A 144179-nucleotide genomic window follows, 5' to 3' on the forward strand; every position below is an offset into this window, starting at 1 on the left:
TGTACCAATATTTTATTAGTTATAAAGTTCAACACAGCTCTGCAAAACTTGTTGGGTATGAAGTTTATTAACCCCTTACAGGCAGTGTCACAATCTTAAGTTACACCTCAAAGGCATTAAGCCTAATATTTGGCAAAGTTTAAGAATATTAGATATTTTCTTTTCAAGTTTCATATTTTTATTCATTAAATATTTTTTAAGCAAATTATTGAGTCAAATAGCGACACAAAAGTATTCCTTACGATATCAATGATGAGAAATCGCTATAAGGTTTAGATTATTGTGTCGTATGAATAGGAAAATTATAACTACCTGCCTTGTATGACCATCCACCTGAGGTCATGGAGTAGAAATATGTCAAAAAGATGAAACGGTAGCGATCAGAAATGATCGGTCGTAATTATAGATATAACTGATTTTGTAATGTCGGAGATAAATGTTTTTGATGTTTTACACCAAATTCTGGAAATAAAACTTTTGTAAGAGTCTTATGTGGTATTCAGTATAGGAAAAATAAATCATATTGAAGATCTGAATTAACAATGAAAATAAAAGTGATTTTCAGATCAAGTTTGTTATTATATACCTTAAAATTTTTCTTGATTTGGATGTGTTTTATTGAGTGAATGGACTTTCTGTTCCACTTTGTTTCTGACCGTGACTTTGAATTATAAAGGCATTAGATTGTAAAGACACATGATATCAGATTACAATTAGTCATGGTGAAAACTGGATTTTAAAAAATATTATTTATAATTATAATGACAGAATAATAGTGGATTTCAGAAAAATTATAATGTGGGATTTAGGTGCAAATAATGAGACCAGTGAAATCAGTCTACTGGAAGATATTAACAAAGTTCTCAAACTTTGGGAGGGTAAGACTTGTTAAGTATTAGTTATTACTGAAAACTGAAAAATCCTTATGATAGTCAATACTAGATTCGTTTGTAACTTCTCTTTTTTCATCTTTTAATTTACACTGAAAATGCATGATGAATCTTTTGATCATTTAGCGCCTATAGTATTCAGGTTATTTTACATCTTCAGTTGTCAAGTACATGGTTCAGAGACTTCATTACATGATGTTGTATGGATGTCCCAGTTTAGGGAATCAGGTTGGGTGCTTGCAAAAATGTCAAACATTGCCACATTCTTTATGTGGGCCTATCTCAAGTCCAAGTGCCTTTTTTTCAGTGGTTGTCGTTTGTTGCTGTTCTTTCCTTGTTTTCTTTAATCTGTCCATTGTTTTTCTCATTTGAATTGTTGTACATTTTGTTTGGTCCTTTATGGTTTCCTATACAGCATGGTTTTAGGCTAATTGTTTAAGGATGTACACTAACCTCTAGTTACTAAACATCTATATTCTTAGTCTATGGTGGGTAGTTGTCATGTTGGAAACCATACCACATCTTCTGTTTTATGTTATGGAAAAAAAACATTCTGAACAAAAAAAGTAATTTTTGGCAATTTAAAACTGAAACTTGAAATCGGTTACTAGTATTTATATCCCTTCTGTAGTGACATTGTAAGCATTTCATTTCTATTTGGTCTTTACAAATATCTATATAAAAGTACTTCAGCTTAAGTCCATTTTGATTTTTTGTTATTAATCTCTGAAGATTCCTAAATTTCAATTTGGATGATTTCTGGATTGTCTTTTCCATATTAATTCCCTTCAATAGGAACGTCTAGTTTACTCCTCATACGTTAAGTAACCACAATGGTAGTCACGTGTTAGTGTGCTGTTCTCCAGTGCAGGAGATCCTGTATTCCATCTCAGGACCCAGTCATTCAAAGACAGGAAATAACAATCTGTGCTGAACTGTTTTAGAGTTACTGTTTGGCCTTCAACAATGAGCATAACCCATACAATATAGTCAGCTGTCAAGGGTTCAGGCATGATAAAGTATGATTTTAACAAGAACAGGGATTTTATGAGGCAAAATTGATTTCAAAAAGACCATGTATTAATGTTATATGCTTGTATTTATGGCAAAATGAAAATGTAGGTCACAATAATCAAATGACAATAAAACAAAATTATGGTCATCTTTTCTTCTCAGACTTATAGAGAACATATCGGAGGAGAATTCAAATATGATGTCTCTCACTTTGATAACTGAAGAAAAGTAGCAACCAGGTTTAAATATCAGTTTCTGAACCTTAATAATGTACTGAGGCTATGTTAAGAACTGGTCAAGGTTATTATAAATAAATAACACTAAACATCACATTTCTTAGTAATTAGTCTTTCCTTTAATGACCCGATTGGTCTGAATAATTAGATATTGACCAGCAATATAAATCATATTTTATTAACCTGTAATCAACATATATTTTGTCTGTTTAAATCAATACACACCATCTGGTTTAGTGTATTGGTGATAACTTGAGTCATGTCACTGAATATGTACTGTGTATATATTAGGAAACTTATCTTGTAATGAGGGGGGAGATTTAATTCACTTAAAGTAAGTTTATCTATATTGGATAGTTTGTTGTAATTACTTTTTTTGAAGAGATCATTTATACGTAAGTTAATCACTCTTTATTTTCTTCCAAAATAAAGAGTTATGTCCCTTAATGCTTATATCAAGGTTGTCAGCAAAAATGGGAAAAAAACATTGGGAAAGCCTTTTGCAGATGGGTGGAAGTTTATTGTAGCTGATCCCATAGCTCTTAAAAATTTTCAGTATTTTTTTATTGATTCTTTATTCTTTGCATTTGAAAAGATGAAATGTTGTAAAATGATGAAATTTTGTTTGTATCAAAGTTTTTATTGTGCATACTTTTGAAATTGCTGCATAATATTGAGGTTGGCATCTTTATATGGATATATAAAAAAGAAGATGTGGTATGATTGCCAATGAGACAACTATCCACAAAAGACCAAAATGACACAGACATTAACAACTATAGGTCACCATACGGCCTTCAACAATGAGCAAAGCCCATACCGCATAGTCAGCTATAAAAGGCCCTGATAAGACAATGTAAAACAATTCAAACGAGAAAACTAACGGCATAGTACTTTTCTTCTTTGAATGTTTTCCGATCACAAAAAGATGGTCTTACTATAAAGAAGGGTGTATATGCTATGTATAGATGTATATTTACATTTACATCATGAACTGTGAATTGAGTTTGTTGCAAAATTTTCTATTGAAACTGTGGATAGTAAGAATATTTCAGATTTTTTACATTATTTTCCCTTCTTTAGTCCCTGCTTTGGGCAAATTATTAGAATTCATGTTGTCAGAAATAATTAGGTATTACAGGTTAATCCAGATCTAAAGGATCAAATAGCATTTGTTATATTTCACCTTTATATCTCGTTAATTTCAGGTAAACTTTTTATTCATTACCTGTCAATATTTGTAATACTGTTCAATGAAGTGTAAAAAGTATGATTCGATCATGTATAAATTTATAGGACAACCCCCTCAAGGTGTCAAAGGTCTGAAATATTATGATAAAAAAAAAGAGGAAGTCGGTGTCGACAATGTTTTAAGTTTGAAATCTGTTTGTGAATAATTCTGAAGAATAGTAGAGAATTGGGATTTCAATAGCTGTTTATCTGAAACAAACACAGCGATGATGTTGATTTTAGTATAATGAACAGAAGTCTTTGTTAACCTGATTGTGTTAGATTCATACCTGAGTTTTGTCAAATTCAACAGATTTTCCATTTATCGATTTCTTTTCTTCAAACATTTGATTTGTTATTATATTTTATGTGTGATGTTCAACAGATGATGGTTCTATATATGTAACTCATCAGTCAAAACTCAATTTAATATAGTGAAATTTACATGAAAAAAATTATTCGAAGGAATTGGAAATTACAACAGAAAGTGATGTTTCTCTTTTTGGATTAAGAGTGATAATACTGTGAAAAGAAATCCATTTTGGTAAATTTATAGATATATATTCAGTTGGAAGTTTTATGTAATTTTTTACGGAATTTTAACAAATGTGTCAGCGTGTCAGTGGGTCTTTAGTTATACTTCATCATAAAGCTTTTGATTTGGACAACATAAAGAAATTTACATTTAAATTGCATTAATTTAAGTGACATGTAACATTTTATGGAATATCGGAAGAAATTGCGTAAAAATGATAAGTTTTGTTGATGTCAGCCGCTGGTTAAATAACCACAAAAAAGGTAAGGAAACATTAGAGTAAAATATTTATTAGTGGTAGGGAGACAGTATCCAACTTATTTATTATTTGTTCCGTCCTATGACAGACTAACTTGATGTACATTAGTTTGATGTGTTTGAGCTTTTGATTTCGCCATTTGATTAGGGACTTTCCGTTTTGAATTTTCCTCAGAGTTCAGTATTTTTGTGATTTTACTTTTTTCAATTTACATCATTGTATTTTTGGCATAACCATTTCTATATTAATATGTATTTGTCAAGCTGTGAAAAATAGACCTCTTATTTCATATTTTGAATTTACAACTCTAGGGTTTACTGGGATGGAGTGGAGTGCTATTTGATAGATTTAAATAATACAAATTAAACAATTTACTGCCTATTCACTATTATTTCTGGGATACAAATATTGTTGATTTTGTAGGTATTCGTGAACCACAAATTAAATGTTCATAAAGTACAAATTTTCCATAAGCTTGTATCTAGGTGTTGTCCAAACCACAGAATCAAATAGGCTCAAAAATAAATAAATTCATAGTAAAATACTTTTATCATATTGTAAGAGAGAGGATTCAAAATATACAGAAAGCTAACTTCTAAAATAAGCAAATTGGAAAAAGAAATTAAAAGGTATGACAAAGATTTTTGACTTGACAAATGTGAGTTCCTAGTTTTTCTGAAAGTTTAAAAATTTGGTTTATTTTTTGATTTTGCTACTGCATCTCAATTTGACATTTTTATTTTAAACATTTCAATTTTGAGCCCAGTCATGGGGGAGGAGATTTGGGGTAAAAAGCCTAGCCAAACGTTAATCAAATTCCAAAAACAGCTTGCATACAAAGTAATTATCAAAATGTTAAAAGAGTCAAGTTTCAAGGTCTTCATCCAAAGTAACTACCAAAAGGTTAAAAGAGTCAAGTTTCAAGGTCTTCATCAAAAGTAACTACCAAAAAGTTAAAAGAGTCAAGGTTCAAGATCTTCATCCAAAGTAACTGCCAAAAGGTTAAAAGAGTCAAGGTTCAAGGTCTCTATACAAAGTAACTACTCAAAGGTTAAATAGTCAAGGTTCAAGGTCTTCATACAAAGTAACTATCAAAATGTTAAAAGAGTCCAGGTTCAAGGTCTTCATCCCAAGTAACTACCAAAAGGTTAAAAGAGTCAAGGTTCAAGGTCTTTATACAAAGTAACTTCCAAAAGGTTAAAAGAGTCAAGGTTCAAGGTCTTCATCCAAAGTAACTGCCAAAAGGTTAAAAGAGTCAAGGTTCAAGGTCTCTATACAAAGTAACTACTCAAAGGTTAAATAGTCAAGGTTCAAGGTCTTCATACAAAGTAACTATCAAAATGTTAAAAGAGTCCAGGTTCAAGGTCTTCATCCCAAGTAACTACCAAAAGGTTAAAAGAGTCAAGGTTCAAGGTCTTCATCCAAAGTAACTACACAAAGGTTAAATAGTCAAGGTTCAAGGTCTTTATACAAAATAACTTCCAAAAGGTTAAAAGAGTCAAGGTTCAAGGTCTTCATCCAAAGTAACTACCAACAGGTTAAATAGTCAAGGTTCAAGGTCTTCATCCAAAGTAACTACCAAAAGATTAAAAGTGTCAAGGTTCAAGGTCTTTATACAAAGTAACTACTCAAAGGTTAAATAGTCAAGGTTCAATGTCTTCATACAAAGTAACTACTCAAAGGTTAAAAGAGTCAAGGTTCAAGGTCTTCATACAAAATTGCTATACAAATGTCAAGAGTCAAGGTTCAAGGTCTTCATATAAAATAACTACCAAAAGATTAAAGAGTAAAGGTTCAAGGTCTTCTCACAAAGTAACTACCAAAAGGTTAAAGAGTCAAGGTTCAAGGTCTTCATACAAAGTAACTACTCAAAGGTTAAAAGAGTCAAGGTTCAAGGTCTTCATACAAAATTGCTATACAAATGTTAAGAGTCAAGGTTCAAGGTCTTCATATAAAATAACTACCAAAAGATTAAAGAGTCAAGGTTCAAGGTCTTCATACAAAGTAACTACTCAAAGGTTAAATAGTCAAGGTTCAAGGTCTTCTGCCAAAGTAACTACTTAAAGGTTAAATAGTCAAGGTTCAAGGTCGTCATATATACAAAGTAACTACTAAAGGTTTAAGGTTCAAGGTCTCAAGGTTTGTTATCCACATTATATTTGTGAATGGTAGATTGGTAGACATGAGTTGCTGTCTCATTGAAGACATTTCCTTTTATTGATGGTCATTGTGGACATCTTTTTCTCCAAAACTTCCATTTGCATAGCATTACAGTTCAATTCATGATCATTAAATCAGTAATGAAATATATATATATTACCTTGCTCAGCCTCTCTATCAGATAAAGAAGAGAATTGAATTCTTATTTAAATAGACTTGACCCAGATACTTTCTCACTTTTGACGAATACCTTAATTTATAACGAAGAGCATTACTTTTATATCTAAATTGCCAAGTTTGGTATTAAGATTTTTGCAGTAGAATATCTCCTGATAAACCTTCTTATTTGGTATACATTTGCTTATTGTTGGAATTTTTATGGTATGTATTATTATGAAGCCCCAGTCTTGCTCTAATTTCTTTGCAATCCATACTTACAAATAATAAGATTGTTTATAAGATATGCTGAAAGCTAACTAGCTAGAAGAACTTATGATGAATCATTCTTATATACATGTGGAGCAGGATCTGCTTACCATTCTTATTTTGCCCTTAAAATCTTGAATACTGTTAAATAATCTCAATGGTCAATGGCCATTTTTACCCATATTTTGAATTTTTTGCTTTCTTTTATCTTGAGAACTATGCAATATATATAAAGACACTGTGAACAGTGTCAATGAAGAGCAATATGAGTTTTTCAAAAGGTGAACATAACTGAGGAATCTAGATTAAACTTGGACGGTGACCTATAGTTGTGAATGTCTGTGTCATTTTGGTCTTTTGTGGATAGTTGTCTCATTGGCAATCATACCACATCTTCTTTTTTATATTGGAGATATTAATGTGTGTGGAAGATAATTTTGGACACTATTTGTAATAATTTTAATGTTGCTTTCATTTACAAGATGTGAGATTCAGACTCTTAGAAGCCTCAATCTCTTCACCCTTTGTTTCTGAACTTTTTATTTTAAAAGTTTACTTTCCATTTCAATAATTGTACATGCATGTTCTTACTGTACTTGTTTGATTGTAGATAGGTTGGAATATTTATTTCAGTACAAAGGATTTAAGAACTTTATTCGCTGACGGGGTTTCATAACATTCATCTTGAACAATAATTACTTGAGAAAGTGTGATATAGTAAGTGTTGATGGCTTTATAATGGACTCAATTCACTTTTTATTGAGAAATTTAAAATAAATTTACTATTGTTAAAAATAAATTTTCCTTTTCATGGCTGTTTTTAAAGTGAGTAATGAGTTTGTTGTAATATAATGAGTGTTCAGAAGTGGTATGATATAAATTGTGCCAAATAAAGTCATTGAAATAAGATTATAGAAAATATTTACACTACAATGTTGTATTTAATAATAAATTGTAAAAGTTAAACATGTATTATATAATAGATATTTATCCGAGAAACTGAAGAATTCAGATATTTATTTAGTGGGAATAAATGGACAATTGATGATTTAAAAAAAAATTAAAAAAAATTTAAAGTTGCTTTATTTGATACTGAATGAACTTTCATCTTTTATGAGACTATCAAATATTTTGATATCCCACCTTTGATAGAAAACATAAAGGAAGTATGTCTCTCTGTATCTCTTTATTTGTCTTGTTTCAAATTTTCTGTCTTTATCTTTTTCAGTTTGTTTGTGTTTGTTAATTGGTCTGTTTTACCACCAAGCTTTTGATGTATTAAACATTAATTCAGTTGTTTTGAAAATTTTACACTATTGTAAAGACAGCTAAATCGGGATTAAATTTGGAATTGAAGGTTTTTATTTTGTTATAATTGGAGTGTGCTTTCAAAAAAGTAAAACGTGTCATAAAGTTTGTATTCCAAGGAATAAATTTTGAGAAAGCTACTTGAAATGCAAAAAAAAAATGATTCAATTTTAGAAGGAATAATATCATAATATGGAAGAGGGATGTAAGTAGTTAAGACTAATAAAACTGGACTTGCATTTATAGCAACTTCTGTTCATCTGCTTTACATGGCATTAATTTAAAACACAGCCAGTCTGAGGTTAGATGGAAGGTTGGCACCTGTTAAAATGTTTAAACCTGCTGCATTTTTGTGCACCTGTCCTAAGTTGGGTTCCTGTTGTTCAGAGGTTGTCATTTGTTTGTGTGGTTCATAAGTCAGTGTTTCTTGTTTTTACATAGATTAGACTTGTTTTTTCTGTTTGATTTTGTTTAAACTGTCATTGGTGTTCATACCACATCTTCTTTTTTTGCCTGAAATCTTATTTATTTATGCACAAGCAATATCATGTTTGATTGACAAAGTTCTATTTTTAAAGACTAATATGTAATATAAACAGTATATAATAAAAACAAGTATATATATTGATGACATGTATGATTTAAAGCAGTAAAAAACTTTATTAAACAATCATTTATATTAAACACCCAAATAGATTATAAATTGAACATTTCCACCCATCATTAAAATGACATTTAAATATTTTTCTCTGGACTGATTTAGTCATGCTAATAAATGGCAGCAAAAAATACCTAACTGTTATAAAGTTCTTAAAGTGGACAGAAATCTTATGTGGGAAAATAGTTTTTACAATGTGTTTAATGTTCCATAAACTTAATACTTAGAATTAATGTCATAATGTACTAAAGTCAGTATATATTCATTATATATTTTTGCTGATACAAGGCTTTCAAGTGATTCATGTTGGAATCAAATAGTATTATTGTTCTACCTTATCAAAGTATAAATAAATCCCAAAATGAGAAAAATGAGTCTTTGTTCAAAAATTCAAGTAAACTTCTGTACTCCTTAACTTGAGCCAATGTCAGACCTTGTTTTGAAAGTGATGTGGCAAATTTGTTTACTCTTTTTTTATCAATCTGGACTATAGTGTCAAATAAATCTATTTTTGTACTTGTGCTTAAACATTCTTAACATATCACATTTGAATATTGTGTACTTCTAACCCCTATAAACCAAGTTTAGGAAATAGATTGGGAAATGCCCGTCTTATGTTTGGTTGTCTAAGTTATCCAATTTATGTGTCCTCTATCCAGCTTCTTTTGAGCTTTTACAATTTCCTTAGTGGTCATGTGGTCAGTAGGCCTTGAGTGTTGTTAAATTGTAGGCTTAACTGGGTACATTTTTAACTGGTATTTGCTCTGTTTTAATGGCATTTAGTAGTAAGATAAAAATCTGCTACAGAATCTGTCTTGTGTACATATACTAAGTCAACATAAATCCTTTTTTTCAGTGCACTAACTTTTTGACAATGTTTGTATTTACCTAGTCCTGAAATATAGGTTTGAGATGACCCCTTAAGGAAAGCATTACATCATATTTAACTATGTAATGAAGTAATTTATAATAAAAACATGTAATACATATCTACAGGTCGCTCAACCAGATGTTAAAAAAACTTAACAGCCCAAGGGCAACAACTCTTGTGTTAATGATAGATAATTTCAAGCCAGAGTGATTTTGTATTATTTGATAACTACCTGTTATGCTGGCTATCTGTTAAAGTATTGTTTCAAATTTCAATCTTACAATTAAAGGGAGGAGAGCTTAAGAATTGATGATTTTATCAAAATAAAGGGGCACCTGTTTTGAACAAGTTATGGAATATTTTGTCTAATCTATTGCAAAGTTCAAACTGCAGTATTATTTTGAGTGAGTGAAGCATCACCTTTGAATTCTGGATAAGTGTGGACAAAGGGAGATCACTGATTTTTTTTATTTCATTTCATATTATTTGTAGAAGCTAGCAATTTTATGAAAATGGTATGGTCTATTATGAAAGACATTCAAACAGTTTAAGAAGTCTTTAAAAAGAAGTGATGTCTAATGTATGGCCCCTTGCAGACTATCAGAGAATTGTAATTCTAATGCAATTATTTTGTAACAATTGTTCTGATTGGATGACAGCACGCGTAAAATTCTCTATCTCCTTGTCTGTAACTAAGGAAGCCGACATTTTGAATTTCGGAATGTATTGACATGTTTTTTCTACAATAATAAACAAAAAACTCACTTGTTGCGCCTAAAAATCTTCTTTTTATCAAATTTTATTACATTCTGAAGCGGCACAGAAGCCAGAAAACGCCCGGTGTTTACTGTTTGACGCCGGAAGCATACATATGACGTCACGTAGTGTAGGGACAAAAGAAGATAAAATCTTTTCGCGGAATTTTCTTTAATGAAGATTTTACACTGAAAGTATGATTGAAATTTAATTATGAACTTGTTTTGCATTAGAATAGAGATAACTGTATTGTATTTGAAGCTTTTCGGACGTCCATCGGTAGTTTTACTGTCGCAAATACCCGTTTACCTGTCTCCGCTCCGTGTCGCCAGGTAAACTAAATTTGCGACAGTAAAACTACCGATGGATGTCCTTAAAGCTTCAAATACAATACAGTTATCTCTTAATTGATCCTTTCTGTTCCTGTAAGGAATAAATGAAAGTCTACTTTTATTTTACACTGGTGCATCACATTATTTTATTATTTACATATGTTTTGCAGGTGGGCAGTCTGATGACGAAAAGACAGGAGGCATGGCTGTGTGTCAAAATCGAGATTGCAAAGACAGGAAGTTAGGAATAAGGGTAGGTAACTCTACAGGGTTACAATATCCCTGGGGTCTACAATAAATAACATTTCACTTTGAAAAAATGTAGAAGAAGAGACCTTCCTAGTCAGCTATATTCCCTTTTATTTCTATTTTTACATACATAGTTATTGTATATATTAAGGAAAACTGCTATTAGACCACCTAGGTGATTTTTTTCAATACTGTAAATTAAACTGCCATTTGACACTTTGAATCTTGTAGGACTGTTTGGAACATTAACTCTCAAAAGCAGTTTTCTATTGTGACTTGCAATTGATATATCTATATCAAGATGTAGTGATAATCTACAGGCGGCATTGAAAAATGTGTCTCATCTTTTGCAAAAAACTCTACACTCAAATTTATAACAGAAATGGAACCTCTTAAGGGTCAACTAAAAGAGAATTGATATGTATACAAAACTTTTACAACAAGCATACTTTAATATTTATTTCACTGAAGATATTAGGATAATTAGAGGTACCAAAGTAACATACTGTTGCACATCCATGTCTTGTTATAAAACCTATGTCATTGGCTAACTGTGCTTTGGACAATAATTTAAAATGCTAGGTATTATAATTACTAGCCACCACTAGGAGATTGTATCCAATAAAGTTTGCATGATCAGGGTCAAAATGGAAATGTTAAGGATATTTCTAGACAGTAGCAAGATCTGATATTCAATCTGCAAGGTCAAAGTCACTGTAATTGTTCATTCTTATATTTTATATGTAAAGGTGCATCTTTCTTCTTCTATTTGCATTTTATTAAGGATATCAATGATACTTGGTTTGGTTGTAGCCCTCACAAAAGTCTGTGTTATAAAGATGGTTATGATATCCTTTTGCAAGGTCAAGGTTGCAGATAACCATAATAAGTTTCATCAATAGATTTGTAGATGTCTGAGATAACAGGAATAAGATTAATACTAATTTAGTGTTATAGTCTATTTTTATGCCCCACCTACGATAGTAGAGGGGCATTATGTTTTCTGGTCTGTGCGTCCGTTCGTCCGTCCGTCTGTTCGTCCGTCCGTTCGTTCGTTCGTTCGTCCGTCTGTCCCGCTTCAGGTTAAAGTTTTTGGTCAAGGTAGTTTTTGATGAAGTTGAAGTCCAATCGACTTCAAACTTAGTATACATGTTCCCTATGATATGATCTTTCTAATTTTAATGCCAAATTAGAGGGTTTACCCCAATTTCACAGTCCACTGAACATAGAAAATGATAGTGCGAGTGGGGCATTCGTGTACTGGGGACACATTTTTGTTATTTCATGTCTTTTCAAAAACTGTTTTATAAATTTTATCTTGTATGCATCCTGTTATAAATTTTCACCTTGAATATTAATTACATTTTAATCCCGTCATCCTTTTCAATAGATTTATGTCGAGGTTATAAATCTTAACATTTTAAGATTATGTTTAAAATTTTGACAGTAACTGATTTTTTATATTTTTATTATACATTAACATTATGTAACATATTCAGAATTTTGTAAAATTTTAATAAAATTAATGAAGACTTGACACAGCTACTAAACAACAGTGGTTCTCCAATGATATATGAGGGGGGGGGGGGGGGGGTAGGACCTTTATCGGGACTCCGGGATCGGGTGTTTTAAAACTCAGGATTTCGGGATTGATCCTTTCGAGATCCGGGAATTCTTTTTTTCCAATTTCGGGACCTCAGGATTTCATGTTTTTAAGCCCGGGATTTCGTGTTTTTAAGCCCGGGATTTCGGGATCAGGACCCCTCCTATCCCCCCTCATATATAGATCCAGTTGATCGAACACCTAAACTGTGATCTTAATTTGGTAAAATCTTTATCTGTGAATGAATTAAAGAATAATGCAGATGTTCTTTTAATGATACATTTTATACTTACTATATAAAAATATTGTAGTTGGAAGTGCGGTTACCCTAATTGAAAAATACTAATAATGCATTTCTCACTGTGTCCTTGATTTACTAATGTAGGTCTGCTTTGGACTTACTAAATGTCCTTGTCTTCCAAAACTATATGAATGTGACATTTTGCACACACCTTGTATTTTGCAAAACTATGTTGTTTATTATTACATTTGAAAAAGAATCCAGCATCCAACAAGAATTCATGTCATGGAAATCTCAGACTTCTTATGGAGAGATTTTATCTAGAACTCTCAACTTTGATAAACCTTGTTGGAGAATCAAAATCTTACCCCCAGGGGATTGACATTTCCTGAAGACAGGCCTCTTAGAAATATCCCACTTAGATACTATACATTTCCTTAGAACAAGCCTCATCAGAGATTAGTAAATATACCCTCAAGCACTTGATATTTCCTTAGGACAAGTTTCATCAGAGACTAGAAAATAAAACCTCTGACACCTGACCTTTTCTTGAAAGTCTCATCAGAGACTAGAAAATAAAACCTCTGACACCTGACCTTTTCTTGAAAGTCTCATCAGGGATTTGAAATCATACCCTACTGTACCTAACATTTCCTTGAGGACAAGCCTCATCAGAGACTAGAAAATATAACCTCTGATACCTGACCTTCTCTTGAAAGTGTCATCAGAGATTTGAAATCATACCTGACGGTACCTAACATTTCCTTGAGGACAAGCCTCATCAGAGACTAGAAAATATAACCTCTGACACCTGACCTTCTCTTGAAAGTGTCATCAGAGATTTGAAATCATACCCTACTGTACCTAACATTTCCTTGAGGACAAGCCTCATCAGAGACTAGAAAATATAACCTCTGATACCTGACCTTCTCTTGAAAGTGTCATCAGAGATTTGAAATCATACCCTACGGTACCTAACATTTCCTTGAGGACAAGCCTCATCAGAGACTAGAAAATATAACCTCTGATACCTGACCTTCTCTTGAAAGTGTCATCAGAGATTTGAAATCATACCCTACTGTACCTAACATTTCCTTGAGGACAAGCCTCATCAGAGACTAGAAAATATAACCTCTGATACCTGACCTTCTCTTGAAAGTGTCATCAGAGATTTGAAATCATACCTGACGGTACCTGACATTTCCTTGAGGACAAGCCTCGACAGAGATTTGTAAATATACCCTTGGGCACCAAACATTTCTTGAAGACAAGCCTCAACAGAGATTTGAAATCTGGCCTTGGGGTTCTGGACATTTCCTGGTCTGCACTTGTGCCTGTATTATAACCTTTATTTTATTTTAGAGACTAAAATTCATTGACAAATGATTTACAGATTATCTTGTCAGAAGATCATCAAAAATAATTACGAACACTTTAACTCACGTTTTGTTATGATTGAAATCAGAGAGGGAGATTGATATGGTCGGGGGATCAAACATTGTAAAGATGAAGATTTATTTACCGTGTCAAAAGATTTAGTCCAAAAATTGAAATTAGATGTGTTTTTTCTCCCATTTGAATATATTAAAATAAAATTTAAAGTATTTTAAACTCAGTCTTAATATATATCTTGTTCTTACAAATATGATTTATAAAGACGTTTGAAAGAAAAACCTTTTGCACCCTTCTAATGAAGTACAAAATTTGCATCTCAACATTTAGATCTTTTGATAAAATCTACATTTATTACAAAATCTGTGAGTTGAATAATGTTGACATGGACTAACAGACTGCTGGTGCCAGAATGTTAGGGAAATACTATGTGTAGTTAAACATCAAAAGATTTAACGTTTTTCTGTATATTTGCAATAGTGTTTAAATTTTTTCACAACTTGTTGTTGAATCAATCATAATAAAGTTTTTAAACTTTAAAAAGAATTAGTTATATAAAATTTACGGTATTTTGATCTATGTCCTAATAGGTTAATATAACAAAACCTGCTATGTTATATATTTTTACCAGTAAAATGTTTTCTTTTCTTTTGTCAATTTGACTTACTTGAGTTATCTCCCATGACTACAGATGTCTTTTCTGCTCATTGCATCAAGGCATGAAAATGTAAAACTCAAACATGAAGAACAGTAGTGTATATTAGTGCTATTTACTTGATAATAGCTGCAGGTTTTAGATAAGATATAAAATAAACTTTTGATAGATGGAACAGGAATGTACTATAAATGCACTTATAACTCTGCTGTCTTTTGCCATGATGTATCTGATTCTTTTTGACTTTCAAGTTTTGAAAGACCTCTTGGATTCTTTGGCTTCTCTGATCAATACACTTTTGTATATTTTTTATCATAGAAGTAAATAAGAAGGATCGTTCATACATATGCATTGATCAATTCTACAGTAAAATGACCACGGCTTCTATGTATTGTTTACATAGACATGAGGATGACATCATAGTCACAAACAGTTTTAATTATCTAATACGGACAATTCTTTGTTTGACAAACTTTACTTTGGATTACTATTAAGTAATTGCCATTGAAAGTTTCACCTTTTTGTGTAAACAAGACGATTTAGAAATTTGAATAGATTTTGTTTTCATCTTCATTTTAAGTCTTATTTAACCACACTACCGTTTAATAACAGAGGGCTCCTATTTCTAAACAAGCAGATTTACACATTGACAAATAATCACATCAGAAGGTGAGTAATTCTACACTACTATCCAGCCTATTTTCTGGTCAGCTGGTCAATCACAGTGGACAATAGACCCCTACAGATTAAATGTCCAATTAAAATACCCATCCTGTGGGACAAATCTGTTTGGAGTGACCTTGATAGGTAGTGCTAAGATGTAGATGAATAATTTAATGTTCATAAAATTAAAAAAAAGAGACGAAAATATGATTTTACTTGACAATACTATATATTTACATTAGCAATCTGCAAATCTCACTTCTAGAACTAAGAATTAAGATTTTTAAAAACTTTTCACAATACTAAAAGTAGATACATGCTGTGCTTTAACACTAAAGCTAGATACTGGTTGTGTACAAACAACAGCTATATGCATGATGTTTCAAATTCAGCTAGAAAACACTACAGCTACAACCATGTTGTGTCAAAGCACTGTAGCTAGGATCATACTATCAAAATATTGTAACTTAAATCAAACACTACAGTGACAAACATGATGCATCAAAACACTAGCTACAGCAATGCTAAGTCAAAACACTATATTGACATACATGAAATGTCTAAACACCACAGTGAAAAACTTCTGTCAAACAATAGCCTCAACTATGTTGTTCAAAAACAATAGTTTAAACTATGTTGTGTCAAAACAATAGATACAACCATGTGTCAAAGTAATGTACCGGTAGTTAGAACCATGCATTGTCACAGTGGCAAACATGTGTCAAAGCACATCAGTGGCATACATGATGTGCCAAAATGCAGCAGCAACATACATGATATGTCATAACACTAGCTACAATGATGTGTCAATAAACCTAATTGGACATACATGGCGGGTCAAATAATTTAGCTATAGCCATGATTTATCAAAACAACATTAACATACTTGATTTTTCAAAACCCTTCGTCTGCAACCATGTTCTATGAAAACACCACAGTGACATATATCGTGTGTCTCAGGTACAAGCTACATACTGTTGGTTTCAAAACACCAAAGCTACAATATTAATGTGTCAAAATACTACAGACTGAATACATGTATGACTAAACAACTTGCCCATCTTCTTGCTTTTTGTAATCACTAGTTGGAAAAAACAATAAGCAGTCAGTACATTCATTTATATACGGAATCACCAACTAGATTTATTCATTTTTGTTGACTGTACCAAATTTCTTTTATTGAAAACAAAATGTATTTTCATGTATACTGACATGGCATATTGATTTATAAAAAAACATCTGTCTGTGACATGGCCCAAAACATTTTTATTTACAGAGTTTAAAAAATTATCATTTTAGAGGAAATTAGAAAATTTGAGCTGTTTGAAACATGGACATTTAAATTTTTTATTTATGAAAAAAATGAAATTTAATATGCATGGCTATCAAAAAGAGTTGTATGAATGGTGTTTGAAAGAATATTTATTAAAGTTTAAATTTATGCTAATTCGATTGAAGTTTATGAAGGAACAAATTAAGGGGTGTGTAAGGTGCTTTTGATGGATATATTTTATGGTCTGTATGTTATCTTGTATTTTGAAGTTTCCATATTTATGTAGTTGTTGTAATGTTTACATGTGAGCTTTGATGTTCGGTTAAGTGCAGTACATAAATAAAAACTCAAAAAGTTAACTGTATACATTATAAGAGTAATTGATATATGTAGAAAATGGAGAAAGTATAAGGACTTGTACAGTGAAATAAAACTTTTTTTTTGTTATCTTGAACATTTTTTGTTCATGATTTACATGTGAAATAATTGGTTTAAAAGAAGTTTATAAACATGCCTACATGTATCTAATTTATCTGATACATGTTATATACATATAAATTGACAAATAAGTGATAGAGAAATTCTTCAAATTTTTTAAGAAGATGAAGGCATTTGTTACCTATTACAATTTTAAACAATGTATGTTGGTAAAAAAAATCAAAGGTTAATCCATCTTTTAACAGATGGTATGTAATATATTCATGGCAGCTAACACTGTAGGACTTCTGTTTTAGTAAGATTAAGTAGAAAAGCTTGAATTGATACCCCCTTTTTAGGCTAAAGAAATATATTAGCAAAATTACCAGTTAAGGTTTCGTTATGAAATCTATTGAGAAACAGACAAGATGACATGTATCCAATGTTTGGAATGATTGAAGGGTCTATAAGGATACTTCATTAATAGATATTTTCCTACTTCAAGTTAGTTGTTTATATTTTAAACATGATTATTCTTAGGTCTTGCTAGGTCAACAAGAAATTTGTAGACTTTGTTAGGTCAATGGATTACCATTATTACTCAAGTTTTCTCCTCCAACTCAGACTGTCACTGACACAAATGTAGGTAAAATTGGTTTTATGCAAACAAACAGACAAACAACAAACAGTTGTTACTTCAATGTTTTTATATCCCTATCAAATGATTCATAATGAATAAAATATCATAACGTCTCGCCCTGCAAAATTAAATTAGAATCTAAATATAAAAATTATTATGGCAGGGTGTTGCTTCCTAAGTAGGTTTTTATAGCCTTTTTTCAATAGGTCATTTACGGGACAAATATTTTACTATAAAATTTATCATAAATTTAAACATAACATTAGCAAATTTCCGTCCATTGTTCGTCATAGTTTTGATTGTAAATATTTATCTTATATCAACAACGTAAACAAATGTTTTGTTGTTAAATTAACACTTGAGAAAAAACTCAGTTCATCGGCCACCTCATTAGTTCGTAGGTAATAAGGATTATGATCAGCACGGACAATAGAAGATAGATGGAGGATTATAAATAACAATAAAGTATTTCTTCTTTCGTTATTAGGGGAAAAACAGGTTTGATTAGCCGGTTGAATCATTGAAAAGCAGCATGAAACGGAAGGATTTTCATGCTTTGTTGTACTTTCAATGGCTCTTTTGAGCAGCTATTACTCATGTGGAACCTCTCTTGATTTATCCTATTCAATGCTTTATAAAATGTAATTGTACATTTGGATACGATTAGTGATAGGTTTATTAAAGTACAGGTGCATCATTTTTCATCAAGTTTTCGTTAGAGATGTTACCTTTTCGTTAATTTATTACCATTTAGGATTAATTGACATCGAAACAATTTGAACTGCTATTTTCGTCTAAGATGAAAATTTCAACAGTAATTTTTTTCGTGGATCTTGAAATGATTTGAATGGTTTATGGATCTATTTCATTATTTATCAATGGATTTATGGAAAATAACACGAAAGATATGACATCTGTGAACGGTTTAATTATATTTTTATCAAATAGTTACGCTTTGTAACACGGAGTTGTACAGTTTATTGGATTTCAAGAATTTGTTTAAAAATGGATTACCGATTTATTTGCTTGACAAGTATGTTTGTCCAGATTTGACAGATGCGATGCATTCAATGACATTTTTTTGTGAATTTAATGTTTCAAACAAAACAACAGAGACTAATTTAAACATAATGTATCTTGTTAACAATTAATACTTCCTTTTTTTATATCCTGGTAAACATAGTGTTATATAGATTTTGTCATTCAGATGTGCATTAATCTTCAAGTGACATAGTTGAAACTCTTCTTAAATTCTTCAACTCGGATATAGATCTTTACTTCCATATATAAAGCTGCTGCATAGAATTAATAGAAGTTGTAAATAATTTCGTGGAGGACACAAAAAATGCACAGCAATTTGCATTGCTGAAAAAATTGACATACTTCAAGGGACTTACATATAGTGAACCTATAAAAACTTATGTTTTAATACATAGATCCATAGATTAGTAAAAGGATAAAATGTACAATTGTTTCAAATTCATGGACAAAAAATAACCACAGACTGATATAAAAGGTTGGAGACTCAAACAAACAAACAAACAATTGTAGCAGGTAGCGTTGAGAGGTTTGGATACACATAGACACTGTCAACAAATGTTTGCATTGAAAAAAAGCATTCAATTGATCAGGATCAAACGGTGGAGAGATCTGTAGCTTTTTTGTTACTTGGAAATACAGGTGTTTTATCTCGTTAAGTGTCCAACTTAAACCCTATCATTCGATTGTTTTACAATGCTAGAAACATTTGATCGGTATTGATAAAGGGTGGTGTCAGATTCCACATGAAGACTTAGACATTCCGTAACATATCATCGTCTAAATTAAGAAAATTAAACGGTTCAATTATGTATATTTCAATCAATTTCTAAAGGAGAAACCATGATAGATAATTGATTTACTTAAAGAAGGGTTCAGTTGGTTTAATTGATCTGCAAAATTCAGGTAGCGAAAGTTATGCAAACAATTTATTTTTTGGATACAAAATATCTTAAAAGTATTGACGAAATATTGATTACTTAATATTCTGAGGTTTTCCCAGACATCTAATAGACAGTGCGTAGTGTAACGCCTTTGCTGGAATTTAAAAAGACAGTGCACTATTATTGGAGTGGTTTTGACTTTTACTTAAAATTGATTCATGAATTTGAGTTTAAACAAACTTTTAAGACATTCCTGTCACAAGTAATTATATATCATAATAAAACGGGACTTCATTGGATAAGGATCAATTCAAACCATATTGCACTTTAAGGAATTCTTTTGATGAACATTATGAATACATTTATGGAAACCGTATTCTTATTTGTGTGATTAATTTTAAATGTTTGACAAATAAAGTTTTGCAAACATATGTAGAAAACCTGTTTGAGATCTGAATTAAGCTGAGCTTAAAGAAAGTGGCAGTCGGTTGATAATTAGTAGATTGTCACCAATCATCAACAAAGATATGAAATCGCAGTAAATTATATGTGAAGAGGTCTTTTGTTCGGGAGTTTGTGGACATTTTTACAAGCTTGACCTGTGAAGATTTAAATCTTTTGTAAATGACCACCCAATAATTAGGATTTGTAAGCCAACTCTTGCTTATTAAAATTTGACTTAGTTGTGAAACGATTTAGCATGATATGTTTCGATTATAAGGATATGAACTAAATCATTTTGACAGCTGGGGATTAATGAGAAAAATATTTCATAACTTTTTAATCTTTTTTGTGATTTGTTCACTCAAGGATTAAAAAAAAATCAGGACACTTAAATCTTAAAAAGTGATTGTAAGTTGTAAATATTTTGACTGTGGGTATAAAAGATACTTAAATATTTACTGTCATTATGCCTCGGAAAAAAAAACAAAAAGCAAAAAACATAAACAGACAAATTTCAGCTCCAGAGATTAAGAATGAGAAGTCTGGGAAAAAGAAGAAACTGCATACTGTCCACTCTGCAGGGGATGTTTACAAGTACGATTATGATGCAGATTACGAATCTCCAAAGAATTCAAATAGCAGACCAACTTCACCTGTACCATTCTTCATGCCCATTCTTGCTGACTATGGATTTTCTTGGCCTAGACGTAAAAGTCCATTTAAGTCTACAAGTAGCGAGAAAATTGTTGTCAGTCCAGTTTCATCACCCGATAGTGGATTTCCTACCTCTCCTTGTCAGGTCGTTCCCATAGAGGAAATAAATAATGGGAACAATACTGACTCTTCCAATGGGATTTTGTCGTCTGATGCATGTGACAGTGACCGTGAGAAGGAAAGTGATAAGGAAAACTTGGAAGTTGATCATGTGATAGCATCGTTGGATGACATCATTGAAAATGAAGAATCTGATGAAGATATTAATGGCAACTCTGTTTCCAATGGCAATGTTACCAATGGCGACATAAATGAGGAGATTAAATCAATCATTTTCTCTGATGAAGACGAGTCTGAGACTTTTTCTGTTAGAAAATTCAAAGTCAAAGAAATGATATTAGGTTTCGAGAAAAAGAAAAGTACCGATCAGGCAATTTCTAACAATAATTGTGATAAACAATGTATACATTTAAGCACAGAAGAAATTGATGTTCTAGACAATTTTTCAAAGTTAGAAAACTTACAAGAAAATTTCAAAAGTTACAGTACAACTTCGTTATTCGATGATACAAACAAAAACAGTTTAGAAGTTTCAACGAAAAGTAACAGTATTAATTCACTGAGTCCTATTATCAAAGATGGTAAAGGTTCAAACTCTGGGAAAAAGGTTAGATTCATGATTGATTCAGTACCAATCAGAAAGTCTATAAGTTGTGATGTTTTAGAGACTCCAGGAAAAGAAGAGGTTTGCGAATGGGAGGTAACTGTAAAAGAGATTGATATTCCTGTGCATAATGGTCAAGAGAAGATAGAATGTCCTGTTAGAAATAGCTATCAAATCATGGTAAGAATGTGATGCCTGTCCAGGGGGAAATAGTTCTGAATGATAATTACTTCTATCTATCTTCCTCCATGAAGGTGCATTTTACTTTAATTGACTTGGATTTCAAATTTATCTGCTGAAGTCTATGATTCTCTTTTATTGTTGGCTGGCTTCCTCCAGCAGTAAACACTGGTGACAATGAATGGCCAAAGAAAATTGAAAATGTTGCTCAACATCAACAATCAATCAAATTTCTGAATTAACCTTGGGATTGACACTGATATGATCGGTCTGTTCACTCTTTAAATTGAAATAAATGATTCCTTGATGAAAAAGTGCAAATAATATTTGGACTGTATCTGTATTGATGTCTTTATTTGTAACAGAAACTTCATAGGAATTCCCTACTCTTCAATAATTTGTTGACTGATGTTCGTCTTTTTATTCTTTTACAGTTGCTGGTCTTCTTTTCTTTAAAATTGCCCTGTGAATTTAATTTGGGTTCCTTTCTATGGGTCTTTGCTTACACATTTTATTCCAAGGTGGCAAAATTATCCAATAGCAGTTAATATGGCTAACCTCTAAAATGTTAGCCCAAAAAATTTGTTGAAGGACTAATTAGTTATCAAAAAAAGGTACCAGGATTATAATTTAGTACATCTAAGTAAGACTCATCAGTGAAGCTCAGATCAAAATAGTTATAAAGCCAAACAAGTACAAAGTACTAAAAGATACATTCTCCCTGCTGATCTTTAAAAGTATAAGACTTTTATAAATAGTTAACTCCTGACCAGCTTCGAGTGGATTTAGTATCAATTTATAACTAAAGAGGAAATAATTAGATTTGTAATACAAATAAACTTTGAATCCTGAAAGTTTATTTCACTAGGAAATAAACTTTAAATAAATTTAACCTTTTTTTTTTTATAAAATCCTAATAGTATTGTATACCTTCTAAGGATTAGACAAGGAATATTGAGCTCTAAGGATAAACTTTAGTGTTTTTTTTTCAGTTAAACAATGATCCGAGCACACCTTAATCAGGTATAAATATATTTTTAAATGCTTGAATGTAAACACAATATAATTCATAGATCTAAAATATATTTTTAGTATTTTTTTCCCTATCTTTTGAATTAAAACTAAATATGGGATTTTTTAGATCCTCTGGAACAAGGAGCTGAATTTTGTTTAGTGTTCCTAAAAAAATAACAAAAATATCTGTTTTCTGTGTTGTTTAATTTTAATCTCTTTTTAATCCAAATCCTTAACTTTAATGGATATTTTACACATTTTCTTAATTAAAGCAAAAAGATCATTTTATAATGTAACAAACTCGAGTAGTGAAGAACAGGGAGTGAAGACTTTTAGGCTCTGACAAAATGTTATTTTAAACCAGGAAGGTGGTCTTATCCATTAATATTTCAAAGAAAAATTATCAAAATTTATAAATTTATATGAATAAAGGTAGTAAAACGCCCAAAGTGAATAGCTTGGTTTTATATTAAGTTTTTATAAAGGACAATTTTTCAGTAAATTGAAAAATGGTAATATTCTCTGTTTGAACTTTAAGTTTATATTATGGTCTCTGATATTTGAAGCCATAAATATATTTGATCATTATATTTTATGTACCTTGAAGCCTTGAGTATTGTATCATGTTGTATGGTTATGGAGATTTCGATAGAAATTTCATCATTGTTAAATAAATGAAGTAAATTGATTGTACTGTAATGTGATATACAATTATTAGACTGTTACCCGAGAACATATGTTCATGTAGATGCAGCTTCTAAACAATAATCTATAGACAAAAGTTTATTTAAATCTGTATGACAATAATTTCATTGCAATATTTAATATAGAGAATTCTTATTATTGGAGATCAAGTTGGAATCAATAGATTTCAGAAAAATAGTTTCAGATGATGTTGATATATAATATTGTCATCAATACAAAGTACAGCCTTTTATCTACCAAAGAATTAGGCTCAGGCATAATGATGAGTATCCTTGAACTTGCTCTCAGGTAATAGATTATGCTCAGTTGTGCATCACACTAGAAGATGCCTGCGAAATGGCAGTACAATTGGGCAAGTGTTAAATTTCATATGTATGTAAGACAGGGGTCTTTGAATTTTCTCAAAACTTGACGTTTTCTGTAGAAAAAAAGATTGTTTCAAAGACAAATTAAGGAAATACAAAACACTACATTTATACGTCATGTCACAAATATATCCCACTTGTATGGTTTCAGATGAGTTACATTGCAATGAAATCGGTCTCTTCCTTTTGTAGAATAGATTTTTGTTTTATAAATGTAATAATCGTATATTGAATGCTATTTTCTGTTATTTTTAGGTGTGTCATCACCCTGATTGTACAGAGTCTAACGGTAACGCCCCCTTACTGTTATGTGGGGACTGTGATAAATCTATACATTCTCGATCAGAACTTGGTAACAGCAGCCATCTTGTTTTAGATGCACCAAAACGCAAAAATAATACAGGTTTGTTTTTATTAATTAGATTATTTTCTAATTTGTACTTATCATGAGCAACATGACAGGTGACTCTAGGGGATCAGGATGACATGTTATTAAAATGAGATGTGGTATGATTTTTAATGAGACAATTATCTACCAAAGACCAAATCGTGACTGGTATATGTTAGTAAATATACTGCCTAGGTCACTGTACAGCCTTCAACATTGAGCAATACCCATACTGTGTATCAAGCTATTAAAGGCCAATGACCTGATTTATAAACGAAACAACAAACAAAAAAACAAATATGATATATAGCAGCATACTACAACCACTGAATAACAGGCTCCTGACTTTGGACAAGCACATACAAAATGTGAGGTTAAACATGTTTGCAGGTGTTTGCTAAGTCTTAGCTTAAGGAAAAGTGGTTTTATTGCAAATTTTTGAGAAAAAAAACAAAAGACAAGGATGTGCATGGCTCACTTGTAAAGTGAACTCAATAATGAATATAACTCTGAAAGTGTAAAAAGCTATGAACAGTCCGAAGATAACAAAATGTGAAACAATTCAAAATGTGAAACAATTCAAAATGTGAAACAATTCAAAAAGAATTGTCTCTTATGAAATTTTAGCAAAACATTTAAAATAAATGTGTCTAAATGTTATTAAGAGCAAAAAAAATTATATAATAAAATAGATTTTTTTCACATGTACAAATTCATTTATATAAATGTAAAATTTATTTTAGCATTAGCAAATGGAGCATTGCCTCGAGGAAAATCTACGCCAAATTTAAATACTGAAAACAGTGACAATGAGAACAGAGAAACAGACTCTGGTAACCAAGGTGATCAGACAGATGGCATGTATAACAAAAGAGCAGAAGCTTATAAGTAAGAAATATAGAATTTAACAGTTCTGTCCAAGTAGCCAGGAAAAAACATCTACATTTTTGTGATGCTCTCACTCAGCAAAAATGTTCACATTGTGGTTTGAAACTGATATTTTATGATAAAATAAAGAATGGAAATAAGGAATGTGTCAAAGAGACAACAACTCGACCAAACTGTAAAAAACCAGTCGAAGGCTATTAATGTGTCTTCCACACAGCAAGAAAATCCTGCACCCAGAGGTTCAGCTGGCCCCAAAACAAAATGTGCACTAGTTCAGTGAAACACCAAACTCAAATACATATAAATAAACTAAAATAAATAACCATACAAGACTAACAAAGGCCAGAGGGTCCTGACTTAAGACAAGTGCAAATATGGGCCTTGGGTTAAAGATTTTAAGTGAGATCTCAACCCTCCCCATCACCACTAACCAATGTAGATTATAAACAAAACACACGGCAATCGGCACAGTAAAACTCATTATTAAAGAAGTATGTGTCTGATGTCAAAATAGGTAACAAAATTAACTATGCTATCAGTCACTAAAAATGTTCGTATTGTGGCTTGAAACTTGATATTTTATGATACTTTTACTTAAGCTTCAATGCTATGCTTTCTTAAACAAAGTCAAATCGTTAAATTTTACAAAGTATAAAAAATGTCTTACTAATTACAAGTTTTAACTTCTGTATCATTTTATTGCAGATTTCAAACTCCTGCACCTACGTCAAGTTTAGAGGCTAAATTGAAACGCAAGAAAGTTCTCAAGAATAAAAGACGTCATACAGACGTAAGTTTTATTATATACATGTTACAGGGAACCAGGTGATACCAGTAGAATACCTATCAATCATTAATAGTTGTAATCCCTCTCCATTATGACATTGTAACGGTCCTATTTATTGGTGGTATTTTAGTGGTCCCTATTTATAGGTGGTATTTTAGTGGTCATATTTAATGGTGGCTGAATGTTCTGACAGGAAATTTAATATGCAGATATGTTGAGAAAATGATAAAGAGGGCAAAGTGGAAGTTGAGCAATCAAAATGCAACCAATCAACATTAAATCATGTTTATAAGATAAAATGCCTTATATTTCAAAATAATAATCATAAATAAAAAACACATATAATATACAGTCAAACCTGGTATAAAGGTTCATCTTTAAAACAAAAGCTTGCTTTGTCAAGTCAATGTCTAAATATGCATTTCACACCTCAATTAAAAGAACTCCTCCCTTATAATGTCACTTTTTTCTTGACCAGAATATGCATTTCACACCTCAATTAAAAGGACGCCTCTTGTATAATGCCACTTTTCTCTTGACCTGGCGGTGACCTTTATATAAAGGTTTGACTGTATATCGCAATGTTCTCTTTCTCAACAGCTTAAAAAATATAACTTTTGAACTCTACATTTACTATGCACATAAATAAACTATTTTTTAACCTATTTCAAAAAGTCATTTTGATGGCTCCTTTTAAATGCACTTCAATCTGCATGAACCACATTTTTAACCCATTTCTTTTCCATTTTACCTCTGCACATATAGGGTGAACAACCAATCATAAATGACTTTGAAGCATTTTCTGATTACTCTGACGAAAGTGATCAGAGCCTGGGTTTAGCTGACGACGTTAGCAGATATACAAAAGGAAACGTGAAGAGAGTCCTGCGACCTAAATCTGAGGATTTAGACGCCGGTTCTGTTAGTCAAAGAGCTTTACGTAGACAATCAAAGGTGCTTTGGGTGATCTGTGTTAAATAGACCATTTAGTTCACTGTAGATGTATCTATGTTGTCTGCACCCAGTTTGTACATTGAGTTATTTCCCTTGATATGAAATCTAAAAATTCTTTGTTTACATGACATTTTTTATATATTCTTTTATATTAAATAAAAACATAAATTTCAGTGAAATTGTGTGAACATTTTGTAGTAATAGAATTTCATTAGATGTTTTTAACCCTTTGAATTATTATTTTTTCAAAATTTAGTCATTTATTTGGCTATAATAGTTGATTTTAGTTATCTTAATTAGAATCATTCATAACATCACAAGTTCTTAGGTCATTCAACTCTTATTTTTCTGATTGCTTTACATCTAGATTTCACATTTTCATAAGAATAAAAGGAGATGTGATCATAAGCTTATAATAATATTTAAATAAAAAAACTAGCATGTTTATGTTACTGTTAAATTTTAAATGCAATTAAAGCAAAACTTCTAGGATTTATAGGAGATTCAACTTGAAATTTATTTTGAAGCAATAGTTTATCAAGCCAAAGAAATATGCACAAACTGGGGTTCAATTTGTAACTACGATTATATACACCATATTCAATTTATGACAGTTTATGGTATATTTTGAACCCTTCCCTCCAACACTACTTAGTACTAACATGGGATACTTTCTAACAGTAAAATAAATATGTTACATGTATTACTATCCAAACAGTATCCACAGTACATTTGTATATTTGAACTAATTACTATAATTTCAGAAATTATTGCAATTTCAAGAAAGTTTTTATATGATATATATATATATATATATCTCAATATCAGAATGCATGTCTTTTGATAGAGAAAATCACTAAGTCCCATTATTCACAGGAATAAAAGCCTTACAATAATTTCTGAATTTACTGTACATATATACATTTGATTCCTTGAAAAAGTGGTGTTAAATGTAAGTTTTCTTATTCAGTAAAATCATAATACAATAGTTTTGAACTCAAAGGTCAAAATTGAGATGAAACAGAAAGAAATGCAGTATATTTCTTTTTAATATGACCGATAAACATGATAAGACTAAAACAGTTTAAGGATAGATAACATAGAGCAGTAAACCCCAAAGAAATGTGCATCAGACTGATCAGTGTAACATTTTGCTGCACAATATAACAAGGGAAACTACTGTAAAGAAAGTTAAATGATGTAACATTTTGAAGAGTTGTATCTTGTAAGGCCTATCAAACTTTTAGAATAATACAGACTTCTTTGGAATTAAATTGTATTACTATTCTTAAAAAAACCTTGTAAATTGAATATGGTATTTAAATCAAAAGAGCGGCATGGAGCTTTGGAGTTTTGTTTTATGGTGAATACAGATTTATAATTTTTTGCATTAAAGATTTGGCTGGTGATAAGGTGTCATTGCTTCACTTGCTTTTTTCACTGCATGGATAACTTTCTATCTTTCTCTTAAACAATGATGACATGTTTTAAAACACTTCTTATTTTTAATGTATTATATGTTTTTAGATATGGAACATACAATGAAATGTATTAGCTTATCATGTATTTTCAGCATACTATAAACCAACAATTCTATCGGTGCTGTTTTTCAAGCTACACTTTCAATTATTAAATCTGCAGCAATTAATTTTCGAATTTTATTGACTTTTCTTTCACTGTATCAGATATAAGAGAATTAGATCCAAGTTTTAAAATATTTGGAAGAATTAATGTTTGCCTCACTTTCAAACTAGTTATGGTCACATCAATAAATTGCATGGCAAATTTAGTTGTTTATAGTTCACCTGCTAGCACTGAAAATGTTCATTTGAAAAAAAATGATATTTGTCTCGAAGTTTAAACTGAAATTATTTTTTAACAAATTTGTTACATGGAAAATAAAAATCTAGTACATAGCATATTATATATTTATGGTTTTAAGATTTGCTTTGTGGAGGTTAAAGGTCATTATCCTGTTTTTCAAGGTCAAAGTTAGAATAGAATACTTTTAATACTTATTTCATTTTAAATATTAATGTTTTTTGCATACATAAACAGATTTGATATTATAGTTCTCAATAAAATGGGAAAAAATCATGAAAACCTAAAATATTTACTGCGTTTAAGGATTGTACCCAGATAAATAGAGTTTATTTATTGATATCAACTCTATAATTATTTAATGTTTTGATATGTTGTAGACTGTTATAAGTGATGAATGTTTTACGCTGAGGTTTTTGGATCGTGATAATGATGTTGAAATAATGGCTGCCGTGAAAGGAATTAGTCTGAGGTTTGTGATCATTTCATTTTGGGGAAAATTTACAATTTTAGAGATTTCATATTCAAAAACAAAACAAGTATATTATAATTGATCAGTTATTAGAGCAGTAGTTCCAACACTATTTAAGGGAATAAGATGACTGCCAATGAGACAACTCTCAATCAGAAATGACATGATGTAGAAGTTATCAACAAGAACAAAGAACAAGCACAGCTCCTAACTTGGTACATACACATTCAGAATGGGACAGGGTTAAAACATAGTGGAATATGCCCAACCCTCTGTCTAACCATGGACAGTGGTATTAATGATTGATTGGTTTGACTGCCTGATTAATTTTCGTTTGACAAAATGTCACAAAATATTACACAAAGTCATTTTAATGAAAAATATACATGTATTCCAAAGTTTTCTACATTAATTTATTAGCATCTAATTCAATGACTGGACAAGTATGAATTTCTTTATAAACAACAGATCTGCCATACAGACGAGCTTAGAGAGAAGGGGTTTGAACGTAAACAACGTCAACATCTACGTGGAAGCCTCTAAAACTCCATTACCTCTAGAATGTGAATCATTTCTCCTTGGTGGAAATACACTTAATATAAAAGGTAAGTCACAGACCTTCCATTCAGTAGGAATATATATTTTATATCATATGTTCCATTAGTCACTAGGATTTGAGAGTTATTTTCTCATTGGTTGGTCTGATGATGTAACTATTGCAGTGGAGGATCAGGCCTTGCAGACATATAACTTTTGAGTAAGATATTTGAACTCCCACTTAGGAATCAGCCAATCACGACACTGGATTTGGTTTTTTTTTAGCACAAATTTTGTAATCAAGAGAATTGAGTAAATTTTTTTAACCGAGAGCCCATGGACAAAAAGGTTTTACTGTCATTCACCAGCTGATTATAGGTAACTTTGACAAGCTTTTAATATATATGTAGAATTGCAAAATGCATTTAATCTGTCTACGGTTTTATTGGTAGAAAAAATATATGTAAATCTCAGAAACGGATTCAATTTGGAACCTTATTTGGGCTTGCTTTTATATGATTGGAAAATTTCTATGACAAGTTTATAAAGATACAGGCTTGTCTTTTCCTCCACATATATACACCTGAATGTTAGTCTCATATATAGCTTTTGTTTCGTTACCACAAGCTGTCTATTACTGCATCATAATGATGATAATATAATAGAATGTCAAATTTTGTCAAAGGTCATTTGATAATTGTTTTTATTGTTGAGGCTTTTTAATCATGTTTCAAGAGACAATACCTCCAATGAGTCTGACATCCATAGCTTTTGTCTCCCTCCCGGAGTGATTATAGATTTATCTGTTTGTAAATGAGACTATAGATTTCTAGAGAACTAATTGACCTGACTGTACAATAGAATGTTTTGTAATCAGCTCTAATTAAAGTAGTTTGTCGAGTGATCAATTTGATATTGATCCAGAAGCTACTTGTAATTAGATGATGCCAGTTTGAAAGTCCACAAAATTACTATTTGTCTTTTAATTGATAGATGTCCCATTTTCAACTTGATAGCAAATGTAGGTCACTGGAACTTGTCTTTGAATTGATGGATGTCCAGTTTTCAACTCAGCAATAGCAAATGTAGGTCACGTGAAATAACTTCTCTGAGACAAAGTCCCTGAGAGATAATAATTTTTGGCCCCATTTTGCAGAAAAATATTATTGTGATTTTGTCCTGTATCAGTCCCAATAGTAAAAGTTTGCCTTTTGAGCAAGATCTTAAACAAACCTGATATAGCCATTAACCTCAGATGGGATATCTTTGCTTTAATATGATTTAATAGAAGTAATGGTATAGAAGGAATAACTATGGTTACCAATGTAAACAACCTTAATAAACCAGACTACATAGAAGGATAACTATCAACAGCCTATGGTCCTAAGCAAAAAAGTTTTGTCTCTCGAATTGTCTCAAAACTGTCAAATTGACAGGTTCTGCATTGTGGATGCAAGGATCTTATCTAACTATTTATCAATAAATACAGGTTAAGTTCATCTCTTCTTGTACTATTTTAAAAAATTTATTTTGAAATTGATAAAAAGATTACTGCATTGATCTGATGAAAATAGATATGAACTAAGTGACACTGGTTTTACTTCAGTCTCGTTATGTAATAATCAATTTCACCTTTAGGGGAATCATTCAATGTCGGAAGTTGTTCCGTAATGAAGGACAATTTTTACATAGATGGATTATCATTGTAACGAAGGATCCAATGTAATCAATACGGAATCATTGAATATACTTGTCTTAAATTTACCATTGCCTTAAACCATTTTATATCGAAGTTGAATGATTTTCTTACCTGAGTATATTACCGTAGAGCTAATGCAGTTCTTCAGCATATGTTGCTGAAATGTTCTGTTCACTGGAATCTTAATTCATGACATTTTATTTTACAATGGATAAAAAGCTTATTATTTTTCAGCTTTTATTAAAAGTTCACTAATTATTGAATATTCAAGGAAATTTTTGGAACAAATGAAACTTAACTTAAAACTGTAAAAGACACTTTATCGGTTGTGTTGCTGTGTACCCGTAATTTTAGCTCCTTCGCCAATATTTGGTAGAGCGAGATATATTTTAAAAGTTCACAAATTATTGAATATTCAAGAAATTTTTGGAACAATTGAAACTAAACAGTCAAAACTGTGAAAGAAAATTTAATTGTGTATTATCTGTTGTGTGGCTATGTACCTGTAATTTTAGCTCCATAACCAACATTAAGTAGAGAGAAATATAACTTTTATAAAAGACTAAAAATCACAAGTGACAGATTAATTTGTGATTTGTTCGTTGAATAATAAATGAGTTAGGTTGATGACTAGTTACAAAATGTTAACAAATGATTGATTCCATCTAGCATCAATTTAATCATCTTAGTTACGATGGCAAATTCATGATAGATGTAACCAGATTATTTCAATACTCCATGTACTTTTGGGAAATAGGAAGAAATTATTTTCTACTGATTGAATATTTTGCACTGTTAGTGAAAACGAAAGCTGATTGAAATTTTTGACCTAGAATAATCATTAATGGAAGCAACTTTTGAAAAACCGTATTCATAGTCGTTCCGTTCAGAAGCGGTATTTTTTTCTTAATTGGTTTTATCTAATTAAGATGGATTTAACAACATAGGGATATCAATTGTGCAGATAGCGTCAAAATTAATTTGGAATGAAAAGAAGTATGTCAAACCACCTTTGTCAGTGAAAAGGATTTTGTGACACTGTAATGTAATCATGACATTTTGAGAACTTAATGTTAATAATGTAAATGTTGTTTTTTACTTGGAATGTTTACCTGTGCAGATAAAGACGTTGCTGTTTTAAGGATTTATTTTGTGGTTTGAAAATTAAAATTGCAGGTCATTATGCAACATTTTATAAGTTTAACAAAAATCTTCATTCAACTAAGTCAAGGACTATATTATGGAATTGATATCGTTATTTTAACTGTCAAATTTTGCTGTTAGATGTTATTGAATCTTAAAAATCAAAATTCCAACTGAATTGATTGCCGATCATTGTATTTTAAATCTAAAGAAACAAATTGATTCTGAATCAGTGTATTTTAAATCTAAGAAACAAATTGATTGCCTAATAGAACCTTGTGGTTGTGGTAATGGCATTAATTATTTTTTCTTAACATTTCAATAATAAAACAAAAACAACTAACTGCAGTCAAAAATCAACAATTGGTAGTGTTTAGATTGATTTAAAGCCAGAATTACTTAAATGAGTATCAACATGTGGAATAAGGACTCCATCAGGATTTCTTATTGTGAGAATAATATTGGATAGCAATGAGTAACAAACTTAGGTAATTACAATTGTGCTTAAAACATACACATATAATGGAAAGTATCAGTGTAAATTCAGGCTTAAAAGACGTTTTTTATGGATTGATAATAATAGCAAATCTTATCCTACAAATAAAATTAAGATTCTTAAGAAAATTGGACTAAACAATTAAACCAATTAGGATATTGGTGAAACTGTATCTTCTTGTTGTAACAGACATACAATGAATTAAACAGAAAAATTGTATTCCAATCAGAAAGTTTAGTATCATACAACTATGTAAGAGGATTATGTAAAGTGTCAATAATTATGTTGGAACCTGCTATGGTGTTAATCATTAAATATGATTAATTTATTCTGAGAATGCCATTAATTTGCTTGAAAGTTACTTTTAACTAAAGAAATCCTGCATTCCTGGAGTTTTTTTAATAGGATCATTTTGTTAGGATGTTATCGGAATTTCGATGGATTACTGTAATACTGACGTAATATTTCTTGGAAAGAAAAGCACACAAAGTAAATGCATTGGTATTGACATTAAAGGTGATAATTTCTCTTATGAAAATAAGTTATCAATCTTGAATTTGGCTTATGACATAGATAGTTAGAAAGATCAGACTTTTATTGACAATGGACAAGTTTCTCTGATTCATAAGTAAACTATCTAGACAAGGATACAGTCACAAGAATTGATAATGACTGCATCACTAGATATGAACTTAGTTAGTCCAGTGTTCCAGCATTACTTACATTTTCCAGGTAAGCTATAAAAAAAAACAAGAGGTTTTATAAATAAGTTAGTCTAGTTTAGGCTAAATAGGGTCTTATCCTATAATTTTCAAGTCTACTATGTAAATATTCTTTGTGGGTTAATTGCTGCTCAGTCTCCAGCTTTATTTAGACTGTTTTACTTGCCCTTCCAGAGCACCTGAGATCACCCCAAGTTTTGGTGAAGTTCATGTTACTCAGTCTTCAGCTTTATTTAGACTGTTTTACTTTCCCTTCCAGAGCACCTGAGATGACCCCAAGGTGAAGTTCATGTTACTCATTCTTTAGTTTTCTTTGTACTATTGATTGTTTCAATAGTATATATATATATATTTCTTACAGATACATGAATATTCAATGAGTGGTAATAAAATTGTTAGTTGTAATGGTCAAAGTGGTCAATTCTAATTAGACAGGACATTGGTCACTACATCATTTAAGGACAGAATTATGGCTTATTTATTTTTATTTTATATTTATCAAGGATATTACAAATTGGGGTTCTTAAAGGCTTAAAAAGGGGGTTGATAAACTTCTTTGTTATTTTCAATTTAATTAGGAGAAAAATAGTTCCAAGAGAAGACTTTCTTTCTAAAATTGTTAGCCAATGTTTTTGCCATTATGCTTTACTTACAAAATAAAATTGAAATTTCCCCGATATGTTTTTTGAGTAGTTATAAGAAGTGCTATTAAAATATGAGTCTTTTATGAAAAAGTTTGTTTGATACAAAATTTGGATGAAAAGTAATACATTGTTCACCCTTTCCAAAATAATTGATGGTATTTTAAATGAAGTGACTGTGCCAAAAGAAAAGTACACAAGTACCCCTAATTGCAGTCATTCCCATTGGCCTCTGATATTTTATCTTCAGAAATACATGTAACTACTACTTGACCATTGTGATGTCCAAACATTTGTTGAGTCCTCTGTGACTATGTTACTTCTATTTCTTCTATTGGACTGTAGATTTTACTTTATTTTGAGACAAATAGTCTTTATAGTTATGGCTTTTCTGTTTGAGGATTTTGTGTCCGTTGTTATGAGCCAATATATTACATTACATTGAAAGTTTTATTATCATTGATCATTTATTTATACAGCACCTGTCAATGGAAGTTTAGACTCAATACAAGGGATCAGTTTACACAAAATTACTGGTTCACTGTTTGAGAGACAAATACATGAAATTGTTGCTGGAGAGGACAGTTGGGAGAATATGGACTATCTAAAAATTGGCAATCATACCAGTTATCCACTTATTTCATGTTATTGGTTAACGTGAATTTTCAAAGAAAATGTTTAAACAAAGCTGATAACATCTCAAAGTTACTTGACTTTCAATTATGTTTTCAAGTAGACCTGATATTTTTAGAATGAGTGTCGATGAAGAACAACTATCATCTGTGATGCACTTATCTTTAATGCTATATATAATTCTGAATGTTGGTAAAGATTTGTTACTTCTCTCTAGTTTGTAATGAAGGAAGGAAACACTGTTATTTGGGGAAATTATTTAATTCCTAGAATTCGACTGACAAGAGGTAAGCTTTGGTCATTTATTCGATTTAACATTTTTACATTTCAGAGAAGTTTATAAATTCAAAGTTATTTCAGAAATCATGTTAAGTCTTAAAGTCCTGTGATGGACATTTTTGGTCTAGAAGTTGTTTAATTAGTATTTGTACCCTAATGTCTAAAACAGTCTTCCAATTAACTTTTTCAGTCCACAAAGCTCAATTTTTTGAAAATTTTAGTTGGATTCTTTTGGCTTGTAGAGAAGAATTTTACAAGTCTGAAAGAAATTTTAAAAGCCAATGCCATAGGACTAGTGGTTAAGCCTGAAGACTGGTTCAAGGTATATTTTTATCTCCCTTCATCCTGGTAAACTAATTTTGCTGACCTAATGCCTATTGGATGTTTTTTTACATGAACTATTTGCCACTGGACACCATGCATTAACAACATGGTGGTATCTATTACCGATACTCTATGTATAGTAGATCTTGTAATAGTTTTATGTTAGGTAATAATGTTATTTATCCTGAAGGGGTTTATATCTGGACATAGCTATGTCCACTCAGTGACCAGACAGGGATATAATGACCGCCATAATGAAAACAAATTACTTATACTTTAGGCTATAACGTAAGTTTAACGTTCAAGGTCACATTCTTAATTGTGACCTTGGTTGTCTTTGTGCTAATGCATTGGATTGTCAGTGCCTAATTAAGATCAATAAAAATACATAAGAAAGATATGTGTTAAACTTCAAACAAATATCAACCTTGAGAATAGGTTAGGTATTGTTTAGATATAACTGATCTTCAATGAAGTTAAGGATGTCCATTTAAGTTACACCCCTATCATACATCTCAGTGTGTGTGAGCATTTCCAATTGAAGTTATATTTCAATCCTACATATCAGTGTTTGTGTCTGTATGTTTGTGCAGGTCCACTGTCATGTCTAGGGATCTGATCATTTCAGAAAGTGATTTATACTCTGCTTTAAAGTTTTATAATCTGGTGCATTTTAGAAAGAAAGACCATTTCTTACAAGATGGTATGGTCCAGTCCTAAAGAATATATTAAAGAGACTTTCGGTCTGTTATTACTGATTATAGCGATAGTTAACATCTTAATTTGAACTTTCTACATTGTTCTTGGTGTAGAAATTTATTAAGCATCAAAATCAGAAATATTAAATTGTGTACAGTTTATTTATTTGGAAAAGACTGCTTTTTTCAATGGTTTTGAAATATGATCTATTGTTGGTTTTTTTCAACACTAATACTGTTACTACTACGTGGGAGGGGTCTAATAACCTTGACTACTAATAAGGGTCTTTAATGGTCATTGCATATATTGTGGAAGGGAAATCATTTTATCACAATTACTGATGACTGTTAATTAATTCCAATATAAAGTAAAATGTATGTGTTGATTAATTCCAATATAAAGTAAAATTATGGTCTCTAAATTGGGGAGTACTATAGGTAAATCACAAACAATGATGACTGTTAATTAACTCCAATATACAGTAAAATGTTTGTGTTAATTAACTCCAATATACAGTCAAATGTTTGTGTTAATTAACTCCAATATACAGTCAAATGTTTGTGTTAATTAACTCCAATATACAGTCAAATGTTTGTGTTAATTAACTCCAATATACAGTCAAATGTTTGTGTTAATTAACTCCAATATACAGTAAAATGTTTGTGATTTGATTATTTACAGTTAGGGACATGACAAACAAATTATTTGACACATACCCTGGGCTACTAACTGTTAAGATACATGTACGTACTATCATATTACAAGTAATAAATATTCTACAAATTAACTACTCATTAATGTTACATATTTATCACTGTAACTAAATAGTTACTTTAATCTCACTGTCACGACTGATATAAACAGGTAATCTTAACGTGAGATCTGAATTTTCATGAAAAGTAAGTTAAATATCTAAATTCTTTTACATATAACTACATTGTACCATGTAATCGAACAATATTTAAAAAGGGTATAGGCCTTTCATAGCTTACTATGGGTTATGGGTGTTTTTGCTTATTGTTGAAGGCCGTATAGTGACATATAGTTGTTTACTTCTACTTATATGGTCTCTGAATGATAATCATACCACATCTTCTTATTTTGATATAAGTTGACTTTTTGGTTTTTTACCTGATTGAAAATTAACATGTATCTGTCTCGTAGGTTATAGATTTTCAATTTGACTTTATAAATATTGTTTAAGGTTTCATTTGATTAAGTTGTGGCCTTTTTTTTCCCTTTGTCGTCAGTAATTTTGCCAAGGAAGTTACAGCTGGTTAGCGCCTTTTTTTTTTTTTATCTTTTTCATTTAATAGGCCACCCTGATAGGTTCTTATCCTGTAAATTCCTTTGACACTTTTTAGCAAGGATTTGGATGTAGTATTTCTATATGATTTTAAAAAAAAAAAGTTTTGTTTTAGGGTACAATATAGACAGAAGATATTTCTACCCTTATGAAGAGGTTTTGGACTTCAAAGTTCACAAAACTCAAAATTTCAATATTTATTTTAAATCTAAGTTTCCATACAATATATTCGTTTTATATATTAAATGTTTGAAAACCTGAACAAATTGCCCTTCAGGAAATGTGATTAACACTTATACAATAATGGACGTTAAGATGGACGACCATAATAGTATACAAGATTTAATTAGAAACTTTTGATCACCAGGTGGGGAGTCATGTTAATGTTTTAACTAAGTGACCAATACGATTTAAATTGTACCGGTATTTATACCGATATAGATACATTTATACAGAACCGACTTATCTTGTGAGGGGATTATAAGCCTTTCACTTATTCAGATTGAAATTGAGTTTATTTAATTCCTTTATAGAAGTTTATTTGTTTTTTTATGTATTTTGTACAAAGTGGACTGGAGGATTCCTACATTTTAATAGTTTGTGTTGAACAACTGACTGGCAATGTCAAAAATTCTGTATATAAAAAGTGAAATTTGATTTTAAATTCAATTAATTTGTCATCTTCAGGATTTTTTTTATCGCATGGAATTTTAAGTGACCTTGAAAATACGGAATACGATAGTCCTATGTGGAATTTTGAATTGGTGACAGTAACTGTGATATTGACACTTTGAATTTTATTAAATATTGAGCACTGATTGAATTTAAGTAGTAAAAAATTACAAAATCTTATTTTGTTAAACAAAGAACATTGTTTGTTTATTTGAATGTTTTAACTCAGTGTATGTAAGAAAATCAAATAATTAAAAATTGCATACCTACAGTTACATACTAAGCCCTCAAGGGTAACTACATACAATATTACTGGTGCAATGAGAGATATTTAACGGAGATATCCAACTATTTACTGGATTTCGATCAGATAACTTGAACATAGTAATTGCTGGATTTAACCTTGGGGTGGGATTGACAGTCACAACATTTGGTGAAATTTTTGAGAAAATGTCTGGATCTTGAATTATGTTTCATAGACGTCAAATATCGTGTCCTGGTGAGTGTTTGATTTAATCTGCAGATTTAATGTGAGATCATATATACCTGAAACTTGCATTGATATATACATGATATATGCAAGTATTGATTTAGATAAGTTACACCTGCCGTTTCTACCACCCTATTGTAAGAAAACAGAATGGTACGTCAGAGATGCTATTCTGTTCCAGGTAGGTAAAGTATAGATGTTCTAAGGTGATAATTTATTAACAGGAAAATGCTGCGTCAGAGATGCTTTACAAACCCAGGTAACCATTTTTTTTAACAATTTTTCTAAGGTGTTAAAGTGATTGTTTTAAAGAAAATTTCATAATTTGAATGAAAGTTATGGCTCTAGCAAGGCTAAGGCGACGTTGCTGGTCAGAATCAGAAGCTGGTAAGAAAGATATAATTTATACTATTTGGAGAAAAAAGTGCATGGCTGACTGTGCAGGAAACAAAAATACTATAGGTTTACCTATACATGTTATGTTTTGTTGTTAATAATGTTGCATTGAATTATCATCCATTTTATTTTTGTTCATGAAATACTGAAAATTACCAATTTTTCTAAGTAGCAGTCCCTTTTCCTTTTTATGCCCCATCTACGATAGTAGGGGGTATTATGTTGTCTGGTTTGTGCCTCCGTTCGTTCGTTCGTTCGTCCGTCCGTCTTTTCGTTGTACCGTTCATCCGTCCGTTCGTCTCGCTTCAGGTTATAGTTTTTGGTGAAGGTAGTTTTTGATGAAGTTGAAGTCAAATCAACTTGAAACTTTGTACACATGTTTCCTATGATATGATCTTTCTAATTTTAATGCCAAATTAGAGTTTTTATCCCAATTTCATGGTCCAATGAACATAGAAAATGACAGTGTGAGTGGGGCATCCATGTACTTGGGACACATTCTGGGTTTTTTTTATCATCTGACATTATTGTTTGGGGCAGAGGTGTAGCAGGATCAGTGGATTGAAGGAACAATTTCAGTTGAAAGAATAATTTCAAAAATTGAAAATAATATTGACAAGATTTGCCAGGCATTTTTACTGTTAATAATTTAAAAGATTTGTATATGCATGTTTCTTTTGTTTATAATATTTATCTTTAAAACATTGTGACATTACTTTATGAATAATAGGTAATAATGTTATTAGCTTAATTTGAAAGAAAAATCTTTCTATTTAATCCTTATTTTGCAGCATCGATAATCACCAAGGGTTTTGTTATATTACATAACTATATAATGTTGAAACCATGTCAGATCTCAGGTACTATCTTTAGATCATGATTGATTATCCTTAATTAAAAATCTTTCATGTGTCTATGCTCAACAAAGCGGATTCGATCTGAAAATATAGGACATTGAAACCAAAGGGAGATAAATATAGCAAACACATTTCAATAATCACAATATTTTTAGGTTTTATTTTTTAATTCAAGAAGTAAAATGAAAGTGATTTTTAATTTGCAATATAATAGTATTTAGAATGGAAACAGGAAATTGTCAAACAGACAACAACCCGACCAAAGAGCAGAAAACAAGTAAACTTTGAATGAAGTCTTTTTTTTTTCAAATTAGAAATTTTTAAATGAGTTTAGTCCATCATAAAATACTTTGGACTTCAGATGGTAAATTCTGATCTCTGGGACCATATTAGTGGCTATCAATCTTTACTGTAGATGCAATAGATATAACAAACAAGAATTTCCCATCTGCACTATCATTTTCTATGTTGAGTGGACCGTGAAAATGGGGTAAAAACCCAATTTGGCATTAAAATTAAAAAGATCGTATCCATCATAGGGAACATGTGTACTAAGTTTCAAGTTGATTGGACTTCAACTTCATCAAAAACTACCTCAACCAAAAAGTTAACCAAAACTTTTACTTGAAGTGGGACAGACAGACAGACAGACTGTGAGTGGGGCATCAGTGTAATGTGGACACATTCTTGTTTCTGATGAGTTGAAATTTGCAGTGAAATCAAACCACAATGTCTAGACATATCAAATTGTTGCTAATTTCAAACTACAATGTCTAGACATATCAAATTGTTGCTAATATTCCAACCACTGGACACAGTGGTCAACACATGTACGTAGAGTTAGAGTCACACTTTCATTCGAACCAATTATTGTCTCAACATATCAGGTTAATTTCACACTTTTATTCCAGCCATATTAAGGTCAAGTCCAGCCATATTAAGGTCAAGAAGTTATGTTGGTGTTTTAAGAGACCTCTGTTGAATATAATGACCAGGTCTCCTCTTTATGGTGGTCAATTTTCATGGATAATAAGAACATTTATTTAAGGAATGTCCCATGTTAACCATATATGGAATTTATTATTAATTCAAATGGCCACAATAATTTTCTTGTGTATAATACTTATTTCAGACCAATTTAAATGATTTAATGAGAATCTAAGCTTCAGTCCAATCCAATAGTTGATAAGCATTTCAAGTCTGTGGTTATACAATTGTAGAGTTATATTTTGACTATTTCATTGCAACCAATGTAATAAAAAAACAATCAATATTTTCTGATATAAATGTTTACAAAATGTGTGAAAAATATCTGAAGGGCTGAAACGTATTTCAATTATCAAGACTAGTACATGAGATTACTGGTGTGAAAAATATTAGCAGACAATTCTGTACATGTGTATGAATATTTCTCTTGTTCGCTGCCAAGATATTTGAAGAATTAAACAATATTTTATCTAAAGAAACTTTAATCATGTTGTGTCATTGTAATAATCAATTTAATTTAACCTGTGAGAACCAAATATTTTTGATTTATTTTTATTATTAGAAATGTTCAATTTTCAATTTATTATCTTTTTTCCCATTTTGAAAATTCCAATAGGATCTTTTTTTTTACATTTTACTTTTTAGATAAAACAGATAATAAATACTTTTATGTTTTTCATACATCCAAGTGATTTCTCTTTGTGTGCTATTCATGTTTATAAGGTTATATGAATTAGCTGCTAAACCAAAAAGTTGTTTAAAGATATTTGATTATCTCCCTTTAGTCATTCTCTGCTAAGTTACAACAACCGTTTTTATCTCCCTTTACTCATTCTCTGCTAAGTTACAACAACCGTTTTGTAGGTTTTTATTATTAAAGTCTTGTTATGTTTTCAATTAAGACAGTAAGAAAGTGAAAAACTTTCAACAAAAGTAATGAACTGGTACTCTTTTAAGACCAGTAACCAGTATATTATTCTCACAAACCTATGTACAGTTTATTTATTATAAGTAGGATACTGTGACTCTTTGGAATGAGTCTAGACACAAGTTGCTGTAAATTTTGATAATTATGTGTACATATTGTTATTGCGATTGGAGTGTCCAATTATCAAAATAGATGCTAGATTAGTTATTGTGAATCAGGAAATACTACATATGCATGAATATTGCTATCAAAATCTGTCGTTCAGGAAATACTACATATGCATGAATATTGCTATCAAAATCTGTCGTTCAGGAAATACTACATATGCATGAATATTGCTATCAAAATCTGTCGTTCAGGAAATACTACATATGCATGAATATTGCTATCAAAATCTGTCGTTCAGGAAATACTACATATGCATGAATATTGCTATCAAAATCTGTCGTTCAGGAAATACTACATATACATCAATATTGCTATCAAAATCTGTCGTTCAGGAAATACTACATACGCATGAATATTGCTATCAAAATCTGTCACAATTTTACAGTAACATTAGCTAAAACATCTAAAGAAATGTCTTTCTATAATGTTTGGTATTTGATTGACCCTTTCTTGTCTTCTTACTTTCAATGCTGCTTTGTTGCTTTTCTCGAAAAATATTTGTTAAATGATAAAAAAGTAATTAGGTATGGTGATAAGTTTTATTCAGTCACTACAAAAATCCCTAAGATAATCTCAAGTATAGAGTTGTAATTTATAAAACTCAAAGTTTTGTTGACATAAATAATGACCTTTATATAACAGGATGCAGTGTAGAAAGATAAACACAAACTAAGGAAACTTAGATACAGGGTACATAAAACAGATAAATACTCAGACAAATATTTAGATTAATTTACCACACCACTTTTTGTTAAAGTAAATTAATGTTTTGATCATTCTCTTTACAAATAACTGGAATTTTTTTTCGTCAACAAGAATGTTTTGGCTGCAGTGGAGCTTTTTATGTCCAACAATGATGTAAAAAGGAGATGTTTGGTTTATGTCAATAACAACCCAACAAAAAAGACAAACCATTATTAAGTCAATTAATGGGAAGAGATGGAAAAATCAAACAAATTGTTTTAAGTCCTATTCCTAGCGTTTAGATTGATATGTGTTTAGTAATATAATGATATACACCAAAAAACATAACATCTACGTAAGGTAGAAATCAACCTTACATAAATGAATATCAATACATCTATTAAGCCATATCTTGTTAAAAAAATCTCTATAGAAATTCTAGCTGTTTGAAGATTGAGCTATTATAAGAACACTACAAAACAAAAATAGTCTTTTTTTCGTATTTGAAGTTCCAAAATCTGAGTGAGTTAAAGTCTTGTGTGAGTTAAAGTCTTGTACATGAGGTCAATTTCTATCTGAAGCAGCTCATTATGTCATTGAACAGTGGAACTTTGAATATTAACCTCAGTAAACTCTATTGTCCAGGAAGTTTATTTCATATAAGCTTTGATTAAACTCCTAACATCCTATGAACACATAGCCTAGCTTCTAAGATATGTGTTTGTCCTCAAATGTAAATATATATAATACATATATGATAACAGTTCAAATAAACAAATTGATATTTAGTTGGTTGTCTGGTGGACTAATAGCTTCAATTTGTTGATAAGAAAATATCTAATGTGGTTTTATAAGTCTCGGCACAGAAAATATCTGTACTTGGTTTTATTAAAGTCTCTGGAAAGAAAATATCTAATGTGATTTTATTAAAGTCTCTGGAAAGAAAATATCTACTGTGGTTTTATAAGTAGGGAATGAGTAGACCTCAAAATGTGAATTACATGCATTTATAAGTACATTGTATCTGCAATTAAGAACCCTAAAAAGGTGACTTACATGTGCTTCCGTAAAGGTTGGCTATGAGTAGGCTTCATATTAACCCACCTGTACCATATCAGGCTATCTTTGACATGTTTCTGTTGACCATATCTGTTATTATGCATTGCTGGTTGTTGATGTTGTGTTCTTGTTATCCATTTTATGTGCTTTATAAGTCTAGGCTAGGGAAGTCATTTTAAGATGAATTTCTATTAAGAAAAGAGACAGAAGATAACAAAGAAACAATCATCTTTAAATAACAAAAAAATTAGCATATTAGTTGAGACAAATTTCAAGTCATTTTAAAATTACTTATGTCTTAGAATAAGATTTAGGGTAGATGTCAGTGACAGAGAAATAGATAACTGCATTATTTTTAAATTAAGACTGATAGGTCTCTCTGGACACAACAATCATTTGTTAAACAGTTCAAGTACAATCAACAAATTACAATGTAGAACAAACCAGGTTTGCAGTTATACTGAATCGCCTACTTGTACTGAAGGTACTTTTACGATACTTTTGTCATTAACACTTAATAAGTACATTTCAATAAAATATACAGATAGTAAAACATTTATGATCAAGAATAAAGTGCCAAAATCATTCTGTACTCTCTCAAGTACCAATGTACTTGAAATTGTCAAGAATAAGTGCAATTTTCTTAACTTTATCTAGTGCAATAATTCCAGTTAAAGACAATTTGAAGATTAACTTCGCACAACGTAATTAGATTTTTAACAACAGTGATAAAGCTATAGTCTTTCTTACTCCGCATGAGGTTATTTGATTTGTTCTTTAATTTAAAAGAAAATTTCTAACTTTCTATTGCATGGTGATGACCTTCAGATGAAAACCCAATAAATATTTGTAAAGGATGTTAATTATATAAAACCGACCAATCAAATTAACTCTATAGTAAAAAGTTTATTAAATTGACTCAATTTTTCTCTGAGTAACAACCTCTCAAATGATTTCAATAGATACATGTCAAGGTCATTTGCATGTAATTGTAATAGAAAGGCGTCCTTCATAATGAACTCTACTTTCTAATCTAGGTTGAAGCAATATATTTTTAATTAGAATTCCACTTGAATTCTTATAAGCATTATATTGATGATGATGAAAAGCTCTTTCATGTGTTCAATACTTGTTAGTGGTATAACCTAGTTTCAAGTTGATTATTGTTAGATTATTGTATAGAAGGATTATTGTCCCCAAAAAAAGTCATGGGCATTGTTAAAGTTAATGGAGGGAAAACAGTTGTAAGAATGAATAATGTTTAATCAAGGTGAATAAATCAACATAAGGTAAAGAGGGTTAAGTATCTTAACTTTTTTTTTTTGTGATTTCTAGGGCCAAGCTGGTGGTTGGGGTTTGAATTTTGCTTTCAAAATGTTTTCCTTTTAAAATATTAAAATGGCAAATGAAACATGTTAATTGTGAATTTCAGTTGAAAGGACATTTAGGCTCACTTTTGGCAAAATATGGCCTTGAATGTGAACTTTATTGTAACATATCACAAAGGTCATACTTTGGTTCTTAGATGGACCCATTTCAAAAGCCTTTTAAAACTGCTGGTAAAACAAATCTCTTCATAAAACCTTTGTAGTACAATATATAGGCTCTGAGAAATCGTCAAAACAAAACACAACAATTTTGTTTTTTCACCTAAAAGCTTTAGACTGTGGCTGCAAACTAAGATTTAAAGCCATATGGTTAATATTGAATCCCTAGAAATAAAAACTTTCTGGATCAGAATAATAATTATGACTTCTTAAAATGGCTATTTACATTTTTGCTTTGACACCAGTTCCTCAGGATATCAGAACTCCTAATTATTTGGACTAGGTTGGAATCCAAAGCTTATTAATATATATAACTATGCTAAAACTATTTTAAACTAAGGAAAAATAGGACCAAAACTTGTAACAAGAATAATGCATAATCAACCACTTAATTTATAATGTGAGGTGCAAAAAAAAGTTATTTTGTATTAGTAGTTAACTTGTGTGAAATTTTCTATATTTTGTCCTGACTAAAAACAGGCCAATTTTAGTCCTTTGTGAATCTACTCTTTTAGTGACAGTTAAGTTAGCATGATTAAAATCACTTAATAATCAATATAAGACTTTTATTTATCAGTTTGACCTTTCAACCAATTAATCACAATGACAATTAAAGAGCCAAGTCAGCATATCTTAACATACTTAAGTTTATGTTATTAAAGTAAAATTAAAAACTAATTTGACAAAAAATGTCATTTAGAAAAAGCTGTTAAGGAGGAAGTTTATTAGTTTTAGAATCTTTTAATACATTTTAATGTCTATAGGACAGTTCAGTTAAATTCTTAATAGAATTTTTGAAAGGTTTAAAAGTGGTTGTAAAAGTTGTAATAATGGCTTCAACAATGCTTCACAAATGGACCATTTAAGATATAAATTTATCTGACATTCTCAAAAGTTTAAATTATACTGTACTTTAAGCACTAGGCAGAATTTCAGAAATAACGTCAGAAATTAAAAATTGGTTTTGCAAAAGTAAATGATTTGAAAAAGTTGTATGGTTAGAGGTGCTGTTATTGCATGTAAATAAAACACATCAGAGTCACATTTTTCTCTAGGGCCTTGGTTACGTTAGAGGTTTTAGAAAATCACCTTGACTGTTATCTATAAAATGAAGGTTAGAATATAAACCCATTCACACCCTCAATAAGAAATGGTCATAACATACCAATTGCCCATACCCCCCACCCCCCAATTACCCCCTTCCAAATAAGGAATGGTCATAATATACCAATTGCCACCCTCGATAAGAAATTGTCATCATACCCATTGCCCCCCTCCCCCTCCCCCTTGATAAGAAATGCTCATAACATATCAATTTCCACCCTCGATAAGAAATGGTCATATCATACCTATTGCCACCCTCTATAAGAAATGGTCATATTACACCCATTTACACTCTCAATAAGAAATTGTTATAACATTCCCATGGCCACCCTAGATAAAAAATTATTATAACATACAAATTTCCAGCCTCAATAGAAAATGGTCATAACCCACATAAAGATTGATGATTGTCTGAACACAACATTCTGTAATCATTTATAGAACAGGGGAAGTGAAAGACAGATTGATCCGGAATTATACAAAGATAAAAAATATCCAAGATAATAGGATAAATATGTAATGCACGCAAGATTTAAGGACTCACAACAGATCTGGAAAGTTATATGGTGTTTGTTGAAACTTATGCATTTCATGTTATAATCTTTAAGTTATAGATTACGATTGCATATTTTGGCGTTAATATTGATTCACTTATAGGGTCTTTGCATCGGAACTAAACACATTTATTCAAAAACCAGTTGTTGGCATGACACGGGTTATGTTCTTCTCATATATGTTATGATGGTATGATACTAAACCCCTAACGGGAAGGATTGTGCCTGATGTTCATATGATGAAATCATAATCTTTCAGTCAGTTTAATTGAAGTCTGGAGCTGGCATGTCAGTTAACTGCTAGTAGTCTGTTGTTATTTATGTATTATTATCATTTTGTTTATTTTCTTTGGTTACATCTTCTGATATCAGACTTGGACTTCTCTTGGACTGAATTTTAATGTTATGCGTTTACTTTTCTACATTGGCTAGAGGTATAGGGGGGGGGGGGGGTTGAGATCTTACAAACATGTTTAACCCCGCCGCATTTTTGCGCCTGTCCCAAGTCAGGAGCCTCTGGCCTTTGTTAGTCTTGTATTATTTTAATTTTAGTTTCTTGTGTACAATTTGGAAATTAGTATGGCGTTCATTATCACTGAACAAGTATATATTTGTTTACGGGCCAGCTGAAGGACGCCTCCGGGTGCGGGAATTTCTCGCTACATTGAAGACCTGTTGGTGACCTTCTGCTGTTGTGTTTTTTTCTATGGTCAGGTTGTTGTCTCTTTGGCACATTCCCCATTTCCATTCTCAATTTTATCAAATATTTGCCGCTGTACATTAAGCAAACAACAGTAAATTAGTGATGTATACATGATTATTTGCCATGTTTACTCGTTAATATTTACTTTTATTTATAAATTTCAATAAGCTGTCTATATTATAAGCTGTATAATGTACTGATTGTAATTTGCTGACTTAGCAAGAATTGATCTGATGCTTATGTAGTTTCTGTTTTATGTGTACATGTATTATTTAATAGACATTTGTGTTCCGTAAAGTTGATTTAAATAATCATTTACATTATTTGGATGATGAAGAAGGAAAAAAATGTATTAATTCATGAGTACATGTTTACATGAAATCAGTATACATACACACATGAAAAATAAAAAGCAAAAATAAAGGAATAGAGCATTTATTGCTATTTTTATTGAAATTAAAATTGAGAATGGAAATGGGGAATGTGCCAAAGAGACAACATTGTTTGCATTTGGAATGTCCTGTAGTGAGGTCAGAACCCAAGATTATCATGTAAATAGAATATCACTAAAATTGCTTAAAGTGTTTAACCCAGTGAGATGTGCAGTGTATGTTGAATTTTATAATCAGTATTTAATGAACAAAAACCAGCAGGAAAGAACTAGGTCTAAATAAATGGTGAAATAAAATAATACATTGACATTGTATACCTTGGCAATCAGTTCACTTTACATAACAGATGAAAATCTTTCTACTCTTAATACCAATGTGTATGGTGCATGTCCAAGAACTGTGATGTGACTAAATATGGATGCACTCTATATTTCTATAAGTATACGTAGTGCATCTTGTCTGGAAAGTTGTGACTTCTTAATGTAATTCTTCATATTGCACTTGGTAATAATTAAGAATAAGAGTAGAAACATATATGTGAAATCATTATTTTGCAATATCCAATATTATATTGGGTTTGGTTGATTGGTAGAAGGTACTTTCTTTAGATCATTCTAATACATTATATAAATATTCGTCCATTTCAGGTTATACTTATATAGTGTAGAAGTGTTTAAGTATCTGAATGGTACTACCTATAAAGTAAATAGCTGTAGAATTTGTGAAAAGTATGTTGTTTTTTGGGAGGGTTACGTTACTGATTTTGCTTATTATTCAGTGAAGATCATTTAACAAACTATAAAGAAACTGAATCTTTGAAATCTCATACACTTTCTTTTCCATAATAATAAACTCAGTCAATATCAAAAATCATAATAGAAGTTTAACTAATAAAGTTATACAGAAAATAAATGTTTAGGACTCAATATAGGTCACCATTAAAAAGGAAATAACTATAGTGCCTTTTTAAAACCGTATTATGATTAAAGCAACAACATATGTACAACTAATTGTGTGTTGTACAGTAGGTTATACAAACAGAAAATACAATAATACAAAAATGTTCAATAGTCTCTTTAATCGGTACATATAGATTTGTCTTGTAGCTATTGACCTAGTGCCAGATGTAATCTAATTTAGTCATTCCTTAAGGGACAAAATAACTTGTAAAACATTTATACCAAACATTTTATACATTTTTTATTGATAATATATAAGTTTACCTAGCATTCAAATGAACCACTTAAAAGACTTTGTCGACACCCTTTATAATCAGTAATCGTTTAATCTTACGATATCAAAAGGACGTGTATTACAGTCATCGACTTTTATATGAGATGTGAAGTTTTTTCGTAAAGCCATTTCATGGGTCAGTTAAACTCTTTGATGACTTAACGTGGGCCTATAACGGACACAAGACTCCTGTTATAACCTTTTGTAGTCCTAATATCATTATGTGACAATTAATGGTTTGAATATTTAAATAGCCGATTATTAGTTCTCTTTTAACCAGTAATTATTTTATAGTTGAGATCTTATAGATCTTTCTTTGTACAGAGTATGTTACATAACAATAGTTGAGTTCAATTGAGAGATTTAAATTGACGATATTTGGCTTAGCCATTTGTGAGAATTTTTTGTGGTATATGGATGGACCGCAGGTGTTTTTAACACTATATTGGTAGTTCAATGTTTTGTTGTAAAAGCTGATGTGGATGTCTTTAGTTATTAAGGACTAGTATTTCATAAATAGGATATTTATATTGATGCACTATTCTAAGATAGTCAATTAGTAAAGTTTTGACTATACAGACGCATGCTTTGGACAATTAAAGTATGTGCATTTAGATGGCCAATGATGTCATGTTTCATTTTGTAAATTTGATCCCAGACAGTGAGAGGGCTAGTTACGTAAAGTAATTTGCTCAGTTGTGTATGGATTTATACCATTAAAAATTGATGTAAAACCATATATCCAGCGAAATGTCTTGTATCTTTTGTCATTGATTTTTCGTCAGTACACAGAGAACGATTCCTCGTTTACTTTTATACCTGTATTACTGTATCAAGACCTTATCTGTATTGACTAAAGTTATAATCACTTTAAATTCAGTTTACAAATCAACGGACTATAAATAGGACGTGAATTTGTGAAATTCTAAAACAATGTGGATTTTAGGTTTATGGACTAAGGCTCAGGTGTGGATCAATACTTTTTGAACTGATAGAATGGATTTCTATACGGCTGGACATTCTGAATGAAAAGATTTAATTGATTTCACTATTATTTGTTTAGTGAATGTGAACTTTCATTATGTTATCTGTAATAACTTTTTAAATCTTATAATTTGATATTTGGATTAATAAGTGGTATGAAGTAGAGGATGCATTGATTCTTTATAACTACAGCTGTAACAGTTATCACATTGCTGGAAGCAAACTTTAAACCTTGACGGAAAATTTAGCCTTGACACATGTGTAAAGTTTGTTTATTGAAATTTGTCTATCAAAGGAGAGTGGGATTTTGCATATATCTGTTCTTGTAAAAGCAGATTTTCAGGTATCAACTGATCTTTAAGGAAATGATAAGAAACACAGAGAATTAAAGGGAAAAAAACGTAGTTTTCATGATGAGTAGAATTGAACGAAACAAAAAACGGAATATAATTCGCTCCAACAGGAAGTCCGAATCGGATTTATTTCGACCTGGATTTAGTTTCACTCAAGACATTTTTGGTTTCAAATCTATAGGTAACTTAACTTAGAGATGATGTTATATTTAATTTAAAGCACTTGAATTATATTATGTTTTTGTTAAAATTTGTATTAAGATACCAATAGAAATTTTGTCTTTAAGCATTTAATTTTGTGGTTAACTAATACCAATGAAATCTACCAAAAATTGGTACCTAACGAGTAATTATAACGGTTGTAATGAATTCAAAGTATGGTGATGTAAATATTCTTATTAAGGTTGTTTTTTAGGTTGTTGTCAATTTCTAAGAAAAGCAACTTTGTTTTAGGTTGAACTAGTTTTTCACCTACATGTATCAGTCAATTTTTTTCAAACTTCACAAGAAATTTAATGGTTATATATTATCATAAATCTATCATGTGATGCCTTTAAATGCTCCTTCACTGTCAAGGACACCAAGAGAATATCGCAGTCTTACATAAAATGAAATTTATTTTAATCTTGCTTGCTTTCAGATCTTTGAACACTTTCGTACCACGATAGTATTGATGTCTCCACCCTCTCTCTATCAGTCAGGGACACCTAGATCCTATTCCACGATTTTATAAAGCTAATTTAAGTTTTATGAAGTATTAAAAGATCGATGAACAAAGTTTTGTTTGTTCAGTAGGTTTAACATGACAAATTAGTACTTTGGGTCATAGATAACCTTTATTTAATACTGACTTGGCAAATCTTTCTACGACATGAAAAAGGTATTTCTAGAAATATATGCCTCACTAAATCATAGTCAGCAGTTTTGTATAGATTCGTGGGTTAGCAGTTTTGTATAGATTCGTGGGTTAGCAGTTTTGTATAGATTCGTGGGTTAACCATAATCACTACAAACAAAATAAAAATTTATGTTCAAAAGTTTTTTTTTATGAAACTGAAAATGTGTATAATAGCCAATTATTTGTTGTCAGTGAAACATGCTTTTTATGAATTACTAAATTTGCCACAATATTTAACATGTTGATTGGCAGCCATCTATGATATAACATACAGAATAGCTATTGATTATATAAACAAATGTTCTTTTCTGAAAATATTTTTGTCCATATATTATGCTTTTGAGATATTAAGGAATACAACGTAGACTTGATTGACTGAGCAATGTTCTGGTTCTAATACTTTTATCCTACTGGAAGTACTTGTCTGACAAGTCTGAGTTTACCAGTACAAATGAGAAGCAGGATTTGCTTACCCTTCCTGTGTACTTGAGATCACCATAGTAACGGTTACCTGTATTTTTGTGGTTATCTTTTTTTTTGTCAATTGTGTTCAGTTTGTCTTCGACTTTTGAGTTTGAATATCGCTTTGGTGTCATACTCCTTTTTTCTACTCTAGATTATCTTCTCCTTTGTGGAGAACCACTAATAGAGAGATGGTTCTACTCTAGATTATCTTCTCCTTTGTGGAGAACCACTAATAGAGAGATGGTTCTACTCTAGATTATCTTACTCCTTTGTGGAGAACCACTAATAGAGAGATGGTTCTACTCTAAATTATCTTCTCCTTTGTGGAGAACCATTAATAGAGAGATGGTTCTACTCTAGATTATCTTACTCCTTTGTGGAGAACCACTAATAGAGAGATGGTTCTACTCTTGATTATCTTACTCCTTTGTGGAGAACCACTAATAGGGAGATGGTTTTGGTTTGAAAAGGTTTCAGGTTTGTGGAATGTTGAATATGATTTTCCTCTAGATAATTATATCCTTCACTTCAGTTGTCACATATTTATATATGCCAAAATCTGTTACCTCATTATCCAAATAAAAATAGATTTTTTAATGTAAAATCAATTTCAGTCCTGAGCAACAAAAGAGGGCAACACAGGTGTGTATTTCATATCAATATTACAATGTAGTGTGGGATATCACAAGTGTTCTACTTTAAAACCTATTTTCTTCCATGATAAAATCATCTGAATAAAAAAGGACTATCATTTGTATCTGAAGTGCAAAAGATAGATGGTTTATAACTAATAAAATTCAGAGGCCTTTATAAATACATTTGTAGTGCCAAATATTAAAAATACAGGAATGCTTTCTACATAATGAAACCAGAGTTTGAATGTAAAAACAAAATCTCATCTTAGTCTAAGATCTGTTCTTCACAACAGTCTATTTCCTGATTCAACAATTTAGAGCTTTATAACTGGTCCTTCTCAAAACTGTTCAGTCATAGTTATCCTCAAGCTGTGAAGAGCTTATTTATATTATCAGTCGGTTGAAATGGTGTCCTATGAACATATTATACACCTCATGTTACTTGTGTGTAAGTGTAATTTCGCTGCCTACACTTTTGTGTTGTATTAAATTGTATGATGAAGGAAGTTTCACTGTGCAATACATTGTACTGTAGGTGTCAGTAACATAAAGACAGATTTGTGACATAACTTGTGGTACATGTAATGATTTTATTTTATATTTTCACCTGTTTAACACGTCTTCTCATATTACCATATATAAAGATTACTTCATAATTATTTTGCAATGAAAATGATCAATTGATAGTTGTTTCTGGATATGATGCAGAGTGGGAAATTTGCTCCAAATCTGAGTGAAAGTCAGGGCAATTTTTTAACATTGCCATATGAGTGGTAGGTTTGGCTAGCCATAAAACCAGGTTCAAACCATTTTTCTTCTTAAATTGTCCTGTATTAACTCAGGAATATGGCAGTTGTTATCAAATAGTTGTTTCTACGTATGTTGGCGTTTGTTTTGATGCACTTTAGTGTTCCTGTTGTTCCTTTGTCTAATAGTTGATGTGTTTCCCTTGGTTTTAGTTTTTAACCATGAGGATTTGTTTTCTTTCAATAAATCTATGACATTGGAAAGCGGTATCATAACTACTGTTTCTTTTATCTATGTCGCAATCACCTTGTCCATCCATTTGTCCATGCAACACCTAACTTCGTCACAATTTTCTCTGATTCGCCATGTATTACACTATGACTACATATTTGGTCAGCAGCTTGACAGTGGTAAGTTGTAAAGTGTCGGTGCTTTTTGGGTCTGTCCAACTTCCTACTTTAATAATAATTTGAACCATGTGAGGACAACACATGCATTCTTGTTTTACATATTATAAAAATTAAGGCAGACAAGACACTACAGTATTGAAACTGGTGATAAAAACATATCCAATTGTTTATTGTTGAATATGTACAAAGAAATACTATTTAGAAGAACTCAGGGTATTGAATCTCTTTGTCATATTTTTATTTAAATATTTCTTTGACCTGAGCCTTATCAAAAGAATATCTCACTGTTGCAAGTTAAAATTTATTGAAAAAGTTTAAAGTTTGAACAAGTAAAAGTTAGGTAAATAGACATAGTTGATAATTTGAAACCCTTAGACATTTATTTGACGGTTTTATTTGGGTGCGTTCTAATTCAGTTACTATCAGGGTGTATTCCATTTTATTTGGGTGCATTCTGATTTTGTTTTTTTCAGAGTGTCCTCCATAATCCATCTATATTATAAAAAGTTTTTAAGATTTTCAGTTGAAATTTTAAATTTTATTATCATTTGTTGAAAAGGTATTGATGTGTAAACATCGTAAATTTATCACGAAACTGACAAACTTTTATCTCAAGGATTAAACAAATTTAAGATAAAATATTAGCCATATCAGAGCTGTGTACCGAGCCTTAGTATGTTATACTGTATTTTGATCACACTTACCTTGAAAGGTGATTTTAAATTGTTTTATTTTTATTACTTTTATTATATCAGATCTTGAAGAGTACGGTAGCGGCAAATGTTCGTGAATGTCAAGTCTAGATCCCCTTACCAATTAGTTGACCCTTGTCTGACCATTGGTTTACCTGAGTTGGACCATTAGTTTAACCGAGTCTGACCATTTGTAAACCTGAGTCTGACCATTGGTTTACCTGAGTCTGACCATTCATTGGTTGACCTGAGTCTGACCATTGGTTGACCAGAGTCTGACCATTGGTTTGGCTGAGTCTGACCATTGGTTGAACCTAGTCTGACCATTGGTTTAGCTTGAGTCTGACCATTGGTTTACCTGAATATGACCATTGGTTTGCCTGAGTCTGACCATTGGTTTACCTGAGCCTGACCATTGGTTTACCTCAATTTGACCATTGGTCTACCTGAGTCTGACCTTTGGTTTATCAAAGTCTGATTTGCTGACCTGAGTTTATCATCCCTAATAGACCATTGGGACTGTGCCTAATTAGCATTTAAGATGCAATGGCTTATTGTCAGACAGTCTCCTTCTTCACTATTACAAAAATGTACATCTGTTCACAACCTGATCAAAATTGAAAACCATTTTTGCTGATAATTATTCAATAATTGCATAACATGTTCATATAAGTATATTTTTTTTAAATATGTCTTAAACTGTAACTTTTTGTACAATAAAGAATTATTTATCTTTACAGAAAAGGAGTCAGATGGAGTTTTTGGGAAGAGTTCCTCGTCCAAACAGTCTGGCGGGAGTAAAACTGGATCTATATCAAAGGGATCAAAATCATCGGTAAGGTTCAATCTTAAACACAATGTATAATTGCATGAGCTTTTATTGAGGGCTGAGATTTAAAAATATAAACTGCACAGTGTTGGGTGTTGGTGTAGTATAGAGGTATTTGTGTAAATCAGACCCTCATTGGACAGTTTGTTACGACTATGCAATGATTTCAGTGAAACAAATGTCTGCAGCTCATTTTCTATACAAAGTATAAAGTCTGTCATTTCATTAGTCTTATAGGTGGCACATGTGGCTGCATTGGTGGACAGGCATTCCTAAATTCATGTGAACAAAATGACATATATATATCTATAGTTATAATATTATGAAGTTCAGTTACTTAATTTATATATTTTAAATTTGTAAATTGGGCATTCTTTGGCACTATATTTAACTCAGCAGTCTTGTGTAAATTGGCTAAGTAAAGACTAGCTTTTGAATGGCAGTATATGTAATGTGACTTTGGTTGGTTGAAAATTTGAATTTTGATTTCTCTGATATTTTGTTTTAAATGGAAATGTTGGTATTTTCAGTTACTGACATTTTTAGATTTTTTTATTCTATGAGTTAACTATGTATTTAATATAATATTGCCACCTCTGGACTCTGGAGTCAAAATGTGTTGAGATATCTATGACTGGCATTGTGTTGGTCTTGGTTCTGCTGTTAAAGTTATTAACTTGTATATTTGAAGGTTTCATTCACACCGTTTCAGAGTTTGGTAATAAATTCTTCAGATTAAATATATACTAAATACTTAGTCATGTCTGTTCATATTTTACTATAAAATTTCTAGTAATTGTTTATACACACACAAAATTTAAAATTATAAGTGAAAACGAATAGAAATTTGACTGTTAGTATTAAAATTTATTTGTTGAAAAGTGTCCAAATCTTTTCTATAAGCAGATTAGTTTATGATAAAAGTCTTGTTTAGCTTGTTATTTTTACCACTTGTGAAACTTTTTAATATAAAGATTAAAGTTCAACAATACAAACTATGAAAAGCAAGTTAACCTTTCAGAATTTACAATTCAAATAGTGTTACAAATTTTTAAATATATTTTTTTTAAATTTAAAAATAGATTAATTCATAAAAGCTTCACCTTATACATAATTTAGATTTGAACCTTTATGTAAATAAAAGAGACAAGAAATATGCCACAGCGTATTTAAAATTTTTGCAATTAATTACTCATTTACCATAAAAGTGCAACATCTGTAAGAAAGGTGCGTTTGATTACACAATGTTTACAATCTCCCCTTACTTCCATATATAGATACTTTTGATATATAAATCAGACTTATATACAAAAATTATATCATTTCAACTTATAGGAGTGAGTCTTTTCTCTTTTAAAAAGTATTTTTAGAAATGTCTAAATAGAAGGTTTTTTCCCTCTATTGTTGGCGGGATGGAGTTTTAATGAAAATAAAACCTTCCAGTGGTAAAAACTTTACTTTAACACTGGATTCAATGAATATCTTTTTAAAACGTACTTAAACAAATAATAATAAGTTAAAACAACTAAATAAAACAAATAGAGAAAACTTCAGATGTAAAATCATTGATGAAAGTTTTATAAAAATATTTTTCATCAAAGTACGTTTTGTGCAGTAACCTAATAATGTAATGTCGTCAGTATATCAGGCGTTAATAAAACAGACAGTAGATTATAGGTCTTAATCACTTATTGATTTGTCATTTACACCACAAAATTTCCATCAATCTTACAAGAAAGTTAGGAATTTTCCAATTACGGAAATATATGTCCAGATGTGAAGAAATTACATAGTATCAGGTGATCGCGAGATAGAGACGTGAAATGACTTCTTTTTGTTTTCCTGTTCGTTTACTATTACCTTGGATTATAAGATCACAAATCAGTATAGCATGTTCAAAGGAGGTGCAAGAAAGGATTTTTAGAGAAAAAAATTGTCCAATAGCATCAAGTAATATATTTGTAATGTTCTGGAGATCAAATAATGAACAATCCTATAACAATGGTTAGATAAAAAAAAATGAAAAATCTAGCCAATTTTGATAGAGCCCCTGAGTCTTTCTAAATAAAACACATAGTTCAATTTTAATTAACAATACATAGTAAATTTGAGAACTTTGTATTTAGACTCTAATTGATAAGTAAAGCATGTTGTATACTGCATGTCGTAGAGCATGATCCAAACTGATATAATGATCATATATGGTATACCACATCTCCTTATTCTCCTATACCTTTACAAAGGTTTAAAACAAAGATACAAGGTCATTATATTGTAACAATGAATATAAGGTATTGTCATACTCATCCAAAACTGAAGTTGACTTTCATAATAGATATGCATTAGTATTTGGATGCATCAGGGCTTTATTATTTTAAAACCAGTATGATTTTGTGCAATATGTGCTTTAAATGTCTAAGCCATTAAACTCTGTTTTTTTAGGTACAGCGCAGGGAAATGCTTCAATTATCTCTTGTTTCTGACTAGTTGTAAATACTTTAGGGTGTTTCATTGAATTTAAAATAAATCATGATAAAACGGGTAAAGATAATTTTAGAAATCGTCTTTAAATATACATTATGTAGTTATTTAATATATTCATAATTGTGATGTTCTCTAATCAGAGAGAGAGAGACACTAACATTGTTCTGTCTTTTAACAATAGCTGTTCTTTGTTACTTGACTGTTTTCCTTGTTTTTGCCTTATTTACATAATGTGATTTTTTTGTTACCATGGTTACCAACAGATGGCCAGACGGGAGTCCTTTTTTGGACGATCTGGTAGTGGTATGCTTGAGCCTCCCGTTCCTTCGAAGCAGCGACGTAACTCTTTGTCCTTCCCCTTTTTCACTAATTCTCCTAAAGTAGCAAATGAAGATATGAAGGCACAGGATGACGGAAGCTCTGTAAGTCAGGCAAGATTTGGGCAAACATAACTTTGCCTGGCATCCTTTTTCCTCTACTTAATTTTCTTGGTTCTTAATGATGCTCGCTACCTTTGTTTTGAATCTAACCATATCTTATTCATTCATATATCACAATTGATCAAACAAAGCTTTTGAAAAAATAAATAAATAAAAAAAACATAGCTTAACATTTTACATTAGCTGAGTTATGAACTTGATAAGTTGAATTTTCAATACTGAACAAAATGCCAAAAATATCTCACAAATACTTAATTGATTGCTTCATACATTACTTTCAATTCATTATTATTTGTGGGATACAAATTTTCTTAAATTTAGTAGGTATAAACAAAACATGAATTTAAATGATCAACAAAAGTATGAATATTCTAGCGGCTTTTCTGGCAAAACAACAAACAAACTATCCTTGAAAAAAATACATGTCTTCAATCCAGGAAAATGAATAGTATTATTAGGTTTTAAATTGGTAACATGAGATATGGTTAGAATCAAAACTCTCTTGTATAGATGTATCTTATTTTCACAGCATTTTCAGCATAAACACTCACTGACAGAACGTATAGTAATTAATTAGCTTTTTAAACTGAAATATAGATTATTTTTTTAAGCTTAAGTATTTGTTATAACCTTCTAGATCCAATAAACTATCTGAATAAAATTGAGAAAGGAAATGGTGAATATGTCAAAGCGACAACCACCCGACCATAGAGCAAACAACAGCCGAAGGCAACCAATGGGTCTTCAATGTAGCGAGAATTCCCGCACCCGTAGGTGTCCTTCAGCTGGCCCCTAAAATATGCATAATAGTACAGTGATAATGGACGTCATACTAAACTCCGAATTATACACAAGAAACTAAAATTTAAAATCATACAAGACTAACAAAGGCCAGAGGCTCCTGACTTGGGACAGGCGCAAAATTGCGGCGGGGTTAAACATGTTTATGAGATCTCAACCCTCCCACTATACCTCTAGCCAATGTAGAAAAGTAAAAGAATAACAATACGCACATTAAAATTCAGTTCAAGAGCTTCATTCATTTTAACTTTGATTTACACTGATTTTCTGTGTTTGTAGATCACTACAACAATAAGGAGTGAAATAGGCACTGCTACTTTTTCTGCTTTTTAATTTAAATGTTGGTATAGACTTACAGGTTCTTATAATTATCTGTAGAAAATCTGATTGGATCATAAACTAGCCTCTTTTTGATATTGAAAATAAGTACAAGTTCCATAAAATTTGATAAAATATTATTGCATTTTTTTTTAATTAATAAATACTTAAATTCCATAACTTGTTAAAGATACCTAATTTCTTTAATTTCTTTAAAATCTTAAATAAAAGATTATCAGAAAATCAATTTCAAAAAAATTTGAGTCTAGAGTTATTTGCCATTGTTCTTGAATAAGAAGGAAAGTTGAAGTTGAAATACAAAAAAAAATTGTGAAAATGTTTTTGCTGAAATGTCACTTTGCATGATCTATTGTATGATTGGTGTTCATGCTGAAATGTCTGTTGAGAAGTATAGTCCAACTATTTAACTACTTAAAACTCTGTCTTAATCTTTATCTGATAAACCAAACATTAGCATGGCAAAGACGGTTTTTGGGTACAAGTTTAAATTGAATTTAACTCTGTTAATAAAATTTATATTCATAATTATTTCTAATTTAATCATTTAATGCTCATTCTTAACCCTAATGAAACAAAATATATTTAAAGTTGAATTGAGTGTGTAAAAAAAAGGGGATCTTGAATTTTAGGATTACAAGGGGAGATAAATAAGCAATATTATTATTATCTCCCTTAAAATGATTTTAATTTAAAATATCAAATTTCAAAATTACTGATTTATTTCTTTATGTTTTTATGAAGGGTCTAAATCTTTGGAATGGTTTTGAAGGAATTTGTAACAGTCTTCTGTAAAATGACAGAAAATTGTCTCAAATGTTCAGTAAATGTGCCTGCCTGGATATTATTCATTTACCAAAATTTACTGAACTTTATTGTGAAAGACAATTTGGCTTTGCCATGCAGTGGTGTATATAGCATTCCCATTGTAAACCTACCCTTAAGAGCAAGTCCAAGTTAAAAGTACAGCTAAATTATAGAGCTAGCTTCTGAGTTATAGTCTCAGAAATCTATCTGCTACTATTATTAAATGACAGATATTATTATACAAAATTTGATACAACAGACAGAAGACATATCTGGGTTAACAAAGCCGGCATGTATTTGATCAGCATCTTGCAGTTGACAATGAAGTGGTTTTCAATGGTTCAAATGAGACTAGAATGACTATTTTGATCTAATTATTGTCTAAATTTCCGTACTACATTGTTTCATTTCATGTCAAGATGTCTACGCTGCCATACAGAGTTCCATCACATCATTTTAGCGTTTGATATTTATGTTGAGTAAAGCATACAAAACATTACAGTCACTGTGAAACTTCTTAGAACTGTTATATTAGCAGCTAAAATCATTTAAAAAAATCCTCTCAAACCAAGGTATTATTGGTTTTGCTATTTAGAAAATTTAGATGAAATTCAGATCAAAATAGTTAATCAGCCTTAGGAACCAAGTTATTTATACATTTTATTTCCAGCTTGTATTTTTGTGACCATAGTTTGTACAGAATGTATTTTCAGATATCTTTAACTATTGTATCAGTATGCACTTGTAAAATCTATGAAGGCATGTTACATGAACATCTGTGTATATAATGTGTTTGTAATATTTTAAAACTTTTGTCTAGGTATTGTCTGTATGTTGTTAAGGCATGGTTTAATGGTTAATACATAATGTTTTTAAAATTATTAAAGAATTATTTTCTGGCCATTGCTGCACCAAATTGATTTTTAATTCTAAAATGGATTTGTTCAAATTTATTTTGGTGGATAGGTTAAAATTTAATTTGGAATGAATAAGACTTTCTGCAGAAGAAAATATCTGAATTTTTTTACACTTTACTTTACAATTAGACGAAAATTAAAGAAATGATTATCCTTTCCGATCAAAAAGTACGATTAAATATTTTGCTAAAGAATTAATCGACAACTTTGGGAGGTTTTGAGGAGCTCCTGCTCATCTCTTTGTCAACTTGGTGTAGCAATGCACAATTTATGGTGAAAATTAATATTTAAAATGAAATCAACAACAAGAAATTTAATGCATTAAGAAGAGTATGGTAAATAAACAGTAACAGAGTTGTAGTGAATTCTAGTCATATAGGAGTAGCTGATAACTTCCCTATTAGAGAGAAAAGCTTGTGCTTAGATTTTTTTGCCATATATTTGACTTTAATTTATTATCTCCCTTGGCAGTAAAGTAATTGTTAATTATATGAGTATGGGACCATGTCATAGTATTTTAGATATTTACATGAAACCCATCATAACCCATGTATATATAGAGACATTCCTAAAACACGTTATTTCTAAAGTTCGCATAGGAAATCTATAGTTGTTTTATACATTTTATTAATTTTTCTTTTGTATCCAGAATTATTTCCAGCGTTATGGATTTTGTTATTAACAAAAGTGAATAGTTTAAGGACAAACTTGATCAATAATAAACAATGTTATTTGTAAGATTTCATATAATAAAATATATTTGTTGGTCATGTGAAAAGTAAAAATAACTTTGTTGGAAATAAACATAAACAATGACCATGTATTACAACAATATCTTTTTTTTGTTCTTAGTGGAAGAACAAATATCAATATATAAATGAGAGAGAAAATATTTAAGTAATTTTCTTTTTACAACTTGTTTAATGTTAATACATTGAATTTATCTTATGCTGTCTTTATTTAATGGCAGTCTGTCAAAGAGAGATAATCCAATCTGATATATGCAACAGAAGTCGATTATTAAAAATTAGTCCATTGTGATTTCTGCAACAGAAAATAGAATATATTGAAAGTTGACTTAAAGGTTAGATATTTATGAATTTAGATCAGAGAAATAAATGTATATATAATAATGAATATAATATAAATAATTAATTGTTGCATTTTCTGTAAAGGTTGGAAGTTTAAGGAGCAGACGTGGTATAAATCTATCTATAGATGATACATGTCCAATTCCACAGACTTTGTCACAATCAGTCAGTCCACAGGGAACTCTAAGCGGGACATATAATGAAGGGAAACGGATCAAGGAAAGGAGCAAATTGACAAATCTATTCAGTCCCAGTACATCAAAGGTGAGTTCCCCATTGCCCGACTCATAAAAAAGTCTGAAGCTGCGAGAGTGTTCACGGTTTAGGAACCCTTGCAAACATCTCTTAATGAGATGTCAGAAGGTAAACTTTTGTAATCTAGATCTTCACTTATCAGTGAATCAGAACCATTTACAATGATCAATATTATAAAACAAATGTTCAGGTTTTTTTTCTCAAATTTTATGTTGCTTTTACAGATGTTGAATAACATCTTGTGCAATGTTTTAGATCAGGAATAACAAAGGGAATTTGAAACATTGCAGAGGTCAATTGAAAGTTTGAAGTAACAAATATTTACATGATAACCTCTTTGTCAAGAGTAAAAAAAGCATTTGTAACCTTCATTTCCCAATCTGACAACAGCAACTCTACTATTAATACTGTTTTTTCTTCTCAAAATACAAGCTAGTCTAAAGTGTTCATTTAGACCAATGCATTGATCATAAATGGTCAGACCTTGTGCTCATAAACGAGGCAAGTGTGAAAAGTGGTGGGTTTGATTCACAGTGATACCGAAGCATACACTTCTGTTCTTCATTAGAGGAAGACATTAAGAAGTAGTTACCAATTGGGGTTTGCTGTCAGAATATTGAATCCACATGGATGAGGGTATGGTAACATGTCTATGCAGACTTATGTTGACTTGTGAGCTATTTCATTTTAATTTGCCATTGTTTTGGAAAAGTACAAGCTAGGTATATCATAATCCTAACAACAGGCATGAAATATTGGCTGCTGGACATTAAGCATCTTTCAATCTAAATCAAAACAAATCAATGCATGAAAAACTTAGTTTTTTTTCTATATTTTGTATGTGAAATATTAGAATCCAACTTGTTAGAATTGACTGTCCCAGATACATACACATTCATAAAAAAAACCATCACAAGGAACATGAAATTATGGTTTAAGGAGATTTTTTTAAAGTTACTTCAAATATGTTAGATTTCCATACAAGAATGAAGGTTGAAAAGAACATTTTGGGGTATTTTATAGGTCAAATATAATCTTAGAATTTTCCATGAAAACTGATAACTAAACATTATTTAGAAAAAACCCGAAACCTTTTAATAAATTCACATGTTGATTTCCTGTGTTAACCAGATAACGGCATAATAGAAGATGAAAAGCAAACAAAAGTCTGTTGTTTGTGGTAACATTGGTTTTTATGGCTGTTAGTAATAGTCCAGGGTGACATTTCCTGTTGATCGGTGTCAGGGTCTTACTACACCTTTCAGCATAACCAGGTTAGGAAATTGAACCACAAATTTACTCTTTAAAAAAACCCATGTATGAAAGCCGACATAAAACATTTAGAAGAAAGGATTTAACAACATTACTATGAGGTTAAGGTCTCAGGTAAAAAGATTAAATTAAGATTAAAGTTTAATTTAATTTAATTAATTTAATGATAAAGTTGAACTTCTAATAATAGGCCATTTAAATGTAATTATATTAATTTGTATTTATTTTTTTTGTTGAAATATTAAAATCCTTTTTTTAATTGGTATAAAATATCTTTTCATTGTATTTTTTCTATATTACATTTGAATTAATTTAAGATACCCTTGGGGCAAGATCAGTGCTTAACATGTCAATTTAAACAAATGAAAAGAAATAAATATTTACCCAACTATTATTGAAAGGGTTAGTTAAGGTCAAAACTGTAATTAAGCAGTGTTCACCATAAAGACATGTCTTCTTTATACATATATTTTGAATGAGAACCAAACAGAAATAACTAGTCAACAAAAAAATTCAAATGCTGACAATTTTAAATCTGTTTTGTTAAAAGATTTAGATTACTGTGAGAAATTTCTCTGTGAATGGCCGAGGATAATTCTGGACTAGTTAAAAAAAATGAAGTGTACAAGGACTGAAAAAAATACCTAGTTTTGCCCTGGAGATAAATTTCAAAGGTGTGATACACATTACAGACAGCCTGTGAAGAAACTATTCCATTAAAACCTTTAGGTTGTGTAAAGTGTGACAAACAAGGGGGACTTTTAGCCTGATTGATCAACTAGTATATCTTGATTAATGGACTATAAATTAGTTTTGTGTTTTGTAAACTATTGTAATATATTTGGCATGGGTCACACAATATGAAATACTCTGTTAGGTTTCTGCAGTTTCAGCAAGTTTTTGGAACATTGCCTGCCTGTATCCTGCCAATATTTCAACTAGGATACTTTATATGTATATATTTGCTTAAAATAGATAAATATACACATGTGCAAAGATCAGTGACTTTATGAAAGGATCATTATAAAACCTCAGGATTTTAAGATAAAAATAAAACAAGGATTTTTGTATCATAAATTATGAAGCAGATGGACGGGAATACACAAAATCTAGAAAATTTTAGTTCAGGATGCTAAAATATCAGTGATGTCTTTTAAACATAAGGTAAGATCAAATACATCCTTCCTTCAAAAGACATTTAACAGGTTAAATCAAACACTAAAATATGATAGATTGTATGAGGTAAATTGACAGTGCCAAAAAAATGTAATTTTGGAGAAGGGTTTTGTCCCCTGGAATATTTGTTTGTAATAAATCAAAGACCAGACAGCCTTTCAATTATTTGTCAATTATGAATAGTTGTCCACTAAATGCAGGTCAATAGGGATATTTCAGTATGCACTTTTTTGCCACTAATTGTTTGAATTCCCAAGACCTACACACACACAAAAAATGTATGGCCAAGTTAGTTTTTGCAAAACTTTCTTTAGAGAAAAAAGAAACTCACATTTTGGAATACCATATTTCTATAAAGGTATAAAACTATTTCATTTTTCAATGATGTGGGAAATTTTATTTTGCATAGATATGTTTGTTCATTATTCATATTGTACCTGCTATTTTCGGCAGGAAATAATAAATTGTTCTTTGCTAATTTATTCTTACAAACAGGTATTTCTTTTAATTATTTTGTGCTCATTTATTTCATGTTCCTCCCTGAATATAGCTGCCTTTATATACAACCTGTAAACATTTCAAAATATAAAAAAAAAACATTTGCAAATAGATTTTAAAATTCCCCACATAATGGACCTCATTTATTGTAATGTAAGAACTGTTGTATTGTATGGATTTTTAATTAATATTTCCTTTTCAATGTATTCAAATCCATATTGACTTTGATGTAGAAAATGTTCTTAACAATACAGTACAATATAGGATTATTTATTCCTGACCTCAGTTTTGATATCTAGGGGTCACTCATTTAAAAGATCGTATCATCGAAACGTTTGAATTTTATTTAAACATCAAATTACAAGTCATCATCAAAATAAAAGTTAATAAAATTTGTATAGGAAACACCATGTAATTTTTATAACGTAACAAACACCTTGTCAATCATGTTAGTTAAATGAAGCAGGTAAAAAATCATCGTAGCGAGTCCAGGTATGACTTAATGTAAGTCTGAACGTTATGGTGGGGACATCATACTGTTAATAAAGTTAATAGACCGGTCTCAGCTGTGAAATACTGTTGTCTGGTATAATATTCGATGGAATATGAAACGAAAAGATTTATACGAGGAAACGTCAAATGTCTGGGACTGAAAAGGAGGAAAGATTTAAAAGGAATATCCCTATAAAGTGCACTTTAAAATGAAAATTTGTGAGATGTAATGCAATGTATAATAAAATTCTTGTCAAGGAGACTATAACAGTAAAAGAACTGACTAGATACGAGAACGTTCTAAACCAAAAATGACGAGTTATAATCATCATACGATAGATAATGTGGTAAAGCGTAGACTCCAAAAGTCTACTACCAACCCTGTCTATAGGAGGTCCTGGCCTATTGGACCAAATATATCAAAAACTTGGAAGGTAAACAAACTGTTTGATAGTCAGAGTAATGTTAGTGTTTCTTCATGTTTTAAGCTTAAGGAGATTGATCTTAGATTTTTGATCAGACAGTAGGTTAAAGATGACTTGTTAAAGGAGCCAGATTTTTGATCAGACAGTAGGTTAAAGATGACTTGTTAAAGGAGCCAGATTTTTGATCAGACAGTAGGTTAAAGATGACTTGTTAAAGGAGCCAGATTTTTTATCAGACAGTAGGTTAAAGATGACTTGTTAAAGGAGCCAGATTTTTGATCAGACAGTAGGTTAAAGATGACTTGTTAAAGGAGCCAGATTTTTGATCAGACAGTAGGTTAAAGATGACTTGTTAAAGGAGCCAGATTTTTGATCAGACAGTAGGTTAAAGATGACTTGTTAAAGGAGCCAGATTTTTGATCAGACAGTAGGTTAAAGATGACTTGTTAAAGGAGCCAGATTTTTGATCAGACAGTAGGTTAAAGATGACTTGTTAAAGGAGCCAGATTTTTGATCAGACAGTAGGTTAAAGATGACTTCTTAAAGGAGCTAGATTTTTGATCAGACAGTAGGTTAAAGATGACTTCTTAAAGGAGCCAGATTTTTTATCAGACAGTAGGTTAAAGATGACTTGTTAAAGGAGCCAGATTTTTGATCAGACAGTAGGTTAAAGATGACTTCTTAAAGGAGCTAGATTTTTGATCAGACAGTAGGTTAAAGATGACTTCTTAAAGGAGCCAGATTTTTTATCAGACAGTAGGTTAAAGATGACTTGTTAAAGGAGCCAGATTTTTTATCAGACAGTAGGTTAAAGATGACTTGTTAAAGGAGCCAGATTTTTTATCAGACAGTAGGTTAAAGATGACTTCTTAAAGGAGCTAGATTTTTGATCAGACAGTAGGTTAAAGATGACTTCTTAAAGGAGCCAGATTTTTTATCAGACAGTAGGTTAAAGATGACTTGTTAAAGGAGCCAGATTTTTGATCAGACAGTAGGTTAAAGATGACTTCTTAAAGGAGCTAGATTTTTGATCAGACAGTAGGTTAAAGATGACTTCTTAAAGGAGCCAGATTTTTTATCAGACAGTAGGTTAAAGATGACTTGTTAAAGGAGCCAGATTTTTGATCAGACAGTAGGTTAAAGATGACTTGTTAAAGGAGCCAGATTTTTGATCAGACAGTAGGTTAAAGATGACTTGTTAAAGGAGCCAGATTTTTGATCAGACAGTAGGTTAAAGATGACTTCTTAAAGGAGCCAGATTTTTGATCAGACAGTAGGTTAAAGATGACTTGTTAAAGGAGCCAGATTTTTGATCAGACAGTAGGTTAAAGATGACTTGTTAAAGGAGCCAGATTTTTTATCAGACAGTAGGTTAAAGATGACTTGTTAAAGGAGCCAGATTTTTGATCAGAAAGTAGGTTAAAGATGACTTGTTAAAGGAGCCAGATTTTTGATCAGACAGTAGGTTAAAGATGACTTCTTAAAGGAGCCAGATTTTTTATCAGACAGTAGGTTAAAGATGACTTGTTAAAGGAGCCAGATTTTTGATCAGACAGTAGGTTAAAGATGACTTGTTAAAGGAGCCAGATTTTTGATCAGACAGTAGGTTAAAGATGACTTGTTAAAGGAGCCAGATTTTTGATCAGACAGTAGGTTAAAGATGACTTGTTAAAGGAGCCAGATTTTTTATCAGACAGTAGGTTAAAGATGACTTGTTAAAGGAGCCAGATTTTTGATCAGACAGTAGGTTAAAGATGACTTGTTAAAGGAGCCAGATTTTTGATCAGACAGTAGGTTAAAGATGACTTGTTAAAGGAGCCAGATTTTTGATCAGACAGTAGGTTAAAGATGACTTCTTAAAGGAGCCAGATTTTTGATCAGACAGTAGGTTAAAGATGACTTGTTAAAGGAGCCAGATTTTTGATCAGACAGTAGGTTAAAGATGACTTGTTAAAGGAGCCAGATTTTTGATCAGACAGTAGGTTAAAGATGACTTGTTAAAGGAGCCAGATTTTTTATCAGACAGTAGGTTAAAGATGACTTGTTAAAGGAGCCAGATTTTTTATCAGACAGTAGGTTAAAGATGACTTGTTAAAGGAGCCAGATTTTTGATCAGACAGTAGGTTAAAGATGACTTGTTAAAGGAGCCAGATTTTTTATCAGACAGTAGGTTAAAGATGACTTGTTAAAGGAGCCAGATTTTTGATCAGACAGTAGGTTAAAGATGACTTCTTAAAGGAGCCAGATTTTTGATCAGACAGTAGGTTAAAGATGACTTGTTAAAGGAGCCAGATTTTTGATCAGACAGTAGGTTAAAGATGACTTGTTAAAGGAGCCAGATTTTTTATCAGACAGTAGGTTAAAGATGACTTCTTAAAGGAGCCAGATTTTTGATCAGACAGTAGGTTAAAGATGACTTCTTAAAGGAGCCAGATTTTTTATCAGACAGTAGGTTAAAGATGACTTGTTAAAGGAACCAGATTTTTTATCAGACAGTAGGTTAAAGATGACTTCTTAAAGGAGCCAGATTTTTTATCAGACAGTAGGTTAAAGATGACTTGTTAAAGGAGCCAGATTTTTTATCAGACAGTAGGTTAAAGATGACTTGTTAAAGGAGCCAGATTTTTTATCAGACAGTAGGTTAAAGATGACTTGTTAAAGGAGCCAGATTTTTTATCAGACAGTAGGTTAAAGATGACTTGTTAAAGGAGCCAGATTTTTGATCAGACAGTAGGTTAAAGATGACTTCTTAAAGGAGCCAGATTTTTTATCAGACAGTAGGTTAAAGATGACTTGTTAAAGGAGCCAGATTTTTTATCAGACAGTAGGTTAAAGATGACTTGTTAAAGGAGCCAGATTTTTTATCAGACAGTAGGTTAAAGATGACTTGTTAAAGGAGCCAGATTTTTTATCAGACAGTAGGTTAAAGATGACTTCTTAAAGGAGCCAGCTGAAGGACACCTACTGGTGCGGGAATTCTCCCTACATTGAAGACTCATTGGTGGCCTTCGGCTGTTGTCTGCTCTATGGTCGGGTTGTTGTTGCTTTGACACATTCCCCATTTCCTTTCTCAATTTTATTCGTTCCTATGTCATTTTTTTGTTCAATTTATTTTGACCAACTGTGATAGACCCTTATGGGTAGTCAAGGTCTTTAAACATTTCAATGTTCTGAGAATTTGTTTAGTTGTGAAATTTCTATTAAAGATAAGATAAGATGTTACAAACAGATACTTAAACCCACATTTATGGATAAAATAAGATATTTTGTTTCAAAATGAAGTCCCAATAAGTGCCTTATTCTTAAAGCACAGTATTCTTCATAAAACATTCATATAAACTAAAAACAAATCAAAAAGAATCATTTTTATTATTACTTATAACAGACAAAAAAGAATATAAGGGTTATTTGCTTCTCCAAAGATGTGGGAAATGTCCTTTGCATTGGCAATTTTTTATTTTTTGGCTTAAACTTGTATTTGTATTTCCTTGAAAGTATATATTTTTGGTTTTTTAAGCTACTACTGAGGCAGCAAACATTGATATTTTCTGTTACACAGTAAAACATGCTACATAATTATTTAAAGTATATTGATCAGTAATAAACAGCTTCATAGATCTCTTAACAGTTATTACAACCAGAAAAATAGAAAATTGATTACATGGCAAATTCAATTTTTACATAAGAAGTTTTATGAATTTATTATGCATATATTACCATATATTATAAAGGTGGCTATAAAGGGCTGAGTTATTTATGTGTATTGTCATGGTAACATATTGATTAGAGTATAAGAAGTTGAAGTTTGTCTTTTAATAGTAGCTTAAAAATTGAAATCCTTTATTGGACAGAAATCTAACGAAAAATAAGTGGTTAAGTTCTGACTAAACTTAACACCGCCTTATTATTTATGTATGAGCCTGTCCCAAGTCAGGAGCCTGTAATTCAGTGGTTGTCGTTTGTTTATGTGTTACATATTTGTTTTTCGTTCATATTTTTTTATACAAATAAGGCCGTTAGTTTTCTTGTTTGAATTGTTTTACATTGTCATATTGGGGCCTTTTATAGCTGACTATGTGATATGGGCTTTGCTCATTGTTGAAGGCCATACAGTGACCTATATTTGTTGGGCTTAAATTAAAATATTGTTTGTTTGCCCTTTACCGACCGACCCTATAAATTCGTTCCGCCTGAAAATCTTTTATTTGTGTTTACCAGCAAGATTTTATTTTATTTTATTTTTTGTTCCCACCAAAAATCTTATATTTGTATTTCCCGCTCAAAACTTTTTTACCGGAATTCTCAGGTTTTATCTTTCCTGTATAAGGTCTAGTCCGTTTGGTATCACATGAGCGTTTGACATGAATGAACACTTGCATTTGGAGTTTCAAAGCGTTTGTTTGAAATCGATGGTGAAAGCTTTGAAATCATGATTTAAAGAACGTTACTCTGTGTCTTTATACATGAAGAGCAGGGTTCATTCAAAAAAAGTTTGTCCAATACTAAATTATCAATGTGTGTACAAAATATTTTGTAAACAGACTTTGTATCCTATGTAGGGATGGCCTTTGTTGGTCCGTAGATTAGGATGATTATGTTAATGATGCCTTCGACCAGCATTGATATATTCTGATTTATATCTGACATGAACCAAAGGTCTGTAAAGGGGAGAATATTTGGCAGTACAATCGCCAAGTTTTCCATACAAATCATTTATAAATGCGGTGTAAAATACGTGACAATTGAGTTTCAAGTCTTGTAGCATTTTTATTGGAAACACAGGCACACACGAAAATTTAAACACTTTAGGGACTTTTTCTACTACAAATGTAGTATATACAATGTATTTCTGCCCGGACATATTTTACCAGAACAAAGTTATCTCTTACAGAAAAACTTTAGGTCTAGGTAAGCGTTCAAGGTACATAGTACTATTAATGCAAGTTAAAATTCTTAAAAATTCCAGGTATATAAACGTTTAAAATATGCCGCACAGCCCTATATTTTGATATTTGAAAAAAATTGTAGTGCATATGAATTAACTTCACATTCTACATGAAATCTTGGGACTATTATACTAATAATTCTAGATTTAACTTATTAGCAAAAGCATACTTAAACAAAAGCAATACAGACAAAAATGACATCATGCAGATTTTGTATCTATAAAATAAAATATTATACCTACCTGCCTACCCATGACAAAAAATGTACTGAGCTAAGTTATTTTTTGGGAAAGAAAAATAAAATATTTTACCTACCTACCTACCCTGTTTCAAAACATAGGGTCGGAAAAGGGCAAACAAACAATATTTTAATTTAGGCCTTAATGTCTGTGTCATTTTGGTCTCTTGTGAACAGTTGTCTCATTAGCAATCATACCATATCTTCTTTTTTATAAATGCTTCAAAATTCAGTACATGTTGTATGATACATTTCAAAACTGCTGAGGAATCTGAATCTTAATTAATAAAAAGTTTGTAATTGTTGATAGGTTAAGTCTGGTTCCAAATCCTTTCTAATGAATTATGCTCCATGGGAATCAGGTCCAGATTTTACCTAATGACTATTCACTTCTTTAAATTCAGATCCCCTGAGGATTTCGAATTGGGTCCCGGGGGTATTACATGTCATTTAAAGAAAAATGTTAGAGAAATCCCTCTTGCTGTTCATTTAGTCTTTGATAACTCAAAAATTAATTGGAGTCATTGTATTTTTTTTACCAAAGTAAGCCATAAATATCCATTACAAAAAAGTTCATAATATTCAGGTCGAGATATAGGTCAATTTGTAGTTATATCATTTATTCAATCCTATATCATAAAAACACACAAAACATGACAGAATACATGAAGAAAAATGTTTTTATTCGTTAGATTGGCATTTGTTTATTAAGATATAACCCAAATAACCTGATTTATTCAGAGAAATGGTCATTTATGAGGACATTATGGACAGGTTCTTTAGAAAATAGCTGTGATTATATTTGGTGATAATTATATTAGGTGATTTTTATGTTGGAGACGGTTGTCAAACTTGATTTATGGTTAGTTTGTAGGAAATAAATTACTCAAAATATGTTTGATAATTTACAGTTTTCACATTCCTTAAGATGAAGAAAAAATGATATGGGTCCTGAATGTACATGAAACAAAAACATATGGATATTGTCAATGGATAATATCAATCAAAAAATAAAAATGAAAATGAAGAGTGAACAAGAACTAGCTAATTAGAAGAGCTTGTCTTTCAGCTCTGTTTACCGTACATGTAATACTAAAATATTTTCATTTTGACTCAATGAACCATTTCCCGAACATTCATTTTTCCTATCATTGTTTGATCTTGTAAGGCTAACGGTAAAATGTTGGATAACAGTTCAAAATATTATTGATCATGTTAGAGATTGGGTATACACAGATCTTGAGGCATTTCAACATTTTTTCATGTCAACTCTGAGTGTATTGATATTAGTTAAATTCAAATATGTTGGAGTTCACAATCTTAAAAAAAATGCCTGACTTTGCAGTATGAGTTTTGCTCATTGTTGATGGCTGTACAGTTACATATAGTTGTTCACTTCTATTTCATTTGGTCTTTGGTGGAGAGTTGTTTCATTGGCAGTTGATAATTTAAAAAAACAAAATTGTATTAATGTCACATTTTTGCTTAAAATATCAATTAGGACAAATATTTTATAGCATGAAATATCTGATCATGACTAATAGTGAGTCCTGTTCAATGTTGAAGAATTTTGAGCGGGGGAGTCCCTTCTTGTAGGGCTGGTCTCCAATTGACTTATACCCAACATCTCCTTTGATTGAAGTATGTTTGAAGAAATTTAACTACAACATCAATTTAACCTTGCTATTGATGTTAAAGAAGTATAAACATTATTTATAAAAACAGACATGTTAGAAACATCAAATGATATATATGTTTTTTATGTGTATATATACATATATGTAAGATGTACTTTTGTCATGTAAGATCCATAGCTCATTAAGGATTTATACTTCAGTAACAGTTGGTAATTATACCTGACAGAATAGAATAGAACATTAGTATTTACAGGTATATATATATATATGTCTTCCTGGAAATCAATATTAGGGGATATCTTATGGTTACATATATGTGTTGTCTCAGTCTGACTATAGATGTGTTTGGAGCACTTTTAAAGATTGACTCTTTAAAAGTTCCAATTTGTTTAAATAGATGGCCTAGCTGTCCCTTATAGCTTGCTGATCGGTGTGCGCCTACTTCCTGGCTCCTTGTTGAAGACTGTACTTTGACCTATTATAGTTATGACTTGGATGGAGAGTTGTATGTCTCATTGCCACTCATACCACATCTTCTTATCTATCTGTTGCAAGGAATTTGACTTTATGATAACCATCCCACCATCCCAACCCTTCCCTGTACTTATAGACAGGGTGTTAGACTCTTGCTTGTAATTAAGGACATTCATACCCTTATCTATAAACAAAGATCTAAAATACCAACAATCAGTCTAATAATTCAAGATGGCTGCAACTCATGTAATTTAACAACATTGGACTTTACTGTGGATAACATCTAAAATCCTTAATTTCTAGATTCTTAACATTGTACATTTGTACTTGTAATTTAGCTGCTAAGGCTCACATCTACCAAAGATAGGATACATAAAGCCTGCACCTTCTTTACTGGATAGCACGAATGAACACCTAACGGATGATAATAAAAGTTGTCCGTTGGCAAAATTGTTATCCGTTGGGAGTCCGTTGATGTACTGACCGAATAAAACGAACACATAACGAATGCATAATGGAGACACACCGGATGCCTACCGGACTTTCGACGTCCGTTCAAAGTTTTGAACATGCTCAAAATTTTCAACCGGACAAAACGTACGTTGACGGATAAAACGTACGCTAAACGGACGTCTAACGGACATGAACGGATTGAAAAAAAGTTATTTGTTAGGCATCCGTTCGAGCTATCCGTTAAGGTGTGACCGAGGCTTAAGGGTTTCTTAAATATAGTTTTGCATTTAGAATAACAAAAAAAATCTTCAGTTTCTGTTTTTTGTTTTTTGATTTTTGTTTTAATATTAAAATGTCCTGATAAACTTGTAAGTTCCAAACAAGGAAGATGTGAATACTTAATATTTGGGGTTTTCCTTTCCCTATATTATAAATGAATAAAATACAATGTATTGAAAAGTATTATTCCATAAAATATCATATGGTATGTAATATGAACCAGCTGTTTCAGTTTTATGGCATACTTAGGTGTTAACATATATTCACCATGTAAATTTTTTCTACTGTTTAGTTTTTCGTCAATATAAACTTTACTTTATATTGTCAATAAATTTCTCAGATATATTCTAAGCATTTGAAAACATCAAAGAAATTATGAAGTTCAGTTGTATATTACAATACATTATAATGTGAGTCAATGCCCTTTTGATTTTAACTTATACAATAGAGGTTCAGAAAAGGACATGTCTATGACTTGAAAGTTACAAGTTGAGTGGCATTTAGGGCTTAGACGCTGACTGTTTGATGGTTTAATTATGTCCAGTGGCAAACATTACATGCATGTTCAGGAGTAGAACATATTTACAATAAATCCATTGGTAGGATCTGTAAATTTGATTAAATGGATCTATGGGTGGAAACTTCAACTGCTAATGAAAATTCAGGGTATATAGGATTGGTGTTTGTTTTTCCTATCCAATAGTCTATCTTAATAACAGTCAATCGTTTGCAATGTGAAGAGAACATGCCTGACTTACCTATTTTGAGGCATTATATAATGGCTTTAAAGTCTCTTAATATTTCAACCCAGATTTATTAACATATTTATACATCTCGCAAAGCCATACTGATTTCCTAATAGATTTAGTGCTTGAAGGGTGAAGTCCACAGATTTCTATATTTTCTTACCCAAGTTTTAACCCTTGTCATTCCTGAGACCAGAAGGAAATTCAATGTCAAAGTCTTCAATGTCAAGGTTAGATAGAAATTGTCAGGAAAATCAAGGTTATATGACAATGGAGGCTTATAGGGACAGCATATAAATATCTTGAAGTGCAATTGACTTTTAGGCTAAAACATGGATAAACTTATCTACAAATTGCCATTATGTTCTCAGCTCTGTATGACCTTACTAGTTATGCTTTCCATGTCAGTCTGATCAAAGTTACATATCTGTCCAACCCTGGTTCAGAAAGCAATATCTGCACATCTTAAATTAACAAAACATAAAAAATGTCACACAGAAGTTCTCAAGTTTATAAATCATTTTGTAATTGTGATTAACATGGTCACAAAATTTTGTGGTGAAATAAATCACAATTATTGTCAATGAAGACAATTTATTTCAAAACAAGACCTGCACTATTAAATTTCACAGATTTATTACAAAGTTGGGCACTGATAATAAAGTATTTAGCAGGACGGGACATTTTTATGCTCAAATTCAATTCTCCTGATCTCAAAATTCAACAGCCCGTTACAATGTTCTTATCCCAGCTATCTTTTCATTGGTCAAGAACAACTGCTTTATTAGGGGTTATATTTCGTTAAAAAAGGGTTGATAGCACCAAAAGTCAAGAGTGGTGACAGGTCAAGTGGTTCCATCCTGATGATTGATCCACTGTGTCCTATTTCCTATTTGACCTTGATATAATTGAAAGTTCAGATAGTACATGTTTGATTGATCTGTTTGTCGTCTGGAAGTCCTCATACAAATATACAACCATAAAGGGGGAAATTTGATTTAATTGTAGATAACATTGTAATGTCTGAAATAATATGCAAATGATGTGAATAAATTAACATATTTTTACACATTGATAATTACAAAATTAATAAGCATGTTTTCAACATCATTTGATAATTTTTACATGTACGTCATCAATTGTATAATCCTTGAGATTTAAGCCACCAGATTTGATTTATAGCTGTTTTAATTTTCTGTTGTAAATTTGGGAGAATTCAATGAAGACAAAAAATAGTTTAAATCGTTCAAAAAAATAACAACTCTTCATAACCATGCAGTCTCTATAATGTTTCCAACATTTAAAGAATTAGAAAGTCCCTCTCAACTTGTACTTCACTCTAAATTTTAACATGTATGGATCTCATATGGGTCTCATATGTGTTCAGCGACTTAACTGCAGTAACGAAAATCTTAACAAATAGTGACTTGGATGGAAAGTTGTCTCATTGGCACTCATAGTCATACCACACTTTATATCTATATAAATGTGTAATTTTCAAATCCATTTTAAATTCCTCTTTTCTGTTTTCCAATACTTTGAATAAAGAGATGGGGTTTTATAGCTTTGCATGAAACATGACTGCATTGACATACTGTTTGTCTAGATTAGATATATGCCACTGGTTTTGGGTTAAAGGTGACCAATTTTTCAGTTTTCTGTCCTTCATAAAGGTAAACATATTGCCCAGAAAAGACCTGCCTCTGATTATATAGTAGTATTATACTTGTTAATCAGAATGTGTTTATAAGCCTTCCACCCACAACTATACTCAGTCTGAATTGACATTGTTATAAAATTCAATGTTCTTTGCAAGGTAATCAGTATTTTTAGATTGTTTAACAAATTAAACAATGTTTGTGGTTTTTTTAGCCGCTTTCTGCCGATGTTAAGTACATAATTGACACATTTTGTAATGTAATTGTCGGCCTTTCGGTCTACTAATACCACAAAGAACAAATCATTTTTACTTTCATTCAGATTTTACCTATAAGTTTTCTAACGGTACAACCTTTCTTTTGTATTGCATGACATTTTGACGATTGTTAGAAGAAAAAGAACCGTAACTCTAGATCTGATTATCTTGTTCTGATAAATTAAGTCTTTGTGCAGCTAAATTAAGTTTTGATAAAAATCAGTTGAATAATTCTTTAAGTAACAATAGCGGAATTGAATCATTTGATCTTTGATGACATACGTGTTGGTAGCGTTTCTTCGTGCAAAATGACATCAATGCTGAATAAAAGAATTTTTTGTTTTGTTGAATCGCAGTATTTCTTTTCATTATTGTTGGTGATAACATCGCTTTGTTTATAAAGAACAAAAACCTTCAAATTTGAGAAGAAACAAAGTTATATATATTGTCTTACTTAATTTAGATATTTATGTACATCAAACAACCAGTTCACATGTAAAATACTATCCCTATCTTTGTAAATAGTCAGTTAGTACACTGTTGAAATTTTAGTCCACAAGGGTATCACCTGGCCAGGAGAAGATGAAAGATCTTTGATGCAATCATTTTCTGTAAATTACCTTACATTAATGCTCAATTCATATGAAACATTTTAAGGTTTTCTACCTTTCTGCATACTTAGCTCAAGCTAGATTTTGATACAAGATTTTAGAACTTTTGGTTTCGATGCTCTTTAATTTGTAATTGACAATTGTTTTGAATTAAGTCATATGTATACATTATTTGACAATGTTTTGAGCCAAAATGGTCTAGAATTATTATATTATGCTTTAAATATTTGCCACTGGACATAAATCAAACCACTATCAATCGTTAAAGCCACAACAGTAAGCAGACTTAAGATTGTGGCGTCATGTCTGTTCTTCATGAAAGATTTATTTTTGTAATTAATGATTATGATACAGTTATTAACACTCGTTAGTAGAACACTTCCCCCTGGTGACAGGTAATACTTATCACCTGTACTTAGGTAATTAATTACATCTTTACCTCATATACAATTGTATATCAAAATAAAACAGTAGATAGATAAAATGTAACGCTGTATCCTTTGATCTCCTCTGTTGACTGTATGGTTGTTGGTGTTTTAATGCAACTTTTAAGCCCCCCTTTTGGGCTATTTCATGGCGGCCAGTTTTATTGGTGGAGGAAGCTGCAATGCCCTTAGAAAACCACCAACCTTCGATAGGAAAAATTACCATAAGTCAATTAAGATTAAAATTGAGTGCACCTGCACGAGCAGGGTTCGAACTCACAACCTCTGTTGACTGGCTAGTGATTACAGTGACCTACTTAGACCCCTTGGTAAGCAAGGCCCCTGCCTTTGATTGTAAAATCTTATCTCTTTTTAAAAAACAATTTCTTAATGCAAATTTAAACCTTAAAAAAAAAGTTCATTATTTTTAGGCCTGTTAATTACACCTGAAAATGTGGATTTGATTTCTCTGACTTCTTACACCTGATAAATAAACATCTGCCTTTTTGATAAAAGTGTATTTAGTAGTCAAATATGTGGAAAGATTTCTCAATTTAAAATGTTTTACATATTTTCATCGAAAGTCAGTATGCTTGAAATTCATAATTTTCCATGAACTTATATTAAAGTCTTCATTTTATGTAAGAACTATAAATGATAAATTTTATTGTTATTTTTTATATTTTGATGGTTATAGATATAATAACATTCCATAGAAGTACAATGTGTAACTATTTCACTTACATATGAAAACCAATGTGGAATGTTGAAAACAGTTACCGGTGACGTCAAATTATTGAATTAATAAAGATTAACAATATTGAATGGAAATGTAAGATATGTTGGGCAAAATGAAAAAAATTACATTCCATCTGTCCATACCTCAAGTATTCAAATTTATATTCTACTATTACAGGATAAAGTTTGTTATCTATATTAAAGGTTAACGAGAAAGTAATGACTAAACATTTCATTATTAGTATTACCATAAAATACTAAATGAAACCCTTCTCATCAAATTTAGATTTATAAAAGAGTTTTTAGCCGAAATGACGTTGGTCCTATTCAGGTCAAACAAAAAAGCACACAGCTGATCTAGAAGTATGCATATCTAATACACTGTACGGTGACGAACGGCTATTTGAGTACAATATTTATATTAGGTATTAAAGTCTTTTGTGTTTCTTGACTACCTATAGAAGATAAAATAAAGAGCGGTGACACCGTTAGTTTAACTTGTGGTTTTGTTTTGGGTGTTATTGATATTATTATATAAGGACGTTGAAGGCGTTGAAGTCATAGTTTTTTATTCGTTAGTAATATAGACCACATGTGACAGATTTTTCTTGTAAAACGTTGGATTTATTGAAATGGATCATATATTTTTACTGCATTAATTTGATATGGATCTTTCAGTCATTTATGAAATTAATGTTGTATTTATGTGATAAAGATTTTGTAAACTGAATTATAAAAGTACTGCTGAGTTAATGTGTTATAATAATATGGGATGTATACTGACTTGACAGCCCTGTTAAAAATGAGATACTGGAAGGTAGGAGAAATTTGATATTTAAGTAGCCATTTTTCCTTTTGATTGGGGATTTCATGTAATCTTAAATGACAAGGAAGATACGCATGTAATCCTTGAACTGTTGAAACAACTTGGTGACAATTTTTAACGGCAAAAATTGTAACACAAAAAAATCATACATTTATAAAAATATGTGTAGATGATTACAAACATTTTTTACATATGTTTATGAAGAATTTCATTTGTATGAAATTTGGTGAAAATTATGTCCTGGGCTATTGATCTTTTTCTAGGGTATTAGTTTTGGACATTATAAAGGAACAAAAATCAATAAAGGAAATTCCAAAATTAAGATAAAACAAATGTAAATCTTTACACCTGTGGTCCTGGATCTTGCAAAAATTTTCAAAAATTCCTGGTTCTTTAAATTTTAAATAAGGTCTGTTTAGAAACAAGGAGTGATATATCTCAGGCTACCTTAAGTTAGCATAAGGGCAGGATAAAGTTCAGATAAATACTGATGCCTCAGCTTGAATCAGGCCTTTACCTCCATTTGACCCTCATTTCTTGAGTATAATAGTTGTTTTGATACAGAAAAACCAGCTTCAACCTCATAAATTTCAGAAATTGCTTGCCATAAAATTGAGATGAATACATCTATTCATAAAAAGTTGTCATTCTCATATTTATTGAATAAGAACTTTATTTAGATGTTTTGCTATGGAGGATTAGTAAGTAATAAACGGCGGACAAAACTTTCAATTGACTTCTGTATGACCCTGTATGATGTATTTGTTGAATCCAGATACAATAACTATTTGTTAGCTTCGAATGAAATTAAAAAAGACTTATTTTTTACACCATTAGAATTTATGTATCACCTCCATTCATCATTTAATGTTTGTTATCTTTTATTGCAGGACCGTGAGAAACAGGATCAGTTGAACGAGTTGTTAAACAACTATAGTACAAATGGAATCCCTCACATGCCAGAATTCCTTACCCTTGGACGTGAGACACAGTCCGAAAAAGAAGATTTGTTTGAAATGGAACCTCATTGGAGCTCTATTGTGGAAAATGCTTCAGTAAGTCTCACAGTCAGACAGACTCAGTCGATAAGAACAAATTCCTGTCACAGATAATACGTCATAACAGATATTTCTGATTTCTGCAAGTAACTCGAAGATTTGAGTGATAATTTTAACACTTAGGTTTTAATGCTCTCATGCAAAGTTGACCGAAGATGAATTTGGCTATTCATTTAAGCATACCCTTTTGGTTATAATAATAGCTCCTTTAACAAGAATACATTTTCTACATCCCTGGCTTTTATATGTTCAAGTTTTCATTTCTGATGAAGGTAAATTCATAAGTTAGTGTTAGATGCACTGAATTTATAAAGTGTTATATTTAGAGGTCTTAGAGTAACGTTTATATGAAGAACAACAATCAAGTTATAATCTCTCAATGCCTAGTTGTAAGGTTTGATTATTGTATGTTGTGTCAGATACAATGACGTTAGTTGGTTTTTATGATATTGTCCTTCAGCATATTTACATGTTGAGTCTTTTAACATCTTATCGGAGGTCAACGGAAACGAGATATGATAATGGCTTCAAATGACTATCCTTATGACCCACATTTATAACCGGATAATTCTATGTAAATGTTTATAATGGTCTTTAAAATTCATTTCAATTTAAAACAAGAAAAGGCGAATAAAACATACCATTGAAACATAAGAAAACAGGGCAATATATGTAAACATGTATACTTTAAAAAGTAATAGTTACAATATTAATCCATTTTATTTCTTGTACCATTAAAATAAGAATATGTTGTATATATGTCCATGTAAAAACCTTCATCGAGACCAAATGAGGTAGACTTTAGCTGTTATAGGTCACTCTTCAGCCTTCAATAATGATCAACAAAAATTATACTGCATATATGCCATAGCTAGCTGTAAAACAATTTAAAAAATAACAGCTTGATTTACTTACAAAACAATAAATAAAAACAATTTATTCATTTTTTTTTTAATTTTCAATTTAATTCAAAATTAAGAATTCTGTTTTGATGACTACCATTGGTATCATTTTTTTTTTGTATTTGATATACAAAAAAAGACATTTACCACAAAATCTAGCATATTTGAACTAAAGTAAAATAAGTTTTAGTTGTTATTATGTAAATTTGACATTTTAACACAAGTCTGTTACCAAATCCTGTTATATACTTCTTTACTGAAATGGAAAAAAAGCCATTTCTTATTTATAATCATGAAATTAACCTTAATTTCATATTATTCAATATAATGTGTCCACAAGGGTCAAACTTAGATCAAAAACAAAAACAAACATTGCATGGTGACACATGGATTTTTGTTTTTGTAAAGGTGATAATAAAATTATACCTCAATTAATTTCATGAATAGACGTAATTGACCATTTAAGTGGTCGCTCACAAACCACTTCACTAAATAGATTTTAATCTTAATTCTTTTATCCTAATTTGATTTAGTATAAAGCTTTGGAACAACAGTTGATTGAAATTAAGTAAACAAACAAGTCTGTTAAAATAAGTTATAAATTCTTACCAAAAGGTTTGTAGGTCAAGTTGAAAAGATTAAAAAATGCTCACAAATCGAACTTTTCGTAGAACTTCATAACTTTTGAGAAGGTTGTACAGTTATGAATATTTATACCATAGGGAAAAGCTAACTCTGCAGATTTTAGGTTACATGAACACTTAACATGGATTTCATTCCAAAATGATAGTCAATCATTTAAATTAATGAAAAGGAATACAAAAAGGTTGCATACCAAGTTAGACTTGCTGTCCTACACTAATGTTAAACTCTATTGATTTTATTGTACTTTTTCATATTTTTCTTTTAACAACATTTCACTGAGCTTGCATCTTCATAATTTACCAAATATGGATAAATTGAATTTAGCTGTAATAACCTTGTTTCATGTAGTGTAGTTTAAAGGAATGACCGATCACACAGAATTAATAGTCAATATCCTGTTCTTTGGTCTTTATTATCAACAGCTTTCAATAATTTTATCTGCATATTAATTTAAATGTTTGTTTGTGTCCTTCCTTTCACAAACTAGTCCATTGTAAGTCAAAAGAAAGTTGTTTATATTCAAGAATTTATGATGACTCATATTATACATATTTAAATGATGCAGCAATATTTACCTGTTATACAGGTGAAAAATTATATAATTTGAACCCTTCGATTATTTTGTCGTGGGTGGTGTCAAGAAGGCCACAATAAGCCCATCTAAAACAAGTTTTTGATTTCATACAGCCGGAACTTATACCTCTAAAACGTTTACTCCACATTTTTTTAGTTTCTCGATTTCTGTGTATGTTTCATTCAAAAGGTCATGAATAGTAGTAACATCACTGATCTGAATAAAGACAGATAATCTAAAAGCAAAACCTGTGTACACATCTATGCAAAATTGTCTTAGAAGAAAATACTCCAGCATTTTTTAACTTAACAAGTACCTATCATAATCAGTAGTTGTACCTAAATTCTACTGCAAAACACAAAATATTGATCTAATAAAAAGTCATAACAATAGCCAGATTTCCCTTATAAATGTTTTTGTATTGCTATCAATTATTCATTTTGCGTCCTCTTTCATGTTTTAACTCATGTGACGATATTATTATATTTTTCAGGGTCTTACAAAACGACAGCATGATCAACAAGAGGCCATATGGGAACTCCTACAGACTGAAATTAATTATATTAGAACACTCAGGGTTATAACAGATGTAAGTTGTTTGTTAATTCAGAATTTATGATTGTAAAATGTAAACTGGCTAGTACCAACACTTATATACTCAAAAATTAAAGTATACAGGTATCTAAACTTCTACTCTAGTCAAGCTAGAAGTAGAAAGAAAACTGGATTGGTAATATTCATGGTTTACCAATTTTCGTGGGTAAAGGTGAACCCCAAATTTTAATGTTCCACAAATTACAAATTTGCTATACAGGCTTGTATGTCGATTAGGCAAAAGCATGAAAAAGTAAATACGATATTTTCTCAATTTATGAAAATTGGTTACCATGAAAATAAATTATTCCATAGTATGCTATAATCAAGAACTGTAACACACCAGTACAGTGGTACAAAAATGTTTTGGGGTCATTAGTAAACATATCCATAAGTTGGTTTTATTGTTAAGAATTTAAACTGTGCGTCTTATCATCTAATGATCTCTAATGCTAAACATAGGGAAACAAGAACAAGGTATGTGAACAGACAAACAGGCACATGAGATGATAATTTTATGCAGAATAAAAAATAAAAATAGCTTCATGTTCCTTTTTTACCAACAAAACATACAATGTATTATGAGCTTACAATAACATAACATATATCTGATTTCTATAGACAATATGAGCTTTAAATATTTTGTTTTTCTTTTCAGCTATTTTTATGTGTGATATTAAATTTACAAAGTGAAGGACTTCTGTCGGAGGTAAGAACCGTAACTGTAAACATCTTGTAATTTAATGTGTCATTTTAATTTGTTAGGGAGTTTACATTGTAAAACATCAGAATATTTGACAACCATTTTGATAATGATTCCTGAAATATCTTGTTTTTTTTCAAATTTCTATCAAGAACGATCTTTAATAATCATCTATATTGGCCAAACAATTATTGGAGTAATGAATCTTATTTTAGTCTGACCCTCACTTATTAAAACTTTATTTTTTAGATTAAAACTGAGCAATTAAGCAATGTTGGTGAAATAGTTTGTGTAAACTGTGATTTCTGGGAGTCGACATTAGTCCCAGTGTTAGAGGAAGCTAGAGAGAGTCGCCTCCCCTTAAATCCATCTATAATGAGAGATGGTTTTAAAAAGGTATTGTATTTAAATTATTTGTTTCATTGTTTAAATAGATTGCACATGAGTTTTATGTTCCAAAGGTATGAAAGAGAGGCGAAAGATACCAAAGGAATATTCAAACTCACAAGTTGAGATAAACTGACCATACCATGGCTAAAAAAGACAAACAGACAAAGAGACCAACAACAGTACACAAAACTTAACATAGAAAACTAAAGACTGAGCAACAGGAACCCAACCAAAAACTCAGGGTGTTCAGATCAGGTGCTACTGAAGGGTAAGCAGATCCTGCTCCACATGTAGCATGTAATATATTGTTACTGTGTAGTGGTGAAGATATTTGGAAGGAATATAACATTTTATTGGATATTCGTTAGTGAACGTACAATTTTTTAAAAGCTGTTGATGTGGAGAGGCTTTTTGATTCACAGTTGATTGGTGTTTTATATAAAACAGCTTTAAGAATTATGTGGAATGTATAATACTTGAAAAAAATTAACTATTATGTATTTGCATACTTATGTTTAATTATGATCAATTGATAATTGCTAATTAGAAAAGATTTTTTTCAGTTTCCAGAAACATTTACACCTTATATAAAATACTGTGTAGAGCAGAAATCATCGACAGATTTTATTAAAGCTAGATATGCTGAAAATGATTTATTTAAAACTTATGTTGTGGTAAGTTGACACATATAGTGTTAAATAAGTTTACACTTAGTGTGTTAAATCAGTTTACATGTAGTGCATGAAATCAGCTTACATGTAGTGAGTGAAATCAGTTTGCACTTAGTGTGTGAAATCAATTTACACGTAGTGTGAGAAAAATGTTTACACCTGAAATCTCCAGTTTATCATTTAATATACAATTTAAGGTAAATGTCAGAGAATATATAAACATTTTTGTAGGAAGCTTAGAAACTAGTGAATGCTAATTTTATCAACCCCTTTAACAATTTTGAGCTGAATACGAAAAAGCTGATATTATTTTCTGACGTTGATTGGAAACACTAAAAATTAAAAAAATTATTTTCATTAGAAAAAAAAAGAGACATAACATGAATTTGAGATTGTTATTGCTTTGTTACTACATTTGGTAAACAAAGTCAACAGAGAGTGGGCTATATGCCACATACTATTCTACTTTATTTATTAGTTCTACAGAGTTATGAAATAGATGTCAAGTTTCAGTAGACCTTTAGCACATGTACAAGAATTTAGAAATGCAACAAAATGTGACATTATAAAAATGACATCAACTTTTTAAATGCTTAGTTCTTTTTACCTAGACATGGAATTCTAAAGAGTTGTTATAAAATTAGACTTATAAATATGACATATTTTTGCATTTATAAAATATGTATATGTTACATTGACAAAATGTTGATTTTTTTTCTTTGGTTTGAAGTTGTTTTTTGTGTGTTTTAATAATTACATTTGATTGATAAATATTGTTGAGAAAAAATATACATTTGGATCTCGTGTGTGTGCATCTGTTTCTTAGAACATTGAGTCACACGCTAAAAAATTCCTTTTTTAGTGGGCCGAGTCACAACCTCAATGTAAACGTCTCAAGTTAACAGATTTACTAGTCAAGCCGATGCAGAGGATCACTAAATACTCACTGTTATTACAAGCCATCCTCAGGAAAACAGAGGAGGATAAACAAAGAAGAGCACTCCTGGAAATGGTAAATATATTGTCATCTTTAGAAAAGCAGAGATTGTGTTATTGTGCCCCTTCTTCACAGAAGGAAGTACACTGTTTACAAATTGGCCTGTCTGTTTTATATCAACTACAAGTTATAGGTTCTAGATAGTACTGTAAATTCAGAAATTATTGTGATGTTTTTATTATTGCAAAAAAAAATGTGACAGGGTTGTAATCACAATAATTAAAACTCACATCTTGGATATTTTTTATATGAATAAAGTGGGATTTTTCTCAGTATCCAAAAATTATAATGGCATTTTTGCCTTAAATGATGAAATCACAAAAATAAATGAACACAATTATTTTGTGAATTTACAGTATATGAAGTCAAGCTACTCATCTCAGTATTTGGTATTCTGAATCTCTTTCTTTTGTTCCTTTACATTTTTGCTGAGATACTTAATATTTTGATCATTGCTTTATTAACTATGCAACATGCTCAATCAGAGTATTATCTAAAAGTTTCTTGTCTAAGTAAAATACGGAAAGTTTACTGATTTCTTGAAATTGAACTCAATTGCATTCTTATTTGACCCCAATTTCACGGTCCACTGAACATAGAAAATAATAGTGCAAGTTTCAGGTTAAAGTTTTTGGTCAAGGTAGTTTTTGATGAAGTTGAAGTCCAATCAACTTCGAACTTAGTACACATGTTCCCTATGATATGATCTTTCTAATTTTAATTCCAAATTAAAGTTTTGACCCCAATTTCACGGTCCACTGAACATAGAAAATAATAGTGCAAGTTTCAGGTTAAAGTTTTTGGTCAAGGTAGTTTTTGATGAAGTTGAAGTCCAATCAACTTCAAACTTAGTACACATGTTCCCTATGATATGATCTTTCTAATTTAATTGCCAAATTAGAGTTTTGACCCCAATTTCACGGTCTACTGAACATAGAAAATGATAATGCGAGTGGGGCATCCGTGTACTATGGACACATTCTTGTTTCATTTCAGATTGCCAGTGTGGATAAGTTTGTCTCAAGTGTAAATTTAACATTAAAACATCGACATGATCAAGAGAGATTGGCGTCCATTATTACAAAGATTGAATCTTATGATGCAGTCGAGGCTCCTAATGATGAATCACTTAAATATATACAGGAATACAATACAAACTTTGACCTTAGAGCTCCGATGCCAGGATGTAGTGCTTCACAAACACGCTCACTAATCATGCAATCAGTTTTAAAACTGAAGGATAATGCATCAAGGGTAGGTGTTTGGAACTAAAAGGTGAAATTTTGGCATTTTGAAATTTTGTTGTCACTTATAGTAAATATATGTAGAGATATTTACAAACCCTACACAATTCTAAATTAAGGTCATTGCCATTATTTCTTTGTATTTGATTTATTTTTTTAAGGTGGCATGGCTTTGATTTTACTGTGAAATAACATAATTTGAACCCAAAAAGGATTTGTGATTCTACATAAGGCTTTCACAAACTGTTTCAACAATACTCTCTCCATACACACTACATCTTCTCCTTCCTCTTTGCAAAATTTGATAAAAACTTGAAAGATTTCAATTACATTTTTTTCAACAAAAAATATATCAGATAGTCAGTTACTTTAATTTAATTCCATATTCAATTCAAATTGTGCATCAAAGTTTATAGACCTTGTTGCTATTTGTGAAACAAAAATATAAATTTGACTAGGAGATCACAGTATTACATTGCAACCAAGTAATAAATATATTTTAATGATCTATTTACAAGTATATCAAATAAGAAGTCAATAAAAACCATTCTTTTTATGTAATAAATTCTGAAGTTTTACTTCCCTGACGTCATACAACTGAAGCATTACGTGTTGTTTACGAAGTTACCTTAAAAATAAAGTGAGAATGCATACAAAAAGATATAGTTTGATTTTTATTCTGACATAACTGATTGACATAATGAAAGTCAAGGTAATAAATAGGAAAAAAACTAATCCAAGGTATTCATACAGGCCGTTGTAAATAAGATTGTTAGGCCACTCATTGAATACTTTTCATCACTCAAAGTTTTCAATTAATTATTATGTAAAAAAAAAATCATCGAACATACCAGGCTTATAATAGTGGACCTCATACAAGCGTTTCTTCTACAAAACACTTATCAGTCATGTCAGTGATGATCAAATAAAAAAAGCTCATAGGCCAAATAAAAAACAAAGTAAAAAAGTGTTTAGGATAAAAAAAAATCTGAAATGCTTTGATAAAATACAGCCAATGTTATCTTTCTCTAAGGTAAAAAATCCTTAGTTTTTGAAGAATTAAAAGTTTTGTAAAGCAGCCATTTAAAAAAAAACAATATACTGAGATGATTGAAGTAAATATACATTATTTCATTTTATTTTTCAGATGGACGTAGAATGTTTACTTTTCACAGATTTATTATTGATATGTAAACCAAGTAAACGTATGGAGAAATATAAAATTATAAAACCTCCAATGAGGGTGGATAGGCTTATAGTACATGAGCTTAAGGATAAAGGTAAGACTGATTTAATGTTATAGTAATGATACATAGGCCAAGTAAACGTATGGAGAAATATAAAATTAATAAAACCTCCAATGAGGGTCGATAGGCTTATAGTACATGAGCTTAAGGATAAAGGTAGGACTAATTTAATGTTAAAGTAATGATACATAGGCCAAGTAAACGTATGGAGAAATATAAAATTATAAAACCTCCAATGAGGGTGGATAGGCTTATAGTACATGAGCTTAAAGATAAAGGTAAGACTGATTTAATGTAAAAGTAATGATACATAGACAAAGTAAATGTATGGAGAAATATAAAATTATAAAACCTCCAATGAGGGTGGATAGGCTTATAGTACATGAGCTTAAAGATAAAGGTAAGACTGATTTAATGTTATAGTAATGATACATAGGCCAAGTAAACGTATGGAGAAATATAAAATTATAAAACCTCCAATGAGGGTGGATAGGCTTATAGTACATGAGCTTAAAGATAAAGGTAAGACTGATTTAATGTAAAAGTAATGATACATAGACAAAGTAAATGTATGGAGAAATATAAAATTATAAAACCTCCAATGAGGGTGGATAGGCTTATAGTACATGAGCTTAAAGATAAAGGTAAGACTGATTTAATGTAAAAGTAATGATACATAGACAAAGTAAATGTATGGAGAAATATAAAATTATAAAACCTCCAATGAGGGTGGATAGGCTTATAGTACATGAGCTTAAAGATAGAGGTAAGACTGATTTAATGTTATAGTAATGATACATAGACAAAGTAAATGTATGGAGAAATATAAAATTATAAAACCTCCAATGAGGGTCGATAGGCTTATAGTACATGAGCTTAAAGATAAAGGTAGGACTAATTTAATGGTGATCACGAAGAATAAATATATGCAATCGAATCCCGGCAAGGGATGATAAAAAAATTTCTTCTGCAAATTTCAGATATGACATTTTTAGCCTGATATTTATATATAAGCCAAACATATATATGGAGAAACATAAAATTTTTAAAACCAATGAGCTGAATAAGACAACTAAATCAGTTTGTCATTTTATGCATCAATGAAATATAACAATTACTTAAGTTGAAATAGCAGAAAAAAATATTCTCTTATGAAAATTCCACTCAAAGAAGAACTCAGTTCTTACAGACCAGATGAAATTGAATTTTAAGCAATCACCAAATAAAAAGCTGAACAACAAGAAATACCACATGGATTTCCAGAAAAATATATATATGTTAAAGGCATTTTTTTGATCTTATTATTTGATTTTTGTTTTTCAGGAAGTTTCCTGTTAATTTATCTGAATGAGTATCACATTCCTATATCAGCGTTTACATTCCATGCAGATCAACGTGCTATAAATATCTGGATAGAACATATACGTAAAGCCCAGGATATATATCGTAATTTGTCCAGGGAATGTAAGAATTCAGAACCGTATTTTGTACCAGTAACCGTTGAAGAGGAAGTAATACATGTGACTCCATTACATCAATCAGATGATAATCCTCCCGATGTTGTTATTTCTCGGACAATTGCAAATGGTGATAATTATATTACGAACGGTGAACCAAGTCCTTCTGAACTTCTCTCACCCAATGCATTGTCAAAGTCAAGCTCAGACCAGGACATTAAGTCTCAACATTTTACCAACAGTGTGACAAAAGACGATAGGAAAAAACATGGCAAAGTTCAAACTTCTTATTCAGTGCCAGCTTTTGTGGATAATTCTCCCGATGATGAACGATTAAAAATACCGTCATCAAATGTTTCTTCTGCAAATAGTGATTCATCATTACCAGATATTGTAGACGATAATCTCAAAGCCAAAATAAACCAAAGACGATCGTCAAGATCGGAAAAACGTTATCACACAGCAGATGCTATTCAGGATTTAAATAGAGTTGACGATAAAGATAATAGTATTTATAAAAGACTTTCGTGGAATTTTGGAACTACAGATCAGAATGAAGAAAGACAAGGTGTTCTAAAACACAAAATACAAAGTTCGGATTCTCTCAGGAGTATACATAGTTCTAGTGGTGTTAGTTCAACAAATTCATTACATTTAAGTCCAGAGGGTGATATTTGTGAGGAATCGGACTACAACACAAGTGATATCGGTACTATTTATGAATCTCGGCATAGTGAAGATGATTATCATGATATATCTGAACATGATCGTACAAAGTCTAAATCCACGACAGATATTGCTATTCTATTTAAGGAATTGACTACTAGTGAAAGAAAAGATGGAATATCCTCCGTTGACTTGCCAACAATGGATAAAAATAAATACTCAAGTACACACTTGTTGAAAATGAAACGTCAGTTGTTACTTAGTGCTGATGTAGAAGCAAGGTAAGGTCATGGTCAACATAAACACAATATAAAAACACAGAGCTACATTAAAACACACCTTTGATTTTGTATATTTATCTTTAACTTCAAGAAAGTTGAAATTTTTATGTCCTGCTTTTGATATTATTGTGCATTATGTTTTCCTTTCTGTATTTTTGTCTGAGTCCCTATGCTGTATTAGGTTATTTTAATTTAAGATAGCTTTCCGTGAACTTTAGGTTACATCAACTCTTGATTATACTGTAAAAATCTGTTTTACTTATTTAAATTGTAAGAATAAAAAGTTTGCTGGTAAAATTCACTAAAGACCTAACCAGAAAACACAAAACCAAAATAAAAGGTAACTGAAGTCTTGGCTAGTTGTGAAAAAAATGACAACTGCCAACATGAGACAACAACACAAATTCTGTAGGAAAAAAACTTAAACAAGGACACTTACTGGTAAAGAGACAATAACCCGACCAAATAGCAGAAAACAGCACAAGGTCACCAATTGGTCTTCAGCACAGCTAGAAAATCCTGAAACCGGGGTTTCAGCTGGCCAGTTCAGATTAATGGTAAAATGAGACAAAGAATAAAAACATGTTTTAGAGGTTCACCATATCTAATGTTATTTTATTTTTGTTTCAGTGAGGTATAGCGTTTGAATGGAATATATCTGCAATAACTGGGATATTTGAACACTTGGCTCAATGATCAGATTGGTGACTGCACTGCAATATTTGGATCAACATTGAAAGGGAGATAACTCATCATACTTCATGTGATTTTGTATTCATGTATTTTTCCTAATCTTTACCTTATGCAAATTTTGACCTTACAACTTTACATATTAACCAGTTTATTGAAGATTTGTGTCGTCTTTTAATTCATGTTTTGTTATTTGGTTCTATTTTTATTATCAATGTAAAATTGTTATAAATTCAACAACAGATACATATCAGTAAATTCACAGTTTCAGTGAAATTTTGAATAAATTTTTACAACTGCAAACACCAAAAGACTGTGATTGGTTTTGGATCCTTAAGAATGGATATTTGTATGATAGCATTAATCTAATGAGATTTACCCATATTAATTTAAATAATAAAGATGCAATTACAATCAATTAAAAGTACATTCTTATATTATAGTATGTAGAATCCTGTGTTAGAATAAAAAAGTAATGACAATTGTGCTTAAAATCTGTCTTTAAAGATTCATTGTTTTTGGACTTTTTTTCTGTTGGAATAATTTGATCAGTGCTGTTAAAGATACTTTCCAGATTATTATGTATAAAAGTCTGATTAATGAGACAATTGTAAATTTTAACTTACCATTTGATTTATGGACCTGTTACGTTTACATATAATTTCTTACACATTTTCCAAATATTTCATTTTGAAATGATAAGAATTTTTCTAAATTTTAGTATCCGCTTATAAAAGACATTCAAAATCAATTTTTATCCAGAAGAAAAATCTCCATTGTATTTCTAAAAGATCTGATTTTTGTATTTCGTGTATCTAACTTACATCATTTTGAAAGAAGTGCTATTGATGATAAATAATCATGACATTCCTAGAGTCTGTGATCTGAAAATACGTACTGTGAATTCGTTAATTTTCGTGGGTAACAATTTTCGTTGATTTAGGAAAAGCTACATGTTTGTGGATATTTAATTTCGTGCATAGTGTGTATGTACAAACCTATTGGAGGGAAAGTTGTAATTTATTGAAAAATTAATTCCATGGTACATCTGTACCCACTAAATACACGAAAAATTGGTATCCAACGAATAATAATGAATCCACAGTATTCATATCTCAGGACAAAGTGCTAAAGAGAAAAGTTTTGTTCCGACATTTCCTACCTTTCTGATACAATTATATTGTGTTATAAGTTAACCTTGTTACAGATATAAAACATTGTCTCACTTAGATATGTGATAATCTATATTGTAATGGATATGTGTAGATTGTTTTTTTAAGGCTCACCTGGTTAATATTTTAAACTCACCTTGTTATTATATAAAGATCACATGGTTATTGTTTGAAGCTCACAATTATTGAATGAGACAAAATCTTTAAAAATATATGTCAACATGGAAACATTTCCTTAACGAATCAGTTGCCGAATTTAAAACTGAAAGTATTTCATATTCAAATGAAAGGCTTGCTAGAGTTCCATAAATTCTCTTCACAGACTTTCAAACAGTATGTTGGGGAAGTGTTGAATAGACCAGCAAAGAATATAAATTTGCATGATTAGATAACAAAGTATTTAATTGTAAAAATTATGTCAGTCTCTTTCTGTTGAAATGGACGTATAACTCCTTCACATCAAAGGGACATAATTCATGCATATCAAAGGGAAATAACTCATGCAAATCATCATGACTCAAATGAGACATATTTGTGTATTCAGGTGAGCTTTTATCCAAGATTATGTATTTTTCATATTGTTTATTGTGATATGTAACAACATTCCTATTATGACCTATATCATGCAATATTGTTTGTAATGTCGACATATCTGTATGTATATACATCTGGTGTCCTTATTTAATATTTTATTATTTAAGTACCCAATTAAACTACATTTTCACTTGCATGTGGCTGGCATAAACATATTGCAAGATTTTTTTCAATGTTGCACAAGACCAACAATATTTTCTACTCATAGTTTCATTGTTGACAAAGGGAGATAATTCAATTCAAAATATGAAATTCACATTGCACAATGGAGGTTTTCATTCAGTGCTACAACACAATTTGATATGCCCTGTTAATGAGTAGAATCCTATACTATATTCAGATTTCATTTTTCTTTTTTATATTTCTGTACAACTTGAAAGATATTTCAAATTCTACATAGAAAAAAACTTAAGAAAGTTCCTAATAAATGTCCAACCATGCAACTGTATCATCAAAAAGTTTACTTGTTGAGGTCTTTATTAAATTAAATACCATATTGAAATTGACGTGAAACAATTGATTATGTCCTTGAGTGCTGCTAAATTAACTTTTAAGTTAGTATGGAGTATTAAGAATTACATTTACTTATAGATTTATTATAACAGTTGGACAATTTTTTGGCTCATTTGTATGCAAGACGTTAATTGGTCAGTTTGTCTATATCTATTAAAAGATAAAACAATCTTTTTGGCAGAATACACAGCAAAATTTACATCTTTTTTATATTTACGATGTAGTAAATCTGGTACTAAATAATATGTTGGACAAGGGTACCAGATGTTGATCTTAACATATCACAATTAACTTTCATTGTCTTTCAGTATCCTATTTATAGAATTTTGTATGCAAGTTGAAATATAACTGGTTCCATATTTTTAAAAATGTACAATTAATATCAGATATTATTTATATTCATCCCTGTGTTAATAGGGTGTGAAATTTATGAAAAAATAAATAAATGTTTCAGCAATACTATAACTGATGTTTATTTTTTATTTCTCAATGATTTGCTATTTCCACTTGTTTATTTATCTCCAGTTATCTATAACAATGCAAAGAAACATAGAAAAAAGAAAACACATGAACTATGTTAATATTACAACTTAAACAATCAACAAAAAAATTAACATCATCAGTGATACACTACATAAATTAAAAAGATGTGCAAAAGTCACCAGAGACACATATTAAAGAAAGATGTGGATATAAGCAACTATTGATCACCCCTTTAGGCCAATGTTAGTATTAATGGGAGATAATTTGCCTGAAATTGTACAAATAATTCTTCACTTGTCAAATGGACAATTTTGATAGCAGTGTAAACCATTTGTATTCAGCTATACTATACAGTGTAAATGACATATGGCCACATATCTTGTATACAGATGCCTTATGTTATTCATATTCGGTTTGTCATAAATCAATTGTTGTTGACCACATTTGTATGGTTCAGCGACTGCTTGACAAAAAAGGTTAGTTTTTTAGGTAAAGATTGCATGAAATGCAATCAAAACCTTACGGGACTGACTTGATAGCTAAATATTCCAAGGCTTATCACTACCTTTTTGATACACAAAATATAGTGCATTTATCTTAACATTCTGTACATCCTATCCATGAACATTTCCAGAAATTTATCAATGTAATATATGCTCAGATATTCCAGGCACAAAATGATGTTACACATAACATAAATTTTGCAAGGTGCAGCGATCTAATATCTGTTCTAAACATAGAATGATGTCATTGTTAAAATCATCTTTGAAAAAATGGAGTTGTCTAGAATTGGCTTGCTGTTAAAGCAACTACAACCAATGCAATATTTTAACTTCCCACTGATAAATTGAAGCAATCTTTATTGTTCAGTGCTTACAAGCAGTTTGATTCATTCGAATCTTTCACTGGTTATGAGTAATAGGATAACTGTATTTATTATATAGGTTCCTTACAATTTCTACATGTCACTCAGACAGGTATCACCTTACCTCATTCAATACATCAGTGATCCAGGTTAAAGTTTGGTTATTAGTAAGAAGATATCAAAGAAGATGAGGTATGAGTGCCAATGAGACAGCTGTCCATCCAAGTCACAATTTGTAACAGTAAACCTTGTAGGTCAAAGTATGACCTTCAACAAGGAACTTTGGCTCTCATGGAACAGCAAGCTCTAAAGGGTCCAAAATGACTAGTGTAAAACCATTCAAACATGAAATAGTCAGATCTATATTAAACAAAAGTGTACATGCTGAAATGTGTCACCTTCTGTACTAAAATACTATTGATTTTATGTGGATAGACCTAAATGTAAATCTTTATTACAAGTATCAAGTAAACTAAACAAGATCCAAATAAATAAGGTCAATGTCATACAAACCAAACAGGAAACACATGTACACCTTACAATCATTTAATACACCACATATGATTGTTAAGAAACAGACTTAACCATTCACTAATGAAAATTAGATCAAGATTAGATGAAGCATGCCGACTGACTGCATGTATACCTTTCAATCAATCTGCATTAAATATAGTTTGCCTATTGTTTAAAATATCTATGAAACAAACTTGAGTATGAAAACTAAACATTGACATTAGGGATCATGAAAATGAGGTCATGGTGAGATGAAACCTGCCAGACAAGACAAAATGCACCTTACAATCATTCCATACAACTGTTAAGTTCCGTATATTAGGAAGTTCCGGACTTTGGTTTTTAGTCAGACCCGCAAGTGGCGGGAATCGTGATTGTTATTGCACATGGAGTTCGAGCAGGGCGCCCGACAGATACAGATACAACTTGGTGAGTCCATTACTATATAGAATTATCTTTTGATGGTAGCAGAGCGTAGCGATCATAATGGCAACAAGTTTTAAGAATCCACCTACGTTTGACCCGAGGTCAATGACTTACGAAACATGGAAGAATGAAATTTCCGTCTGGCAATTAGTAACTGATTTGAAAGTTGACAAACAAGCACTTGCTGTTTCACTTACACTTACGGGAAATGCACGGGAAGTGGCTATGGATGTCCCGGCTGCCGATCTGGCCAAGGAAGACGGCATGGCCAAACTGATAACACAATTAGACAAGGCGTTCTTACGAGATGATAAGGACAAAGCATACGAAGCTTACAAAAATTTTGATACGTTTGTAAAAACTGAAAATTTGTCAATGTCAGACTACATTATTGAATTCGACAAAAGATATAGCAAATCTAAAAAATATGACATGACACTCCCAGAAGCTGTCCTTGCTTTCAAACTATTAGATTATGCTGGCTTGTCTTCCAGAGACAAACAAATAGCCTTAACAGCATCTAGTGATGTTAAATATACCTCTATGAAGTCAGCATTGCAACGTATATTTGGTGAACGAGTGTCTGGACCTTCAAAGATTACTGGTAATGTTCCAAGTATAACAATTAAACAAGAACCAGTATATTATACACAACATAATAAAGGGGGGTAAATCAAAAGAAAAGGGCACTAATCCTTTAAACAATTTTGGAAAAAGAACAAAATGTGCTATCTGCCAGAGTGTTTTTCATTGGGCTAAGGACTGTCCTGACAAAGTAAATTCTGTTAATTTTGTTGAGTCTGAAAGTGAAATTGTAGAGAATTGTAACATCACGCTTTTCACAAAAAGAGCAGCCACCTGTCAGTGAAATATTTGTACTTGAATCAGCATGTTCAGCGATCATAGACACTGCATGTACTCGTACTGTGTGTGGGGAAAATTGGTTTAAACAGCTTTTAGAGAGAACTGGGGATATTACTACAGTGACAAGTAGTAGAACGTTTAAGTTTGGTGATGGGAAAGTAGTTAACTCTTTTATGCGGGCCACTATACCTGCTCAGATAGGAAGTACCAATTGCAAAATTGAAACTGAAATTGTAAAAGCTGGTATCCCTTTGTTATTCAGTAAGGCATCATTGAAGAAGGCTTGTACTGTACTGGACTTAAAGAATGATAGGGCAATCATGTTTAACAAACCAGTGGAATTAGAGTTCACATCTAGATGACATTATTGCGTAAATATTGTGAAAACAAAACCTCAAATACAAAATTTGAATGTTAACATAGAGGAGAATGTACTTAATATCACAGATGACATGAGTACTGCAGAGAAACGCAAGACATTGGTTAAAGTACACAAACAATTCGGACATGCCACATTTAACCGTTTAACCAAACTTCTGAATAAGGCTGGAATGACCAATGCTGATACAATAGATATTTTACGATCTGTTTGTGAAAATTGTGACATTTGTATGACCAACAAAAGACCAAGTTCTAAACCTGTGGTTGGACTGCCATTGGCAACAGAGTTTAATGAAACAGTAGCGGTTGATCTGCATGAACTAGAACACAATGTATGGTATCTTCATATAATTGATGAATTTACACGCTTTAGTGCAGGGAGTATTATGAAAACAAAAAAAGGATCAGAATTTGTCAAGAAATTTTTGGAATCTTGGATTTCAATACATGGTTCACCAAGACGTCTTTACAGTGATAATGGTGGTGAATTCAATAATGATGAAGTACGAGATATAGTGGCGGAGAACTTTAAAATTGAAGTGAAAACTACTGCAGCTTATAGTCCTTGGAGTAATGGGCTTCTAGAAAAACATAATCAAACTCTTACAGACACCTTACTCAAATTGAAAGCAGATATTAATTGTGACTGGGACATAGCCTTAAGTTGGGCCCTCATGGCAAAGAATGCTTTAGATAATGAACATGGGTATAGTCCATGATACCAGTTAGTTTATGGACGCAATCCAAACCTACCTAGTGTTTTAATAGATAAGCTGCCTGCCCTTGAGGGTACCACCATGAGTGAAATTGTTGGAAAACATATTGAGACCTTGCACTCAGCTAGAACAGCTTTTACCAGAAGTGAATGTTCTGAAAGAATTCGCAGAGCATTAAGAAAACAAACTCGTCCGAGTGGTATTATTTACCAGACAGGTGATAAAGTTTACTATAAAAGACCAGATAACAAAGAGTGGAAAGGGCCTGGCGTTGTGATTGGACAGGATGGAGCTGTTGTTTTTGTAAGACATGGTGGTATGCTTGTAAGAGTGCATCAGTGCAGATTAACGAAGGTATCAACAATACCTGAAACAGAAGAAAACAAAAATACTGGTAATTTTGAACAAGAAAAAAAAGCTCAGAGGATTATTTCTAAGTCAATGCCAGTTCATAAAAACAAATTTGTAAATTATTGTGACAGTGACACTGATAATGAAAATGATAGTGATAGTAATGTTGAAACGATTGAAAATGGTAATAATGAAGGACAAGATTAAAATGCAAATAATGAAGAACAAGTAGAAAATGCAATAGCAGGAACAGAACGACCCAAACTTGCAGATATGAAAACAGGACAAACAGTGAAATATAAAAATGCTGAAAGTGGTGAACAGTGTGTTGCAAAGGTTACTGGACGCGCTGGAAAGGCAACAGGAAGTAATAAAAACTGGTTTAACCTGCAATACTTGGAACCTATCACACTTAAAGGAGCAGACATTTCAGTTGACATGAGTAAGTTAAAGGAATTAAAAAATGTTGCTACAGAAGTAGAACTTCCTAGTTCTGATGACGATAGTGTTATGATTTTTGAAGATGTATCATTCAGGGAAGCTAAACTAAAAGAACTAAATTCATGGAAAAACAACAGTGTTTGTGAAGAATGCACAGATACCGGTCAAAAGTGTATTTCTACGAGATGGATATGTAGTTTGAAGGACACCTCAGAAGGAACAATACATAAGGCAAGATTAGTTGCGAGAGGATTTGAAGAATTTAATAGAGATGATATACCGAAAGATTCACCCACTTGTGGAACAGATTCCCTAAGATTAGTTCTAGCTATTCTAGCTCAAAGAAGTTGGAAAACACGAACAATGGACATTAAAACTGCTTTTTTACAAGGAGCTGAAATAGAAAGAAAGATTTATGTCAAACCACCAATGGAAGCTCAGTGCAAAGATATTATCTGGAAACTTCGCAAATGTGTCTATGGTCTGTCAGATGCCTCTCTTAGTTGGTATAATAGAGTAAAAGAAGTTCTTGAACAATGTAACGTCAGTGTATCCAAGGTTGACCCAGCTGTATTTTTCTGGAAAAACAATAAAGGCAGCGTAGAAGGAGTGCTTACTTGTCATGTTGATGACTTTTTATGGGGCGGATCAAAAGAATTTGAAGAGAAAGTTATAAATAGCATAAGATCAACATTTTGTGTTGGAAAAGAAGAATTAGAGAAAAACGGGTCATTCCCATATGTTGGAATAGAATTATCAAAACATGAAAATGACTTGCATTTAAGACAAAACACTTATCAAAATAGTCTCAAGTTTATACCGTTTGAAAAAAGTCGTATGGGAGTCAAAGAAGAACTTCTTATCAAAGAAGAAAGAGAACTTTTACAATCTAAAATTGGACAAATACTTTGGATTGCAAGACAAAGTCGACCAGATGTGATATTTGATGCATCAAACCTTGCTTCATCTCTTAAAAAGGCAAACGTACAAACGTTAAATGAAGCAAACAAAATAATCAAGAACCTTAAATCTGAAACTGTCACTTTGAAATTCAAAAAACTTGGAAATGATAATGCAATTAGACTTGTAATATTCAGTGATTCTTCCCTTGGTAATTTATCTGATGGAGGCACACAAGGAGGACATTTCATTGTGCTTGTTGGTGAAAATGGACTTTTCTCGCCTATAACTTGGCAATCAAAAAGAATAAGAAGAGTGGCAAGAAGCACTCTAGCAGCAGAAACCCTGACTATGGCTGATGCTATTGACAGTGGTATTTTTATAGCTTCACTGTATACAGAGCTTATGTATGGTAAAGCTGATCCAACTCAATTGCCAATAACTTGCCTAACGGACTGCCATTCATTGTGGGATGCTATTAAATCAACAAAACAAGTATTCGAAAAAGGGCTTAGGCTTGAAATTAGCAGCATTCGAGAATTAATTCAAATGCATCAAATAGTATCGGTCAAATGGATTGAAACAAAACATCAACTTGCTGATTGCTTGACTAAAAAAGGAGCTTCATTCCATAACATGCTCAGGGCACTTCAAAATGGTGTCTTAGGGAACAGGTGTTTGGATCAGTAACTTTCTAAAGCCAGATTTGTAAATAGTGTACATAGACTATGTAATTGACTTTTTGCTTATAGTTTCAGAAAGACAGACCAAAACACAACCGTGAAAATGAGATCAAGGTCAAATAAACCCTGTGAGGCTGACATCATAGAAAATTTCTATGCACCAAATATAGTTGACCTATTGCAGAAGTATAAAATAAAAAAAGATCAAAACACAAAAACTTAACTTTTACCACTGAACCATGAAAATGAGGTCAAGGTCAGATAACAACTTCTAGTTGGACATGGAAACCTTACAATTATTTCATACATCAAATATAGTATCTGATATAAGGCATTAACTTATTCCTTGTTCACTGATCCATCCGTTTTTCTAATACTTTCAACAATGGTGGTGATATTATCTAGCTACACCATATTGAATATTTGGTATAAATAATAAATCAAGATAATTAATCCACAGTTACAATGGTAAAATCAAGACAAATACATATAGTTAACACATGACATGGGTACAATCTCTTTGTTCTTACTGTGCCATAATCTGGATAATGCACAGCAAAGGTGTGCATTAACTACCTCAGATCAGAGACATAGTATTATATGTCTCTGCTCAGATATACTGCACAGTTCAAATCTATTTTTACCTTATGGGGCAGTGCCTGAATTTGGAAAGGGGCGTTATTCGTTAAAAATTTAAAAAAAATATCACCGAATGTAGCGAGACTCAAAATAATTTTGACGATTTTATGCTTAAACACGATACTTTGTCCAATCCCAGGATGAACGACTTATTCGCCCCCACCCCGAATCCTCCATCTGCAAAGTTTAACTTTGTAAAAACATCGTAGTTTCAAAATAGGAAAAAAGGTTCCTCATTCCCCCCCCCCCCTTTTTTTTTTATCTCAGCTGGGAAATAAAATATTTCATCTAATTTTATGTGCAACGTAACTCTTAAATCAGTGTTTTCAGGATGTACTTATGTGAGGTTTGGGAATTTGTGTCAAATGTTCCGACTCCTTGGTGTTTTTCCATACTATACAATGTAAAATATTTTGCCCCATAACACCCATTTATTTTTTCATATAAAACTTTATAGCTCATTTTGAAAAATGATGTCGTTGTTTAAAGCATTTGAAAGTGGCCCTCTATTCTATAGTATGGTAGCAACGATATTCTAAAATATGCCGCTGAATGGGGAAAATGAAGAGTTCCTTCAATTTTAACAATTTTAGGTCATCCTTTGATAGAATCGTGTCCATGGTGTTACCAATTTAAAACATACATTTAGGTACTAAATATTATTGTTAAACATCAAACAACTGTTCAAATTTGTTGTTTAGGTTTAAATTCCCAGCTAACACATAATATTTTCATGATATTATTGACTGGTTATATATGTCTGTCAAAAATATTTACCAAAACATATTTTATAGACATTTTTTCTTCATCAGAATGATATTTTAACAATAATATTTCATCCCAATGTTTGATTGCTAATGTAAACACATTTTTTGTAAATATTTTTAAAAATAAATAGATAAATATTCTTTGCTGATGTTTTTAAAACATTAAATAGACAGTTTTATAAATGAGAACAATTGTATGCCGAGGAGATATTTCTTTACAATATCTAATCAATATCTGATGGACATTTTTATATAACATTTAATATATATATTTTTTAGATGTGTAAAAGAAATATTTATAAAACATTTTTGATTAATATCTATGTAAAGCATAGGTTTAATGTATAATAAAATTTCTTTTTGATGTAACATCAATATAATTTTCTTGTCCTAATTAAAAATATAAAAATGGTAATATCTAATGAATATTTCAATAACATCATAACAATATATTTTTTCGATTTTATTTAGAAAATATTAGTTAAAGACTGTTTCATGAACATTTTAAGATAATATTTCTAATTGATATTTGTAAGATGTACGACAAATGTTTTTCTAATGTTTGTAAGTGATATTTGTGTGAAGCCCATGTTTGATATGAAAAAGGAAATATCTTTTATATAATTTTTTAATCAGATTAACATGAACGTCTCCTCAGTTTTGATAGAAAAGTTTTAACAATTCTAATCTAACTTGGATGAAAATTCCAATCAAGTCAAAAGTAAAATAATCTAGCGAATAACGATTGTGTTTGAAGAGCATTGAGGACTCAGTAAAAACTCAAATGATAAAGTCATACCAAATAAGACTACGATAATATGTGCCTAGAACTAGAAAATTATTTGTATTTTGCCTAATTCAAAGTATTTAAAACAGTGTTTATAAAAAAAATATCAGTGATATTTCATGCCAATAAAGAAATATAAGTCAACATTGTGCCAGCAATATGCCAACTTATTAGGTACTTATCTCCCCCTTTATACCACAAAATTTATTTTTTATATTATTCCAACGTTCCAACATTTTCAAATCTGTGTAGTCATTTTAGTCCGGCGGCTACAAGCATATTTCAGACGAATTGTGCACATCCTGCTACAAACATGAAATTTGGCATAGATCTTCCTCAACTATTACTCTGTCATTTCAGATAGGGAGGCATATGGAAAAAAATGTCTCACTTCTGGTAAAATCCAAAATGGCGGACATTATACTTAAATCAGCCCTATATCGAAGGCTATTAAGTGAAAAGGTGTTATTATCATGCTACTAACATAATATTTGGTATCAACCTTTGTTTTGTACTACTTTTGGATATATGATATAGATAAGATGTCTTCAAAAACCCTACTTCCGGTAATATCAAACATGGCGGATATAGTACTAGAATAAGCTTATTCTTAGGGAGGGTAATTGAAATGTGTTTTAATGTATTGCTACTATGATTACACTGGGCAGGAACCTTTCTTTTGTGCCTCTCATGGATACAATGTATAAGACATATCTCTTTAAAAACCTTACTTCCGGTAAAATTAGAATGGCGGACATAGAAATATCAATTTTCTATTTTAATATTCAACTTTTTCAAAATGTAAAGAAAATGTTTTTTGTTGGTTTTTTTTTTTTTGCTTGTCATTAAACTATTGGCTTCTAGTTATCCCCAAAACCACTTAATTTTTTCTAATGTAAATTTTTAAATCACACTTCCGGTATTAAAAAAAGCCAATATGGTGGAAATTTCAAAAATGAGTCCTCAATACATATCTTTGATTTAGAGTTTTAGATAGATTGGTTAAAACAAAATAAAGTTACTGAAGTACTAAAACATTTTCAAATTATTACTATTTGGCTGAAAATACGTGTTTATTCATAGTCACCACCACATGTAAACAAAACGGTGCACGGGAGACCCGATTTTCCACATAAAAAATGACCGCGACATCCTCTGTATCTGTCTCTGTATCTGTATGAATGCGTTGTCAATACCAATTCTGGCTTTAATATAACGGTTTGAGAGAGCACCGCCGATTTATTGACGAGGAGTAAGAGCAGATTTGACGCTCTATACGCTTGATGTGCGCACTACAGTGTCGTCTTGTTGATTCGACGCGATCACTGTCTTTACAAAGAATGAGTTTAAGTATTGTGGTGTTTTGCTTAATGGAATATCAAAACACTAAGAGTGATTTTCTACTTGCTTTTCCACAATATTTGTTGCGTGGTATTCTTCGAACTTCTTTGCAGTTATGTTTCTCTTAGGACGTGTTTTTTGGTTTAATAGCGGGAATCAGCCCCTAAACCACTTTGTACATAAATATCAACTTCTAGCTTGTTCGTCTTGCAATTGTCTGGAGGTCTTGTAGTTCCAGTTTGGCAAGCATATTGGAGACACACCCGCCCTCTCTTGACTTGTAACCTATGGTGATAAATCTTGCCGCTTGACGTTGTATCCTATCTAGCTTATTAATGTTTGTTACCATGTTGGGGTCCCATACTATGGCTCCACATTCCATCGTTGATCAACGAGCGAGATGTAAGCTGTTTTTGCAATCTTGGGCAGTATTTCAAGTTTCTTCTTTGAAAGCCTAGTGTTGAATTAACTTTCTTTGCCACGTTTAATATGTGGGTGGTCCATTTGAGGTCTTCCGCGGAAATCACGATGAACCATCATAAAAGCATAGAAAACCAACATGAGGGCAAATATCCATAAGAGTGAAAATCTTCCCTCAGCACCGCCCAGGCATGCCATTGGGGTATGTTATAGCTCAAACTAAAGCTTAGTGTGTCTAATACATGCTTGAATCTTTATTTATACTAAAATATGTGAACGTAAGCCAAAAAAATATTTAATCGACCGCTACCCCCAATTTGGATAGCCAGACAACAATATTGACCATACCAACCCCGGATCTTTTCACCCTAGGGACCAAACTGAGCATATCATTGGTCTATACAATGTGTCATTTTCATCGTAAAGGCCTTGTCAAACTTTAAGATGTGTTTTCCAGCATAAATAGGTTCCTCATTAAACGGAAAACACGATAAACCATCATAAAAGCCTAGAAAACCAACATAAAGGCAAATATCCATAAGAGTGAAAATATTCTCCCAGCACCGCCCAGGCATGTCATTGGGGTATACTTTAGCTCAAACTAATGTTTAGGGTGTCTACTACATACCTGAAACTTTATTTATACTAAAATACGTGAACGTAAGCCAAACAAATATTTAATCGACCTCTACCCCCAATTTGGATAGCCAGACGCCAATATTGACCGTACCGTCCCCAGATCTTTTCACCCTAGGGAACAAACTGAGTGTATCATTGGTCTATACAAGGTGTCATTGTCATCGTAAAGGCCTTGGCTAACTTAAAGATGTGTTTTCTAACATTAATAGGTGCTTCATTAAGCGGAAATTACGATGAACCATCATAAAAGCATAGAAAACCAACATAAAGGCAAATATCCATAAGAGTGAAAATCTTCCCCCAGCACCGCCCAGGCATGCCATTGGGGTATATTATAGCTCAAACTAAAGCTAAGTGTGTCTACTACATGCCTGAATCTTTATTTATACTAAAATATGTGGAGGTAAGCCAAACAAATATTTAATCGACCTCTACCCCCAATTTGGATAGCAAGACGCCAATATTGACCGTACCGTCCCCGGATATTTTCACCCTAGGGAACAAACTGAGTGTATCATTGGTCTATACAAGGTGTCATTTTCATCGTAAAGGCCTTGGCTAACTAAAAGATGTGTTTTCCAACATAAATAGTTCCTCATTAGGCGGAAAACATGATAAACCATCATAAAAGCCTAGAAAACCAACATAAAAGCAACTACCCATAAGAGTGAAAATCTTCCCCCAGCACCGCCCAGGCATGCCATTGGGGTATACTATAGCTCAAACTAAAACTCAGGGTGTCTACTACATGCCTGAATCTTTATTTATGCTAAAATATGTGGAGGTCAGCCAAAAAAATATTTAATCGACCCCTACCCCCAATTTGGATAGCCAGACAACAATATTGACCATACCAACCCCGGATCTTTTCACCCTAGGGACCAAACTGAGCATATCATTGGTCTATACAAGGTGTCATTTTCACCGTAAAGGCCTTGGCTAACTTTAAGATGTGTTTTCCAACATAAATAGTTGTCTTTCTAAAAGGAAAACACGATAAACCATCATAAAAGCCTAGAAAACCAATATAAGGGCAACTACACATAAGAGTGAAAATATTCCCCCAGCACCGCCCAGGCATGCCATTGTGGTATCATATAGCTCAAACTGGAGCTAAGGGTGTCTACTACATGCCTGAATCTTTATTTATACTAAAATATGTGCAGGTAAGCCAAAAACATATTTAATCGACCCCTACCCCCAATTTTGATAGCCAGACAACAATATTGACCATACCAACCCCGGATCTTTTCACCCTAGGGACCAAACTGAGCATATCATTGGTCTATACAAGGTGTCATTTTCACCGTAAAGGCCTTGGCTAACTTTAAGATGTGTTTTCCAACATAAATATTTGCCTTTCTAAAAGGAAAACACGATAAACCATCATAAAAGCCTAGAAAACCAACATAAAGGCAACTACCCATAAGAGTGAAAATCTTCCCCCAGCACCGCCCAGACATGCCATTGGGGTATACCATAGCTCAAACTGGAGCTAAGGGTGTCTACTACATGCCTGAATCTTTATTTATGCTAAAATATGTGCAGGTAAGCCAAAAAAATATTTAATCGACCTTTACCCCCAATTTGGATAGCCAGACAACAATATTGACCATACCAACCCCGGATCTTTTCACCCTAGGGACCAAACTGAGCATATCATTGGTCTATACAAGGTGTCATTTTCACCGTAAAGGCCTTGGCTAACTTTAAGATGTGTTTTCCAACATAAATAGTTGTCTTTCTAAAAGGAAAACACGATAAACCATCATAAAAGCGTAGAAAACCAACATAAAGGCAACTACACATAAGAGTGAAAATATTCCCCCAGCACCGCCCAGGCATGCCATTGTGGTATCATATAGCTCAAACTGGAGCTAAGGGTGTCTACTACATGCCTGAATCTTTATTTATACTAAAATATGTGCAGGTAAGCCAAAAACATATTTAATCGACCCCTACCCCCAATTTGGATAGCCAGACAACAATATTGACCATACCAACCCCGGATCTTTTCACCCTAGGGACCAAACTGAGCATATCATTGGTCTATACAAGGTGTCATTTTCACCGTAAAGGCCTTGGCTAACTTTAAGATGTGTTTTCCAACATAAATATTTGCCTTTCTAAAAGGAAAACACGATAAACCATCATAAAAGCCTAGAAAACCAACATAAAGGCAACTACCCAAAAGAGTGAAAATCTTCCCCCAGCACCGCCCAGACATGCCATTGGGGTATACTATAGCTCAAACTAAAACTCAGGGTGTCTACTACATGCCTGAATCTTTATTTATGCTAAAATATGTGCAGGTAAGCCAAAAAAATATTTAATCGACCCCTACCCCCAATTTGGCTAGCCAGACAACAATATTGACCATACCATCCCCGGATCTTTTCACCCTAGGGACCAAACTGAGCTTATCATTGGTCTATACAAGGTGTCATTTTCATCGTAAAGGCCTTGGCAAACTTTAAGATGTGTTTTCCAACATAAATAGGTGCATTATCAAGCGAAAAACACGTTAAACCACCATAAAAGCCTAGAAACCCAACATAAAGTCAACTACCCATAACAGTGAAAATCTTCCCTCGGCATCGCTCAGGCATGCCATTGGGGTATAATATAGCTCAAACTGGAGCTAAGGGTGTCTACTACATGCCTGTATCTTTATTTATACTAAAATATGTGCAGGTAAGCCAAAAAAAATATTTAATCGACCCCAACCCCCAATTTGGATAGCCAGACAACAATATTGACCATACCATCCCCGGATCTTTTCACCCTAGGGACCAAACTGAGCTTATCATTCGTCTATACAAGGTGTCATTTTCCTCGTAAAGGCCTTGGCTAACTGAAAGATGTGTTTTCCAACATAAATAGTTGTCTTTCTAAAAGGAAAACACGATAAACCATCATAAAAGCCTAGAAAACCAACATAAAGGCAACTACACATAAGAGTGAAAATATTCCCCCAGCACCGCCCAGGCATGCCATTGTGGTATCATATAGCTCAAACTGGAGCTAAGGGTGTCTACTACATGCCTGAATCTTTATTTATACTAAAATATGTGCAGGTAAGCCAAAAACATATTTAATCGACCCCTACCCCCAATTTGGATAGCCAGACAACAATATTGACCATACCAACCCCGGATCTTTTCACCCTAGGGACCAAACTGAGCATATCATTGGTCTATACAAGGTGTCATTTTCACCGTAAAGGCCTTGGCTAACTTTAAGATGTGTTTTCCAACATAAATATTTGCCTTTCTAAAAGGAAAACACGATAAACCATCATAAAAGCCTAGAAAACCAACATAAAGGCAACTACCCATAAGGGTGAAAATCTTCCCCCAGCACCGCCCAGACATGCCATTGGGGTATACTATAGCTCAAACTAAAACTCAGGGTGTCTACTACATGCCTGAATCTTTATTTATGCTAAAATATGTGCAGGTAAGCCAAAAAATATGTAATCGACCCCTACCCCCAATTTGGCTAGCCAGACAACAATATTGACCATACCATCCCCGGATCTTTTCACCCTAGGGACCAAACTGAGCTTATCATTGGTCTATACAAGGTGTCATTTTCCTCGTAAAGGCCTTGGCTAACTGAAAGATGTGTTTTCCAACATAAATAGTTTCCTCATTAAGCGGAAATCACGATAAATCATCATAAAAGCCTAGAAAACCAACATAAAGGCAAATTTCCATGAAAGTGAAAATCTTCCCCCAGCACCGCCCAGACATGCCATTGGGGTATACTATAGCTCAAACTAAATCTTAGGGTGTCTACTAAATGCCTGAATCTTTATCTATACTAAAATATGTGGACGTAGGCCAAACAAATATTTAATCGACCTCTACCCCCAATTTGGATAGCCAGACGCCAATATTGACCATACCAACCCCGGATATCTCCACCCTAGGGACCAAACTGAGCCTATCAATGGTCTATACAAGGTGTCATTTTCACAGTTAACGCCTTGGCTATCTTTAATTTGTGTTTTCAAACATAAATAGTTTCCTCATTAAGCGGAAAACACGATCAACCATCATTAAAGCATAGAAAACCAACATCAAGGCAAATATCCATAATTCTTTTTAAGGTGAAAAATTCCCCCCAGCACCGCCAAGGCATGCCATTGGGTATATTATAGCTCAAACTAATGCTGAGGGTGTCTACTACATGCCTGAATCTTTATTTATACTAAAATATGTAAACGTAAGCCAAGAAAATATTTAATCGACCCCTACCCCCAATTTGGATAGCCAGACGCCAATATTGACCATACCAACCCCGGATCTTTTCACCCTAGGGACCAACTGAGCCTATCACTGTTTTCTAACAGTAATAGGAGCTTCATTAAGGGGAAAAGATGATGAACCATCATAAAAGCCTAGAAAACCAACATAAAGGCAACTACCCATAAGAGTGAAAATCTTCCCCCAGTACCGCCCAGACATGCCATTGGGGTATACTATAGCTCAAACTGGAGCTAAGGGTGTCTACTACATGCCTGAATCTTTATTTATGCTAAAATATGTGCAGGTAAGCCAAAAAAATATTTAATCGACCTCTACCCCCAATTTGGATAGCCAGACAACAATATTGACCATACCAACCCCGGATCTTTTCACCCTAGGGACCAAACTGAGCATATCATTGGTCTATACAAGGTGTCATTTTCACCGTAAAGGCCTTGGCTATCTTTACGATGTGTTTTCCAACATAAATAGTTTCCTCATTAAGCGGAAATCACGATAAACCATCATAAATGCATAGAAAGCCAACATAAAGGCAAATATCCATAAAAGTGAAAAATTCCCCCCAGCACCGCCAAGGCATGCCATTGGGGTATATTATAGCTCAAACTAATACTTAGGGTGTCTACTACATGCTTGAATCTTTATTTATACTAAAATATGTGAACGTAAGCCAAAAAAATATTTAATCGACCGCTACCCCCAATTTGGATAGCCAGACATCAATATTGACCATACCAACCCCGGATCTTTTCACCCTAGGGACCAAACTGAGCATATCATTGGTCTATACAAGGTGTCATTTTCATCGTCAAGGCCTTAGCTAACTTAAAAATGTGTTTTCTAACATAAATAGGTGCTTCATTAAGCGGAAATCACGATGAACCATCATAAAAGCATAGAAAACCAACATGAAGGCAAATATCCAAAAGAGTGAAAATCTTCCCTCAGCACCGCCCAGGCATGCCATTGGGGTATGTTATAGCTCAAACTAAAGCTTAGTGTGTCTACTACATGCTTGAATCTTTATTTATACTAAAATATGTGAACGTAAGCCAAAAAAATATTTAATCGACCGCTACCCCCAATTTGGATAGCCAGACAACAATATTGACCATACCAACCCCGGATCTTTTCACCCTAGGGACCAAACTGAGCATATCATTGGTCTATACAATGTGTCATTTTCATCGTAAAGGCCTTGTCAAACTTTAAGATGTGTTTTCCAGCATAAATAGGTTCCTCATTAAACGGAAAACACGATAAACCATCATAAAAGCCTAGAAAACCAACATAAAGGCAAATATCCATAAGAGTGAAAATATTCTCCCAGCACCGCCCAGGCATGTCATTGGGGTATACTTTAGCTCAAACTAATGTTTAGGGTGTCTACTACATACCTGAAACTTTATTTATACTAAAATACGTGAACGTAAGCCAAACAAATATTTAATCGACCTCTACCCCCAATTTGGATAGCCAGACGCCAATATTGACCGTACCGTCCCCAGATCTTTTCACCCTAGGGAACAAACTGAGTGTATCATTGGTCTATACAAGGTGTCATTGTCATCGTAAAGGCCTTGGCTAACTTAAAGATGTGTTTTCTAACATTAATAGGTGCTTCATTAAGCGGAAAATTTAATTACGATGAACCATCATAAAAGCATAGAAAACCAACATAAAGGCAAATATCCATAAGAGTGAAAATCTTCCCCCAGCACCGCCCAGGCATGCCATTGGGGTATATTATAGCTCAAACTAAAGCTAAGTGTGTCTACTACATGCCTGAATCTTTATTTATACTAAAATATGTGGAGGTAAGCCAAAAAAATATTTAATCGACCTCTACCCCCAATTTGGATAGCAAGACGCCAATATTGCCGTACCGTCCCCAGATATTTTCACCCTAGGGACCAAACTGAGCATATCATTGGTCTATACAAGTTGTCATTTTCACCGTAAAGGCCTTGGCTAACTTTAAGATGTGTTTTCCAACATAAATAGTTGCCTTTCTAAAAGGAAAACACGATAAACCATCATAAAAGCCTAGAAAACCAACATAAAGGCAACTACACATAAGAGTGAAAATATTCCCCCAGCACCGCCCAGGCATGCCATTGGGGTATATTATAGCTCAAACTAAAGCTAAGGGTGTCTACTACATGCCTGAATCTTTATTTATACTAAAATATGTGCAGGTAAGCCAAAAACATATTTAATCGACCCCTACCCCCAATTTGGATAGCCAGACAACAATATTGACCATACCAACCCCGGATCTTTTCACCCTAGGGACCAAACTGAGCATATCATTGGTCTATACAAGGTGTCATTTTCACCGTAAAGGCCTTGGCTAACTTTAAGATGTGTTTTCCAACATAAATATTTGCCTTTCTAAAAGGAAAACACGATAAACCATCATAAAAGCCTAGAAAACCAACATAAAGGCAACTACCCATAAGAGTGAAAATATTCCGCCAGCACCGCCCAGGCATGCCATTGGGTTATATTATAGCTCAAACTAAGGCTTAGGGTATCTACTACATGCCTGAATCTTTATTTATACTAAAATATGTGGAGGTAAGCCAAAAATATATTTAATCGACCCCTACCCCCAATTTGGATAGCAAGACGCCAATATTGACCATACCAACCCCGGATCTTTTCACCCTAGGGACCAAACTGAGCATATCATTGGTCTATACAAGGTGTCATTTTCAGCGCAAAGGCCTTGGCTAACTTTAAGATGTGTTTTTCAACATAAATACGTGCCTCATTAAACGGAAAACACGATAAACCATCATCAAAGCCTAGAAAACCAACATTAAGGCAACTACCCATAAGAGTGAAAATCTTCCCCCAGCACCGCCCAGGCATGCCATTGGGGTATATTATAGCTCAAACTAAGGCTTAGAGTGTATACTACATGCCTGAACCTTTATTTATACTAAAATATGTGGAGGTAAGCCAAAAAAATATTAAATCGACCCCTCCCCCCAATTTGTTTAGCCCGACGCCAATATTGACCATACCAACCCCGGATCTTTTCACCCTAGGGACCAAACTGAGCATATCATTGGTCTTTACAAGTTGTCAATTTCATTGTAAAGGTCTAGGCTAACTTTAAGATGTGTTTTCCAACATAAATAGGTGCCTCTTTAAAAGGAAAACACGATAAACCATCATCAAAGCCTAGAAAACCAACATAAAGGCAACTACCCATTAAAGTGAAAATCTTCCCCCAGCACCACCCAGGCATGTCTTTGAGGTATATAATAGCTCAAACTAATGCTTAGGGTGTTTACTACATGCTTGAATCTTTATATATACCAAAATATGTGAACGTAAGCCAAACAAATATTTAATCGACCCCTACCCCCAATTTGTATAGCCAGAAGCCAATATTGACCATACCAACCCCGGATCTTTTCACCCTAGGGACCAAACTGAGCATACAATTTGTCTATACAAGGTGTCATTTTCATCGTAAATGCCTTGGCTAACTAAAAGATGTGTTTTTCAATATAAATAGGTCCTTCATTCAGCGGAAAACACGATAAACCATCATAAAAGCCTAGAAAACCAACATAAAGGCAAATATCAATAAGAGTGAAAATCTTCCCCAAGCACCGCCCAGGCATGCCATTGTGGTATATCATAGCTCAAACTGATGCTTAGGGTGTTTACTACATGCTTGGATCTTTATATATACTTAAATATATGAACGTAAGCCAAACAAATATTTAATCCACCTCTACCCCCAATTTGTATAGCTAGACGCCAATATTGACCATATCAACCCCGGATCTTTTCACCCTAGGGACCAAACTGAGCATATAATTTGTCTGTACAAGGTGTCATTTTCATCGTAAAGGCCTAGGCTAACTTAAAGATGTGTTTTCCAGCATAAATAGGTGCATCATCAAGCGGAAAACACGTTAAACCACCATAAAAGCCTAGAAAACCAACATAAAGGCAACTACCCATAAGAGTGAAAATCTTCCCCCAGCACCGCCCAGGCATACCATTGGGGTATTTTACAGCTCAAACTAAAGTTAAGGGTGTCTACTACATGCCTGAATCTTTATTTATACTGAAATATGTGGAGGTAAGCCAAAAAAATATTTAATCGACCCCTACCCCCAATTTTGATAGCCAGCCGCCAATATTGACCATACCGACCCCGGATCTTTTCACCCTAGGGACCAAACTGAGCATATCATTGGTCTATACAAGTTGTCAATTTCATTGTAAAGGTCTAGGCTAACTTTAAGATGTGTTTTCCAACATAAATAGGTGCTTCTTTAAAAGGAAAACACGATAAACCATCATCAAAGCCTAGAAAACCAACAGACAGGCAACTACCCATTAAAGTGAAAATCTGCCCCCAGCATCGCCCAGGCATGCCATTGGGGTATATAATAGCTCAAACTAATGCTTAGGGTGTTTACTACATGCTTGAATCTTTATATATACTAAAATATGTGAACGTAAGCCAAAAAAATATAAATCTTTTACTGAAACTGACCAAGTAAGTTCATAAGAATATCATATTCTTAGTTGTCATTGCTTTTGTACTACTATAAAATAAAACATATCTATATTTTCGCTGATCCAACCCAAAGAAAAAATCATCTTATAATTATTTCTTATCATATATTATATGGTTCCTAACCATTCATTTTGTTTTCTGGAATTTTTTTTTATTAAGTTTAACATCCCTTCGAATACCTGCAATTTAATGGTGTTATTTGTACAGAATAGTACTATATTACAAGCACTCACAACAGTCATGCATATAAATTGCGAACAGCAAGATTAGTAAGAAAATATACGCATTATCGCCTAGTTAAAACTGACAATTCAGTGGGCAACAATTGCAATAATTGTGAAGCTTTTATAATGAAAAAAAATGACTATTATTATATGACGTGCTTCTTTGGCGTTTGAACAAACCGATAATCTAAATCCAATAATATTTGTTTGCACATGTGTATATTGATTTCTTTAGAATAATGAATTTTATCAAATTATCATGCACTTAATATATTTCCTTAACTTTAAAACACTTTCAAACTCTTAAATGGTGCACATGATGTTACTAATTCATTTATTGTGACCGTAATGTGTGGCATTCCGAAATTGACATATATTACCTAGATACGACAACTGTTTCTGCTGGCTGTTCAAACTTTGCCCTCTGAAAATCACAGTGCAAGCCGTTTGCTTCTTTACAAAAAAAAGGGTGGTTCATGGAAGAGCCTACACAAACGCTTTTAAACTTATACTTATCGGACATATACATTACCTTAATTGTCCTATTCAGAATCGAAATAAATAATGCAACCTATACTTTATTGTAGTATTAACATGGATAGGCATTATATTCGTGTTGTTTAGCCCTCACTATATCGCCCGGGCCAAAATAATCACGAATATAATGCCTACTCATGTTAAAACTACAATAAAGTATAGCTTGCATCAAATGCGGCGTAAAGCAATCCAACAATCAATCAATCAATTATTTCTTAATTTATTTGATTTTCTTTATATTTAAATATTGTTATAAACTTTATTATCATTAATAAGATCAAGAAATTGTTTATATTCCGGGATATTATTTAATGCGTTTTTGATATGCATCCGACATATTTCGATTTTCCTATCTGTTCATATCCGCAGAGATCCTAGTCACCAATCTTCGCAACAGTTTGAAGCTAAATTTGTTTCTGCTCGTCTCAGTGGCGGAAATTAATGGCGTAAGAACACAAGTTGGGTTAACGCACGATTCTGGTTATCTTTATTTCTGTAAAGTACATTTACTACTAGCTGTATGTGTTAACAAACTTAGAATATATTTAACTGTATACTATCTTTTTGAATTGCAAAAAGCTGAACCCAATCAGCCTAGTTCTTTGCTAAATTCTAAGGACAAGGTATTATTAGGGCCCCCCCCCCCCCTTTCCAAAATTTTGAAACTTTGATGTTGGAACCCATCCCGCCATTGGAATGAACTGCAGTATATAGTAGTCCAAAAAGAATCTCTTTGTATTGTGCTATGTGCTCAAATCTGTACAAAGTACAACCTTAGGCAATGAACGACGAAAAGCGTAAAAATTTTTATTTAATCATATTTGAAGACGAAATTTGAAATCAGCACCAACGTAGACCATCCTGAAATTTTCAACTATCAACTCTACTCTAAGGTATCTTCAACTTGATAACATATCATTGTGTCTACATGGTGCTCATGTCTTAAATTTCAAAAAGAAAATGCTAAATTTTAGACCTCATATGACAGAAATTTAAAAACTTTGGACTTTTGCTAGGCAATATTTTTGTGGATAAGTTGTTGTTAATCATTTATTAAACTGATATTGACTTGATTATTTGTAACATAAAGTTATTGTTAAACAGACAATTCTATTTTGAGTATTGATAGTTCTCAATATTTTTTGGTCTATTTTCTATACAAAGGATATCAATGATCTAAATATAAACTTATTCCGGAAGGGGGACAAAAACGCCCCTTATTATGCCTTGACAGATTAGAAACTCATTAAAAAAATTACGAAATTGTCATGTTTTTTTCCTTTTATCAAGAAAACAATTCCTGAGACATTATTTTTTATCTGAGACATAGCTGTTAACATAATTTCATTCTTTTCAAGCATTTATTTATGGCATGTACAAATGAAGAAAATTCGTGACATCTAGATATGAGACAATATCTGAAAAAGTCTAATTTTTGGCAATAGGAAAAAAACCCCAAAAAATGTCTTTAGACCAAGTATTTTTATAGCAAAAATAGAAGAACACACCTTGAGGATCTAGGAACTGTTGTCTGTAATTCAAACAATTGTTAAATGTGGTAACAATGGCAATTTTAAAAATGATTCACAAAAAAATCCAGTTCTTTCCTGTTACCAAAGTGAATCAATTCTAAAAAGTTTCTAATGGGAATAAGGAATAAGTTTAAGACACTATTTGTAGTTTACTAGTATATCTTGCAATAGTTTATCAAATGCCAATTATAGATTTTAGCATTTGCAATACCAAAGGTTTAGAAATATACTAAAATATAGTTAGATATGTCGGTAACATGAAATAATCTTGAGTAACATGACAACAGTAACAGGACAGAGTTGGTAACAGAAAGGATTTTTTCTTCAAAAAATGCTTTCTTTTATAGTTTAAGAAAATTACATCATTTCAGATTGGTAACAATTAGAAGATAACAGCAAACAATGTCATTTATCCTTTGAAACTGTATTTGCAAGATGAAAAATCTGTCTAGGTAATGAAAAATTCTAAAATAAATTCCTTTCTGTTACTATCTACTATACTAGAATTGCACAATGTTCTCTGCTGTTATCAAAAGCAAAAAACATATTTTTTCATTCAATATACTGTATATTATTTTGAAATTGATTAAATATGGTGATGATAACTTATCTTTAATGAAATGGCTGGCATAAAGTAGATACCTTTTTGAATCATCAGTGAAATTGTCTTGAACATCCTTTCTACTGTTACTTTTTATCAGGTAACATGACAGAACGTAACAGAAAGGAATTACGCAGTACTTTTTGTTCATTTACTCGAATTGTGTAGAAGTTTACTTCCATGTACATATCAATTTGATAAGATACTATAAAAACACATGTAATGTTATAGTGCTGACAATGACATATTCTCAGAAGGTACACAAAACGGCTGTAACAGGAGAGAACAACAAAATTATTTTCTCCAAATTCCGATCTTTGGGGAGTTCAGGTTTTTCAAACTGGCTGCTATTCACCTAAACATATGGAGTCATACATTCAGGAAATGATGCTCTTCACATTGCATTTAAAGAAATATTTTTTTGGTCTTTCAAACGTGTCCACAGGTGGGAAAAAAACCAGCGATAACAGGAGGGAAATTACCCCTAGGGACAACATTTAAAAGACCCTTAAAAATGCAAAATGTTCTTACATTCTTTAGTTAAAACAAAATCAGACCAGTAATGGAGAATTTTTTTATATAATCTATCAGATTTGTGAAAATCGGAAGGCTGTTTACTTAATATAGATATTCTTTGAATGATTTAATTTTCAGAAAATAACAGGGGACAACATGATTTTTTGGGTTGATTGATTGTTGTTTGATTAACGTCCAGTGGCAAATATTTCATGCATATTCAGGACGAGTACAAGTTCACAATAAATACTATATGTAGGTCTTGAAATAAAAGAGGCCATCTGGGATGATGGTCGGGTAAATTTGGACTGCCACTGGAAAATGAGGGTATATTGGATAGGGACAGAAATGTTGCCTTACAACAGACCCCCTACGGACCTCCCAAAGAGTTGTTGCAAGGTTTCTTAACGTGCAAAGAGCGTGGAACTCTCTGTATACGAGGCATCGGATTTAACGACCCCAATCTGACCGGACGTGACTGCGAATTTGATACATCCCGCACAGCAAAACGGACGCACCCCTTCGGCAAAAGTTTTACTGCCGGTCGGAAGAAGACCAAGTGACCATATTTCTATTCCCAAGTCACCCTTGGGATTTTTTTGGGGTTGACCATTTTAATTATAATATTTTATTAGAAGAAATATTAAAAGGAATGTTTAGTTGGGTGCAGTTGGTGCATTATATACTCTAGTTAATACTGAAACTAAAAAAAATCCAAAAAGATGCCTGAATAAAAAAAAACAATTGCTGGTGAAAGACGGGACAGGGAAATTAGACTTTTTCAGATATTGTCTCATATGACTTATCTGTGTGCGTCAAACGGTTTTTGCTGTTTATGTGCATACTTTATGTAATACAAAATGTATCAAAATATTAAAACCTAGAATATATATACCTTTGACATGCATAATGAAATAAAATCCAACCCAAAACGCTTGACATATAATCTGCATTGTAAGTTTTCAGACGAAGAGTATTCTACAATTAAAAAAAACACACAGATTGTACCATGTGTATAGATTAGAAACATGGTCAAGGCCTCACTCGTAATTCTTATTGGAAAAAATAAGAGAAAACTTCATCATTCTAATTAATGGATTGCACATTATAATTTGATATCTTTATCTAGCATATCCATGTAAATTGATTTAATAATTAAAATGTATAATACGAATGTTCGACATCTACAAGCAATGATTTTAAGTAACTACATTAAAATCTGATATTTTTAGGATTGATAGAATTTAAAAATAATAATATTTTTTTTTTATCTTTGTTATATCAAAATCATGTTAGAATGATTATTTTTAAAACTTTAACTTCCTCAGCTGTAGAATATATTTTCATTGAAATCAACTATTGATTTTTGTGACAATAATATATATATTTTCAAATATTAAATGTATTTTAATTCACTTAACGAGGTTAACAAATATGACTTACTTTGTTTCCCCTATCAACATGTGTTTCTAAGTGCTAAGTACATTCGTTATTTGAATTATTGTACTAAAAAAGTTAAAGAATTAAATATTTTGAACATTAAAAACAAGATAAAAAACATTTTTCTTTCGACTTTTGGTTCATGTTCATTGATATAATGTAAGTATGTATTACCTGATTTCATTGATTACATATTTTGGTATATTCCTTTTTCGTTCCTTTATCAATTTATCAAATTATACATACATTATAAAGAATTATTCGTCTCACCATCTAGTCATAAAATAAAACAAATATGTATTTTTCTCTGTATTGACACTTCAAGCAGACAGTTACAAAATGAAGCTTTCGAGATAAAGAAAAACTAAACTTCGCCAAAATACAAATTGTCATGATATTACGATGTCTAATAATAAACAGACACCGAATATTTAATGTGAATTGTTTTAGTAAAATATACTTTTGTTACATAGTCTGTTAGTGACCTAATACGATATAGACGGGGTCAGCAAATTCCATATGGGGTTAGAGCGAAGCACGCTTTATAACGAATTTATCTTACCAACTATCTTTATGTGTTGAATTTAGACTAGAGTTGTCTCATTTGTAATTATACCACACCTTCTCATTTTTATATTAAAGTTTTTAGTGTTCAATTTTAAAGACCTACTTCCATTAGACAGCACAAAACAAGTAATGTCCACTATAACAATATACTATCAAGAGCCTTGATATAAAAATATTAAACAGAACTTTCAATAAATTTAGATAATCAAATAGTGCCAGTCGTAATTCCACTACTAACCGTGTATTGAAATAAGCCCCGCCCCCTACTATCCGAGTATGGAATATACACGGTCTCCACGCGGACGCTTTTAACCAATCATATTCCTTGTAATATATAGGCTGTAAGATAATTATCAATGTTGCATGTCTTGTTTTAATGTGTGATCTATACCATGGACTATGCTAACCCCGGAATGCATATATTACCTGTATTAAGTCGTTACTGTTTATTTAAAAGAAAAACGTATCGTACACCAGATGCACGGTTCATTTCGAAAAGTCTCTTCTCTGTTTTCCGAGTAAAATCGGTTAAAATACCAGATCAAAAAGGAAGTTGAACAGAATCGAGGGCAAAATTTTCCTACAGGTTTAACACGCCAACTCTGGTCGGAAACTGCAATCTGAAAGTGCATCAATGAGGAAGTTGTAGAAAAACTAATCAAAGACATATTTTTCCGAATACAAAAGACGTGCGTCTGGCCTGCGAAATACTGATCGGTGCACGGGACGTTTGAATCATAAAATTTTTTAAATCCGAATCAATTACGAAAATGAAGATTATGAGGAATGTGAATAAAGTACCCTCCGACTGTCATCAAAGTATATCATAGTGTTATATATACAAAGTACTTGGCTGTTATAATTAAACTTTGATAAATGTTTGAAACAAGAACTTATTCTAGTTTAAAAATGTACGACTCTCTTTCACTGACATAAAATACTAACTCTGTTTGACAGAAATCGGTAGTTACTAAATATACTAATGATTGCAGAGTCCATCAGCTTGAACAAAATCTGAGCCAGATAATTTTTCACTGTCTTTCATTCAGATGATAAAGTAATACCGATAATTCATTTAAAAACGTATTTAAGATAAACCCAATGTCAAATTTTATAGCAAATTAAAAGTGGACCTTTATCGTATCATTTTTATATTATGATACTACAGTTTCATACGGTAATATACTAATCATATTTATAATATATTAAAGTTTCTTAACATTCAGATAATGTATCTCAATAGGCCATTTATGCAAAAAGTAGACAAACAAGGTCAGAAAATTCAAATTACATAGCATTTTCTATATTGTAACAGCTTCAACGAAACATTAAAGTCCAAAATTACTTTCCTCTTTCTTTTACTTGTGCATTTTCATATTAAACGAATTTTATTTTCTTCCAGGGGTATTCTTCTTACATAAAAACTGTGCAAACAGAGTTATGAGAAAGAATAACTGAAAATGACAATACATGTGCTTCACAGTCACCATCACGAATGGTATCTCAAATCTCAAGCGATATTTTCCTGCGGTTTTAGATCTAAGGCACCAGTAAAGTAGCTTGATATGTAGTCTGACATTTGTATTGTACTTTTTATAATTGTGACAATCTAACTTTGTGTGAATGTCAACGGCGGAGAACGCATGCATAACCCAGCCACTTTTGTATATTCTAATGAAAATAACAGTAGCCTGTTAATCAGTGATTGTCGTTTGTTGCTGTGTAGCATTTTTGTTTTTCGTTCATGATTTTATAGATACATTAGGCTTAGTTTAAAACATATTTATTGATAGTGGATAGGTAAACAAGTCATTGCAACTTATGTTAAGGATTGTGTACCCTTGTGTTGATTCAAAGCTAAATATATGGAAATTTTATAGAAAATTCAGGGTTTTCCCCTTTTTTCCCCTTTCTACAAAAATCTTGTTATTTTGCCACAAAATCCCATTTTTTATAAAATGCCACGAAACAAGAAATAATGAAGCTTTGTACAAAGCTTCCCTTGTCATATGTACAAAATGGTCCATCTCAATTATTCATAACTTTTGCTGTTTCGATACAGTTGCAGTTTGGAAATTTTGTAATTCACATGGCTACAAAAGGGGTTATAAACCTTTATCCCTTTCCTCTTTGCAGGTGCAAGTACTGCATTGTAGCGTCATTAGACTTCTCTTTTCCGAAATCTACAAGGATGTCGTTTACATGCAGGAGGTATGGCTCTCTTGTAACACGACTCAGACATTTATCGTCCCCTTCCGACGGACTATCATCGTTTCCATACTCACAGATGGTGTCAAGGGAGCACCGAAAATTCTGACTCTGAAGTTTTCTCCTCCGAACGGGGATCAAACAATGAACTATTGTGTTAGTAGTCTAATGCGCTAACCACTATCCCATGGCTCTCCATAATACAGTAGACTGTTAGTTTTCTCGTTTAAATTGTGTTTAAATTTGTCATGTCGGGGTCTTTTGTAAATGTCATTACGGTATGGACTGTGTTCCTTGTTTAAAACCGTACGATAACCTGTAGTTGTTACTTTCTTTGCCATTTTCTCTTTTGGGGAGATTTGTCTTATTAGTAATCATACAACATCTTCTTATTCTTATATAGAGGGCTAACCATTTCAACGCACACGGTATCGCTACTTTTTTTAACATATGTCGCGATGATATTGTTGCCGATGCATTTCTTTTTAAAAATCATAAGGATTGCAAAACGTTCGAGCACATCTTTGATCCATCTTTATTTGAGTTGTGTCTATGAAAAACAAATTACTTACTGACATAGCCTCGTAGATTCATGATACAATGCATTGAACTTATGGTAAGGCGTTTGTAGATTGACTTTTTGAAGTATGCGTCTTTGACTACTGGTCTACAGTAGTTAATTTTGGTTTATGAATCACCTGTATTAACTCTGGTTTATTTGTGGCCTTACATTTGACATATAAGCATCTCTCATAACAAATACCTTACTTTTGTGACCTCTGTACATATTCTCTCTTTCTGATTGACATGATTGACGTATACACGGTGTCTCAAATTTAAAATAGTTGATATTTTGGTCTGACTAAAAATAAATTTCACCGAACTCATATTCAAAATTTTTTAAAACTTTCTAGTGAGTAGAGTTAGGTTATGAATTAAAATCTTTTCTCTTCGAATTTTTGAAATAAGATGTATACTGAATTTTAATCTTTCCATGAAAAATGTAAAGCCAGATATTGTGTTTGCTTTCCGTTTCATTACAGTACTTTAATCGTTTTAAAGACATAGCACGTTAGTTGCGGAACAAAATTATTATTTAATGAGCTGAATTTAGTTTAACAAAAACTTCCTGGGGACTTTCAAAACGGAACCCGCTCTTCAAAAACAATGTTTTAATTCTAAATGATATTCCAATTGTTAAATAGATCGAACACTTGAATTATTTATTATTCAAAGCTATTGTTTTTCAATCTCTTTCCTGTTTTTAAAAATCGTGCCAGTTACATATGAAGCACTTTTAAAATATCAAATAAAACTATAGTTTTGCCTTGACCTGTTGCTGCAATGTCTCATAAAAGAGGAACGAAACGCCAAAAGGACATCCAAACTCATAACTTTATTTTTGAGCGATGTGAATTTATTTAAGAATTGCATTCCTCTTTTTTGTACAATTCTTGTGGTACAAAATCGTTGACAGAACCACATTTTGTATTGAATTCGAAAGCTCTACATACTAGAAAGAAGTGCACGATTAACGCTTGCACAGTCTTGTCATATTGAATAAAGCACAAAGAATGTTATTTTCATGACTTACAGATCAAAGACACTGTTAATAAAAAAGAAATAGATGTGGTATGAATGGATTTGAACAATTCTCCACATGAGACCAAAGTGACACAAACATTCATAACTATGATAGGCCATCGTAAGGCCTTCAACAATGAGCAAAGCCAATATCGTATATAGTCAGCTACAAATAGCTCCGACATAACAAATTTCAAACAATTCATTTTGTTATCCAACACATATTCTGTGACGTTGTCATGATAAGCAGGTGTTGGCATGCAGGTTGAGTTTATTTGTAAATAAATTTTCAGCAAATCAAAATATCGAACTCGTACGTGAAATGTTAATGATGTTTAATGACAATAAACCCATCATATAAATCCCCATTGAAAATTAAGACGCGTTTCATCTAACAAACTCCATTAGTGAACTTCAAACAATAAACAGTTTAAAAGACAAATAAAGTTCGAAGTTGAAAAGTATGGATTAATAATTGCAAATACAGGTCCGAGAACACAGTTATTTCGTAGTGGGTTTCTTTATAACAATAAATGAAAATTAAAAAACACCTGCGAATTCTCAATAATATTTTTACAGTGTGTTGCACTACTTTTGGGACAATTTTTACAAAAATTATAGAAAAAAACATCAGCTCTAATTTAAAATACGCACAATTTTAAAATATCTTGACAGCTTCTGATGTGCTAATTTTGAACCTTTTTCAGCTGGACCAAACCACTACTGTATTTTAACATTCATGACCTAATCTTTTTACAGTACAATTGTATCCCCTTACATGCTATTGAAGTCTGTTTTAAAACATGAAGAGATACAATTGGAAGAGGATGAAAAATAATGGCAAGTTACACACTGTCCACACTAGGGAATATATTCGTGGACAACGAAAAGCAGTGGACGATAACTGTGTTCCATGACCTAATAACTACATTGATATATTCCAGAGGTAGAATGCATAAGTATTACGAAAATTTAATTTAATTTTGTTAAATTTATAATTGTGAACATATCAATGATGTTGCATGTCAACACAGCGGAAATAAACCAATTTGGTGCTCTTAACTTGGTTTATTTCACTAATGCTATATTTTCATTGACATTAACCAAACAAATGTGGACAAGTGGTTCAGTAAAGTATAGAAAGGAACAATGTCTTAAAATAAGCAAGTAATTTCAGATCTGTACTTAGTGTCTTTTGGTTGTTGGGATGTACAAGAACCCGACCACGTCCACCCTGTGTAGTATTTCTATTTGTATCCATCTGATGAGTTAAGCCTTTTTCAACTGATTTGTATAGTTCGTTCTTATGTTGTTACACCACTGTCGCATGATCGGATGAGGGTTGGGATCCCGCTAAAATGTTTGATCCTGACTCATTCTATATGTACTTTTATGTGCCTGTCCCAAGTCAGGAGCCTGTTATTCAGTGGTTGTCGTTTGTTTATGTATTACATATTTGTTTTTCGTTCATTTTTTGAACTAGTATATAAATTACTTTTCTCTTTTGAATTGTTTTACATTCTCATGTCGGGGCCTTTTATACTGACTATGCGGTGTGGCCTTTGCTTATTGTTGAAGGCTGTATGGTGACCTATAGTTGTTAATTTCTGTGATTGAGGTGAAATACAGTTTCGAATCAAGAATCACCACATATTTATAGTTATTTCAACATTTTATTGTTTAAGGTGGTATAGGAGTCTAAAATAAAAATGATAGAATTTGTTCATACTTTGCCAAAATGTAGTATCTATTGTTTATGTTGAAAAATATAATAAAAATGATAGGTCATCGCGCATTTTCTCAAGCTACAGGGTGTGACAAAATGACACATTTTGTATGGATTATACAAGAAAAAACACCATATTGTGATTAGAAACTAAACAAAATGATACAATTGTTAAATACTTAAGGAAAAGATAGCTTTCAGACAATGCTTTGAGAATATCAAAAGAAAAGATAGGGTCACCGAACGCTTTTTCTGGCTAAAATACAAAATAGGAAAATCCCATGTAGAATCCTTCAGAAAATGCACTGTTTTAGAGTTACTTCCCCTTAAAATGCCAATTTATTCATTTTTAAAAAAAAACAACCAAAAATTATCAATTTTTGCAAAAATACTAATATTGATAAGTTATATTCCTATAAATTGGTTCTTTTAAATGAAAATTCACATTAAATATCTGCATTCCTGCATAAAATTTTGCTAACTCGATTGAAAATCTGGACCTTTGGTTCTTCGTTTTTTACAATCCAAGATGGAGGAAGACACCCATTCCACCTTAAGTAACAAGTTTATATATTCTTTGGTTTCCGTTTGTTTAGAAACGTTTATCCGTTGGAAATTATCGTCTGTGTCCTTCGAGTAGTTTTCACCATAATTTATGTTTGCACTTTCTTGACCTTCATTAGAAAAAAACATTTGTTTAATCCAATGGAAAACCATCAAAAATAGCATGATTACAGGTAGTTGAATTTTCATAGATCCAGTTTTGTTTGGTCTTGTGATAATCATGTTCGACTTCATATCCATTATTTGAAACCAATGTCGAGTATGGTTTTTCATAACCATCATTTAAATCTTCTGAAGCATTATTATCAGTGTTAGATGATGATAAAGAGTGTTCCTCAGACAGTCCAGTTGTGTTACTGTTTTCAGCAACTAGTATTTCGGGTTCTGTAATAATCAGGGTATTATTACCTGAAATCGGTAAGGAGGTTACTGGTATTTTTCGCAAATACCCCTCCTTAACATGATATATCTGTTCAATATTTATTTCTGTGTGTGTGTGTGTGTTAATTTTTGTTGGTGAGGACAAGGTTAATATTTTAAAGAACACGTTTCTGATTGTTCCAATTAAAAACCACACATTCCCATCTGTTACACTTTTTTCAATAAGTGTATACGTACTTTATAAATAATTATGTTTAATATACAAAGTGGTGTGATCAAATTTATTTAAATGTCTTCTATTCATTTGATTAAATAATCAGCACAATAGTATTACACCGTTTTAGAAGCAAACAATAATGTTACCTTTTTTTACCCTGAGGACATTCTTAGGGTCTGGCTGTCGTTTAAGGAATACAGAATAATGGGTCAAATGTACAGAAAAATCTACAACAAAACAAAGGAATAGAGGAAAATAGGATAACAAAGACTAGAGCATAATGGGGTGTTAAATAAGAAACGAGAATAATTAGACAAAAATATAAAGAATATCGAAAAATGACCTAACCAATTAAAGAATAGAAACATGAAGGACCCCCCATTCAGACCATTTATCCGCATCTTGTTTTATATAGCATATGTATGGGTTTTATTCATTGTTGAAGACCATATGCCGATTATAGTTGCCAATTTCTATGTCATTTGGTCTCTTGTGGAGAATTATCTCATTGACAATCATACCACTCTTTTTATTTCACTATTAAGCCTTATGAAATTTAGATTTATGACAACAGGAACTATTCACGATTTAATCCTAATTGTTGATACTCTCTTTGTACGAAATAAGTGGATGGGTCGGATTAACGTATTCATAAAAATAAGAAAATGTGACAATATAGTAAAGTAAACAGTATCTTACTAAAAGGTTCTTAGTATAAAAAGCCCACACCCATAACTGTCGTTTATAAAGCAAAGGAGTAGGTCCAGTAAGACCCCTTTTTGGCCCCAAAATATAGCAGTTTTACGAAATTATTAAAATGTAAACTTTAAGTTATTTATTGGACAGTAAAACGCTTCTGCTACGGCTGTTTTTGACAATACAATGCACATATATCGGGTACTAGCACCATTAAGTCATGCTAAATTACTGAAATCCTCACATTCTAGCATTTTAGTTAAATTTTAGACGGTTTCCGAAAATGGCCGCATTCGTGTTCATCCTTAATATTGAAATGTAAGTAGTATTTGATGATAATACATAACATATATAAAGGTTGAGGGTGAACACGGGTGCGGCCACTTTCATTTTTGACAAAACCATCTGAAAAGTGACATTTTTCGGCATATTTGGTAGATTTTTCATATTTGAGCTTGAATCGGATCGTTTTTAATGACTAAATCAGTTAAAATCTTTCACATAAACTAATTTAATCAAATGAAATAGACACTTAAGTGTTTCAAAAGTGGTCAAAGTCTTTCGTGAAATGAACCTGAAATTTGAGGCCAAAATCGGTCCTTACCGGACCTACTCCTTTATTATCAAAAACATTAAAACTGATGTTCGAGTTTTAAATATGATGTACATTTGACTCTTATGTACTGTGTCCATGGTTATCACGTCATTCATTTAGGATGATTTTTGTGAATTTTATATCACATATTGTTGCACTTTCTATATCACATTTGTGTATGACAGTCTCTGGCGATGTCAAGACATGAATTCTTTAAGAATTTGTTATATTTTTAAATAGCCAACCATCAACGGAATCACTGTTCTTTTGCTCCTTTCTGTTCGGTAGTTCATACATATGCGTTGTATTTTTGTAGTAATTTTATGTATTTCTATTAAATTAAAATTAATATAACTTTATCTGAAAATATTCAGACACCCATTGGACACAATCTGTTCTACGCAAAGCCCAGCTTTTATCCACTATGGAAGCGCCATCTATTTCCGTTAAATCTTTGCGTGTGTTTTGTCCAGTCATTGGTACGAACAAAGGCTTCAAATTTGTTTCTTTAAAAATCAGGCCATTCATTGAAATATCCTCACAGAACCGTTTACTATTCCATTCAACTAATGTTTTATCCTGCATATATTTTTCTAGATATCTACGGTGAAACAGCATTGTTTTGCCGAGCGTTAGTGACGGATCATTGCCAGATACAAGGTACTCGTTGTTCGAATTAACATACCGCATGTCTCTACTAATTCCCACTAATCTGTTAGTGTTTTCACTCCATCGTAACAACATCAATGATAGCAATGGTTCACTAATCAAAACATCATCATCAATTACCATCACCGCATCTGTACGTAAATATTCTGATACGTTAAAACGGTTGTTCATACTATTATCTGACGATTTAATCAGCTTTATCTTTGGTGAATCGATATTTGGCATAAAAGATTCGTTTTTATTGTTCCAAATCAAAATAATTTGGTCAATAATCCCCATGTTTGAATATGAGGGTAAAATTGTTTCATAGTTAGGAAATCGTTTTGTTGAGTATCCCATAAGAACAATGGAAACTCCACTGGTTCCCACACAAAGCGTATCTGAGCCTTCTAACATGGAAGATGTCAAGTGTGGGTAAATAAATAAGCATGGCGCTGCATAATAACTAACTTCTTTCCGCCAATTCTGTAAATGTTGATAGGAGAGCATTATCTTAATTTTACTAAATTTCAAAATGTCTGTCGCTGCTTTAAAACTAAAACTATCGGTTTGTATAATTATTATTGTTTTAGTATTAGTGGCGTCATTAATCCTTTTTAGAAGGTTTTCTGCAAGAGAAGAATTATCATTTGATACAAAGACTATCACAGTTTGCTTCCCTTTATTTTGTTCGAAGCAAGGCATATGTTGTGGTATATTTGTCTTTGCTGCCATGTTACGTCTACGACCAATGAAATATACGCCTTGATTCTTCAATCGACGTAACTCCTCCGTGTCCCAAGAAACATACACTTCCTCAAACATAGATATGATATGTTTTGCAATCACGGTTTTGATACGAATTGGATGTAACTGAAATTCACGGTCATTACCAGGCGGAGTAGCCATTCCTCGGTAATTATCCCAAAGTCGTTCATGCCAAATAAATAGTCCATTTTCTTTAATTAAATTGATAGCTGAATTAAGTATAGATAATGCATCATAAACATGTTCGATAACATTTATCATGACAAGAGAATCAAACTTTCGGGTATTATTTATTTCTTCGGCCGGTATTGCTAATAATGTAGTCGGTAAGTTCTTAAAAGCTCCATTTTTGTAAAAACACTTTTTCACGTGCGTCATATAATGGAATGCCATTGGCTCTATCAGTGTAATACTGCTTGCTGATTTGTCTTGAAGAATAGTCTGCGACTGTGTGAACGGACCAGCACCAATCTCGATCATATTGCCTAAATTCTCAGGCAAAGACTTATAATAACCAAACGACTTTGCATGGGCCTCATTTCGGTCGGTAGCAGTTTCACGTCTATCCCATGTTATTTGTTCCACACGTTGAGCTCCATGCCAACGTTCACACGAAACAGACAAAGTGCCTGTTGTGTTGCTATAGTAACACTCATCGTTCCATTCGGAACACATTTTGGGGGAATGAATATCGCAATGTTCACCATGCCAAGCCGGTGTGCAAAATGTTTTATCTAGAAAAGTAATACTCTTTGGTAATTCAGATACACTGTACTTGGCTTTGACCTTGTAACTCCCTATGCACCAACCTTTTTGAGCACCTCTGTAAATCCAGCCTTCTGGCACATTCATTTTAATGTCGTGTAAAAGGTCATTTTTCTTTAAATAGTCAACACCTTTGAGCACTGCTGGCCAAGATTTTGAGCAGTCATCCATCAACAACAGGTTATTTTCAGAAGCAACACGCGCCATGTTTTTCATATCCGTCTGCGGAAAGTGAGCGTGATGAGCGCCATCTATATGTATCAAATCACAGGTTCCTTTGAACTGAGGGACAGTTTTAGTAGAATCACCCTTTATTAGCGTAATTTGACGTAGATGAAACTGTTTTCTTACCCAGTCAATGGCCGTGTCCTCATAAACAGACTGGTCCCACATGTCAAATCCGGTATAATTAGCGGAGGTTGTGGAGAGGAGAAACAACGTTGCACTATGACCTCCAGCAAAGCCTATTTCACAGATTGTTCTTATTGGATATTTTGTACTGAATTCTCTGATGGCAGAAATATAGCTCAATATTTGCATTCTTCCTTTACCGCTATAAATATTCCCATATATTTTACGTTCAGGTGCCTTTCTACGGATGGCTGCATCTAAATTGTTTAACATATTAAATAATGTATCAGCAATACCTGTCTCATTAAATGACGACTTGTCCGTTCCAGATTGGGTAATATCCTTTCTCATCGCAAGCTCAAACTGACGGTATTCCAATAAAAATAATGATACAACCACACACAACACAAGCAGCAGACATTTACGATAGCTTTGAAAGAACCGAGGCATCGTTCACGTGTTGTTTCCTCAGCTATAACGTTAAATAGATGTCTACCACAAGATCGCAGGGGTTTATGTACTAACCACTCGGAAGTTACATCTTAACCCTAGCTATTATATCCTTCTCCAATTAGACAACGGGGATCGATGTACATGTAGTTAATCGTACAGGTAAATCGATGAAAACCTGTATCTCTGTGGTCAGTATATATATGTATCCTTGTGGTCAGTATATATATATGTATTGTATAAAAGCTTAAGGACATTTAACATCTTATTGTTAAAAGAACAATAATTATTAGAGGGACAAACAGAAAATACAAGACAATACAAAATATGTCTTTAAGGCTAAACGTGAACAAAGCTTAAGTCTCATTTCTCATTTATTTATGTAGCTTATACAGGGACCTTAAATGTTTAGAGGAGATCTCAGTGAAGCATGTTAAGCATGGTAAGATGGGAGATAGAAATTATTTTATTTTATCGGATTTCTCGATACAACTTGCACACCATGTTTTAAAATTCGATTAAAAAGGCATCATTATTGTTCTGGCTACACTCCTTTAAATTAATTTTTAATTCCAGAAAGTTAACAAACTTTCGTTCTGCAGGGTGTTAAGGTCTGTATACATGTTCTATGTTAACATGGCTATAGGAATCACATCTTTGGAATTCAAGTCTCATGTTGGACAACAATGAAACTAGTTTGTGTCTATGCATATTCAATATGCAATATCTACCGGTATGTTTTGAATTTCCGAACTTATTATTGTTTCACAGATTGTCCAGAACTCTATTGTCACGAAAATTTGAAAATATTTCCACTTCTTCGGTATATATATTTTGGGTAATACTGATAAAGAAATCTTCAAGTGAATTTGTATTACAATTCATAGGTACTGTGGGACAAAACAAAAAATGTTTGGCCCTCCCTTTTTTCCAAAATCCGGTAATTTTTTAGTTTTCAATTATTTCACGTTTTTCTGTTTTATAAAAAAATATACAAATTATTTACTACCAATTTCAAGTTAACCGCCATCCACAGCAGTCACTGATATAATATATCATTATCGTAGTACATATATGTTCTCATAATACCAAATAAAACCCCGCAAAAATGATTAAGATTTAATAGAAAACGAAAAATAACGGATTTTGTAAAAAAAAGGGGGAGGGTCTAAACAATTGTTCTGTCCCCAAGTACCTATGTTACAATTTACATATTTCCTAGTATCCTTTAAATCGAGACTTTATTATAAAAATTTCACCTCAAAATACTTATGTTGTCAGTTCCTTTCTTTTTGTATCCTATTTGTGATGTTTCAAGTAGATTTACATTAGATAAATATTCTGTTATCCTATTTTTACTGATTTATGATAAACAAAAATTAGCTTCAAAGTACTGATTTCTGGTCATTAAATTTGGACAATTTCTTTATTTATAATCATAATTGATTATGTATTGTATTGTATTGGAGGAATTGGACATTTAAAGAACATAATTATGTGAAGGACAAACAGAAAAAAAACCCAAGACAATCCAAATAAGTCTATAAGGCTAATAATGTATCAAACTTAAGGCTAGTAACCTCTCTATTTGTCATAAATGTATTACATAAATTAAAATAAAATAACAGTATAAATACTTTAACACTCTACATACCACTCAAATAAAAACATATAAAACACAAAACTATGGTGCATAACATATGTTTTTCTTTCACATAAGACATCATAGCAGATTTTGGCTATAACCTAGAATATACAAAACTTTAATCTGAATTGTCAATGGACAAATAAACAAAATAACATTTACAATGAACTAGTTTTTACTGGAACTAATTACTGGTAAATTATCCTGTCATGGATATGATTACAACACATTACTTAAAACCTTTACTTAATTCTTCCATAGATCATAGATGTAAACATTTGCTTTTGAAGGTTTGTTTTGCTATCAGTAAATTAAAAACAAATGAAATATTATTATTATGAACTTTCATGGATCTACAATCTGTCGATATACTTGTATCTTGGCATTGCACATAAGGTCATGTTTTTTCTCTGTTTATAATGCCTGTACATTAAATCCATTGGATGTTGGACGTGTAATGATTGATAATTTATTCTTTACTGTAATAGATGCAGTTTTTTTATTAGTTGTTATTGACTTTGAACTAGCTATCAGTAACTACGAATACTCTCAGATCTGTACTTGGTTGACTTTTATAAATTGTTATTTGGATGGAGAGTTGTCTCATTGGCACTCACACCACATCTTCCTATATCTATTTAGTATTCTGATGTACAGTAGTCGTCGTCTGTTTATGATGTTCATACGTGTTTCTCGTTTCTCGTTTTTTATATAGATTAGACTGTTGTTTTTCACGTTTGAATGGTTTGACACTAGTAGTTTATTGGGACTGTTCGGTGTGAGCCAAGGCTCCGCGTTGAAGGCCGTACCTTGGCATATAATGGTTTACTTTTATAGATTACTTGGATAGAGAGTAGTCTCATTGGCACTCATACCAAATCTTCCTATATCTAGTTAGCGTCTTCTTGTTGTTGGAATTTACAAATACAAGGCCACCTCCATGTCCACTATGTATATAATGAACCGTTTAAGTATTCATATAAATGAGCTGCGTCGGATAGAAATCGACCTTATACAATTTCAAGTACACATAAACATGTTAAGACAACTAAATTTTCAAAAAGTTAGAGACTTTACATAGAAAGTCATAGGCGCATCCAGGGGGGGGGGGGGGGGGGGGGGCTCCCTTTCGTGGGAAAATTTGGTTGATTATATAGGAAATCATTGAAGCATGACTGGAGCGCCCCCCCCCCTTTTTAGGAAAAGTTCTGGATCCGCCACTGACAGTTTTTCAATTGTCAACCTGAAATAAGTTAGTAGTTATATGTATTGATATTCATGTGCATAAGGTTTTTGTCTATCCAACTCATCATTTATCTCAGCGGTCGGGATGACCCTTTAACCCGAACTCCTACGTCGTACGGGATAATAAGGGTAACACGAGCCGTGCAGATTAAATGATGTATACCAACTTGCTTGGTCAATAGCTATAACACAACCCTAAGCCTAAAATATTAAGTCCCTGACACAATAACAACATTTTTTTATGTTCTCAATGAAATTAAATTGTTTCTATTAACATAGAAAAAAATGTGGTTTGAATGCCAATGAGACACCCCTTAACCAGAGACGAGTTGTTCAATTTTTAACTTGTACTGTTGATAATCTTTTTTGGGAAAATTTTAACAGGATTTCAATGCAGAATCATATAAGAGAATTATTCAACTTTTTCGGTGTTTTATTGTGAGCAGAAAACTTAATATAAAAATTTTACTTAATTCGACAACTTGTTTCGGATCAAATTAATTAATTTCTCGAAACCGAATCCACAAAAATATATTATTTAATAATAAAAAACCAAAAAAAAACCACTGGAGATTTATAGATGTTAATTTCGGTGTCATTTGTTCTTGTGGAGAGTTGCCTCATTGGGCAATCATAGATAACCCCATCTCCTGTGTTTATGTTGAAACTTGTTAGGAAGGTCCTGACTTGTCAGATGGGTATGAAACACAAAAAGTTATTAACTTTACATAATGACAAAATATATTTAGCATCGATCATGAGATATATGCACACGTTCTGGGTGTAAAGAGGAACATAACACATTTATTCCATTGTACGAAATTCACCAAACGTGCATTTTGTACCACTTCCTGTCTTTACATACTTAATTAAAACAGGAATTTAGCCTGTTTCAAAGAATTTGTTGTTCTCTTCTGTAAATAAAATGTATAGGGTTTCCAAGCTGATTCTATATACCAGTGATTGCGTTTCCTATCATGATTTCCTTGATAGGTGGTTGCTGCTAGGAGGCAGTGTATTACCAAACAGTTCCAATTGGTTAAAATAAAATCACCCCTTTGAAAGTTACGCCACAATAATGTTGTTGTTGTTGTTGACAGTTATGAAGTATTTGCCATTGCCACAATCCCATCTTTGTTTCCAATTGCGACATCACCGAGAGTGACAGTATTATGACTGGCTATACAGCCATTACCGACCATACAAGGACTGTATAGCCAGTCAAGGTCGTTAAAAACTTCCATTTGTTGCAGTATAATTTTTACTTGAAAAGAGCAACACAATGGTACCAATAGATGTACTAATCTTTCTGGAACACATTGTATCACACTGATGTGCGGTTAATTTTATTTGTCCCAGTCCTTAGTTTTCTTTGTTAAGTTTTGTCAACTGTTTTTGCCTGACTAAAATTATTGGTAATTTTTCTTCAATTTGGAATTGTTCCTTAAAAGTTTGGTATCTTCCTATTTTAATTGATAAAAGTAAACCTGGATAAGTGCTCGGTAGCATTAACTTGATTTTTATTGGTGTGTCTAGTTGGTAACCACAGCAGGTGGTCTGCTTGTCCCGAACGCGGTACTTTATTGTTGATATGATTTGTACAGCAACAATTCTGAGATCGTCCGTTGATATAATTCAAAAATTACTCTTATATAGCTGTTGTAATTTTGTTATGGCCCATTTTTTATCGAAAAGACATCAAGCAATCTATAAAGCATAAATATACGTCCTGTCGCTCATCGTTAGTAAAAAAAGAGTTAAAAGTTTCGTTGCACTCGGTAATGTAGATCATGCTTTGGTGGCGCTCTAGTAAGCTACTGTCTTCATCACGTATCCCTGTTTTAAAATTTGGAATACCATGAGTAAAAACACAGAACCTGAGATTACCAGGGGTTCGTTTTTCTCAGTACTTAATTTTTCTATTTAGTGTTTTACGAGCTTATGTTTCCCTTTGTTCGTTTTTCGTTTTTGTGCCCATTACATATCAGTTTCTCTCAGCTGATACGTGTTGAAGGTTACTTTTGTATCATTCGCCTTCTTTCATATGTCGTTCGAAAACGAATTGGTATTATAAAGACAAGAAGACGTATACAATCTGTCATGATGCATTTCGATGATGATCCTCGCAGAAATGTCTAAAGTCAGTCGTATTATTGAATCATAGGTTTAAGGATGTCTTCAATATAACTTGATTTTGTAACATTGTGTTGAAGTAAACACTTAATTGATATTTTATTTGTGATTTCTTATTTAACTTTTATTAATTATGAGGATATCCAAATATGAATTATACAATAAACAAAACTTTAACAATCAATTTTAATTTCAATTGATTCAATTCGGCATTGAACTGAAATTTAAAATAACTATCATAAAATTATCTTAATTCAACTGAAATTCAAAATTATACTATCAAATTAAATAATTCTTATTAGTTAAGTTTAATCATTGATTTGATATCATCTCACTGATACAGCTTTGACTAAAACTCTTAGTGATTTAAAATTATTTGACCAAATACCAATAAGCACTGATGTTTTTTTTCTACTGTATACATTTCAAGCTTTCTGCGACGGAGTCATCTACCCGCATTAACACCTGAGATCCGGTAAAAGCCTAATCATCTACACAAGGTTCTTAAATAGTTATCCCACAAGGACGCGGTGTGTCAGCTTAAGATCACCCCGATGACCGGAGGCCAGATGGTGATCTAACACTGACACACCAAGCCCGAGTGGGATAACTATTTTACATCCCAGCTGTTTTAGATTAGACGTAAAACCATTTACAATTCATAAAATCTAGTTTAGAACGCCACACAACCATTATAATATACTTTATATATTACTATATATGATGTATACCCTTTATAACCCCCGAACACGATGTCAGAGTAGATATCAAATAATGTCATCTCGCCACACTTGCCAATCGGCCCACACTATATCGCAACTTTATAAAAAAATCGCCCCACTTTTGTTTACCGACTCGCCCCACTTTTGAAAAAGTGTAAAATCATTGAACAACTCACTTATTAACGAAAAAGGTTTAAACCCGACTGAATAAAGGTCTGCCAACTCGCCCCATTTATAAAACGATCTTGCTTCCTTTGAGTATGTTAAAAAGTAAAATCACAAAAATACTGAACTCAGAGGAAAATCAATTCGGAAAGTCCATAATCACATGGCAAAATCAAATAACAAAACGCATCAAAAACGAATGGACAAGAACTGTCATATTCCTGACTTGGTACAGGCATTTTCAAATGTAGAAAATGGTGGATTGAACCTGTTTTTATAGCTAGCTAAACCTCTCACTTGTATGACAGTCGTATCACATTCCATTATATTGTCACCGATGCTTGAACAAAACAAACAGACACAATAGTCAAAAATGTCAAAAATAGGGGTACAGCAGTCAACATTGTGTTATCATATTAATCACTATAAAAACAACAAATGTAACGAAGAAGCACACATCAAATTAACATCCTCATTTTGATTATATTATACGATTTTATTTGTCTATGTAAAATGCACCCATCAAGGAAGGAGGGTTTTGAGTACTAGTGTAAAATTGCGCGTTTGAAATTCGCACAGGTAGACATGAAATAATTTTGTCGTTCAAAGTATGACGGGATGCATAAATACAGTCACGCAAAATAGATATATACAACAAAAACTGACTAAACAGTATAAAGTAATAATAAATAAAATAAAAGTGTGGTTCAAAGTATGACGGGATACATGAGTACAGAGTCACGTCAAATGTATATATATCACAAAAAAGTGGATTAACAGTAAAAGTACTATTAATAAATAAAATAATTTTGTCTTTCAAAGTATGACAAGATACATAGGTACAGAGTCACATGAAAAAATAATTTTGTCGTTCAAAGTATGATGAGATACATAAGCACAGAGTTAAGTCAAAAAGGATATCTAAAAAAACAGACTTAACAGTAAAAGTAATATTAATAAGACAAATAAAAGAATAATATAACACGTTATTAAGATGATAAACAACGTCAGTACGCAAAATCTATACTTCAAGACCATCGTGCATTATTTGTGAAGTTGATACGGAATATTTATCAACAAGTTCTGGGTACCTTCCAATGAACCTTTTTTTAGAAAAAGGACGAGACGTTCTTTGACATACCCCTGGTTCATCAACTTTCTGCTCAGACATTGGTGACGTTTTACAAAGTCTGAGTAGGAGCTGCAAGCGCTTGAATACCGAATAAGTTGGGAAATGTATATTCCATATGCATATTACTGTTAGTTCGTATCCAGTCGTCCTGGTTTAGTGGTATGTGTTGTGACTTGATATGCTAAAGGTCTTGAGTTCGAATCCCAGCATATACACTGGATTTTTTTCTACGTGAATTTTGATAGATAGTCTTTTCCGTATAATTAATTATAAGTTTTATAGTGGATTTGACATTCCCGCCAATATGTTACAGAACAAAGGAAAGCATGCATAACAAAGAAACTAAAACTGGGGTGATCTGGTAGGGGTGATCCGGCTCAGATCACCCCTGTTAAAATAAAGGAGCTGGGATGTAATTTAAACACTACTCAAATAAGCATGAGCATTGCCAACGCTTTGATCTACAACTACAACCAACTACTATATTCTTGGATTATTTTAAAAGTTGCAGTACGTTACGTTACGCTTATCAAGTATTTCCTGGTATTACTAGAAAATGTTGCTTCTTTCACTATACACAGTGTATAAATGACAAAAGGCACAACATACTGGTCTATAGACTCATTACATGAACAACTATGACATCACAAGATTGGTGCGATATGCAGCAGTTTTTCCAATTGTACCAATGCAGCACGTGAAGGATGTTTGGTTGAATGCATGAATGCATTAGAAAATATCGAAGAAGCCAACAAAACTATCAATACATACTGGGTTGAGACTTACGGCCACCTTTTGAACCATTATTAAACATTAGGCACAGGAACAAAAACAACTTAGTAGGCTGGCATCATAAACTTATGAATCATGTAGAGTACCCACACCCATTTTTTTAACTTGGTTAAACTCCTGAAGAAACAGCAAGCAGTTATTGAGGTAAGAATTATTCAATTAGCAGGTGGTAAACGTCGTTCACGTAAAAGAAAGTACATCGAAATTAACAACAGATTAGATAATATAAAAAAGAGACTCTGTATCTGTGTTAATAGTGTAAAATTCAATAATGATATTATACATAAATATATGTATGACAATCGGATCAAATTCCATTATATATACAACGAAGTTTGAATAAACAAACAGACGTTATAATCAATTAGTCTTAGATGCATGATTTTGTTAGAATTGTTATTGGCTTTAAACTAACTTGTATTAACTGCGGGTTCTCCCAGTTATGTACCTAGTGTGTTTTTGTTGTTGGGAAATACAAGTACCCGGCCACGTCCACTCTGTGTTATTGTTAGTTGTATTTCTTTTTGTATCCATATGATGAGTTCAGCTCTTTTCAACTGATTTTTATAGTTCGTTCTTATGTTGTACTTTTAGACCACTGTCCCAGGTTTGGGGATGATCGGGATCCCGCTAACATGTTTAACCTCGCCATATTCTGTATTTATGTGCCTGTCCCAAGTCAGGAGCCTATAGGTATATACTAGGTGAAAATGTAAAATTAGGGGTACATCAGTCAACATTGTGCTATAATCTTAATAATTATAAAACGAACAAATATGTACCAAAGAAGCACAAAAAAGGCATATAGACAAATCACATTAGCACATTAGCAAAAAATAAAGACAAGAATACAAAAATGTACTAATAGCACAATAACACAATGACGGGATGTATAGGTACAGAGGCACGCCATATGAATCAAATAAACACAAAAAGACATATAGATAAAGCAAATTAGAAAAAAAATGAAATATGGGAGTTCAAACTGTTTTACAATAGCACAATAATACAGTGAAATTAACGGATGTGTAAGTACATAGCCACGTCATATGTATCAAAGAAACACAAAAGGCATACAGATTATATTGTTTTTGCTTCTGTAAAATTATCTGTTAGATGTATATTTTCACTTTAGTTATAGATTAAACATAAACCCGTCACATTTTGGAAATGCATGTTAGTATTTTCTCAATTTAGCAAAATACCATTTCTCAAAATTGTAGTTCACTAACATGTTTGATTTCATTTTCCAAGATGACTTTGTGCTAAAATTGCATATTAAGAACAGTACTAGTACTGTTATTCCTTCATTGTGTAACCAGATAATACTTTATAGCAACATATAGATTTTTTATATTACAATTTGTTTCATTTCATCATAAAACTTCAGATTAACTAAGTACAGCATATGAAACATGATATATATCAATCAAACACTAGTACAGATATAATAAAAAGTTCGGTACAAACGTAATTGGTACAAATGTGCAAGTACAAAATGAATGATGTCAATTGTGATTTGTAAGATCCGATTTTCTTTTCAGTATAAAAGTATGGTTCTTCGGTGGTGTTTGTATACTTTCACAAACATTTATGAAGTATGGCCTGAAAATGAATAACAATATATATTGCGTCAGTATGCATCATATTTATCATATTTTCATGATGTGCAGGAACACAATAGAAGTTTTAATTAAAGTGAATAAATGTAATATAGTTTCAACATTATTCCGAATACTGTTACGCAGGCAACAATAGCTCACATGAATTTCAAATGAATCTCACATGAAATTCAGGTGAAAAAATTAATTATTAACTAAATTATCATAATTTTAATCAGATTTAAAAATTTAAATGTTATTTGATGTATGTTATTTTACAAATTCACGTTAATGACACAATCATATGATATTATTTCTTTTGCATCCATATGATTCCTCCAGTTTCTGTTTGTTACCTCGCTTTGTTTCTTCGTATTTAATGTGCAGAGTATAACATTGTTAAGTTTCTGTCTTCTTAATTGACCCCTCCTTCAAAGACGTTAGTAAGATGCTACATTAGTTGAATATGAGACTACCTGTACATGCATTATAGTAGGTTCAGTTGAAATGCATATTATCGGGACAGAATGTTGAGCAGAGCGTTGTCAGATCCTTGTAAAATGCGTAGACATTGGATCCTTTTTTAGCTCACCTGGCCCAAAGGCCAAGTGAGCTTTTCCCATCACTTTGCGTCCGTCGTCCGTCGTCGTTAACTTTTACAAAAATCTTCTCCTCTGAAACTACTAAGCCAAATTAAACCAAACTTGGCCACAATTATCATTAGGGTATCTAGTTTAAAAAAATGTGTCCGGTGACCCGGCCAACCAACCAAGATGGCCGCCATGGCTAAAAATAGAACATAGGGGTAAAATGCAGTTTTTGGCTTATAACTCAAAAACCAAAGCATTTAGAGCAAATCTGACAGTGTAAAATTGTTAATCAGGTCAAGATCTATCTGTACTGAAATTTTCAGATGAATGGGACAACCCGTTGTTGGGTTGCTGCCCCTAAATTGGTAATTTTAAGGAAATTTTACTGTTTTTGGTTATTATCTTGAATATTATTATAGATAGAGATAATCTGTAAACAGCAATAATGTTCAGCAAAGTAAGATTTACAAATAAGTCAACATGTCCGAAACGGTCAGTTGACCCCTTTAGGCGTTATTGCCCTTTATAGTAAATTTTTAACCATTTTTTGTAAATCTTAGTAATCTTTTACAAAAATCTTCTCCTCTAAAACTACTGGGCCAAATTAATCCAAACTTGGCCACAATCATCTTTGGGGTATCTAATTTAAAAAATGTGTCCGGTGACCCGGCCATCCAACCAAGATGGCCGCCATGGCTAAAAATAGAACATAGGGGTAAAATGCAGTTTTTTGCTATAACTAAAACACCAAAGCATTTAAATCAAATCTGACATGGGGGTAAAATTGTTAATCAGGTCAAGATCTATCTGTCCTGAAATTTTCAGATGAATCGGACAACCCGTTGTTGGGTTGCTGCCCCTAAATTGGTAATTTTAAGGAAATTTTACTGTTTTTGGTTATTATCTTGAATATTATTATAGATAGAGATAATCTGTAAACAGCAATAATGTTCAGCAAAGTAAGATATAAGTCAACATGTCCGAAATGGTCAGTTGACCCCTTTAGGCGTTATTGCCCTTTATAGTCAATTTTTAACCATTTTTCGTAAATCTTAGTAATCTTTAATTTACAAAAATCTTCTCCTTTGAAACTACTGGGCCAAATTAATCCAAACTTGGCCACAATCATCTTTAGGGTATTAAGTTCAAAAAATGTGTCCGGTGACCCGGCCATCGATCCAAGATGGCCGCCATGGCTAAAAATAGAACATAGGGGTAAATTATAGTTTTTGGCTTATAACTCAATATATTATTATAGATAGAGATAAACTTTAAACAGCAATAATGTACAGCAAAGTAAGATTTACAAATAAGTCAACATGACTGAAATGGTCAATTGACCCCCTAAGGAGTTATTGTCCTTTATAGTCAATTTTTAACAATTTTCATAAAATTTGTAAATTTTTACTAACATTTTCCACTGAAACTACTGAGCCAAGTTCATTATATATAGAGATAACTGTAAGCAGCAAGAATGTTCAGTAAAGTAAGACGTACAAACACATCACCATCACCAAAACACAATTTTGTCATGAATCCATCTGCTTCCTTTGTTTAATATTCACATAGACCAAGGTGAGCGACACAGGCTCTTTAAAGCCTCTAGTTTAAATTGCATTCATTATATGCTAACTGTATTACCTTATTTTGTGGTTTCTCTGTTGTCTTGTTTTCCAGATCCTATATGCTAGTACAACAACAATTATAGCTGCAATGCTGACAACACTACTGATCATCACTTTTATTAACAGACTGAGACCTTTGAAAAATTTAAACAATTGCAATTTAATATGATTCATTTTGCCGCTTTGTAATTTATAATATTTTTTGTATATCAGGATGGAAGTGGAATATAGTATCATTGAATTAGAAGCACAATTAGGAAAGTAATATTACATGTTACAAAAAAATCATATAATATATTTGTAAATAGTAGTTTTTGTTGATTGTTCAAATTGGAAATTAAGACACGATTGTTGCTAATACAATTTTGATTTTTTTCACGAATGTTTTGTCATTGTCAATACAGTTACAAGGACATCCTTTAAATTTCGATGAAATCTCGTCAGCTTATTTTCATTTTTAAAATTGACTCATTAAAAACCAAGGACCTGATTTTCAGACGAAACACAAATATTGTCTGTAGATGGAACATTTAAGAAATGATTAAAAAATGTTGATATACATTGACATAACCATAGATATATATAAAAAAAACAGCTATTATATCTTTGAAATAACCAACTGGGGTAGGTAGAAAGGAATAACACCATCACGACAACAATACATAAACTATACTAATCATTCTTCACGGGATGAACCAACAAACACCTGGGGTCTGTTGTTCAACTTGTGATTAAACTAATCATATGATTAATTTTAATCAGTCGTTAAAAGTTAATCGGATGATTAGTAAATGCAATGATTAAATTGCGTTGTTCAACTTATTTTAATCATTACCGTATCACCATGGTGGTGATACGGTCTGATTAGTCAGAGGCTAAACGTCAGGTTCGGGTAAATCTGTTAACGGTATTTCTGTTATTTCATTGGTTATAAATACTATCTAATGGCTGCTTCGTGGCTGTTTCCGGAATGATTATGGGGGAAATGAAGGTCATTTTAACGTCTGATTGGCTATTAATGAGTGGCATGCATTATATGTTCAACGCGTCCGTAAGTGGGGTCGGATTGAAATCATGATACTAGGTTATAGGTACATAGTATGATAAAGTGTTCATTTGCTATAGTGATTAGGTATGATGATAACTCACCACAAACTGTCAATTTGGTACAGATTAGATAATCATGTGACAATGTGATGATTTAATCTTGAAATTATGTTGCTATTTTGGTAAGAAACTGTACATTTATGTATTATTGCTATTCTCTAAAAATAGAACAGTAATGTGTATAATTTACACTTTAAACTGCGTATTAAAACGGTTAAATATGATTGAGATACTTCTGTGTTAGATTTCTTCGTTTAAAGCTTAGATTTTAAATAGTTAATACACAAAACGTATGCTCTATTTATAAAAATAATAACCATTCATTTTTCATTGCTTGGACATATTGATTAGAAAATATTAAAATCACGGAATTTATCGGCACTTTCATCGCTTCATTGATTTCTGGTGTAAATAAACAAACCCGACGATACTAATTAGAAGAATACAAAAATTACGAGGTGAGCAATATGGTTTCTTATGTGCAAAGAAGCCTACACCAAGCATCACGGTATTGTTATTGGCAAGGGTTTCAGTGCACTATAGGATACTGTAGTGTCAGCTGTTGCAAATTATATAATTTAGCTTTTTACAATGCACAGCTCTATATTTGACAATGACCCCAAAGGCAATCATTTTATACGATCCTTCGAACCCAAAAAGCTTGCAACACAGTGAACTCCCAAAAAGATGTTTGCATGTGGGGTAGACAGTTTGATGATCTTTGATGTACTCGTACATGATGATTTATTCTTTGGAGTTGTCAGGAGGCTGATTTAGAAGGAGGCCAGGGGGCTTGCCATACTTTTCTGTGAAATTTTGTGGGCCTGCATTTATGAAAATTTCTGGATCCGCCACTGGTTGTTTGACCATAATAGTCCCAGTATGGACACAGTGGTGATCAGCAGTCATTATAAAAATGAAGATGTGGTATGATTGCC

The 144179-nt window shown here is 31.9% G+C and overlaps 1 protein-coding gene across 1 annotated transcript; it reads left to right on the forward strand.

Moving 5' to 3' along the window:
* The first annotated feature begins 18476 nt into the window (after positions 1-18476).
* Positions 18477-94537, forward strand: LOC139500754 (pleckstrin homology domain-containing family G member 5-like). The gene is made up of 20 exons (XM_071289588.1): positions 18477-21732; positions 24072-24219; positions 24948-25092; positions 25798-25882; positions 26645-26833; positions 29035-29126; positions 29595-29731; positions 55304-55398; positions 58140-58298; positions 62353-62532; positions 80565-80729; positions 83347-83442; positions 84106-84156; positions 84400-84546; positions 85104-85214; positions 86074-86223; positions 87205-87462; positions 88600-88732; positions 90023-91103; positions 91734-94537. Exons 1-20 carry the CDS (start codon positions 20641-20643, stop codon positions 91741-91743), a joined length of 4524 nt encoding a protein of 1507 aa, XP_071145689.1. The 5' UTR covers positions 18477-20640; the 3' UTR covers positions 91744-94537.
* The last annotated feature ends 49642 nt before the right edge of the window (positions 94538-144179 follow it).

Source organism: Mytilus edulis, chromosome 13, assembly GCF_963676685.1.
Source record: "Mytilus edulis chromosome 13, xbMytEdul2.2, whole genome shotgun sequence".
Lineage (NCBI taxonomy): Eukaryota > Metazoa > Mollusca > Bivalvia > Mytilida > Mytilidae > Mytilus > Mytilus edulis.

What these genes read in the sequence shown, in the direction of transcription:
- LOC139500754 (XM_071289588.1), top strand. Translation starts at nt 20,641, where the DNA reads ATGCCTCGGAAAAAAAAACAAAAAGCAAAAAACATAAACAGACAAATT. An exon ending in AAAACGCAAAAATAATACAG is followed by an intron (nt 24,220 to 24,947) that starts GTTTGTTTTTAT and finishes AATTTATTTTAG; the next exon opens with CATTAGCAAATGGAGCATTG. An exon ending in CTATTGTGGAAAATGCTTCA is followed by an intron (nt 80,730 to 83,346) that starts GTAAGTCTCACA and finishes TATATTTTTCAG; the next exon opens with GGTCTTACAAAACGACAGCA.